The sequence below is a fragment of the Melitaea cinxia genome, chromosome 9 (genome assembly GCF_905220565.1).
Source record: "Melitaea cinxia chromosome 9, ilMelCinx1.1, whole genome shotgun sequence".
NCBI lineage: Eukaryota > Metazoa > Arthropoda > Insecta > Lepidoptera > Nymphalidae > Melitaea > Melitaea cinxia.
The window spans coordinates 14,490,977-14,635,155 of record NC_059402.1 but is presented as its reverse complement, the minus strand read 5'-3'; the positions used below and the strand labels follow the sequence as shown (position 1 = coordinate 14,635,155).

At 32.6% G+C, this 144,179-nt stretch overlaps 2 long non-coding RNA genes across 3 annotated transcripts; one reads left to right on the top strand and one right to left on the bottom strand.

The window, feature by feature from the left end:
- Nucleotides 1-88,010: 88,010 nt before the first annotated feature.
- LOC123656676 lies at nucleotides 88,011-114,465 on the bottom strand. Of its 2 annotated transcripts, XR_006743577.1 has the most exons (5): nucleotides 114,449-114,465; nucleotides 112,821-112,831; nucleotides 108,813-108,816; nucleotides 90,086-90,179; nucleotides 88,011-88,021 (listed from the first exon to the last, which is right to left on the bottom strand). It is a non-coding gene; the product is annotated as an uncharacterized LOC123656676 (long non-coding RNA). The 2 variants fall into 2 exon arrangements; XR_006743576.1 differs by lacking the exon at nucleotides 88,011-88,021 and having other exon boundaries at nucleotides 90,076-90,179.
- A 1,166-nt stretch (nucleotides 114,466-115,631) lies between these two features.
- Nucleotides 115,632-129,549, top strand: LOC123656675. Its single transcript, XR_006743575.1, has 4 exons — nucleotides 115,632-115,643; nucleotides 115,949-115,951; nucleotides 119,202-119,210; nucleotides 129,361-129,549. It is a non-coding gene; the product is annotated as an uncharacterized LOC123656675 (long non-coding RNA).
- Nucleotides 129,550-144,179: the final 14,630 nt, after the last annotated feature.

Below are 144,179 nucleotides of genomic sequence, written 5' to 3'. Positions count from 1 at the left end.
CTATCATTATCTGGTGTTGCTGGCGTCCATAGGTTTTCGTAACTGCTTATCATTTGGTGGGGCATATATTTGCCAACCTAATCGTATAATGATTGAATATTAAAACTTTGTTAATAAACCAACTTATGATTTATAATATTATAGGACCTGGGTGACCGAGCTTAGCTCGGTATTTTTAGTAAATCGTGTTTTTTGAAAATCATATTTAAATACGAATTACATATTGATAAAATATGAATAATATATTTCGATTTTATTTTTTTAGAAAAAAAAAAGAAAAAAAAACGATAATCGATCTGGAAACTTGAGGGTTCGAACCATGATCTTTTCGACCGAGCGCAATCGGCCGATTTCCCCTGAGCTACTACAACTTTATTGACAGATGCGAAATTTACCTTCTTATTCTAACGATATTGTAGCCATTTTTTCATTGCCTAAAAACAGGGATAAAACGATATTTTCTAAAAATGAATCCTACCTAGATTTATTTATCTCCCCCGAAATTCCCTGCATACTAAATTTCATGAAAATCGTTGGAGCCGTTTCCGAGATTCAGATTATATAGATATATATATACAAGAATTGCTCGTTTAATAGTATAAAGATAAAGATATGTCGCCGCGGACACTAATCGGACTTCAATATTACAAGCTTTGATTGAAATAATAAAATTATGTTCGTAACTTATTAGGTTAAGATTAAATGTTTAATATTTGTAATTAATGAACGAAATATTAGTGAATTGATTATCTGTTTTGTAACTTCTTGAAGTAAATACCTGTTTAGTTACTATTTTTTTTAATGTAATACTTTTGCTGTTTAAATTGCTGAACGATTAACGATGAAATATTATTGTTATTTTAGAAGTCAGTTTAATACATTTGTACTTTGATTTATTCGTCTAATAATTTAATTTCATATTGTAACGATCCTAATCCTTCGACTAATAGGAACGCAGTATGACAATGTCTTCATGTAATGTATATTGGCGGGAAATCGAGTTGACGTAAGCGTGTTTGGATCGGTAAAGGAAGCAGATTCCCTTTGGTATTAGCTAGCGAAAGGTAGCCTTTGTTTAGTAGTGGAAATTCAGTCCATATTCTGCCTTATATCTTGAAAATTTGAAATAACTTGTGAAGCTCTTGTTAAAAGTTAAAAATTCATGGAATTACGTTTAATTTTCATACTAACACATTACTACATTTTTTTAAGTGAAGGTAGTTTAAAAATAAATGTATAAATCCACTGTTGAAATCTATTTTTGTAGTAAATTATAATTAAAATTGTGTTATAATTAAATCTTTATTCTTCATTTTGCCTTGGTTTTTAATTTCGAATGATTGATAGTGATAGCAAAACCGTAGAACTAGCTGTGGTCAACGGTTCAGCCGTTTTTAAAAATGTTAATGTCCGCGTGGAATTTAACAAAATAATTATTGCTCATTACGTAGAGTTATAAAAAAGTAAAATAAAAGTAGCCTAAGAGACTTATTACATCAGCTATCTGCATTGAAAGTCCCGTCAAAATCGGTCCAGCCGTTTCAGAAATTAGCCGGAACAAACGGATAGACGGACAGACAGACAAAAGTTGTAAGAAATGTTATTTTGGTATATGTACCGTGTATAAAGTATATATATCCATATGCATTTAGTAAAAAGCGGTTATTTTTATACTACAAACAGACACTCCAATTTTATTTATTTGTATAGATTATAAATTGTAGCAATCGGTGTATTCCATCTTAAAACCGAGGCAGTGGGTTAGTGTGAAAGAACGCGACTCACTACGTGCAAGAAACTTAGTCGTGAATGATATAAATTGCGAAAAATAAAACATTTCATCAAGTCTGCTTTTCTTGCTCGAAACATATTTATGTTAAAGCTGTTTTATTAAGTGCCAGTACAGTTACAAGTTATAAAATCTTAAAAAAATAGTTTTTTTTCGTAATTTGTATATAATAAATGAAAGTAATGATCTTGTACATCACGATTTAGCTTGTTACATGCAGCCTGCTGGGCATAGGCTCCTCTCCATGTAGGAGAAGAATCAGAGCTTAATCCACCACGCTGTTTCACTGCGGTTTGGCGTATATATTTCCTACTATGAGAAAGTTGTTATCGGGTGTCTTTGATAACAACCTGGACCGACTGCTTAACGTGCTCTCCGAGACACTGTGAAGACACCCACAAGGACAGACACTTAGACCGTAAGACGTTATTAAAAAGACCATTTATTTGCCTAGCAAATGGTTTTATGTCATCTCAAATTGGTGTGAAAATCACAATTACAAGTATTAAAAAAATTCAACTTCATAAAAGTTTGTGTGTGATAAATGAAAAGAAAATTTAATTTTAAATCTTGAATTTCGCCCAAGAAATGACGAGTTTCATTAACGAAATCTTTCTTCGCAGTTAAATTGTTAATGGCAGCAGCTAAGTCATTATGAGAATAAAGACTTTTGAACTAATGAGATATATGAAATTTTATATTGCTCTAGTTTTTAGTTTTGTATTCGAACAAAAATAAATGACAAAAAAAATGTAAAGCTCACTTTTAAGATCTATTCTGATTCTAAAATATAATTCAGAAGCTATTTATAATAATAATAATAAACGCCACATTCAGCGGCCCCAAACTAGGATATACCCCTTTCTCCGGGGTCTAGAAACATAATACACAAACGTCCAGACCACGACAAACATTTTTATGACCAATACAAATGTATTATCATGAGCGGGGACCGAGCTGGCATGCACCAGCTCAACAGCGATAAGTCAGTGCTGTGACCGTTGTGCTATCGCTACACTTCAGGTCCACTTTGACATTATAGACATAGCTATTTCTGAACTATTTCAGCATCTACATTGTCACAAGAATAGAGTAAGCAGGTGGAGTAAATGAAAAATTAATCTGAAACGAGTACCATAACAAGAAACGGAGAAACAACTTTTAATTATTATAGGAAGCAAAAAATCCCCTTCCCCCTTTCCCTTTAATCCCCTTTTTACAAATCTATATAGAATTTGAAAACAATTTTTTCAAAATTGGGCAATATTTACATTTCACAACTTACAACTGAAATATTTACAGATAATGCTGGCGACATTTTCCCGTTAAATCGCTATGCAAACTATGTCGATTTTCCAGGCAAAAATTAAAACCAGTTCTCTTGTCACCAGTGGAGACACTAAGACGTGGGGTTATATCTTTTAATTTTTTATAGCACTACAACTCCATTCCACTTTAATATTTAATTTATACCTTAAAAAGTGGTAGAGCATACACTTAAAATCAAACATCAAATATATATCATATTATAATACTTTTATGAGAAACTCATAACTCTACTAGTTACGACCTGATTATAACAAGAATACCAATAAATGCATATGACATGTCTTTAAGTTACAATACAAGCTTAGGTAAACCTAAAATCCTGACAACTGAAAGTACTAAATTCCTGACATTTTCTATCTTTCTTATAACTTGATATCTCCATCAAAGCAACAAAAAGAGTCAATTAAATCAATATTATCTTAAAATGTATTTTTAACCTTCGTATACTCGAACGGAAATGCTTTAAACATATACTCACGTACGATGACTCAGACCAAGATTTCATCTCGTCTATGTTATTATAATATAATAAGCTGTGTGGCTACGGCAGTAACGAATATAGCCACCCCCTCTCTTCCCGTGGGTGTCGTAAGAGGCGATTAAGGGATAAAACAGTTCCACTACCACCTTATAACATAAAAAGCCGACCGGTAGCGAGATAACCATCCAACTGCTGGCTTTGAAATACACAGGCCGAAGACGGGCAGCAGCGTCTTCGGTGCGACAAAGACAACCCTCAAAAGTGTACTATAACTAAAAGCGGATTACGATCAGCTTTTTAAAATTTGAATAGAACAATTGGTAACAATGTTAATTTCCAGCTTATGAAACCATAGAAGAACCCTTTTAGCGTTTGTCTAGTTTTGTACTTACAAGTACAAAATTGGATAAATTGAGATTTAATATGATAAAATACAATATAATATTTAAAAAAAAATATCTACGCTTCAGCCTTTTTTTGGGTCGCAATAGGTTGAAATTATGAAGTTATTTTAATATTTTACTTTTTAAATAGTATTGTTATTTATTTGAAAGAACAGAAAAGTACTCGTACTATAATAACAAAAATAAACTTTTCCTTGTTTTAACTAAAAAATAATTCTGAAGTTTAATTGACTGAAAAGTAATAAAAAAATATAAAAATGAATGTTAATTGAGTATATTTATATTTTTGTAGCAATCTGAAAATACCACTCGAAACAAAAATATTTTTTGCATTTCATGAAGTTGTATCTTTTTTTTTACGTACAGAAAGCGTGATAGTTTTGGTTTATCAAGTTCGCACTAACTTTGACTAGCTCGTTGGCGCACTTTGTAGTGGCCCTGCTTTCTACTTCGCGGATTGCGGGTTCGATTCCCGCCTGAGTCTGGGTGTAATATTTGTATTTATATATGTATGTAATATTTCTTCGTGTATTCATTAAAAAAAATGGTTATATCAGCCGGCTGTTACCTATAACACAAGCATTAAGTTGCTTACTATAGAAACAGACGACCGTGTGTGAATGTTATAAAAAATAATAATAATAAAAAATATTCTAACAGTCTTTGTCTTGGTGTTCTGGGCAAACTTGAACCGAGCGCCCGTTTTTAGACGAAGCTAGATACAATTATATGAAAGCATCTTCAGAAACTTCCTGCGGCTTATTTTTATATTGTCGTTATTTAGATTGTACATAATATTATGTATATTTAACTCTGAAATCTATGACACTGTAAAAAATTACTATAGGCCACCGATTAGTTCCTCTAGTGCAGTTATAGGTTCGCGCATTTTGTCTTCCGTGTTACTTTTTTTTTAAATAAAAACTTTAAATATATGTTGAGAAAATCCCAAAATTGTTTGTGAGATTTTATGATAATTCATCAATTGTATTTCTTCTATTAAGATTTTGGTTTGAATTTAGAGTTAAGGCAATTTAGTATTAAGAAAATCATAGTTTAAAGTTAGGTATTTTGGTTCAAAAATGAACTGAATAGGAATAAGTATATTTTGTTGTTGATAGTATTGCACCCGTGCGAAGCCCGGGCGCACCCAAGGATAGTGTAGCTTCCCAACAATGAAAGAATTTTTCAAATGAGTTCAGTGACTTCGGAGCATATTCAGTGCAAACAAACAAAAAATCAAATCTTTCCTCTTTATAAGATTAGTGTAGAAGAATAATAAATAATTTTGATGATTCTTGTTTTAATCGAAAGCGGCTCTTGTAGGCCCATTTAAATATTATCGAGATATAATAAGTTATTCTTGAATAATATTTGATTACGCGTATTTATGTAACGTCGCAACGCCATCTATCCGAATTAAGTAAAACTACTTCAGTGAATATCGATCAAAGGACGTTATGTGGCCGCATCTACTACAACGTAGTGAGCTATATTAGCTAGGGTAGCAGTTTATTCTTTATAAATAATTTTGATGATTCTTATTTTAATCGAAAGCGAATACTTGTCTTGTGGTCCCATTTAAATTTTATCGAGATCTGATGACTACATTTTAAGTAATTTTAGATAGCGCGTATTTACTTGACTATTTTTTCGTCTACTTACGTTGTATTACTTGTCGATGTAATTGAATTCAGTTTATTTTCGTTTGCAAGCAAACACAGTTATTATTAACTGATAACTGTTACTTTCCTCGCTAGAGTGCGCGATTGAAACGCGTGCGATCGCTGATGTACTTCGCACAAAAAAGTTCAAATCATCAAGGGCTAGAGGCCGAAGTGCGGCCTTCGACGCGATATTTTAGGCACGTGCCGCCGGCCACCCCGACCGGCACTGCTGCAACCGCTTTGTCCCTGCATTTTAAATCTGTGATATCTTCGAAAAAAATCATTTAAATTTCATGCTGCAAAGAACCATATTCATCGCTTACGAATACGCATACGAATCGCTTCGTAAAAAGCTATTATTTCTTCGTTTCTCGTGAGGTATACAGAGTTGACAACTTGATAACGAATAACTACTTGGTTTAACTACATGGTTACCAAAATTTTTGAAGTCCGTGTCCTTACTGATGCGTGCCTTATGTATTATGATGAGGGTGTTTTCTTAATTCAATAGTCAATAATCAGTGTAACATAACACTAATATTGACGTTATTATAATGAAAAATTCAAAAGTCGGGAAGATGGCAGGAAGGGCATGTCCTAAAAAAACGGCCAAGTGCGAGTCGGACACACGCACCGGGGGTTCCGTTCAAAAAATATTAAAAATTATTATATTATATGATGTTACTAAAATTTTATGCTTTTCGCAATTTTACCTTTATCTGTGCTATAGGGCGTAGCTTCAAAACAAATTTCAAGATTCTGAGTTCACGGAAAGTACCCTGTAGGTATTGATTCCCTTGCGAATGTCGAAAATTTGCAGCATAGACGGCTGTATCGTCTGATTGCGTTAGTTTAGAAGTTTGATTTTTTCACAGCTCCAAGGGACAGTAAACTTGAGTATTTTGTATGAAATTGAAAAGACGATTGTGAACGAAGTCGTGAATCCAGCTAGTGAACATTAAAATTACATTAAAAATTCCTTTATTATTCTGTCCCTTTAATACAAACATAATATTAATAATTTCAGAACCATTCCGCGCACCTGTGCCTTATATTGAAACGTGCATTGGAAAACATTTGCATACAAATTTCAGAAGTTTCCTCTTGTATTTTAACGCATGTAATAACTTTTTCAACTTTGTATTTATCTGAAGTTTATAAAAACAAAAAAAAATATAGTATAAAATAATGTTTCCTATATATGTTAATACAAAATATTAACTGTAATTCATAATTAATTTGTTGATCATGTCAATGATACTGAGTAACAAGAACATCTGCCTTTTTAGAAACATTTTTTTTTGTTTATTTATTACCGTATTACACAGACATGATAAAACACATTTACATTATAAAAAGAAAGATAAGATATAAAAAGTAAGACATTTTTAAATAAAAAGTAAAAAGATGCACTGACAGCATGCCATGGTGGTATCATTGCTTTAAGCAATCTCTTACAAACAACACTAGATGAAAGGAGATTATTAATAACAAAGTGTTTTTAATTTATTTGTGGCTGTCGTGGTTTTGACATTCTTGCTGTTTACATTTCCAGATTACAGACTTGGTCATGCCTGTACCAGTACATAGGTTAATTGATCACTATATAGTATAACTAGCTGACCCCGCAAACATTTTTTTGCCATAGATGTTGGCCGATTCTGAGAACTATCCGATATGCATACAAAATTTCAAAAAAATCGGTCCAACCGTTTCCGAGGAGTTTCTAACTAACATTGTGACACGAGAATTTTATATATAATTTCAACTCATGTTGTTATTTCTACTTTTTTCAAATATTTTAATGTATTATTTATTCATTGAATTTTTATATCATCTTAAAATATGATTAAAATATTATGTCATTTAGAACAAGTACTCTATTTTCAATAAATACGTATACATCTTGTATATACTCAGTTAATAAAAGCAGAGCATAATACATGACAAGCAATGAAACATCGTAGTACGCATTACCTTTCTTACCTAGTCCTTTCTTTATTTAAGTCTAGACCTTACCTTATTATTCTTGCGACGGTTATGAAGAAACAAGTTGTTTGTTTAATGTTTGATATGAAATGATATACGAAGCTTATGAGTATATTCATTAAGTTATTCTTAATTTCTATTTTATTCTTTTGATATAACTTAGAACCGTGTATAAGTAGTACAGTTTGAAAAATTTGGGTAAAAAACTTCTGTATTAACAAATAAATAACTATTCCTGTGTTGGGGTCTGGAAACACACGCAATACACAAGTAATAATTGTGTTTGCTCGCAAACGAAAAAAAAACCGACTTCAATTACATCGAAGAGTAATACAACGTAGATCGACGAAAAAATAGTAATACTTTGTTCGTATTCCATATAACGCGACATTATAAAATTGTAGAATTATATAATGTTCTACTGTTATTTCTAACATTTTGTTAGCGATTGTAGGCAGAAATTTCATAAAAGGCCCGTCGTCGATTCGCGCGAAGCGCTGACATCGCTTATTACGGCGGGTTTTTTAGTTGAAGCGGATTTATATTGAATTACGGTTTATGTCTTTTTTATTAAAAATATGTAATGTTCATGTTTTCACACAGCTCCGATGCACGACTGGAGTTTACCCCTTCAGATCAACTGTCTAAATAGGCACAAAAAGGCTTACTAGTCTAAGAAATATATTATTACTATATCAAATTGTAAATAAATTAATGCAATAACGCCATCTATCGGAACCTAATTGCGTTATTAGAAAACGTCTGAACGCCATCTCTAACAAGGTCATTCGTTCAGTAGATTTTACTGTTCAATTTTTTCATTCCGGGGCCTTAAATGAAAATCGATTCTTAAGGAGAAATCTCCAAAAACAGTCAAGTAAATACGCCATATCAGATATAGCTCAAAAAGTTCGAGTCAAATCTCAATTATATTTAAATGGGACCACATGACAAGCACCACCTATCGATTAAAAAAAGAATCATCGATATCGGTCCACCCAGTAAAATAGTAATGAGGTTAATATAACGTTGGTCGACGTAAAATAGCCAAGTAAATACCCAGTATTAGCGATAACTCAAAAATTAAAAGCTCAAATATATTTATAACGAATAAACTGCTACTCTCTACTCTAGTGGAATATTGTAATTTGATCGATAGTGAACGAAGTAATTTCATAACATTTTGATAGATGGCGTTGTGGCAAAGTATTGAACATGACCACAGTCGTCTTAACATCGTCATGTAAATACGTGTCATCAAAGATTACTCAAAAATTGCTCATTATATCTCAATCATATTTAAAACGGACGACATGACAAGTATTAGCTTTTGATTTATACAAAAAAGATCAAAATCAGTGCACCCAGTAAAAAGATATAACGTATAATACAACGTAGGGTGACGAAAAAACCGTCAAGTAAATACGCAATATTAGATATAACTCACAAATTACGAATCAAATCTCAATTAAATTTGAATGGGACCACGTGACGAATAGTAGCTTTTGATTTATATAAGAAACGTCAAAATCGGTGCACCCAGTAAAAAGTTATGAGGTATAATACAACGTAAGGTGACGAAAATAATGTCAAGTAAATACGCGTTATCAAAGATTAATCAAAAAGTAGTTATCAGATCTCGATAAAATTTATATGTGACCACATGATAAACATCAGCTTTCGATTAAAGTAAAAATTATCAAAATCGATACACCCAGTAAAAAGTTATTGCGGATTTTCAAGAGTTTCCCTCGATTTCTCTGGGATCCCATCATCAGATCCTGGTTTCCTTATCATGGTACCAAACTAGGGATATCCCCTTTCCAACAAAAAAAGAATTATCAAAATCGGTACACCCAGTAGAAAGTTATGTGGTATAATACAACGTAGGTCGACGAAAAAAGCGTCAAGTAAAAACGCATTATTAGATATAATTCGAAAAGTAGTTGTTAGATCTCAAATAAATTTAAATGGGACCAATCGGCACACACCACCTTTCGATTAAAACAAAATTTGTCGAAATCGGTCTACCTGGTCAAAAGTTCTGATGTAACATACATAAAAAAAAAAAAAAAAAAAAAATACAGTCGAATTGAGAACCTCCTCCTTTTTTGGAAGTCGGTTAAAAATGCCCAGACTACGACAATATCTATATATCCAATACAAATGTTTGTAGTGAGCGGGGATTGAATCCGCGACCGATAGCGCAACATTCAGTGCTGTGACCGCTGCGCTGACGCGTCGTTACTAAATAAAAATGATTCCAAAGTGCCCGCTCTTTAAGCTAAACCAAACTTGTATAAACTATAACCAACTTCGAATGAAGATTCTGCGAAACAAAAGCGAAAACTAAGTAAAAGTAAGTAAGGAAAAGTCATAAATATTTGAAATATATATTTAACATATATTCTTTGAAGTTTAATATACAATAAATGAAGAAATACACTCTCTTCTCGATACAAAACGAGATCATGTAATTGAAAAAAAGTTTTGTGTAGTAGATTAGATATATTATTATTTGGGACCATAAAAAAATTACACTGTAAAACTAGAATCTTTACCCCAAAGATGTTACGCCCGGATGCTTTGCCAAATACTGTATCTGTCAAAATAGTTGCAGTAAAGACTCTTGGTCTTGTTACGATATAACGTCGGTTCGAATACAAATAATTTTTGGTGATATGTGTTATTCATTATTTCATCATTACAGCCTATACAGTCCACTGCTGGAATAGGCCTCCACAAGTTTACGCCAAAAATAACGTGAACTCATGTGTTTTGCCCATAGTCACCACGCTGGGCAGGCGGATTGGTGACCGCAGTACTGGCTTTGTCGCACCGTAGACGCTGCTGCCCGTCTTCGGCCTGTGTATTTTAAAGCCAGCAGTTGGATGGTTTTCCCGCCATCGGTTGGCTTCTTAAGTTCCAAGGTGGTTGTGGAACTTTGTTATCCCTTAGTCGCCTCTTACGACACCCACAGGAAGAGAGGGGGTGGCTAAATTCTTTAGTGCCGTAGCCACACAGCACAGTGCCGTAGCCACACAGCATTATTAATTATTTTGTTATTTATTCTTTCGTGTTATATAAATGACTGAGGTAGAAGCACAGCAGGAAATATCCTTCACAAAATCTGATATAGCCCGAATAGAGAAGTACCTCGATCTTACAGGCATTACAGTATTGAGTTCCTCTAGTAAGTTGACCAGAGCTCCTGAGGGATAAGTGGTAGAGTTAGAAACGTGCCTACGATGCTTCTGGTGTTTCAATTGTCTATAAGCTGCGTTAATCGCTTACCATCGTATGAGCCGTATGTTTGTTTGCCGGCCTTTTTTTGGTATCGCAGGGGAACCCATTTACGGGTGATATCTAGGACGCCCGAACCAAACCCCTGCGGGGAGCTTGCAGCCGCTTTAATTGGGGGGTCCCGGATCTGCAAGCAACAGGATCCTTCCAGTGACAAGCTGGCTTCGGCGAAAAGGCTAGGCTTTTCTTCCATGGGGACACCGGCTTGCCGACCTAGTTGTGTTTAAAAAAATACACTCGGACTCGAAATCACAATCTATAACAAAAATTGGAACTACTAAATATATATGTGTGTATAATGTTGACGAAATGGAAGATGTGAGCTCAATAAAAGTGAACTTACAGGAAGAATTAAAAATAGTGTAAAATAAAGTTGTTCTTAAAAAATTAGACTTTTCCTTGCTTAGAATTTGTGTATTATCACAATCTTGTATGCCATTTACAAGTTTCATTTCTATTTTATTTATACCACTAATGGCAACCATGTGGACTGAGCTACGAGAACTGATATAAAATAGTGCTGTAGCCTCCTCCCCGAACTTTTATTGTCCAAAAAAAAAAAAGTCATTCGGACATATTGCCTGAAGATAAGCGGCTACCGTGACCTAGGAGACCCGACCTGGGTTAAAGTACTTTCCCAGTCGGGCTGCTCCTAATTTGAATATATACATATTTCATTATATGCCCAAACAATAACCCTGTTTGTTACCTATTCGATTAAGAAACAAAAATATCTAAAACAAGAGAAGATCTCAACGGTGTTATTAAATCAATTTGTCAAATGTCAGTTTTATTTTATCAAATGAAAGAGCTTGGAAAATTTAATCAACTCCAATAAAGCTGAATACAATACCCTCATAAATATTTATAATAGCTATAAAGATATCTGTATAGGTAACAGGAGCAATATTTCCATTCCGAAGGATCAGCTGCCATTACATTTATTACTAACACCTGATAATAATAGCTACGTACGGACAGACTATTATCTAAACAGGCATTTATATTAGAGTGAGTTATATGTTTTAAATTAAAAAATTAAAAAATGTATTTTTTATTTAATTTATTTCTTTCAATCAGAGTGAGTTAATTTTGAGTCAGTGATCAAGCTTGAGTTTTGTAACACCATAGAGTTTCAATATTTACTGGCACAGTTTTTGAAAGGTCTCCACTACTACTACACACTAGTTCGCGTGCTACTTTTTAACCGACTTCAAAAATAAGAGGAGGTTTCTCAATTCGACCGTAAACTATTTTTAAAGCTTCGCAGATAGCTTCGCCGTTTATGAATCGATTTAGATGATTTTTTTTTTTGTAAATGGTGGTACCGTGACAAGGAAAGCAGAACCTGATTATGGGATCCCAGAAAAATCGAGAGAAACCTTCGAAAATCGTAGTGGCGACTAGTGCGCTTGCTAATTTTTTTTTTCGTCTATTTACGTTGTATTCGTATATTGTCGATGTAATTGAAGTTAGTTTTTTTCGTTCGCTAGAAAACACAATTATTTATATAGTATTTTAAATCACGATTGATGATTCAGCCCGTGACATCCCACTTACGGCTTAGGCCTCTTTCTCCATGTAGGAGAAGGAACAACCGCTCTGGTGTAGTGGTGCATATACCATGTGAGCCGTTACGCTTGTTTGCCGACCTGGTGATATTAAAAAAAAAGAAAATTAAAAGCAATATTATTTAAATACTAATTATTGGTTTGCAAACAAAAAGTATTCCAAATGACACTGAAATAACTTCATTTTAACCTGCGATAAAGTCCTCCTCTGAACCAATCAATGTGTTAAGCAATATTAGTACAATTTTTAGTAACACCGATGTTCTGAACAAGCACGTACGTTAAGGTCCTAAATATATCGAAAATAAAATGGATATCGTTGGAGTGTGATTACATTTCACCCAAGAATATCCTAATGGATCTAAATGGATAGGCTCATATAAAATTAAAGGAATATTAGAACGTACACTTGATGTATACTTATTGGTATATTATTATATATATTAATACACTAAGGTGAGATGTAGAGAGTGTAAGATGTTTGCCTACCTTTTTAGAAAAAAACTCACAATACATAACCCCACATAAGGTATATAATATTTTATAGATAATTGCTTGTTCTACCGGCACCTAAACTAAAAATATTATTGTTATTGTCTTTGTAAATTAATTAATTATTACAATGATAAATATGGCGGATTTAATTTTGAAACAGCGTGAACATGATTGACAATTACTATACTTATTTAGTGCAAATTATTCGCACGGGTATTGCTAGTTATACATATATACTTCGAATTATTTTCTACTAGAGAGAATTTCTGAATAATAACATTAATGTGTTATTTGCCAACGCAACTTTTGAGATTAATCAAGTACATAGCTATGTGGTTTTCTTATTGCAATGAATTCCGTGGCTTGAAAATATAGTCATAATAATAAACGCCTAACTCAACGGCCTCCACTAGGATTTACTTTTATGTCGGGAGTCCAGAAACACACACAACACAAAAGCAAAAACACCCAGACCACGGTAAACATCTGTATGGCCAGTACAAATATATGCCGTGTGCGAATATCGAACCCGCTGCTACCCGCTGCGCTAACGCGTTCGTCTTTAACTATATGGTTGTACGTTTCAAAGAGAACTAAATATTAGAAGTTATCAACTGACTGTCTTACTAATATAATAATTTTGTTGGAAAAAAATGTACATAACATTTATACGTATATAAATGAATCATCGTACTCAGGGCTGGATTCTAGCTAACAAATCTGGAATATAAAAATGAAGCACTTTACCTATTATGTATTGTTTTTTCATTAGGCGATATAAAAAACATTTATCTTATACGTTTGATGTGTTACAAAAGAAACTATGATCCATTTGGAGACGGAAGTCTAAAAAAGGCAGCCATCCTGCCTATTCTCGACAATGGGGACTTCCTCACGTCATTGTTGTCCACGCGGTCGTCCTGACCCATTTACGTCTTATCTTTTCGAGACTGTTTATTTGGACCTAATGTTTATTTTTGTCATAGATTTTCTAATGACTTAGACAGACTTGTACTTGTTATATTATATTTTTCAGCAAATAAATGAAAATAAACGAAAAAAAATGTTTTCCGTCTGACCTTCTTTCCTTCTTTTTCTTTCTTACATGCTATATTCGAACCTCTGACGCTCAAAGAATTTTTCTCCATAGCATTTTTCTCAATAAGATACCTAACCTACCTAACCTAATTCCACCTCATTGTTCTTGTACTGATTTACAATTTTTTTACGTAGAGTCATGAAGTGGATTTTAAAGATAGCACATGAAATAATCAACAGTAACTTTTTTTTAATAGTCTGATTTGTTAGTTATCAGTAGTGCTTAGTAAATATATCAAAATACAAACAAAACGCTGTATAATATTAGATCGGGGAAAAAGTTTCTTCGTATTTTTCCCCGACCTAATGATAGAACGGTTTTACATAATTTCCTGACTGAAAACGCTTAAACTAATTTCGTGCTACTCCTACTGACACTGTATTAGGTCCATAAACGTCACAATTTTTTTCGCGGCTTGAGTCACATTTTTTCTTTTTTAAAATAAAACTTTAAAATATACCGAATTTCTTCGTTAGATTCGTGCATTTTGGCGGACAGAAAAACAAATGAAAAGTGGCGACGAAAATGTTTTCTTATTTATTTCTTTCATTTTTAAAACTTTTTCATGGTATCGAAAGCAGCCAGTTACAAAATACTACCGAAAAGATTTTATTGCAACTTTTTACTAGAAAATACGAAAAAACTTTTTCCCCGATCTACTATATAACGAAATAAATATCTATCGTCCTTTTGTGAAAGTTCTTTAAAAAGATTCATGGGCATAGGCCTCTTTCCCCATGTAGGAGAAGGATCAGAGATTAATCCACCATCCATCCACCGCTCCAATGTAAGTTGGTAGAGAGTTCTTTAAAGTAAATTAAAATAAAACAAAAAACAAAAGTCTGTGCAATGTGAATCTTAGTTTTAGACATTCGTCTTGCACAAAATTATTTACGTAGATATTTAAGCATGGACCCGGCGTAATATCCGGACTGGACGATGAAATGGAAAAGAATTGAGCAAAACCCAACTAATTTCCGTTCCAGTTCCGTAGCATGGCTTTTTACACAAGAGACATTGACGTTTAATTTTGTAAAATATAATTTAGATCTGGGCTAATCTCATAATTCTGTCAAGTTAGTTAACAGTAGGTGATTATTGGTATTCTAATGAGAACATGAAAATTTTATTATGCGAACCTGTGATTATGACAGTTTGACACGAGCTTTGGTTCATTTTTATACTATCTATTTAATTTATACCAGTTTTAGCGGAAATAACAGAAGATACAGGAGAGTTAAAGTGCAGTCACCCAAAAGCAAAGCCGATGTTCGTTGTTGACATGAGTCCTTCCTGATGGAGTAAATCCTTCTTTGCAGTGGGATATTTACAGGCTGTTTCTTAAAATCTTTAAATTCTTGATGCTAATACTGTACAGGCCATCACACAAAAATGCATGGCTTATTGAAGTTGGAAAAATTAGAATATTTTGCGACAGCAATACAGTTAATACTGATTTTCTTATAAAGAACAAAAATTGGTTAAATTTCATCAATCGGCCGGCATTATTCAGTTTTAAAAATAATTTGCTTGTTATTTTGACCAAATAATCTGTAACTTTTTTGAACTCGCTATTCTGATATTATGACGTCATTTGCTTTGACATCGATGACTCGATGCTCTATACTTGAACCTCTCTGCTTCTAACGAGCAAATACGTTTACTAAAATTTTGGAGTTTAAATAAATTTTATAAAAGCAAGGTAAATTAAGATTTTCATTAAAATATCCTGAATAATGTGACTTTGATTATAATTAATATAATTTTAATTATAAATTCAAATTTGTTTGTCTAAATATTAATTAATTTGTCCCAGTAAAATCTTCTTTTTTAAATAGATTTTGTAGATGTCAATTTATTAAATAAAAAATAGTCAATTAAATTAACCTACAATCTGGATTCCGGATTAATATTCTGTTGGACTATGAACATAAAAAAAAATCTTAAATCGTCAAATTTCCGTTTCGTCTTAATCAAACTTACATCGTTTCAAGAAACTTTGAAACTTCGAAAAGAAAATTGTTGGAATGAATTTTCGTCAGTCTCAATAATCACCGAATTTTAAACATCCTGAAATAAGTCTTTCACTGTTGGATAAAGGTTTTTTAGCGTTTCACAATCAAGAAAACGTATATCTTTAGAACGAAAGAGAGATACCGATCGGTATCTTTCTGTCTGTCTGTCACAGACGCTATTTTTCTTAGGAGTCGTTTCAAGTGCTCCAAGATTGAAATTCAGTAGACTATGGGGGAAATTATTGAATTTATGATTTAAGATTCTTATTGTAGGCCTAGCTGTGCCCGCGACTTTGTCGCGGTCGTCCTCGTGGAATTTAACGAAAATGTAATTGTTCAGGTCGCAGAGTTATATATAAGTAAATTTCTAAAATAAAAGCCTAAGCCACTCCTTACTATAGCAGCTACCTGCCAGTGAAATTCCCGTCAAAATCAGTCCAACCACTTCAGAGATTAGCCGGAATAAGCAGACAGACAGATAGACAAAAATTGTGAAAAATGTTATTTTGTTGTATGTACCGTGTATACATCCATATTATGCATGTAGTAAAAAGCGGATATTTTAACATTACAAACAGACACTCTAATTTTATTTATTTGTATAGATAAATTTTACAAAAAAAAATATATTATGACTGCTGACTATAAGTTGACTATTATCAAAAAATTTGTATTTATTTCATTTTTTTGTCTGTATGTAAGGATTGATAATTTTTTTTTCGTACTAATTTTTATCTTCATAAAGTATTTACGGCTGAGCTAAAATAATTTCAAAGAAAACTCTCTAGAAAAAGTTAATACAATGCTATAGTATACTAAAGAGAATTCCTGTTTACCCACTTTCTCATACCATCTTATTTCCATAAAGATTGCTGGAATTATCGTAAAAAAATTGCTTCAAATTTTGAATAAAGCTGTGGTTTCACTGATTTTATAGTATAATCTGACGCAATATAGATATAAAAGAACTCAGAGATGTCCGCTATTTTCCTAGACTCTCGTTTACCCGTCTGGGTATTCGATAAAGGCGACATGAGCCTCGGGTAATGTATGTAAACGCTGTGTATTTTGTTGTGTTTTTCTCTAAAATTAACTTTTAGAAATCTTGCTTGAGAGTAAAAATTGAAAGACTAGTCTAGTGTGTGTTTTATTGATATAAATATAATGTGTTCTTTTTGAGGACATATAATATTAATTCGTACGATTTATGTGTTACCCACACATTAGAAACATCGTTCCATAGCTTAATTGGCTAAAGCACCGACACGGTAAGTCGGATATGCAGGTTCGATCCCCGCTGGAACGGTCGATTTTTGATATGATATTAAAAAATTGTTAACATATAACATTTTTCCTCCGCTGAAAAAAGATGCAGTTATAACTCGTATAGAGTACAATAGTTATAAAAGTTGAATATATTAAGTAGTCAATAACATAATTTATGACATAAAAATAGCTATAGCAAAGCTGTCAAAGACAGTAACCAACCTAAGTCTTAGGTACTAACTTTAGTCTGATTTTAGGCTAATTAATTGAAAAAAAGTAATGTACCAAAAATCTGCAAGAAGATTTATGTTACAAATTTAACAGAAAAAAAATCAATATCCTACTTCAGATAGCGAATTGAAAAAGTAAACTTTCCTGTTGCTTCAAGTAATGTAAAATTAAGAAGTTGGATGTTAGCTATTATGATAATAAGGATAATGTCGAGAGAGAACAAAACGTTCACTTTCAAAAAGGTCTTGAAAAGCTGAAGACTTACAATAAGATCTGACTTTGGTGAATTTTTCTTATTATAATTTTGCACTAATGCAGTAATAATTTAAACAAGTAGGGAACGCCCATAAGCACATACAGAAGAAATTATCAAAGTAGATTCAGCTATTCACTGTGTCATTAGCGACATACATACCTGTGGAAAATTATATCTAAAAATGGCAATAATACATATAGTATACAAAATGGGAAGTCTACTTTTTTGTTTTGGTCATGATCATTGGTATGCTCGTGACCGAGGCACTTACTGTAGTACCTAAATATAGGAAAATTAAAATTTACGAAAATCTACGATTTAACAGAATACTAAATACATACACACGAAATAACAAGAATCTTAAATTCAAATGATAGACACTGTTCTCTAGCAGAGTATGCCTAAATTAAAATAGGCTAGCTGCTTTAGACCACCTGTGATTAGTTTTTAATAGAATATAAACTTTAAATTGGTACACCCAGTAACAATTATGAGATGACACATTGAAGAGATATAACACTCATTGATATTGACATGAAAAAAGGTTCCATTTCGGTTAAAAAGAAGTGTTCAAAAGAATAGCGCTCATTTGTAAATATGTATATTATGTCACTCAACCAGTTTCAATATTCTATTTTGACGTTAACTCTATACAAATTTGTGAAAAATCTATCACTAGTAGACAAAACCACAGATAGATAATTAAAAACCGTAATGACCACAGTAAAAGTTGTGTCATCAATCCAATTTCAGTTTCAATTTTACACCTTATTATTCAGATTAATAATTTGTGATGAAGATCAAAAAGAAAAATTGTACTTTCCCTTTTACTGAGACTTAAGATATCCTGTTATAGAACACCACGAAAAAAATAAACTGAGATAAAATATATCAACCAGCAATAATTTCTCGTTTTCATCCTTAATACATTTTCGCGTAAAATTTTTTATTTACAATAAAGAGAAACAAATGTGTTTTTTTTTTTACAAATGTGAATTACGATTCATGAATAATAAAAATGTATTCTTAAAAAAAATGCGAAATGTGACGAACATATTAAGTGTTTTGTTACGGACAGATGGTTATTACCATAAATGTCAACCATCGCCTAAAGAGCCTACCATTATTCTGCGTCGTGTGATATGACATAAGAACACACGCGATCATGTTATTAGCGTCGCTTTACATTGGGTCGAGTACACGCGCAAGTTGAGTTTGAATAAATAAATAAAAATAATTTATTTTAGATTAAACATCCATAGTGTATTGATGTGTTAGTAACAATATTAACTTTTAAGTATGTCATTTATTGTTAGTTGGATTATAAAAAATATTGAAGTGAAACTTCTTAAGGATTTTCGTGATTTAATAAAGAAAGAAAGGAACAAATAAGGGTGTGGGAGAAAATGAGGCAGAATACATTACTGCTCAAAACTCGTAAGCGACGCATTTTGTATAGCGCTTGCGACCTATTTCACGAGTCCGTGATTATCGTCAAAAGAACAAATTGCAACGCCTTCCTACAAGTTTACAGAAGTTTAACTTCTGGCTTGTGTGTGTACTTTTTATTTTATTTTTATTAGTTTTTACAATCAAATTTCTTTGATTCTCGTTCTGAAGTAAGATTTGTTAGATTTGTTTACATATTTTTTTTTATTTATATATGAATAATATGTGGATTATTAACTTAAGATTTTACATAATATATACTAAAAGCTAAAATAAATTACAATACGAGGGCAGGTTCTGATAAAAAAAAAACATAACTACGTACGACAAATATTATATTCTAGATGCGGAATTTGCAATTTACCTGTACCTAACCTACCTGTACCTGTAGGAGCGTTTCGTGTGGTCACTTAGTGAGTTGTAACTTCAAACTCCCTTCATACCTTCCAGTTAGTACTTTGACAGCGCAATTTAATTATATCAATATTACTTCAAGGAACGAGAAAATTCAAATAAAGAGAAAAATCAAAGATCACGGTTACGTTTCAGAAGTGCTCAACAAAAAAGGTATAAAAGCGTGATATGGAAATTCGGTTATTTCGAAATTCAGAAAAAGTAGTAATATTAGATAAATACGGATTCGCTGTGTTGTGTATTATAAACTCTTCTTGTAATTATATGAAATACTTATTTACAATATACCAAATAAATAGTCTACGTAAAGATAATAAGTTCATAAAAAAGGTTTTAAATTACATTACTAGCTGGCTCGGCAAACGTTGTCTTGCCGCTAAACGCTATTTAAAAATAGAGGTTGGTGGTAGAAGGGTGAAAATTTAGGGTTGTATGTATTTTTCAACGCCAAATTATATTAAAATAAATAATTTATCACAATCACATCAAATAATTATGCACACAAAATTTCATGAGAATCGGTCAAGCCGTTTCGGAGGAGTTTAACTACAAACAGCGCGACAAGAGAATTTTATATATTAGATTTAAATAAAACAATAAAAAAACTATTTCATGACACTTTAATAAAAAGACGTATAAACGCAACACGATATGACATTATGTAATTCGGTGCGCCATAGAAAATAAGATCAAAATAATAGATCGCTCTTATCTCTATCTGTATAAAGATCGTTTTCGCTTGAAGTCATATAATACGGATTCACGATATAATTAAAAGCGTTCTTTAAGATTATCGTTTATTTCTTTTATATATGTGTCAGAGGCCAATACAATAAGGGTTGTTATAATAAATGTTGTCCGTAATCTGCTGATATCTTTATCAATAGATGTGATTTTAATTTGATTTCTTCTTATATGTTAGACTAAAAATGAAGTCGGTTTTGGCAGACTGGTTTTAGTAGATTAAAAATGAAGTCGGTTTTGGCACAATAATTAATTATTTTTACGTGTATCTATGTCTCCAATCCCAATTTAAGACTGAACACAAGTAAGCAACTTAATTACATGTGTTGTTATATGATATAAATAATGACATATGGTAACAACCGACAAACGCAGCTAGATATTTTTTTGGAGTTTCTTGGAGTTTATTTTTGTTTGCTCCTTAAGAAAATATTTTCATATAAGGTCCCCGTTATGAAAAAAATATGAGGAGTAAAATCTACTGAACGAATGACCTCGTTACGTTTCTCGTAACGCCATCTATCGGAACCCACCAGGGCTATGTCGTTATTTGATTCGTTTATTTACCATTTGATATGGTATTCATATTTTTCTTAGACTAGTAAGCCTATTTTGTGTCTATTTAGAGAGTCGATCTGAAGAAGTAAACTCCAGTCGTAAGACGTAGCTGACACACAAACTTTTTTTGTAAATATGCATAGAAATGACACATGTATAAATATGAAGATATGATACATAGAATGTTCCCCTTCAAAGCAGAAAGCAGGAATTATAGTAATAATGATTGATTTTTCCTATTTGCATTTATTTGGAGTTGGTAAAGCGGCGCAAAACGTTTTGTCATTTCAATACCAACAGCTTTGCGACATGATACCTATGTAGGACAAAATACTAATCTCTATATATATACGTGAAACAAAAACTTTGTACCCCTTTTTACGATAATTGCGCGGATGTGAGAGTATGAAATTTCGCACACTTATAGTTTATATAGAGAATTAATTATTTTAAAAGAGCGCAGAATGCTAATATTTTTTTTAATTATGCATAAAAAATCATTAAATTAATAAAAAAAGTGTGATGACACAGACTACAGTGTATTTGACACATACACGTATATACTTTTCTTTAATGTTCAAACTTATAATTCAAATTAATTATGGTCGAATTTCGCCTATAGGGCGACCACTAGTTTTATAATTGTGTATTGCTTTACATTTTAGTATGTAGGTAAACGTTGGGCTGGTAAAGATGATTCGAACATTTATATTGAGATATTCAAACCCAAAGTTTATGAAGATGCTAATAAAAATTTATGAATTTCAAGAATGAAAATAAATTATTCATTCGATTTCATTACAACTGTGATATACATATATAGTTTTTACAACAGTTCAATCAAGAAATCGACTTTATTGCTATGTTATCAAATGCCATATTACTTTGAAGTTATTATTTAGGGGTTATTTTAGAGATAAAGTGGTCGTGAACAAACAATTGTTTTATTGAATCAAATTGCGATGTTTATATGATATATCGTTTAATGAAATCTTTCTAGGAATCCTCTTATTACTTTTGGTATCATTGTCAAATTGTAATATTACTTTTATGAGATGCGGAATTGTTCGAGCTTTGTCGTTTATTATTCTTTGAAGAGTTGTGTAAAGAAAAGTTAAAGTTTATATTAAAAATTTCTTGAAAAATCGCGTCAGCTGTTGCTATCAAATTTTATTACAGACTAGAGATCCCTCACAGTTTCAACCATCGCGCCTTGATATTACTTTCAAAATGGTGATTAACACTAAACATAAATAGCTTCGCTTCAGCCTATAATATCTCACTGCTGGGCATAGACCTCTTTCCCCAAGTAGGAGAAGGATCAGAGCTTAATCCACCACGATCCTTATATCATCATCGTCGTCATCATTTCAGCCTATTGCAGTCCACTGCTGGACATAGGCCTCCGCAAGTTTGCGTTAAAAATGCGTGAACTCATGTGTGTTGCCCATAGTCATCACGCTGGGCAGGCGGATTAGTGACCGCAGGGCTGGCTTTGTCGCACCTAAGACGCTGCTGTCCGTCTTCGGCCTGTGTACTTCAAAGCCAGCGGTTAGATGGTTATCCCGCCATCGGTCGGCTTCTTAAGTTCCAAGGTGGTAGTGAACCTTGTCATCCCTTAGTCGCCTCTTACGACACCCACGGGAAGAGAGGGGGTGGCTATATTCTTTGGTGCCCTGATTATTAATCAATTACAGTTCGTATTGAATTTTACATCTGATTGAAACGTTTTTCAAACCTACACAGCTGTCCAGCAACCATATACATTAACATCTGCGCACTAAAGCTTTATCTCGTAAAAGCTTCTTACCATTCGATGGCGAGTTCATTGATGACGTCATATCCGTTGCACCCGTTGTTTCCAAACAATGACGACGTTGTCTCATACACTATCACTAATGTTGGTTTCTATTCAAAAGATATACTACAGTTATTTTCCTTTTAAGTACAATTTGAAACATTACACACTATCTTTTTACCAATACGTCGATATCGGTGCAACTTTGCTAATGAAATCGGTATAGAGCTCAACAGATACTATTTTTGTAGTGGAAACAGCTTTATAAGTATACCATTTTCTTCCTATAAAGCAAAAAATTATATTTATATTTTCAATTGAATAAATCTTAATTAATGTTTTATACATTTATCTTATAATTAGATTTAAATTTTTAAATTGAAAATATAACCGATTTAAAAAAGGAAGAGGTTCTCAATTTAAATGTACTTTTTTTAATGTTTGTTACCTCAAACTTTTGACTGGGTTGAACGAATTTGATATTTTTTTTTTATCTAAAGATGGTGCGTGTCATATGATTCCTTTAAAATTTAATTGAGATTTAAAAATCACTTTTCAAGTTATATCTAATAATGCATCTTTACATATTGCGTGTTAGTTTTATATTCTTATTATATATATTCTTGTAATATATTATTTAAACTTGTGTTTGTTATCTTCAGCTTTTATTCAATAAATTGAAAAAAAATGTATATTTATTTTATAATTAGATTAAAATTAAATGTAACAGTAACTTACACTAGATGCCAGTGACTATAACATAAATAAAATATTTCATGATTCAAACGAAAAGTTCATTCATGGTTCATGCATGGATAGTAAATGTACTCTCTGACAATAATCACATTCGACTCCAGATATATTCGAATGCTCTTTGTTTTTCACGTTTGTTTTCCGATCTTAATTTACAAATGGTCGAAGGAGAAAATATTTCCGAAGTATTATACCTACCGATGGGAAAACCGCCATCTGCGATACATTTATTAATCACGAACGAAATTTGAAACAAATGCGGGTTTCATGTTGCATTTATTAAATTATAAAGAACTATTCTAAGAAAATTTTCAAGTGAAAATACGTTTTCATATTTAAAGATACTTCTTCTTCTTCTTTAGGGATAATGGCCTTCAATAGTGCCAAATGAGCACAGATGCCAATTTCACGTAGGAATCAAAGATACTATATACAATGGCATAAGCAGAGTAGACATACAAAAAATCGTGAGGTTATGATTTGACATATAAAGGTCTACAATAAATTCTATAAACTTAAATGTCTAATTTAGTTAAGGTTGAGATTACAGAGCTTAAAACAGAAAATTTACATGTACCAATAGTTCGTTCACTATACTCGTAGACAAATAAGCGCCAAATTTTTCAAACTGTCAAGAGTCCTGATTCGTTAGATTACAGTCAATCTGTCAGAAACAAAATCAACGTATATAAAAAATGAACAGAGCATTTTCTTTCCCTATCATAGCTATTATTATGTATATATTATGTATTTATATCTCACTATTATGGTACGATATACTTATTATTTATATAGTATGTAGTGTTTATAATACATCAGATGAATTTCATTGTACGTCTACCACCTTAAATTTTTGTCCCGTAAAAGGAACAGTCCTTTTCGAGTATGCTGAAAGAATTCTTATCATCATATCATATTCTTCTAAGGATTATCTCACCCTTTAAACGTTAGTTTCAAATGATGAATATTTGTCTACAATTATGTATGTATAATAAATTGATAAATTAATAAATAATAATTTAGTTAAATAGTTATGAAATAAAAGCCGTATTACATGCACATTTAAAATAAATATCCAATTATCACACTACAGTTTCAGATTTACAATCGTTGTTTGTAAGTAGTCGAGTTAATTACAATGTATTTGATACCGAATTTTATGTTTTATTCAACTATAATCGGGAAGGCAATTAAAATTTTTTTTATTATTAAACATTTACATTATTTTTTTTTATTATTACACCCGTTGGCTAGAGCGCCGACACGGTCAGTCGGAGACGCAGGTTCGAACCCCGCTGGAGCGGTCAATTTTTGATATGATATTCAAAAATGTTTAGAATTCCTAATGTGTGGGTAACACAAAAATAAAATCGTACATATTTTTATTATTATTTTTTAATGTAAGTGTAATTTACTTTCCGTTTCTGTTTCAAAATAAATAAATAAATAAATTTGATATCACAAATCCATAAATTTTTTCATCAACGACATCTGACATACGTATTCAGCGAAAGCCTATACATATAAATATATAAATGTATATTTGTGATGCATATATGAATATACTTTATCTTTTTATATATTTTATATAATCATATTTATTTATAATGTTTTTAATATCATATCAAAAATCGACCGTTCCAGCGGGGATCGATCCCGCAACTCCGACTGACCGTATCGGTGCTCCAGCAACATTTCATTCTTTTTATATTTAATCCACTGATAATAATGTACTTTTATTGACATTTTCAGTTATTGTATTTTAATAAGATTGTTTATTTTTTATTTTCCTGATTTAAATTCGTATCGAAGTCGATCACTTTAACGAGAACGCCTCAAACAGATTAGCAGCTAGATTTATATGCATAGTTTGACAGATGAATAAACAGACGGACAGCAATTGTAATATTTCTATTGTTAATCTGATTTATTGGAAATTGCTTTGTGATTGAAAGATTGAAACGTAGTATTTGTTTTGAAATTTATGTATACAAGTTGTATTTATTTTCGGATTCGTTCGATTTATCAATCACTCAAAACGATATATCGTACCGACGACACTCAGAAGCTTTTAGATTTTGTTTTTCATCAAATGTATATTTGGATCATACGTTGATGTTCTATTTATAACATTGATCTTAATGTTACTAAGCGTTAGCCAAACATCACCAGCGATAGAACTAGGCCATATTACATATTAACCACGCGTGGTGTCCTAGTACTCATACTCATACATACTCGGTACGGTATCATACTGTGGTTTGGTAACAAATATTGTATCATAATATCTTTACTTACTTACGTTCGGATTGTTTTTTTTTTTTTTGGATAGCCCATATACCAAGGTAGGCTATAAGCACAAAAATCCAGCACTAAAAGAAATTTAAAAATCTAAGCAATAGTTTATGAGATTAGCGCGTTCAAACAAACAAAGAAAATCTGTAGCCCTATGATATTAGTATAACAATTAATGTTTATACTTTATAGCTATATAGTATACTTATAAGAGTATACTTATTACAGGATGCAAATGCTGCGCTACTGGTTATTTTACATTAGATATCAAACATTTATATCCTCAACCTGTTTTACTAGTATCTTCCAAAATATACAACTTTCGTTTCGATGCTTACAAAGTGCAGCTCCATTTTTATACGATTAGCGTAGAAAACAAGCGTAAGGTCCACCTGATGGTAAGCGGTAACCATAGACTATAAACGCCTGCAACACCAGAAGCATCGCTAACACACTCACCAGGAACTCTTACCATAGAAACATTACATTACTTGATAGGCAGTATTATTTATTTTATTTAGCTGTTATCATATTAATTTATACACAAATAAAAAAAAAACTAATCAGAGCTAATTTGAATTTTAAGTAACGCTTCCTAAAGCGGTATAGATTTACGTGTTCTATTTATGACAAGCATTCTTTTGAAGGGTAAAACATTGCGGCGCAGTTCTACGTGACATGATGCCGTGTCACGGAACGGTGACACGCGATAGTGATGTACTCGAGACCTTGCGCTTTTGACCGCTTTATCCGCTGATACAAGACGTAATTTCATTATTTATAACATTCAATCCTCTTCATGTAGTAGGTTATATTTATTATAATGGAAAAAACAAATTAGTGTAGATCAAAACCATACTAGTATTGGTGAGTTTTAATAAACCTATAAGCAACTTTATTATGATAGCACAGCAGGATGATAAAAATATTGATTTTATTACATTTAGAAAGTATTTAAAGAAAAAAAAAACAAGCATTGTGAAATCGGTCCAAAAATTATGTGCTCTTTTTAATGCATAAAAGCTATATAATGTGACTTGGTCAAACTGTTACGATCGTTTGTTTTGTTTGTTTATCTTGTAAGTAAAAAATAATTGTGTTTGCTTGCAAACGAAAAAAAACCGACTTCAATTACATCGAAGAGTAATACAACGTAGATCGACGAAAAAATAGTCAAGTAACTACGCGTTATCAAAGATCACTCAAAAAGTAGTTATCAGATTTCGATAAAATTTATATATAACCAGACAATAAACATCAACTTTCGATTAAATTAAAAATTATCAAAATCGGTACACCCAGTAAAAAGTTATTGCGGATTTTCGAGAGTTTCCCTCGATTTCTCTGGGATTCCATCATTAGATCCTGGTTTCCTTATCATAGTACCAAACTAGGAATATCTCCTTTCCAACAAAAAAAGAATTATCAAAATCGGTACATCCAGTAGAAAGTTATGCGGTATAATACAACGTAGGTCGACAAAAAAAGCGTCAAGTAAAAACGCATTATTAGATATAACTCAAAAAGTAGTTGTTAGATCTCAAATAAATTTAAATGGGACCAATTGACACACACCACCTTTCGATTAAAAAAAAATTGTCGAAATCGGTCCACGCGGTCAAAAGTTCTAATGTAACATACATAAAAAAAAAAAAAAATACAGTCGAATTGAGAACCTCCTCCTTTTTTGGAAGTCAATTAAAAAATATTGACATTTACAATGTTATAATAAAACAACTTTTTCGGATTTTATCGCGGTTCATTACATCTTTTAGATGCCCAACGTTCGGATACTTTACAGCAACCCATTACAAGAGGACCATCAGTCTTAAAATCCGTAGAAGTTGTTTCGTTATAATGAGTGAAATTCGGGTGAACATTAGAAAGCAATATGTGAACCAGTACGGATTAGTTTACTTTTTTTTTTTTTTTTATAAACAGTAAGTATGTACGTCAAGAGTATATCAAGCCATTTCGACTCAAAAATTTGGAACAGTCTGTCTTCAGTCATTTATATTGTCAAGCAAATGTCAACGTTCATTGAATGTTTTCTTTTATGACAGAAAAATAACTCAAATAATATTCTTGTCAGTTGAACAGACATTTAAAATATTTCCCAACTAGATTTTTAAAAAATATTCACTTTTGTCTTTGTAGTTTTTTGAGATAAGTGAGACTCAAGACAAAGAGATGTCATAAGTTTGAATACAAAGAAACCTACATTTTATTATAGTAGACCATGAATTGGTTCAGTATTGTAGTTCGAGAGTAGAATGGTATGCGACTAGGGTTCGATTTTCATTCATCACAAAAATTTCTATAACGATTTATTAGATGATGTCATGAGTAATTGTCGTGGTCTGGATGTTTGAGTTAATATCGTGTCTGTATTTGGTTCCCTTTTTGAATACATTCAGCCTGTGATACGCTACGCTTCAGCCTGTAATATCCCAGTACTGGGCATAGGCCTCTTTGCCCATGTAGGAGAAGGATCAGAGCTTAATCCACCACGCTAGTCCTCTGCAAGTTTGCGAATATATTCTCTATTATGACTAACGATCGCTATCAGTTGTGTATGATAGCATTCAGGACCAACCGCTTAACGTCCTCTGCGAAGCACGGTGGGAAGACCTCCAAAAACAGACATCCAAACCGAAAATAAATATTTGCATTTATTTAGTTGGGCAATTTTAGACCCTTATTGAATGTATGATGTTATTTATTTGTGAAAAACGGGAGAAAACAGTAAATTAGAAAAAAAATGCGACTAAAATAATGTGACCGTAGTTGTTTAGAATAAAATTAAAAAGTGTATTCAACTCTTAACAGACAATTACCACTCCTAGCTTTCGTGTTTTGTAACAATAGAAATGAGTACGACAAAATTCTCGTATACACGTGATATTTAAATTTGAAGTTATATGTTTGTCTGTTACTAGACAATTACAATTAAACTTTCTCATTAGCTAACTTTAAAGACAATTTTGATATTTTAGTTATATATATATATATATATATATATATATATATATATATATATATTTGTAGAAGTTTAGTTTATTATGTTGATCATAAATAAAATGAATTTACGGTTTTCGTCAGGGGCGGTCTACTGGAGATCTTCTGGTGTATGTCACACACTGCTGGGGCGAAGCCATAGAGAAACATGGTGAGGCGCTCGCTGTATCACTAGATATCTCGAAGGCCTTCGACAGGGTTTGGCACGCAAGTCTCCTTAGCAAACTTCCTGCTTACGGCATCCCTGTTGACTTTTGTAGCTGGATTTCAGACTTTTTGAGTGAACGGTCGATCAGAGTGGTCGTGGACGGCTGCTCCTCTGACCTGATGGATATAAACGCCGGCGTCCCTCAAGGTTCTGTTCTCTCTGCAACTCTTTTCCTGCTCCATATTAACGACATGCTACGACCAGGCATTGTTGGATACGCAGATGACAGTACGATTGTTGAGAGATATTTGTCCAGCGCAAAAGACAGCAGGGACGTAATACGTTCTCAGAGAGAGGCCATGGTGGAACGAACAAATTCAATACTGGAGCAAGTATCCCAATGGGGTGATTGCAACCTGGTCACGTTCAACGCCGCCAAAACGCAGGCCTGTTTATTCTCCACCAAACGGAGTCCTTTCAACTTGACTCCTACTTTCCGTGGTACACCTGTCCCTGTGTCCGATACCCTCGACCTCCTTGGCATAGAGTTGAATTCTAACCTCAACTTTGGCAATTACATTGAGTCCAAAGCGCAAACTGCGGCCAGAAAGCTTGGCATCTTAAATAAGGTTAAGCGATATTTCACGCCTAAACAGCTTCTTACGCTATACAAAGCTCAAATCCGATCGTGCATGGAATATTGTAGTCACTTGTGGGATGGCTCAGCTAAATATCAACTCGCCACACTGGACTCAGTGGAACGCAGAGCCAAGCGGCTTATCGGTAATGCCAGTTTGGTGAAATCTCTTCACACTCTGGCTCACCGAAGAAAGGTTGCCAGTCTAACGGTCTTTTACAGGTTGTACTTTGGAGAGTGTGCCCTGGAGCTGCACGAGCTCATACCCCCATCTCCTTTCTTCCATCGGTCTTTCAGACGTACCGCAGGCTTTCATTCCTACCTGATTGATATACCTTTCATACGTACAAAGCGCTTCGAATCATCTTTTTTAATGCGCACAGCCAAGGAATGGAATTCCCTGCCGGCGTCTGTATTTCCGAGCTCATATAACCCGAACATATTTAAAGCGCGAGTGAACAGGCTTCTTCTGGGCGAACTCGCTCCATCTTCGACCTCGTCTGTGCTCTAGGGCTAGACTGAGGTCAAGAGTAAGCCCATATCGTAATAAAAAAAAAAAAAAAAAAAAGAATATTTGCCCAACAATTTTTTGATGTGTAAAATCTACAGGCAAGGGTAAACCTGATAGTTCGCATGGCGATACAGGCTATCGCGACGCACCTCACGCTATATGATGGAATATATGTACTTATACTATATAATAATTGAGTTGTCACAATTTTAAAGACGTTTACAAAGAAAATAAATTTTTAATATGTAAACTGTCATCATTGCTGTAGAAAATTCCTACTATTGTATTTTTTCATCATGCCATATTTAGTTTCTGTACTTTTGTGCCTTTTGCCGACAAAATAATTTCGATGTTTCACATCTGCCAGCCGTCATGTGACACCTCACATTTTTTATTATTGTCTTCATAGTATTCAAATAATGTTATAAATTTATATTTTTAGATAATACAAATAATAATAATTGTGTTTGCTCGCAAACGAAAAAAAAACCGACTTCAATTACATAATACAACGTAGATCGACGAAAAAATAGTCAAGTAACTGCGCGTTATCAAAGATTACTCAAAAAGTAATTATCAGATTTCAATAAAATTATATGTGACCACATGACAAACATCAGCTTTCGATTAAATTAAAAATTATTAAAATCGGTACACCCAGTAAAAAGTTATTGCGGATTTTCAAGAAGTTCCCTCGATTTCTCTGGGATCCCATCATCAGATCCTAGTTTCCTTATCATGGTACCAAACTAGGGATATCTATCACCTTTCCAACAAAAAAAGAATTATCAAAATCGGTACACCAAGTAAAAAGTTATTGTGGATTTTCAAGAATTTCCATCAATTTCTCTGAGATCCTATCATCAGATCCTGGTTTCCTTATCATGGTACTAAACTTGGGATATCTCCTTTCCAACAAAAAAAGAATTATCAAAATCGGTTCATCCAGTAGAAAGTTATGCGGTATAATACAACATAGGTCGAAGAAAAAAGCGTCAAGTAAAAACGCATTATTACATATAACTCGAAAAGTACTTGTTAGATCTCAAATAAATTTAAATGGGACCAATTGACACACACCACCTTTCGATTAAAAAAAAATTGTCGAAATCGGTCCACCCCGTAAAAAGTTATTGCGGATTTTCGAAAGTTTCCCTCGATTTCTCTGGGATCCCATCATCAGATCCTGGTTTCCTTATCATGGTACCAAACTAAGGATATCTCCTTTCCAACAAAAAAAGAATTGTCAAAATCGGTACATCCAGTAGAAAGTTATGCGGTATAATACAACGTAGGTCGACGAAAAAAGCGTCAAGTAAAAACGCATTATTAGATATAACTCGAAAAGTAGTTGTTAGATCTCAAATAAATTTAAATAGGACCAATTGACACACACCACATTTCGATTAAAAAAAATTGTCGAAATCGGTCCACCCCGTCAAGAATTCTGAGGTAACATACAAAAAAAAAAAATACAGTCGAATTGAGAACCTCCTCCTTTTTTAAGTAAAAACGCATTATTAGATATAGCTCGAAAAGTAGTTGTTAGATCTCAAATAAATTTAAATGGGACCAATTGGCACACACCACCTTTCGATTAAAAGAAAATTTGTCGAAATCGCACCACCCAGTCAAAATTTCAGATGTAACATACATTAAAAAAAATACAGACGAATTGAGAATCTCCTCCTTTTTTGGAAGTCGGTTAAAAATGTGTGTACATAGACGTAGTAATATGAAGTTTAATTAAACATAGACTGACTGAAAGACATTCGATTAATTACATGGGGTGAAAGAACTGGAATCCACTGTCATGCGGGCTTTGATGTGAATTACTAATTAGGGTCAAATTCTTATCATTATAATAATTTTACTTACAATATTTAGCTATAAAAATGAAAATATTTTTATCTTTTAATAATTAATATTTGCGGTCACTAACCCAGCGTGGTGACTATGGGCAAAACACATGAGTTCACGCCATTTTTGGCGTGAACTTGTGGAGGCCTGTGTCCAGTAGTGGACTGCGAAAAGCTGCCGTGATGATGATTTGATGAATTAATATTTTACTACACTTTTATTGTGATTTTCTACTACCTTTATTTTTAAAAAAGAAATTTGACGGTTTTTCGTTAAGTTTTGCCTAGGATTGATTTTATAGTCATTAATTTGTACTTATTTCTTGTTATAATAACTTTGATTAAATTACAATAACTGTCTACAAAATACATTTGACCTTGAAGTGTGAACAAATGGAATGCATAAGAAGAACGAAATTATATGAAAATTAATAAAAATATAGAATCGGCAAAAAAGGGCCTTTGCTCAGCTACGGGAATCTAAGAAAAATTTTCAGCTCAGTTCATTTGAGTTCAAACGAAATCAGATGTAGTAATAGCTGGCTAGTTGAAAACGAATACCTCAGAAAAGGCATACCCAATATACATATTTGTCAGACTTACATATTTCGCTTTCAACCCTTTCTAAAATATTTTACAAAGAATGTATGCAGTGCTAGAAAAGGTTAACTTTAATCGTAACACGTTTACATTTATGAAAATCCCTTTCAACCCTTATATGTCAGGTAAAAGGGTGAAATTGTATGATAATGTTAGACCAGTGTCGGATCTACTGTTTAATGTGTAACCCGCACACGCTTTATACGGGTAGCTTTAGTTTTTTTTTATTACTTTTTGTTACAGTAAATAAAAACGCTTTAAGAGTAATTCATGCGTGACAGACTGTTTGTTTGTTTGACAATAATAATCCTAGGATTTGCATTTAAGCTATGTTGTGGTATGCTACACAAGGTATCAAAGAATAACTACATATGTTAATATGTACGATTTTATTTTTGTGTTACCCACACATTAGGAATTCTAAACATTTTTAAATATCATATCAAAAATTGACCGTTCCATATTCCAATTTTATATAAAATCGTACATATTGTCATAGCATGGTGTCGTCTCCTGTCAAAGATTTTCATTGTAATATGAAACTTTGAATAGTTACGGGTTTCTGTAAAGAACTCACTATAGACAGCGCCACGGTTCGCTTAAACCGAAAATAAAATCATCATATCAAAAATTTCGATCTAGCGGGTACATCGTTCAGCTTAATTGGCTAGAGCGCCGACACGGTCAGTTCGAGACGCGGGTTCGAACCCCGCTGGGGCCCAATTTTCGATATGATATTCAAAAATGTTTACATATGTTAAATTTTGAAAGCCCGTTTCACAGCGCCGTTGGAGCTACTATGATGTACCACAACATTTAATGGAACAGTTTATGATATCTACTTATATCCAAAGTAGTAGTTAATCAGTTGAGGCAAAACAAACTCTAACACACTACTTTACATTCTGCTGATAAAAGTTATCATCATTATAATTATAATTTTATGTGCAAGATAATTAGCGCGCTGAACGGGAGCGTGTTAAGTCACGAAGATCGTATATCAAAATAACATTCTTATTACATTAATATTTAAAAAAGGTACTTAAATCATCTCGTTATCGTAATAGACGTCGCTCCCACAAAAACCGATTAGATAAAATCTAATAAAAGAGGCAGTTGCATAAAAATATTATCACACAATCATTCATTGAATTCCTCGAAACCTCGTAAAAATCTTTGTCCTGTCCGCGATTCATTCGATTTATTAACTATTCGAGTCCCTCGAGGTAATAAATTTACCGATATAAAGAATCGACCTGAAATCTTTATATACCAAAGGTGAACTCCAAATTTAATTTCGACGATGCGATTCACAAAATCTTAAAAAAGGTTTGTAAAAAAGACTAGTATTAAAGATTTTTCTAGGATAAGCATAAACTATTTAGTTATGTTGTTCGATATTTTGAATAAGTTAAGATTTTTACGTGTAATGTTTTACATAATGATAAAGGTAGGGATGTTCTTAAAAATATTTAATTCTTATTTAAATACTCTAGTTGACTCGGCAAACGTTGTTTTGCCGCTAAACGTTATTTAAAAATAGGGGTTGGTGGTAGAAGGGTGAAAATTTAGGGTTGTATGTATTTTTCAACGCCAAATCATAATAAAATAAAGAATAAATAATTTATTTAAAAATTAAAAAATAGATTTAGGGGTGAATTACCTTTAATATTTAGGGGGATGAAAAATAGATGTTGTTCGATTCTCACACCTACCCGATATGCACACAAAATTTCATGAGAATCGGTCAAGCCGTTTCGGAGGAGTTTAACTACAAACACCGCGACACGATAATTTTATATATTAGAAGATAAGAAATGAAAAATGTGTATATAATTCATGTATTTAAATAGCCTATGCACATATTGACGTTGTAATACCTATATAAGTGTAAGAGAATATGCCAGATATTAAAGAAAAATGAATTATAGTTATTGCGAAAGCTATATTTTGTCTGTCTGTATATTCCTAAATCGAAATCAACTATCCAAAGATGAAATTTTAATAGTAGTATTTCTGGTAGTTTGTGAAAAAAATTGGTTTGACTTTCATCTTGATTTACCATCTAGAAGTGAAGCTATAACTCTATACAGAATCATAGAGAAATTGTAACGAAATCGCATTTACATACATAAAATACGCAATAGTGTTTTCCACACTTTTTCTCCACTCGCTCCTTTCAAGCCATAGATTATAAATACAGTATACTGTGTCTTTTATATTTGATTTTTTCGAGACAGTTTTATGAACCGGTAGTTTTTACGACTTCGCATTGCAACTAGCTGCATAAATCCAAATCCCTTGAGAATATGCAATCTTCCATTCTTTTAGTATATAGTCCAACAGAAGGTTCCGAAGTAGTTACATAATAAATTCGTCCTGTTGACACAGTTAGTAGTAACCTTGCTTTCTTTTTCACGCTACGTTTGATTTCCACACCAAATCTTAACATAATATACGTAATTAACATCATTAAATCCAATATCAATTTGTAAATAAGTCAAATGTTACTTAAAACACACACAATAATTTGCCTACCTTAGGAATTGTCGACCGCGCGTGTGTAACATATTACACTTACGCTTTAGCCTGTAATATCCCCCTGCTGGGCATAGCCCATTTTCCCCATGTAGTAGAAGGATCAGAGCTCAATCCACCACGCTGCTCCGATGCGGGTTGGTGGATATATTCCCTACTATGAGTAACGATCGCCATCAGGTGTACATAATAACAACCGGTTCCGGTGGCTTAACGTGCTCTCCGAGCCACGGTGGGGAGACCTACAAGGACTGCACAAACACCCAGACCACAGTAAACATCTGTATGGCCAATACAAATATAACAGATATAACATATTATATTGTATGAAATAATCATCACCTTGACTTTTAAATCCTGGCTGTTATATACTATCAGTATAATTACGAGTATGTGCTAAGCCTCCAACCATACCAAACAATTTAGGCTTAAAATATGTTGACCGAAATATTATTTTGTTCTCTACTAAAACACTTCATCTTGGCGCGAATATGTTTACCGTTTTATTCTTGAGTAAATTTGTTTTTCCGAAAATCGAGTTTGTCCACTTTATTTATATTTATATTGTAAGCGGCATTTTCAATGTTTCGAGCTTAACGAAAAATTTCGCAAGAATAGGATAATGTAGATTTTAGAAAATGTGTTTCCTGTTGTGCCCTGTTTTATAATTATAAAATATATTCATAAGCATTAAAGTAACATCCTTTACATTAATAAATAACAATAGTGATGATTGTTCTCCCGAGGGTAACAAGAGGTTTCAATTATAACTTACAATCGTGGGTATCGATTTTTACTTAGGGTTCAAATTTTACATTTATACAAAGTTTTTTGTCCAGTCTGAGATTCAGTATTACTATAATATTCCATTAATCTGTCAAGTTTAATATTGTCTTATCCAATTCTTTTCGTAAGTATCTGCCAACTCATAGTGTAATAGAGTAGGAAATCAGGCTTAAATCTTGTCCTATTACAAAAGCTAACTAAAGTTTGTTTAATTTATTTATAACAATTGCGTAAGTAATAACTTTCAAATGTATGTAAATATGAGTACAAGATTATCAAATTATATACAGAGGATTATCAAAGGTAAGACCACGAGCTTCGACCAGCCCGTTGGCGCAGTTTGTAGTGACCCTGCTTTCTGCTCCGGGGGTTGTGATTCGGTTTCGATTCCCACCGCGAGTCTGGATGTAATATATATACTTACTCATATATTTTTTATTTATATGTATCTTTATCGAAAAAAATAGCTATACCAGTCCGCTGTTACCTATAACACAAGCATTAAGTTGCTTACTTTAGGAACAGATGACCGTGTGTGTATGTTATAAATATTAATTTATTTATCATTTAGAGGTAAACATTGAAGAATATTATAAAAATGTAAACACAAGTAGAGGATAACTCCCTTCATAAAGCGTAAAATTTATAATGACAAAATAATAACTATACCACTAATTTCGACATTATAGACGTGAGCCTTGACCTGAGTCGCTGTACTTTATTAATGATTTATATCTATACTCCTTAATGTCGTCTTAAACAATATAAATTCGAAATCATGTTTTATTTACTTGTACTATTCACAAGCTTCAGAGGATTTATGAATTTTGCATTTCGATAAGTATAGTAAACTTCTGGAAAATAAAAAACTATCCTTACATGCTTCGGCAATTATTAGATACTGCGCAGAATATTTAGTTAGAAATTCTTTAGTAGTTTAGGAACAGAATCGAAACAGATCGATATATGGACATATTGAATATGTTTCGTTTTGAAGTGAAACTTCTTTAGTATCGTAGTAATCGTTGAAAATTGAAGAAACGAAAATGCGTCACAATAAACAAACAAATAAATCTATAGGACAGAGTGAGATGGAATATATTATTGGTCAAAACGCGTAAGCGACACGTTTTGCATGCCGCTTACGAAATTGTTCACGAGATCGTGATCATCATCGATAATCGCAATGGCCTACATTCCTACGATTCCTACGACATTTCAGAAGTGTCACTTCTACCCTGTATGAATTGCACACACACACTTTTTTAATATGTGAAACAATTAGCCAAGAAGGTGTAAAAGTTATCATAATAATCATAAGCTAACGTTAATTTTAACACCGAAGGAATTATTTAAGCAGTGATCTTCTTCAAGTTGAAACAATTTTAATGTTGAAACATCTTCAAGTTGGAAAAAGTCTTTTCGTATATTCTAGTGAAAAATTACAGTAAAATCTTTTCTGTTATATTCTTCGTAACCTGTGGCTGGTTTTGATACCATGAAAAGATGTCATTTTAAAAATGAAATAATAAGTAAAAAAACAGTTTCCTGCCACTTTTTCTGTCTGCCGGAATGGGCGAATCCAACGAAGAATTTCGGTACGTTTTAAATTTTTACTTTAAAAAGGTAAAGATGCGACTTAAGCCGTGACTTTTATGGATGTAATGCACTGTCAGTAAGAGTAGCGCAAAATTAGTTTATGCGTTTTCAGTCAGCAAATAATCATGTCAAAGATGCTCTTGACGCCTAGTTACAGATAAACTTGAGGACATTTTTGAAAAAGTGAAGCTATTTTATACACAGTAAATTGAAAAAAATATATAGCCTTTAGCTTCTTTGGTAAATTGATTATTCAACACAAAGATATAATTTCGATTTGAACCAGTAGTTCCAGAGATTAGCAGGTTTAACAAACAAACAAACAAATCTTTATTATATTAATATACTCGTAGTAATAAAACGCACGCAGTAATTTAAAATAACATTTATTTCTAAAGTATCAATATTCGAGTTTTCTTTTCAAAAGATCAGACTTTATTCTTTGATTTCGCCTAATTAATTATTTGACTTCAAGTATAGTGAATGATTAACTTCGAACATAGAAAGTTTGAGGTCGACCTAATTTACCCTGGTCGAATAATAAACACAGAGGCTGCGTTAAATTCAAAACAAGCGTATTTGAATTTCAAATACGATCCATCTCAAAAAAATTATTCGGAGTTCAAGAAGCTTCGAACAATTAAATACATCTTACGGAATGAGAGGATAAAATATCTTGGATTTCTCATTCCTGTTTGTTTAATCTTGCCACACCTATATCTGTCAGTTTAAAATATTTTGATAGTCTTATTCACGTAACATCTTTCGGTTGGACATAAATAAACCCCTTACTCCGTGTAAGAAAGTCATCTTTGTGTAAGGCTTGGAATGCAATCCACTACTCCACTGTACAACGATATGATGATATATTAGATAGGGGAAAAAGTTTCTTCGTAATTTGTAGAGAAATTTAAGTTAATATTTCACAAAATTGATTTACATTGATTATAATATATTTGTCCCATTTCATTCATCGTCTGCCTAAGATGTTAGTCCAAAAGTTTAATTGTAGCGCTGATATAATTATTTTTAGTCGACTTTATTCATAATAAAATAAAAATGAATGTTGAAAACGAATTTTAAAAATGAATTCGGCTAATTTATTTTTTTGTCGGTTTCTTAAGGCCAACGGAAGGTTTTAATACTAAAAAAACTCTGTCAGGGCAACTAGTGTATTCAATAAATACGAAAAAGGCCTACCATATATAGGATTTTTTTTTCAAGCGGCAATTTCGTAATTTTTTGTTGAATATCACAGTATTCTTTTAAGCTCTTTTAAACTTTAATTTTAATATAAAGCTTAAATGATTAAAAACTATCAAGGTTGACCGCTAACAGTTAATTTCTTTTGTTTCATCAAACATTAATAACTATAGCTACCTTATTTTCAAAAATGAACATGCACAAGTGAATATTTACAAATTTTATAACGCTTTAGACGATACTAGCTGTTACTCGCGGCTTCGCTCGCTTTGATATTTTTAAATTTTTATTTATAATTCTATGCTACTTCTTATATCTCCAGGAATATGTGTACAAGGTTTTATAATGATCAATTAAGTAGTGTTTGAGTGAAAGCGTAACTAACTTACATTCACATTTATAATATTATTAGGGATTGGGGATGATTTGTTTTAGAATATTGACGTTTACATATTTTGGAATACAAACTACTTTGTTAACTATCTTTTATCTCTAGTAGTTCAGATTATCTCTCGAGAATAGTCTCACTTCTAATCCCGTCTTTGAGAGACCCCAAGTATAGCCCGTTGCATTGCAAGCTGAGCGACTTTAATCTTGTTAACAAGTCCATCGTCAGTGTCCCCGTCTCGGCTCCGTATGTTAACACAAGCAGGACTCCTTGCTCGAAGACTTTTGTCGAAGATTGTTGTTTGAAGACGTTTATGAACGCAATTTGTTGACAACAGGCACATATTAGTTTGCGTTCATATTGCAACTTGTAATTCAGCTAACAACCGCAGAGTATTTGGTAAACGTTTCAGCAGTCTGAAAGCTAAAAATACGACGAGTATAACAACTGGAGTGGTTTCTTGAATATCAAAATATATTCACGTCTCGTGGGCGTACCTTCACGTACAAGCTATTTATCACGGTCAATACATTTTGTTCTAAAAAGAATGGTTTTAAGAATGATATATTATTATCAAAGATTTTAATACCTACTTAATCTTACCATTCATTTTTTTTACTGGTATAAAATTCAATAAATTTCTCATTTTTTGTTTAATATTAGAGAATTTTTAGTATAATCCTGGTTTGACGTATGAATTTTATTAATTTTTTCCAAAGAAATTACATTTCACCACTTTTTTTACTATTGTTTACTTTATATGGTAATGAATATTACTTATTTTTAATAATGCATTTTTAAGTAAATATTAGAAATGGATAACAAAAAATATATATCGACTTTATTTACTACATTAAATTAATATTAAGGTAAACCTCAAGAGACGTCTTATGAGTATTTTTAACCGACTTCAATTGTTGAACATATACGAGCGGAAATAAAGTCGAAAAAGATAGTTCTTCTAATCTCGCTTGATATAGAGGGCGCGTTCGACAACGCATGGTGGCCAGCCCTTAAGAAACGGATGATAGAAAAACAATGCCCCAGAAACTTATATGCCCTAGTAGTGTCCTACTTAACGGACAGGAAGATCAGAATCAACTATGCGAGAGCGACAAGTGAAAAGGGTACATCGAAAGGCTGCGTCCAAGGATCAGTTGGTGGACCAACCTTCTGGAACCTAATCCTGGACCCGCTACTCCAAAAAATGGCAATGTCAGGAATTTATTGTCAAGCATTTGCAGATGACGTGGTCCTTGTGTTCTCTCACCACCAGACTAGCGTATTGCAATCCCAAGCTGATACGATCCTTGCTGCCGTTCATGATTGGGGCACCCTTAATAAGTTGAGCTTCGCACCGCACAAGACCAAAGCGATGCTACTTACAAGAAAGCTCAAATATGACCTCCCCACAATTCATATGGCCGGCACTCGGCTGGGCTTTGTAAACGAAATCAAATTGCTGGGCTTGGTCATAGACTCTAAATTGACCTTTAACGCGCATGTGTCTGCTATATGTAAAAAAGCCGCAGATATATATAAACAACTAGCACGCGCGGTGAGGGTTACGTGGGGTCTGAATGGTGAGATAGTGAGGACCATATATGTGGCGGTAATAGAGCCTATAGTTCTCTATGCAGCAAGCGCATGGTCTCCGGCAGCCGAAAAACTGATGACTATAAGACAGTTGGGCTCGCTTCAGAGAGGTTTCGCTATAAAGTTATGCAAAGCGTACAGAACTGTATCTCTGGCATCGGCCTTGGTCCTCTCGGGTCTATTACCCCTTGATCTTCGAGTCCAGGAGGCTGCTACCCTATTTAAAGTCAAAAAAGGGCACTGCGTGGACTTCGTTCCACCAGGAAAAGAAATGGAGCGCAGGGTGGGATATTTACAAAATCCCCACCCATCTCTACTCATAACAACCGAGTATGAGTGCTTGGAGAGCCTGGATCACCAAACTCTTAAAGATCACCGAATAATCGGTCCCCTTATATTCACAGACGGCAGCAAGATAGAGGGAAGAGTCGGAGCTGCCCTAACATGGTGGGAGGGGGATAGGGAGTCCGGGTATTCTACGTTTCAACTTGAGCCCCACAATACTGTTTTTCAGTCAGAAATGTATGCACTCTACAGAGCGGTAATTATGGCAAAGCGGTCAAATTGGACCTCGATCAACATCCTAAGCGACTCAAGATCCTCGCTCGACTTATTAAGAAGCCCATCAGTGACCCACCACCTCGCTCTCGATATGAAAAAGTGCATACGTGATATGCAAGAGGACGGCAGAATTGTGAGGTTTTTCTGGCTCAGAGCCCACGCAGGAACGCCGGGCAATGAGCGAGCGGACGAACTAGCTAAGAAGGCAGCACTAATGAATAAGTTGACTCCCGACTACGATCAAGTCCCAATATCGTACGTTAGGAGGCGTATACGTGAGAAGACGGTGAGGAGATGGCAGCGGCGCTATGAGTCGTCTGTGGCTGGTTCGGTCACGAAGGTGTTTTTACCGTGCGTAAAAACCGCCAGGACTATAATCAAGAATATGACACTAACACCAGTCGATGTCCAAATTCTAACCGGTCACGGGGGCTTCTCGGCGTACCTGCATCGCTTCGGCCTTGAAAGTAGTCCCTCATGTGTGTGCGACTCGGAGTGCGAGGAAACGGTGATCCATATTCTTTTAGAATGTTCACGGTTTAGCCAAAGGAGACTGGAGTTGGAAACCCAGCTACAGATAAAACTAGACCAAATGTCTCTAAACACTATCTTGGAGAAAGAGACTACAAGATCGCCTTTTCTCAAATTCGCGAGAACGGTCGCTCGAATGGCTGCCAGGGCAAATGGTTCGGTCGCTGCACTGTCTGCCGTCCATACAACACAGCCCACATTACAGAATGCAGCAGTTGCACAATCTAGCATTCCAAAAAATCCAATTGCGAGGTCACTGCAAGCTGTCCCTAAACTGCTGCGGAGACTTCTTGGGAGGGCAAAAACACCGACAACGTCTCAACACACCACCCAGTACGCCACATTTGAAGAGCTAATTAGAGAAAGAGGAGAACGTGGCGACCCAAGTATAAGGACGCGGGGTGTAGCCCTTTTCATGAGTGACACCGCAGAAAAAATAGGTATCAGTTTCTGTCACTCGGAGAGTTCGGATCGAGTGACGGTGTCGCCGGGACTCGCCCTGCTCTTAAAAGGGAGTACCGCAAAAACGAGCATTAAGCGTGACAAGATTGATGCTCTGGACTTGCGGATGGTGAGTGGCTCGGACTATCGATGCGTACAGCTGCAAGAAAAGGTTATCGTACTGTTCGAATGGGGCGAGGAGACCCCATTCGCGCGGGCATGCACAATACTCTCAAAACTCTGCGGAGAAGGTCAAGACAGTGGCCCGCGAAAAATTAGTGTGGATGCCATGAGGACCGGCTTCTTTAAAGGGGACATAACAAATTACTATGGATGCCTAATAGCATCAGAAAGGCACGAGATCATAGTATATGAAGACAGGGGGGAAGATCTGAGTTTCTTGAAAGCAGAAATTAAGCCATCGTCCCCAGTTGAGGAGCCGGTTCTCAGTGAGCCACCACTGAGTGAATCCGAACGCCTACAACTGAAAATAGCAGCACAGAGATCACACACCACTTCCATGACCAATAACAGTGAGCGGACTTTCGATACCCGCTTGGTGGCACTGCAGAATTCCATCCACAGATTGGTCTCTCCAATAAGGACGACGTTTAATTCGTCTCGCCGCGCGCCTCGACCTTCAACATCGACGGACCGACAGGCTATGGCTCTAAGGGAGTTTCTGAGGGTTGACCATCTAGGAAAACCGGTTAAGCCGAAAACTCACCGAACTAGGGCCGATAAGGGACAAGTAACCCCGCCCAGGCTAAGACCGGCATCGAACCCGCTAGATCATGCTGTTAACGCAATGGTTGAATTCCTAGCCATAGTAAAAGTCAATCGAGAAGTCAACTTGGCCACATGCAAAAAGATCTTGGAGGCCCATCAGCGAGGCAGCGAAGGTCTGCTAATGGTGCTGCTCGATGAGGCAGAGGCAGCCATATATAATAACGACACGTCCCAGGTTATCAAAGGACACATGTCAGGAAAATATATGGCAGCCTATAGCGGCACGGGTGGTTTTGTGGGCACGGCCGAGGCTGCGGGGCGGGAAAACACGTCACCAAAATTTTTAACACCTGCGAGGGACCCGGTTTTGGTGGTTGCCAAGTGCACGAGAGTAATGCTGGATGACAGGATGCTTGAGATGGCAAAATCCATTTCAGTTGATCTTGACGTCGACGCGGGCCTCGTGGGCTGGCAATTGCCGAAGCTGGAGTGGATAAACGGGGTACCTGGGTGCGGAAAAACGACACACATAGTTAGGAACTTCGATGAGAATGTAGAAATAGTAGTTACCACGACGGTCGAAGCTGCCAAAGATCTTAAAGAGAAACTAGCCCGCCGCTTTGGCGACAAAATCAGGTCTAGGGTACGTACTATGGCCTCCATTTTAACAAATGGATTCAAAAAGGGCACGAAATGTAACCGTTTAACGGTGGACGAAGCCCTTATGAACCATTTTGGAGCTATAGTAATGGCGGCTCGGCTTTCGGGGGCAAACGAAGTTGTTCTCATCGGAGATGTCAACCAGTTGCCTTATATAGACAGAGAAAATCTATTCGAAATAAGGTACTGTAGACCTTACCTGACAATCAACATCTCACGTGAGTTGTCCTGCACATACCGGAGTCCCATGGACGTTGTATATGCCATCTGCGAGGTATATATAAACATGTACTCGTCAAGTCCCACCATCCACTCCCTCAGAATGAATGGATACACTGGCGCGCCAATACCAAAACTTCAAAAGGACACCCTATACTTGGTCTATACGCAGGAGGAGAAAAAATTCCTGATGGACCAGGGATACGGTGCTGGAGAGGGATCGCGCGTCATGACCATTCATGAAGCACAAGGGCAAACCTACAGCGAGGTCATCATCGTCCAGACAAAGACCGAGAGGCTACAAATCCACGATAGTGTGCCTCATGCGGTAGTAGCGTTAACAAGACACACTAACACCTGTGTCTACTACACTGACGACGGTGATGACGCAATCGGCAGGTTCGTTAGCCGAGCGCTGGGTGCCTCGACAAAAAACAATCTTGGAGCACAACCTTAAAAGAACCATCCACAAGCGTGATATGTCGTTGGCAAGGGCTCTGCTCAAGATGCTGGGATCAGGCGTGGCTCATGATACAGAAATAAGAAAGTAGATATATAGATATATAAATACTATATCCTTTTGGTTTATCAAATAGTTACAAATAGCAGTTATTTTGCATGTTGATATATTTATTTAAATTTTAGTTAAGCTAAGTTTGATTATTAATATTATCTCAACTTTACAATTTATATAAATTTGATTGATGACCTTTTTAAATGAATTTTATTATTAACAGGTAGTATCTTTACTTTTAATTTTTTATGCGAAGTAATTTTAATTATACTTGCTACACGGCATTAATATATTGTGGAATGTTGTGTACCCCGTGATGGGATACATATTAGATAATAATGTAATAGTGAATTATATATAATGTTCCATATGTATTTTGTGGATGTACCTATAAAATAAAATAAATAAATAGATAAATAAATAATTATGTAGCGAAATTTAAGTAAATAATAGAAATAGATAACTTATACATAGATAAACAAATAATAACTATATAAAAAATAATATATATAAATATATATAAGAAAAAAAAAAAAAAACTTACTAACAGTAACATAGGTTAAGTGTAAATTGTAAGTAGAACATAAGTGTACATATATGGTAACTAGGAAATTAGTGTACATATACGATAACTAGGCAAATAAGTGTAAATATATAGACATAGATAAGAAAAATAATAATGTTAGAAATTAGAAAGCAATTATGTGTATACTTCTGCATAAACAGTATTTAGTAAGGACTAAAAAAAAAAAAAAAACCGTCACCGTCGGACCACGTCCTAGTTTTACTAGGCAGTCACAGGACTATCGATCTGTAGTATAATAAGTAGAAAAATCGCCTGTAGTATTATAATGCATGCATGATAAACAAAGGCACGGGCATTTTGAGCCCGTGGATCAAAATTTATAAAAAAAAAAAAAAAAAAAAACCGACTACAATAAAGGATTTTTTTTGTCTACCACGTTATATAACTTACTATATACTATATATATTACTGGTTCACGTAATTGAAGTCGGTTTTTTGTTTCATTTGCAAGCAAACACAATTATTGACTATAGTTTCAGCTATTCCTGCTTCAAAATCCTGTACAAAAATAATATAAATTCCTTATAGTCTAACATCCTTAATTTTCAAAAACTATACTATATAATGAAAAATTTTTTTCGGATTTTATTTCGATTTATTTAGTTTAGACTCCTGTGACCGTGGTTGCTGTAAAGTATCCAAAAAGTCGGACATCTAAAAAACTTAATGAACCGCGATAAAATCCAAAAAAGTTGTTTCATTATAATGAGTGAAATTTGCGTAATAATAATATAATTTTAATATTATATTATATTAAATAACAATAATATTATAATCATTGAACAAATTTTAATTATATAACCCTACCAAACAAGGCGCCTATTATCAGACTAAAACAATGATACCTATCAAAACTTCTAAAAATTATGTCTAATAAGATTATAAACATTATTAAACACTACATCTTAGATTAAATTAATTACAATTTATAAAACATGTAATAGTAATTTATATCATCATTATCATTATCATCATTACAGCCTATACAGTCCACTGCTGGACATAGGCCTCCACAAGTTTACGCCAAAAATAACGTGAACTCATGTGTTTTGCCCATAGTCACCACGCGGGGCAGGCGGATTGGTGACCGCAGTACTGGCCTTGTCGCACCGAAGACGCTGCTGCCCGTCTTCGGCCTGTGTATTTCAAAGCCAGCAGTTGGATGGTTATCCCGCCATCGGTCGGCTTCTTAAGTTCCATGGTGGTTGTGGAATCTTGTTATCCCTTAGTCGCCTCTTACGACACCCACGGGAAGAGAGGGGGCGGCTAAATTCTTTAGTGCCGTAGCCACACAGCACAGTAATTTATATTATTATTTAAAATTATAGAAATAAAAATAATACACGTATAAAGATAAAATAAAAATGGAGTTTCAAATATCGTATCACTCAACTATTTTATTGAAACGAAACTCTCTGTGGATAAAATTAAATAATTTAAAACACCTGTAAATTTCAGCGGGAAATGCACATGGCGATGTTTTTCGTTTCACTCATCTGCGTGATAATTATTTAACGACATGTTAATGGCTGAGCACTTAGAATATGATATCAAATAGAAATGGTATATCAAAAATGCTCGAAATTGAGTCGACTTACTCAAAATGAGAGTGAATGAATTAAGTTTTGTCCACTCCAAACGCATATTTAGGATTGTGATTGGATGTCATAAAGTCACGTCAACACTTTATTAGGCTTTTTATTGTATTTGCGCATTACCAATGAAACGCACTACTATGTACGTAATCAACGATCGACGTTATGTTGCACACAATATAATAATAATACTTAAGCTGATTCAGGTTTTATTTAAGCTCCGGGGTGAGGTGGCGAATGGTAGCGCGACCCCATCTCGCCCCACCCAGGCGGACGACTGCTCAGACCTGGTGGTTTTTTAGTCAGTAGGAGTCTGACATAACTCTTTGGCGCCCCCGCGCTGGAGGGTATCCATGATGGATTTTTCCCACGTTAAAAAAAGTTTTTATTTAAGCTATAAAACTTTACGCCTCAATATAAAGAAATAATACAAACTATAAACGACATATAAGGAAATTTCTTAGAAATTATTGCAGATTATTTGACAGAATTTCATTCATATTAGACTCACGAGATAATTACGGACGCTTTCAACTATAATTTTTATATAGTGTAAGCACTTTTTCTGCGATTTTAAAATGATAATGTGATTTTAAAATAAATGGTGTTTTACCTCTTTTTATTTCAATATATTCTTGCCATATCTTTAATACTTACGTTCTGTGGCAGTCTTCATCAATAAACGAATTTGCGCATTGAGGTAATAAAATATCAAATACTTTACCGTGTACATTTAACTGATAATTGAATGTGCACTGGTGGATTCGGTTGTTTCTGTTTAACAAAACTTTCTATTCACGAATAAGTGAATCTTTCTTGCCTATTACGAACTTTTAAATAGACAAATTTTTTATCCATCTATTTCTTGAACATTATATTTTTTTTCTTTTTTAAGTCGGTATTTTTTGTTTTAATTTTTTATTAAGACAAACTGACAGTCACATTTGTTAATACAAATAACATTACCAGTGAATAATCTGATATCATTTACGTAATACAAGCATAAAATACCGGGGCAGTAGTTCCGAAAAGAAGATAAATCCAGCAACTCGATACACTCGCCTAAGCGCTAAACCTTTTTACATCTGAAACGGGGATAAGTTGAGATTTCCACCTAATTCTTTCGAAGCCGAATTGAAAAAGAGAAATTCGTTCCTAAGCTCAATACGCTTTTAGGTTTCAAATTGATTCGAATCCACTATTTAGGAAGCTCGGTCTGTTTCAACATTTCTATTACCTATGGAACGGTTTTTTTATTTTTCATTTTGCTGTTGAGGGAAGAGTTTAATTTCGATTTTATTGCTAAATTTTATAAACGGAATCTTCGAATTTATTGGGTATCTTTAACATAAATTAATTACTAATCTAGTTTTTACCGTCTGCATATCTGGAAGTAAGTTAATTTTCTATAACCTGTAATACTGGTTGAATAAAAAACCCTATTTCTGCCCAGAAAGATTAGTGCAGATAATTTTACAGAACTTTTTGTACGAGAAATACAAAACTCTTCACAAGGTTTATTTTAAAGCTGAGTATAAAACAAAAATGTTTAAATAGCATTATTTTCTAAATATTTTACAAACCTGACTTGTCATGTACTTAAATACAAGCTAGCACTGATAAATTTTTAGTCAAGGTCCAAAAATATTTATACATTTGATGGAATTATCCATACTTCCTACTTTAGTTCAAAGCATTAACAATTATTACCAAAAAAAAAAATTAACAATAAACAAAAACAATATAAAATTAAAAATGTATCGCCAAGCAACCTACAAACTAAACATAACAATTTTTATAAGAATATCAGTAAAATTCTTACGAGCTAGCTAAAGCACATATCGGTCCGCCAATTCGACAATCCACTATTGTTCACAACTCAGTAATGGCTGGTCATAACCAGTTATAATCACTGCGGAATGGAAGGGTCTTTAATGGTGGGATTTGCTCGGGTTTTTGTTGGGAGTTTGTTTAGGTTGAATTGAAGGCACTTTATACATTCATTTCGCTCGTTGTGATATGCAGCTGTACTTACTAGATATGACTAGCATTTTTTCTGCGTTTTATTTTTAAAATTATATATAACTAGGTTGACAAACAAGCGTACAGCTCATATTATGGTAAGCAATTAGCGTATCTTATAGACGTCTTCAACACAAGAAGCATCGCAAGTGCGTTGCCGACCCTATCCCTAATTCCGCCCAGAAGCTCTGGTCACGTTACTCACCAACATGAACACATTTTTTAAACATCATCTAGAAATAAAATTGAACGTGTCTATTTTGCCATTAATTAGCTTAAAGCGAGTAATTTCTTTATTATAAAACTGGCCGTTAATGCATAGCAATAGACAATACCTTCCCCAATTCTTGACACGGGCTTCTACATAAAGAAAAATAAAGAAACCTGCAATTAATTTCTCATAATTCACCTTTTATCAATAAGAATACCTGTATTAATCATATCAAACATTGACGCTAAATGCTATATAAATCTACCTGTAATCATCCTACTGTCACTGCTAAAAAAGACATCTTTCCCAATATATGGGATTCGAGCTTTATCACAACGCTTCAGTTACTGTGACTAGTAATATATATACTCGTAATAGGGGATTTACGTGCACTTTACGGCACGGAGAGGCACGGAAAGTATACCTTCCACCAGACCTGAGATAAATTTAAAAAAAATTATAATGAGGAAATATTTGTTTGTTTGTTTGTTTGCATTTAATAGTCTCCGAAACTACTCACCCGATTTAAAAATAATTTCGCTGTTGGGAAGCTATACTATTCGCGGGTGACATAGGTTATATTATATTTTCAAAAAAATAAGGGGGATAATAAAGATTGTTTTGAATTTTTTTGTTAAATACCTGTGTGAAGCCGAGGCGGGATGCTAGTATTATTATAAATATAAATAATAAATAACTGCCCCAAGGGAAGTCGATCCCGTGACCGACAACGTTAGGGCCACTCACACCGCTATCGATTTACATTATTATAAATAAAAAACACGTGAATTTCGTCAAATTGCTACCGCTACTTCGCAGGATATATGAGTTTTCAAAGAAAAAAAAGTTACTAAATACGTAAAAACTAGACCTAATTTGAAGAATGGTTTGTCAATAATACGTAATTCTTAATGGTTCCTTGGCTTAACGAAATATTAATTTTAATAAAAATTTAATCCAGATAAAGCATAAAATAACATAAACGAGGGATTTTCGCAGGGGTTTAAGGCCCTCTAGGGCTTAAGGCGCTCGGCCAATTGTGTCTAAGTACCAATCTTTATTATGATATTATCCTTCTACACGGTCTTATTTTCATTCCTTTATTATACCGCGTTATATAATCAAACAAGTCGCCATACTCGGTTTCACTCACATTGATGTGTACCGTTAGTACTATAATAATAATAATAGTAAATAAATCTAATATATAAAATTTTCGTGTCGCGGTGTTTGTAATTAAACTCCTCCGAAACGTCTTGACCGATTCTCATGAAACTTTGTGTGCATATTAGGTAGGTCTAAGAATCGAACAACATCTATTTTTCATCCCCCTAAATGTTAAGAGTAGTCCACCCCTAATTTTTTTTAATTTTTAAATAATCTTTTTTTTTAATGATACAACATAAAAAATACATACAACCCTAAATTTTCAACCCTCTACGATCAGCCCCCATTTTTAAATAGCGTTTAGCAGCAAGACAACGTTTGCCGAGTCAGCTAATGTCTTATAATAATCAAACAATCAGACCCCGGATTTGTCAATTTTAATAATAATAAGAAAATCAAAATTAAAAATAACCCTTTTAGCACTTTCGAATCGTCATTTTGCAAATTAAAATTTTAAAGTGATTATTATTTTTAAAAGTAAAGCTACCATCAATTCGGAATGTAGACTGCAGATAAGAATCGGCAAGAAACTCCGCAATTACTCTTTTGAAAATAATATATAAACTGTGTTTTAGTACAAAATTAGCAATATCTTGCATGAAATATAGAAAGTAAACACTACTGGCTTTTAACATGAGTATGGAATACCATAGTGGCGTAGTAGATATAGTTTGGATTGAATTCTAGATGTAAGTAAGTATGTTTTGTAGAAACCAATTCAATCAATCGAAAAAAAAAAAAAAAAACAATATTAAATGAAGAAAAGAGTTAGGGTAAATAATCTTTTACTTTAGACTTTTAATTTTATTTTGATTTGAAATAACACAATAAAAGTGATATTTACATTTGATGTTTACATAATCTATACAAATAAATAAAATAATAAAAATGGTTAGTCCGCTTGCAATATTAAAATAACCACTTATTACTAAATACATATGGATGTATAAACGGTACATATATAATTTTGTCAGTCTATCTATCTTCCTGTTTGTTCCGGCTAATCTCTGCAACAACTGGATCGATTATGACAAGACTTTCACTAACAGATAGCTGATATAATAAGGAGTATCTTAGGCTACTCTTATTTTAGAAATTTATTTATTTTATAACTGCGAACTGATCAATAAATCTTTTGTTAATTTCCACACGGACGAAGTCGCGGGCACAGCTTGTTGTTTACAAATGTATTATTATTTTTTCTTTTCTGCTAAGTTTGACTCTGGGAGACAATAAGTAAGAAAACGTTTAAACATATAAATATTTTTAATTAGATATTAAGTGATAATTCACATCAAATCGAAAATTTATTGCATTAAAAGCTCCTTTTATTGGTTTTAGCGGCCAAATATCTCTATCAAAAGTCATTTTAATAACTATAGATATCAACCTAAACAAGGGCAGTTTAATAAAAAGTCGACAGTGTCGGTATTAAGAGTCTCTATAGCTCACTTGCTTAAAAATGTCTGCTCGAAATGTGATCGCTGATATCTGAGAATTGTGGTATAGAAAACTTATCAACAGTCTTATCAATAAAATTTCTTGTAGACTTCACGATACCACCTACCTATCTTAAGCCTATATTGGGTAGTAACTTACACTTCTCTAATTTATCAAGAGATATATAACAATCTATTGGATGTGCCAAGCATTTTTTTTTAAATAAAATATTGACCTAAAAAGTTTCAAAACTGAGAAGTTTAACGGAAATGAAATATGGTTTCTGAGCAAGAAATTAAATTAATTAATACAACGTGAGGATACAGAAAAAGGTATGTTAGCGTTATATACACAAGTATATTATATACTTTACGCCTTCAGAAACAGAATTAATGTTGTAAATAATAGTTGTTTGAATATTTATACTTGCGACACAAAAGATCAGATTAACAATATCTTTATATATATATATACGTATGCTGTGTGACTTAAAATAATGTCCAAGCAATTACGAGTAATATCAGAAAATTACGTCCCCTATTGAACTACTCAGCTTGTAGAAAAACTAGACAATATTTTTTTTTTTTTTTTTTATGACAAATAGGCAGGCATTTGACCACAATCTCACCTGATGTTAAGTGACGATGCGGTCGAAGGTATGCGGTCGAAGGCATGCCTGCCTAATAACAGCCTATTCACTCTGGCCTTGAAGGCACCCAGATTGTATCGTTCGGGAAACACAGACGCGGGCAACGAGTTCCATTCCTTAGCTGTGCGCATCAAGAAAGTAGAGCCAAAGCGTTTTGTGCGCGTAGGTGGCATATCGATGACATAAGGATGGAACGATCGACCGCGCCTAGTGTCTCGGTGGCGGAAGGTTGTTGGGGGAATTAGATCGTGTAATTTCTTCGCACACTCACCGAAATATATTTTGTAGAACACCGACAGACGAGCTACCCTACGCCGATGATTGAGACTCTGCAACTTGGTGTCTGTATAATATAAGTTTATTGTTCGTGATATTTTGTAATACGGTACAGACATCTGTAAATTATCGTAAATTATTGTTAAAAGCCATGAATAAATAAATAAATGAATAAATGAATCACCGGAGACATTGTGGAGAGGAGAGGAGTGATGTCATACGTTCACAAAAATACCATACACGTTAAGACAATTCTTGTATTGTTTCTTCAATTTTAAGCTTTATGTTACTGTAATAAAAATCGTTGTAGTACTTTTTTTTATTTTCTATTTATTAGGAAACAAATACCTTACGTATAGTTACTTCAGAAAATAATAGCGTCACACTAGCCAAAAGAATTGCCACTTACAATAAATTAAAACATGGATTTATTAAAATTAAACAAATCTCACAACACAGACAAGACAAATAAACAAGACACTCGAAATTTAAATACTGAGTAATATATTAAAAAACATAAATTTGAACGACGAAAACAGGCAAATAAAATAAATAAAAAGAAATAGTAATATCAAAATTACACTCATTACCATTATCTCATATTTAAGCATTACCTCAAATTTTGGTTACTTTTTGATTTAATAAGTAAACGAATTTATTGAAGTAACTGCCGAACAAGTCAACGTCATGACAATATAATTCGGAATGCTAACTGGCAGATAATTATCATTCTCTTTGCATATTTATCGCAGACATTCAATCATTAATGATCACGTAGTCGTGAAAATTATCTTGTTATTGTCATCTTCATTACCTTTTTCCGTTTATTCATCTCGACTTCGACTGAATAATGGATACCGATTACAATTTTATGACTATTCATGTTTACTGATTTTGATAAAAAGACCGACAATGAAGATGAATTATATAAAAATAATCTATCAACGAATATAGCTAATTCTGGTAACAACAACGCAATGGCGAAATCCTTGATCGTACAGATGATGTGCGTAATTGTCGTAGTGTAAATGCCTCAATTGTTATACAAATGTTTATCCTTAACAGTGGCGGACTAAGCCCGTCAGAGGCCCGGGGCGGCAAAGCTGAATGAGGCCCCCCATGAGCTTTAAAAAAGTGTAGTTTTTATGTTTATTTCGTTCAAATCTGACAAGTGTTCAACAAATTCAACGTATTCGAGGCGTCGGCGCAGTGGTCACAGCACTGACTGTTGCGCTAGCGGTCACAGGGTCGATCCCAGCACATGACAAAAATTTGTATTGGCCATACAGATGTTTGTCGTGGTCTGAGCGTTTGCGCTTGTGTATTGTGTGTGTTTCCGGACCCCCGACACAGGAGAAAATCCTACTGGGGGCCGTTGAGTGTGATACGTATATTTATTTATTTATTTATTTATTATTCAAGATAAATTCTGTAAGCTAATCAAACATAAGTTTAAGATATCTCCACCTGGTACATTAATAACCCTTGAAACTCGACGTGAACACCGTGATATCATTTTTCTGTATAAGATTTTTAACCATACTAATTCGCCATATTTGTTAAATGAAATATCCATCAATTGTCCTAAATATAATCCGCCATCAAACCGAACTTACACAACATTTGCAATTCCATTCTGCAGAACCAACTACTCGTATGCTTTGAATCGTTTTTTCGTTAGGGCCCGTGGACTGTATACTAATAATTATAATATGGTAGACATTTTTTTTCTGTTTAAAACTTAATAAATTTAAAACTGTCATCAAGCAATTAAAATAAACTGTATTTTTTATTTCGTATACAATGTTGTGTTAAAAAATTAAAAACTAATATTTGTTACAAGTAATTAGTGAAAACTTAATTGGCTTATGTATTTTCTCGTTTGTAAGATCCATATGTATAATTACAAGCTGTATGTTTTCTTTATAAAAAAAAAAAAAAAACAATTTTTTAAATCGACAAGTGACAGTTTAAATTCCAATTAAATTATTTAGGCTAAATAAACATACTAAAATTAGATAAAATAAATCAAGGGTAGTTTTCTTTAAATTTTTTGTATCGTTTTATATGTATTTTCATGCCTTCAATTTACTGAACTCCTCAATAATTTCCGTAAAATCAATTTCTTTTGAAACTTTTCTTTCTATTGAAAGCACGGCTAGATCATCGAGTCGCTCTTGACCCATTGTAGACCGAAAATAATTTTTAATTAGTTTAAGTTTCGAAAAACTCCTCTCGCATTATGCAACCGCGACGCAAATGGTTAAGAAGTATTGAAGTATAAGCGATATAGAGGGTAGCGATTCACCAAAGTCCCATTTTATTATAAATTAAAGGATTTCTTGGGCTCTCCATTTCGTATCGGTGGCTTTTACATGTCTGCGGTACCTTTTTACTTCTTGGGAAACTTGCTTCTTGTCAAATTCATCATAAATTTCTATCAGATTACCAAATGCGACAGCTAGAGCGTCACTGAAGCTTCTAGCAAAAAGTTTGTTTCAATAATTTGGAAAATATTGTTGATTTGTTTCATGGTCTCGTATCGTATCGACAATTCTTGTATGAATCGGGCTATGCATTCATACATTGACCGACGTATTTCTTCTTGAAGTGATAATCTAGCATCATGAGCTGATTCACCCGGCATCGTTCTTTTTACCTTCGTTCTTCCTCGTTTCTCGATGTTGATGTCCATGTCATTGCATTTTTTTATGCCAAAAGTTACAGCATTGTCTACAATAGTTGTTCGTTCGGTCACTAAATACTCATTCAAGGCCTTTAGTTTGGTAATTCCTGTATCCAGAGTCATTTTGAGAAGATCGCGTTTATAACTTCAAAATTAAAAAAAAAGACATGTAATGAATGTGAAAGCGAATAAGGGTGAATTTTTTGCACTTCATTCGCTAATTATCCGCTACAAAGACGGGAACTCCCCCAGCGTATTGGACGCGTTCAGCAACGTTAAAAGAATATTAGTACCGCGTATGAAGTCTAGATGTTTTGATCTTGATGAAATTATGTAGCACATTTTTAAAGTCTTGTTTAGGATTTGATCAAGGGAATGCGGAGGCATTTGGGGACCCCCAGGACCGGAGGCCCGGGGCGACCCGCGCCCCTGCCCCCCTCCCTTAGTCCGCCACTGATCCTTAATAGAATAATGATTAATATTATTTAAATTGATTTCTACGATCATACATGATCATACACTTTTGATGCTATCCCAGAAAGCCAGAATGGCTGTGACAATTAAAGTAAAAATTTAATATATGCGATAAAATTATATTTTAAAAATCATGATACAAATTCTCACAAACATTTATTAGTACATGGTTGTTTATACTAATATACTAAGTATTCCCATTATCACTTTCTATCTTCCATTCTTTTCATTTATTCCATCGTTTAATTTTTCAAACGTTTCTTATTTTCATTAAAAGGGATTAAACGCTCCCGGGATCGTCTCGTTTGTTTTGGACCCTAGAAAATCCTTTAGACAGTACATTTTTCGTTTGGGAATTGGGATTTCGATACAAGATTTTCCAATGTAAATAAATAATAAATAAACACTTTGAATTAAATATTATTAATTTATATTTTTATTTATTCATTTAAGACAGAAATATTTTTTGCTTCTGAGAACAAAATAGAGTTCATTTTATAACAGTCAGTGAGTTCCGCCTATCGCAGTCCACTGTCGGACATAGGCCTCCCTAAGTTCACGCCAGACATCCTGGTTTTCTGCAATCCTCATCCAGCCTCCACCGGTAATCTTATGTAGATCGGCAGTCCAGCGGACTGGATGGCATCTCACACTCTCTGACAACATGTGGTTTTCACGCCAGAACACATCTGCTCCAGAGGCCATCGGCCATTCTGAACCACAGGTAACCAGCCCACTGATACTTCAACTTCTTAATTCTGTGGGATATGTCGGTTACTTTCGTTTTGTCACGGATAGTCTCATTTCTAATTCTATCTTTAAGAGAGACCCCGAGCATAGCCTATTCCATTGCATATTTAGCGACTTTAAGCTTGGGGACTAGTCCCTTCGTCAGCGTTGACGTTTTGGCACTGTATGCCAAAAAAGCCTCGACGCATCGCTTGAAGTCTTTTGTCTTTAAACATTTTATAACAGTAAAGACCTAATAATCTAAAAAATATTATAATATTATATTATATTTAATAAAAAGTATTATAAATTTGACTCTTTTTTTAATATAAAGACTAGCGCTTGACTGCGACCTCACCAGATGGTAAATGAAGATGCAGCCTAAGATGATACGCGCTTGCCTAGAAGATGCCTATTCACTCTTGATTAGAAGATACCTAAGCTATAATTAGTAGTTGAACTGTTTACGGTATTTACCTCTAGTCCTTTAATTAAAGCTATATTCGCATTTTATTTATTTCCCGGTCCGACGCAAAGCTACCCTAAAGATCTTGTGAAAATTTAAGTTCGAAAGTAATTAAATTATTTTATAAAAAAGATAAGTTTAAAAGATTATCAGAAGTCTGTTTCTATAAAAATTAAACTACTTCAAATAGGGGTCTATTTTCAATACTATTCAAATAGCCACCTCGACTACTGTAGACTAATGAGAATAAGTCAGTTTTCAATCCATTTCATAATAATTGCGTTTGCTCGCAAACGAAAAAAACCAAGTAATACAACGTAGATCGACGAAAAAAATTAACAAACGCACTAGTCATCACTACGATTTTCGAGGGTTTCCCTCTATTTCTTTGGGATCCCATCATCAGATCCTGGTTTTCTTATTACTACCCTTGGGATTATCTCCTTTTCAATAAAAAATAATTATCAAAATCGGTTCATAAACTATGATATTATCCCCGAACATAAATAAAAAATATATATACTGTCGAATCGAGTAACCTCGTCCTTTTTTTTGAAGTGGGTTAAAAAGAAATGAAGAATAAGGAAAATACCTACTGTAATATCGTATCTCCAAAGCTTGAGCTATAGTAACAATTTTATGTTTAAAAGATTATTAAGAATGTTGGGTTGTTTGCGATGGTATTATCATCAATTTCTTTTATAAAACTTATCAAATTATATATTATGTATAATTTTTCTGTACATTATTTTTAGTGCAATAAAGTTTATAATAATAAATATGACATAATATATTATATAGCAATGGAGAGTAAAATTGCTCACTACTATATTTCAATTAATTGCAATAAAATAATTTCTTGGTCAAATGTTCGTTTTTTTTTTAAAGTTTGTTTAATAATAACTAGTACCTGGGTGAACGAGCTTAGCTCGGTAATTTTAGTAAATTGTGTTTTTTGGAAATTATATTTAAATATGAATTAGATATTTATAAAATATGGATACTAATTTTTTTACCAACAGTGATAAAAAATATAAAAAGTCAAAAATAAAAAAATAATTAAAAAAATTAATAATGATAAAATACGAATATTTTTCGATTTTACATACATTATTAAATAAAAAATAACGAGTGCAATTAGAAAAAACAAGAAAATCAATAATCGATCGAGGATTTGAACCGTGGTCTTTTCGGACGATCGCGACCGGCCGATTTCCCACCTGAGCTATTACAACTTTACTGACAGGTGCGAAATTTACCTTCGTATTCTAACGATATTTTTTCATTGTCTAAAAACTGGGATAAAACGACATTTTCTAAAAATGAATCCTAGCTAGATTTATTTATCTCCCCCGAAATCCCCTGTATACTAAATTCTATGAAAATCGTTAGAGCCGTTTCCGTATATATATAATAAGATTATATTTAACCTAGAAAAAATTGATGGATTATACAGTTTAATGACACGAATATGAGATCAGTTAGCACATACTAAGGGTGTATGATTTATGATGTTTACTAAATCAAAATAACAAACCGATTTACTAAGTTTTTAACATAAAATACTTTAGTTCTAAATATCAGATCCAAAACAAAATCACAATAATAAAAATTACAAAATATAGACGAAATGTTATAATCAGAAGAACATAGATTCAATTTTTCATAGTAATAAACAAAAGATTCCGCCAACCCGCTTTGAATCAGCGTGGTGGATTAAGCTCTGATCTTTCACGTACATGGGAAAAGAGGCCTATGCCCAGCAGTGGGATATTACAGGTTGAAGCGTAAACAAAAGATGTTAAAATATCGTTTGACCTCCAGGGCTCTCGCTCACCATACGGAACACATTACGTAGCTCATGTCGATTTTCATTAAAACTATATACCCGAAAGGACAACCTGACCTCTGGTTAGGATACAATTTTAGTTTTAAGTGTTGTTACAGGATAAATTAACTTTTGTTATTAACTAAAACGAGTTTCGCTGCCACTTTGATGTATGAAGTTAAATATATAACCGTCCAGGCAAGGTCATGATTGCTCATTAAATATTCCACGAAGATTAATTATGGAAGACGATGCTATTGTCAGAAAATGAAGATTTTAAAATATTAACAGATAGTCTTTTAGACGTAATTTGTTCGTTCAACTCAACGTCATTTTAACATTATACGCTAATAAATAATACTTAAACCCAATGATAGTCATCACAAATGATCTTCTATACCTCGATATGCTGGATAAGGTAACACAGGAAAACGTAGCGTTGATAGACCACACAGATTTTCAAACCATATGAGAAAAACGTGGGTTAATTTTTGAAATCTGAACAGATAGAATCTGATCTGATAGATCCGATTGTGGAAAACTGATCATGAGAAAATAAAATATGAATTTATAAACGTATCATTAACACAGTTGAATTCTGCAAGCAATTAACATCGCGTCTAGCCTTCACTGGTGGCATGAGAGTTGATGCCTTTTTTGTCCAGAAAATCGGTATTGTAATCCGAAATGCTTTCAGCATTCTTGGCCAAATTTTACGCAAACAGAATTTATACAATAATTATTATCTACAAATAATTGCCTTTTAAGTTTTGCTACCTAAATGTGTACAATATTGTGAGATACTTGAATGAACAATATGTATGAAATGCAAAAATAATTAAAACAATCATCGTAATGTTGTCAAATAAACAAACAAGCACGCTAAGTTTGTATTTTTTAAACTATTGTTTCTTAAAGGAATAATTAAACCAAATTTTTTATATTACGGTGATTAATTACAGAGATACTAACCATTAGGTTCTGGTGAAGGCTGTAATGATTCTGTATATAAATGAGACTAGTCACCCCTCGCTGTGTCTCCAATGTTGAGTTTTGAGTGATATCGATTACGTTGGTGTTTGTGGTCACTTTCCATTCCTATTTATTATAGCACAGTTCACACCACTTTGTTTCTTATTGTAGCAGTACCAAAGTATCCGACAAATATTGAAAGTTTCAAAATAATAATCGTGGTTCCGTAAGAGTTTAAGTGTTGATAGATTTGATAATTTTTTTATTTGACAAAACAAAATCATTTTAACTACTGGAAAACTTAGCACAGATAGTGTCATAAAAGCGACTATGACTTTGTACGAGTAGAAATAATTGAATACATCACGCCTAGTGTTGTCACTCCTCGACCGCGGTAATCGTTTTATTGTTGACGCAAACGGCTGTTTCATATGTCTGTTATTTCGCGCTCGCTAGCTTCTAGCTGTGAATAACAAAGGAGGATTTCAACATTATCAAACAAATTAAGTGTTTTGATGGATATATCTTATGTTCATTACGTAGAAGCAAAACTAGCGAAACTTAAACAGAACCAGATTGAAATGTCCTGTTGACTAGAAGTATTTCCAGAAAGAGTGATTCCCCGCAGTTTAACCATGACACTGCCCCATTGTGAATTTTCTTTTGTTTCTTCTATGAATAGAACTTTAAGGTTTCAAATGATGTTTTTATTCATTTATTATAGGACTCTGTGGAAATTTATATGCGAAACATTATGCTTCTGATTTAATATTCAGATTAGGATTCTGAATGATGATAGGATTCTTGTTACTTTACTTGTGGTAAACTGCCTGCCAACCCATCGAGAAGTAGCTTGGAGGGTTAAGTTTCGACCTTTCCACTGCATATGTGATGTTGCATTTGCCCAGCACAGAGACACAGGCTAGTTCAGGAGAGAATTTAAGTTGATTCAGTTCAATTATATAACCAGACGAATGAACCGTTAGTAAAATGGTTTTATCAGCGTTATTTAAACTTAGCTGAAAACTGTCAAATAGTTTTCAACACAGTAATTCATATTTTCATCAAAATCCTAACACATGATAATGTAAAATATGTAAACAATCTATCTATATATGTATGTATGTTTATTTATTGAGTTGTTTCACATTATTTTCTATAACATTTACAGTTAAGGTCCTCGCTGCGTTCCATTTACTTCTGATATACTTATAAGTTAAGCGTTTGAAATCTGAGCATATCTGACAAGATGTCCATTAAAGAAAACAATAGACAAAAATATGGAATCGTAATCAAATATTCCTTTATTACAAAGAAATCTTATCGAGCAGAAAGTACTTTGTAACTGAAAGGAAGTCCTTTTTCGTTTGCGAAGGTTTTACCATCGAAGCTTTTATTGTTTACTTTGAATACTTAAATGTTTGTCAGTGGAGTTTTAAAAATAAATAATCAATAATAATATAATTCTGTAGAATGTAGAAGTTTGTTAGAATTAATGTTTACATGTATTGATGAATAATATATTACTCCTTCAAGTAAAACAAGCAATAATCTATGATAATATATAGAATACTACTTAAATTCGTATATAATCTTCTACAGCTGTCGTAGTTTTTGTTGTGATATATATGTCAAAAAGTAATGACACGCGCCCTAACTTTCAAAATAGTACCCTATATCTACAAAATACAGGAACCAGGAGACTTTACCTTATCTTTTTCATAGGATTTTCTTGTGTCACAATTTTATAAATTACTAGCGGTACCCTGCGCGCGTTGCTACGCTTTTTTTGTCGTACTAACTCAGAAACCTTTGCGGGCTCATGCACAACACTTTGCTGAAGATCATGACATGATCATATGCATAGTTTACGATTCTATAAATGACACACAAACAACCATTAATTTATATATATAATGAATATTCATTGATTGAATGATTCAATGAATGATTCATTTATATATAATGAATATATATATAAATATATATATATATATATATATATATATATATATATAAAGATAGAAAAAAACAATAAATATAGAAAAATCCCAAACAGCTGAAACTGTAGTGAATTGGATTGGATATTGACGTGACCGTCGATAATATAGTGCAACGGTATTACAGTACTTAGGGTTGTAACTTCATTACTGGACTGATAGATGGCGTTGAAGTAGCTAGATTTTGAGATTTTTTAACAATCAATTTTTTTTTATTTTACGAAAAAAAAAAATTTCATAAAAAGTATGCTATGTTCTTCTAATACCTCCAAGAATATTTGTACAAAGTTTCATGCTGATCGGTTGAGTAGTTTTCGTGTGAAAGCGTAACAAACAAACTTACATTCACATTTATAATATTAGTAGAGATAAGTTCAAATCTATATAATTATAAAAATCTAATTCATAATTTACACATTATATTTTTTTTAATATGTAGTACGAATTGTATTCGTAGTGCAAAATGTAAAATTGCATCATAGATGAATTTATTATTAAGTTTAGTAATTAAGAATTTAATAATATAATAAACAAGAGCTATAAATTCTTCAACTTTTAACTAAATAAAATGTAATTTTACTACACTGCTCTGCGCTATTCCGGATTTAGTAATATGAGGCTGACTATGAAATTAGCAGTACAAGACTTTATTATTAAGATAACATGATGATGGTAATATTTTTTTATACTTTATACTTTTTAATTAATTTTAATAATAAACATAAAAACAAACCATAAAAACAAAAAAAATAACAATAATATTAATCGTAAAATTAAATTTCAGTCAAAATTAAAAAAAATTAAACAAATTAAATTGAAAAAAATAATTAAAAACAATAAAATGATAATTACATGTCAGTTCATAAAGACAGCAAAAAAACTCAGATACAAACTCACTCACTTGTGTTTTAAGACAGTGTATATAACATTAACTTCACATCACCTCAGTACCTACCTCAGGCTACCTTTTTTTTTTATATACAACTATGTCGGCAAACAAGCGTACGGCTCACCTGATGGTAAGAGATTACCGTAGCTTATAGACGCCTGCAACACCAGAAGTATCGCAAGCACGTTGCCGACCCAATCCCCAATCCCCTCCCCCCCGCCCCCAGGAGCTCTGGTCACCTTACTCACCAACAGGAACACAATACTGCTTGAAAACAGTATTATTTAGCTGTGATCTTCTGTAAGGTCGAGGTACTACCCCAGTCGGGCTGCTCCAGATTTTGAGCAGGAAATTCCTGCTGTGCCCTACCTTCAGTATGATGCATACAGATATTATGATGGAAACATTTGAAGGAGGTTTTTATAAATATCTACCTTAAACTTACTGAAACAGCCTATTTTAACCAGTAGAAACGTTCAGCAATGCGCTTGTGATATTTCTGGTGTTTTAGGCGTCAAGTCTTGCTCAGGTCTCTCAAGTCTCTCTCTCTAAACTAATAGTAATATCAAGTGGACCATATACTATTATATATTCTTAGGGAGCTATAAGCTAAGGTCATCGTTTAATATTAGGTGAGCCGTACGCTTGTTTGGCAACCTAGTTAAAAGTATTAAAATAATTCTATTTGCTTGCAAACGAAAAAAAAACCCGACTTCAATTACATCGACAAGTAATATACAAAGTAGGTAGACAAAAAATAGTCGAGTAAATACGCGTTATCAAAGATTACTGAATAAGTTGTAATCAGATCTCGATAAGATTCAAATGTGACCACATAATAAATATCAAAAAAATATATATAAATAATAATAATAATATAAATCATTCAATTTTTTATAAATATCAGCCTTCGATTAATTTCAAAATCATCAAAATCGATACACCCACTAAAAAATTATGCGGTATATTACATTTATAATACAACGTAAATCGACAAAAAAATAGTCACGTAAAAACGCATTATTAGATATATCTCGAAAAGTAGTTGTTAGATCTCAAATAAATTTAAAATGACAAATGGCCAAATGACACGCACCACCTTTCAAAAAAAATTTTTTTATCGACATCCACCCAGTCAAAAGTTCTGAAGTGTGTTTGTAAATTAAATAGCCAAGGCAATTATCACAATCTGTCTATATTTTTAAACAGCGTAACGTTGTTAACAACTCGAATAAATAATGAATGCTTAAAATGATTATCTACCCTTTTTATACAATTTTACTGATATGTCAAATCAAATTTAATTATTGATTAATTTATAATATTAAACGAATGTAATTATAAATTAGAATTTTAAATATTGATTTAAGAAATTATTACATGTAGTTACTAAGCTATATCATAACAATTAATATGAACTATATCATAACTGTTGGGCGACTATTGAATACTTGATAACATACATTCAAAAAAAATACAATCGAATTGAGAACCTGCTCTTTTTTTGGAATCGGTTAAAAAAGTTAGATAACAAACATGCAAACAGCTACTCCAAAACATATATACACATATACAAAAAAGAATAAATGTATAAACAAAGGCAAAATTCAACTAAATAAAAAATTAATACACTAAACAAATAAAAATCACCAAATCCTATAATTTAAGCCAATTTCCTATTCAAATACGCAAAAAAAAACACTGAACATAGTGTTTCGGGGCGGCGATAAGCCAATTTTCCGCAAGCTAAACCTTCCATTATAATGGGAAGGTATACGTACGTATATTTGGTCAAAAGAACAATGCACATAGACCGTACTAAATTTTTCTCAACTCAACTGAGTGTATAGGCGAAATCAACAGTTTTGCGCGCGCCTCGGCTTACCCCTCAGTGGCTCAGTCTAACCTTACACATCACGGTGAGCGCACGTTCCAATCTCTTAACCTGTTCGAAATTTGAAAAATATTTTAAACGCGAACTCTTTTAAGACTTTTTTTTTTTTTGTTGGTAATTCAAACTTTTTGGTTATTTTTTACTGTGACAAGTGTTGTGTTTTACTGAGCATATAATGTGCTACATTAAAGATATGGGGTAACTTTATTAAGTACGATGACATGATACGTATCGAAATGACAATATGATGACCAGAGATCTGAAACGGTACTGAAAGTGTAGCGGCCAGGTAATGTACTTTTTAAATATATATTTTTATAGCTTTTTTTCATTTTAAACTTTTGAGGGTAAATTAACTTTTTTTAAAAATACTGTATATGTAAAAATTAATGACTTTACATTCTTTAAATATTTTCACACGGAAATAATTAAATTCGCATAATTAAATTCACAGAAATAATAATAATCGCAAAGAAACTTTTGATGTTAATATTTTAGAAATTTTATGAGAATTTTTAACTTTGATCTTTAGTTGTTTTTTTTTTCAAATTAATTTAATCAGAAAAATAACTCATAAATTGTTTAAAATACTACATCAAAATCGCGAAAAATTGTATTAATTATTTACTGTAAGAATGATGTAATAAAATAATAATGTTGTTATTTTATAAACAAAATTATAAATGATTATATTCTTAGTAATATAATAATATATTATTGTCCTCTCAATATATATTAGACATAAAAACTGTTAATATTATTAATAAGAATAAGATGATTTATTAACTTATATAGGTACATATAGATGGATCATTTTCAAAAGCAAAATACAGACTGTATTTATAAAAATGGATTGACAGTAGACGGTTGTAGACTTAAAACTTTATTTTTTTTTAACTGGCAATATAAATATCCTGAGAAAACTGCTAAGGATTTTTTTATAGACTTGTTAGCTTACACTAACTCCTTACCTACGGGGAGTTATATATTTGAAGACAAACAAAATACAGTACAGTATAGTGATAAACGACATCGTGTATATTTTTATTATTATTAAAAACTAGGCGGATACAAAGCTGAATACAAATTGAATGTATACATATATGTACTTATATATTTATGTGTATATGATTTATAAATCTACAGTTTTTAAGTATAAAAAAGCAATTTTCAAAGAGGTGCTTTTTGAGGTAGCTACAGCAGTTATTTAGTATCACCTTACTATTTTTTTATACAACTAGCTCGGCAAACAAGCGTACGGTTCACCTGATGGTAAGCAATTACCGTAGCTTATAGACGCCTGCAACACCAGAAGCATCGCAAACGCGTTTCCGACCTTATCCCAAATCCCACCTAGGTGCTCTGGTCACCTTACTCACCATAGGACCAAGACCGCTTGAAAGCAGTATTATTTAACTGTGTCTGTATTATCTACCGAAAGGTCGAGGCCCTAGTCGGGCTGCTCCAGATTTTAACAGGATATATCGTGCTATGCCTTGCCTCAGTTTAATAAATAAATATAGACTCAAAATAATATTAAAATATAGTGTGAATCTGATATTTAAATCCTAAAATTGATCACGAATCAAACTTAGTCATATATTGTAGAACTTAGCCATATATAATTTTTTATTTAGAAGGAGAGATATTGTGAAAGTATTGAAAAATACAAAATAATTCAAAGATCGGTAAATACTATCGTCAATTTTCCACATCGACATTCATGTGAAAACCACTAGAAATCCACTTTTTCTCGATAACGAAACACTTCAATTTCTAAGCTTTCGAGGATTTCAGCTATAGCTTCTGAAAACCGGGGAAATCGGACCGTTAAATTGTAAAATCACACATAACCACACTAGATCACACTATCACAATACTCGGTTATTCGTATTCATATGTTTTAATAATTATGGTAAAATTTATATTATAAATAACCATACTAACTAATATAACTAATTTAGATACGAATTTATATCACCAATAACAAAATTTAGAACAAATTCAATTGACGTAACGTATTATGAAAAAAATTATATTTTCATGTCTCGTAGATGCGTTTGTCGCTCACCGAAAAAACTGTGTTGGCTTTGTTGTACTTTTGAAAAGAATGAACCCGAGTCTCGGTCTTAAAACATGACATGAATTTAAAATAAATTTTAACAAAGAATTTCCACGCTTTTCTTAGGTGGTATTTACTGGAAGGGTGTATGATTTGAGTTTTGACGTTGTATTAAATATTAGATCAGGAAAATATAAACTACATTTGTATCTAATTCAATATCAGCGTAAGCGAACAAATAATCATTTATTCGCTTACCTGTCAAAAAAGAAAAAGTTTGATCTAATTTTTTATAGATATGTTAAATTTCATTCAATCCTTTGTCCTTTTGTGCTTAGTTTAAAAAAAATTCTTCAGAGAAATGATTATTTCGTGATTCACAATTTAATTTTTCATTGTATTGTATTGTTGTGGGCTCGGTTTTCCGCATTTAGACTCACAAAAAATTTTCATTTAAAAAAAATAGCTATTTAGTTTTCTGAAAGATTTTTTAGCTCTTGACTGGTACCACCTTATCTTTTCAAGCAAAAAACTAAATGTTAATTTTAAATATTTTAAATTTATACATTGTAATTAAATATTATATTATTCTTATCTTATTCATTATTATTATTCTTATTAATATATATTAATCTTATCGCACACGACAAATTCGAAGTTATAATAGGTCTCTGTTTGACGTAATGAACTAACATGACGGACTAAATTTTGAATCCTTTATCCAAACAAGTATATGCTGGCCTCGGTCACCGTTCACATAAACGATATGAGCATGTACGTATAATACTAATTAAAAATCACTATTACGTTACGGTTACAGATAAAATCCTATATTATTTTCAAACGCTTTTGATTGTGCGAAACTTACCACAAATATTAATTCGAAAATCCCTAGGGAGTAGAATTAAAAGTGACAAACTTCTATAGAATAAAACCGTAAATACTTTCAATTTTTAGTTCTTTGTTTCAGAGTGGTCGTTCTGTTGTTTTTTTTTTTTCTTTTGTTTTTTTTTTAGGGAAGGATCAAAGCGAATCTCAAAGAACACGTTGTTACATCTGGTAGGTGGTATAAGATTAAAAATCTATCTGTGTAAGTAGTATGAGAATAAGCAAATTGGTAGCGGGGTTAAACAAAGAACTCACTGTGTGATAATACGATAAACGGCAAGAAAAGAAAAATCGATCATCTACTACGTAACAAATTAATTTCCATAAGCATGCTTAAATAAGTTCTTTTTATATCAGCGGGGGAAAATATAGGTCGGAGATTAGTCTTTTCGTATTTTAAAAGTTGCAATAAAATATTTTTGTTTGTATTGTTTGTAACTCTGGCTGGTCTTACCATAAAAAGGTGACATTTTAAAAATAAAATTAATTAATAAAAAACAGCTTCCCGCAACTTTTAATTTATTTTCTGTCCGCCAAAATGGATCAATCCAAGAAAGAAACTCCATACATTTTAAAGTCTTATTTTAATAATAATTGCGTTTGCTCGCAAACGAAAAAAAAAACCGACTTCAATTACATCGACGAGTAATACAACGTAGATCGACGAAAAAATAGTCAAGTAACTACGCGTTATCAAAGATTACTCAAAAAATAGTTATCAGATCTCAATAAAATTTATATGTGACCACATGACAAACATCAGCTTTCGATTAAATTAAAAATTAATTAAATCGGTACACCCAGTAAAAAGTTATTGCGGATTTTCAAGAGTTTCCCTCGATTTCTCTAGGATCCCATCATCAGAACCTGGTTTCCTTATCATGATACTAAACTAGGTATATCTTCTTTCCAACAAAAAAAGAATTATCAAAATCGGTACGCCCAGTAAAAAGTTATTGCGAATTTTCAAGAGTTTAACTCGATTTCTCTGGGATCCCATCATCAGATCCTAGTTTTCTTATCATGGAACTAAACTAGGGATATCTCCTTTCCAACAAAGAAAAGAATTATCAAAATCGGTACATCCGGTAGAAAGTTATGCGGTATAATACAACGTAGGTCGACGAAAAAAGCGTCAAGTAAAAACGCATTATTAGATATAACTCGAAAAGTAGTTGTTAGATCTCAAATAAATTTAAATGGAAGATGGAGAGTAGAAGATATATTCGTGTATAACTCTTTGAATTATCGAGAAATATTTAGTTCCAATGAGAATCGTGTGCAAAATGATTGATTTGATAATCCAATGGTTTATCAATAGCGTCCTAACAATTATTTTTAACAATGTAAGTTTATTCGGCATAAATGCACCATTTTAGATCACAATAATTTTTGAGGGCGTGCTAAAAAAACCGAAAATGTACAAAAAAAATATGGAACTATACTGCATAATGTGGTTTTTCTTCTTCAACTAACTGAAATTATTTTTCAACTCCATACATTAAATTGCAAATACACTTACAAACCTTTGGTCCACGAAATGAAAACGGCCCTGGAAAGAAATTTTTAATTTGACCCATGATAATGATTGAAGCATTAAGCAAAATTTTCTGGTTTATTACGAATGGCTAAGCCGCTTAAAATAGTTCAAGATCAAGGAGGGTCCTTAGTTATAGCCAGAAGTACTTGCTCGCCTATATTCAATAGTGAACGAACAAAAGACGAGTAAGGACAAGAGTCTTGATTTCTAACATTTCATAATCTTTTGTTGATTCTATTTCTCTAATTTATCGTGTTCTTGATTTAGTGATAGATATTTTATTTTTTTTATGCTTTATTTATAAAGCCATACATCTATATAAGGTTAAGTCGGCTAATTTAATTTTCTTCTTTTATTTTAAATTTATCACTTTTTTTTTATTACGGATTCTATTGTAAGAATGATATCTTTGTGGTGTCAAATATGCTATCTTTTCATTCCTGCTTAATTTTTTTCATATATTCATTGATATTAAACTAAGTCCTGTTACTATATATTTTCAAATTCAATTATATTATAAAATAGATGAACAATAAAATCGTCCTTGTCTTTATGATTCTAACAACTCGAGTTAAAAAGGTATTTCTAAGTTAATTTAGCTCTTAACGTCTTTAGCATCCTATTTTGTTAAGCTCAGCTTTATTCGATCTTGTAACACCTTTTTTTTTCAAAATTGAATCGTTTTTCTTCGATTACATTATTATTACTGTTTTTTTTATAAAAACGTAACTTAACTCGTAATCTTAATATAATATAGTAAAGGAAGTAATTCATATATTTATTTGTTTGTTTGTATTTTTTTTTGTGAAAGTTTCAGAGAAAAAATCGGCATAATGTAACAAATAGTATTTAAAACTTTTCGCTACTATTCACGACTACAAAAGATATTTTTAAATCATTAGATATTCGGTTATTTACCTTAACCCATAGATGCTTTGAAAATCAGGAGCATCAAAGACCTACACAAAGTAATTTACTTCTTTTGAGTGAAAAGTCGTAATACTAAATTAGTGAATATATTCACATTATATTACAAAATACAGTGAACCAGTTCATAGCGAATGGTTTCGTTCCTATTCTTTCATATCACACAGCACTATCATGAAATGCTCAGGTACAAGGCTTAAACATATTTTTGTTTCGACATTCAAAAAAAAAGGCAATAAAGATTTGGTTTCAATAGTTGACTCAAATAATAATAAATGTTTTTTTTTTTAATCCTCATTATATGGATCTATTTATCAATTACAATAGACTTCATCTCTCTCGAGACTGCGTATGAGTAATTTAATACTTGTCAGTTGGTTTCACACTAATTGTCATATGCCATGTCACAATTGTAACACATAAGTAATTGTATACAGAAACTTCAGGTATGTGTTAATTTTAATGAATACACATATACCTTACTGTGGAATATTATCTTAAATTGTTGTTCAGTAGATTTTGGGTATATCTACTGTAAAAGGTCAACAAACTCACGAGTGTTAGTAGTTTTTTTTCTTTTCAAAATATAGTCCTAAAAATAAGGCTATATCTTCATGTCTGAAATGATAAAATGGAAAAGTTTCACACGTAAAATACTTGTAAAAACTTATTTTCAGTTTTATATCATAGATGAACATCATATACGTCTCACTATAAAATGTTATCGGATGAAGTCGCTCTTGATGTGTCAGAAGATCGCGCTTGTGTTGCAGATTTTTGTATTATTTAATATCTTAATATTTTATGTAAATAGTTGCTTTCTTCTTATTTGTTTTCATTTTTTTATGATATACTCCAGCGTAGTAAAAATTTCGGCTTATCATGCCGATCAACAAAAAAGTTTGTTCTTAGAAGCAAAAAGGCGGAATATCTTGCAATACTTCTAATTAGAAGAAAAAACTTTGTCTTAAAAGTATGCAAATTACAGTATTTAATAGAAAAGAATATAGGTCGCAACAGTTAAGTTTGTTCAAGAATAATTCTCTCGATACCAATTATAAGAAACAATAAACAATCAAATTGCTCTACAAATTTATTGTTCGCTCAAATAGTTATTTATTTATAAAAGGGTAATTCAAAAGCTATCAAATTAAGCTAGCAATATAAAAAAAAATCGATAGTTGACTTGATTCAATTTATTCCTACAAACAGAATAATTCAAAGGGTCCAGAATCTTACACTAATGGAATAAAAGATGCCGGTAGAGTCCAATACTTACACTTGACTATCACTGTAATAAACTTCAGGGTATGTGTGTTACATACTTCGAGCAAGATGGCGCTGTGTCATCGCATTGGTTCTAGTCCCGCGCGTCTACTTCGTGTAATGGCTGCAAAACTATTAGTTCCCCCGCAAATATAATATGGCTCTATATTGAAATTTTACCACTGTATACTAATAAAACATTAAAACCACATCTTTCCACATTTAAGTCAATTTTTAGTTATTGATTCTTGGCTTGTGATTGTTAATTTTTTTTACATTACTAGTGTTTTACCTGACTTGCCGTAATTGTCATTTGCAAGTCCCGTTACTTTGTTGACGCTGCAGACGCATGGTCACGAGTTACATATATTTGTTATCATTATTTTTTTACATCATTATGAAGGACTACGAGTCAGTTATTTTAAGTGTAGATCCTCCTGTCAGACACTGAAATGAGAGTCCCAATATTTTTTATCTGACAAAAATAATTTAGTTTTTGCCAAATCAGAGCGACAATCTAGAAGTGCCTCACGTTTCATATTAATCAAATTGCTTGCGGTTGTGAATATATATGTATAAGAAGTTTCAAAACAATGGTAACTTAGTATAAAAATATCGATAGAATTCGAACAAAATCGTAACTGAATATTGCTTGAAATATTTTGAAAGGTTTGATCTTGATAGAGTTCAAATAACAGCAGAACAGAAAATACGGCTTATTTGATATATTACCGAAATTTTTTTTTTCGCTGTAACTACAGCATGAATTCGAGTATATTATTAGGTTCATATTTAGGTTTATAATTAGGTTCTCCCGAGCGTTAATCAAAATCCTAAAAGAAAAATCTAGATACTATAAAAAGCTTAAAACGTATGGTAATAGGTCTGACGAAGAATCTATTCGTATTCTACGTACTAGAGCCAAAATCTTGGAACAAGAATGTTGCAGCAACTTCATGCGATCTATTTAAAGTTCGATTACAGTAAATCCGAAATACTTTTGGTTGTATTATATTTTTTTTTTTATGTCACTAGGTCGGCAAACAAGCATACGGCTCACCTGATGGTAAGCGATTACCGCAGCTTATAGACGCCTGCAACACCAAAAGCATCGCAAGCGCGTTGCCGACCCAATCCCCAATCCCCCCCAGGAGCTCTGGTCACCTTACTTACCAACAGGAACACAATACTGCTTGAAAACAGTATTATTTAGCTGTGGTCTTCTGTAAGGTCGAGGTACTACCTACTAGAGCCAAACTACGTACTACGTACTACGTACTAGAGCCAAAATCTTGGAACAAGAATGTTGCAGCAACTTCATGCGATCTATTTAAAGTTCGATTACAGTAAATCCGAAATACTTTTGGTTGTATTATATTTTTTTTTTTATGTCACTAGGTCGGCAAACAAGCATACGGCTCACCTGATGGTAAGCGATTACCGCAGCTTATAGACGCCTGCAACACCAGAAGCATCGCAAGCGCGTTGCCGACCCAATCCCCAATCCCCCCCAGGAGCTCTGGTCACCTTACTTACCAACAGGAACACAATACTGCTTGAAAACAGTATTATTTAGCTGTGGTCTTCTGTAAGGTCGAGGTACTACCCCAGTCGGGCTGCTCCATATTTTTGAGCAGGAAATTCCTGCTGTGCCCTCCTACCTCAGTTATGTTATAAATCAAAAGTCGAAGTCTGCGACCATGCCAAGTGTTTTGGAATACAATAACGATTTGCTCAATACAGGTGAAGCTATTTGCAATGCCTTTTTCTCGCTTTTTCGCTCAACGTTCCTCGCTTCTAGTACTTTCTCTCCCGACTTAAGTGACGTCACGGCAGTAAATACTCCCAAGTGTCTCAGATATTTCAAGCATAACGGTGTGCCCGAAGATAGTTGAAAAGATGCTGCTTAAACTAGATGTTTTTAAATCGGATGAACCTGATAAAATACCTGCACGTTTAAAAAAAAATGTGCAGTATCGCTTGCATTCCCTGTTTATCTACTATTGAAACATTCCCTCAAAGATGGTGTTGTGCCAAATAATAAACTACAGGCCTATCTCAAAACTCTGTATTTTAGCGAAGTTATTTGAAAAAATTGTTTATGATCAGATTTATACAGCGCTTCAGGGGTCTTTTAGTCTCAATCAACACGGCTTCTTGAAGCGTCGGTCAATTGTTCCGAACTTAATTCTTTTTAATGATTTTTTATTGGCTGCTATGGGGGATGAAGCTCAGATAGATGTAATCTATAATGACTACAGTAAAGCATTCGATCGGATACACCACAGACTCCTACTAAACAAGTTAGATCAGGCCGGTATCAGAGGTGACCTGCATAGATGGTTCTCTTCGTATATAGATAATCGCTCTCAGGCGGTCATTGTCAACAATTATATATCTAGTTGGGTAACCATTCCAAGTGGAGCACCTCAAGGATCGTTGCTTGGTCCATTGTTGTTTGTAATTTTTTTGATGACGTTAACTCCTGCCTCCATTCGTCTCAACTGCTCTGTTTCGCTGGCGATATGAAGATATTTTCCCAAGTTGTAAGTGAGGATGATGCTAATCTACAAACTGATCTCCTGAGACTTGACAATTATTGTCGCAATAATCTCTTGGACTTAAATGCCTCCAAATGTAGTGTTATAACATATACCAGAAAGAGTAACATTTCTTTCTGCGATTACACTTTGGAAGGTCAAACACTTCAGAGAGTGACCTCTATTAAGGACCTTGGAGTAATGCTAGATTCGAAAGTTCTGTATGATACTCACAACAACAGTATCATAACTAAAGCATCTAAGACTTAAGAATTCGTGATGCGAACTTCTGTGGATTTCAAAGAAATCAAAACTAAATATATTATATTACTCACTAGTTCGAAGTCATTTGGAGTACGCCTCCGAGGTCTGGAAGCCCAAGTACGGTACATACATCACGCGTATTGAGAACATACAAAGAAAATTTATTCAATTCATTTGTTTCAAATCAAATCAACCATATAACTCGAAGAACTATCTGCAACTTTGCAAAAAATTTCATATTCTCCCCCTTGAACTAAGACGTGAACTTAGTGACTTAATCTATCTTTTAAAAATTACAAGTAACTTAATAGATTGCCCTGATCTTTTAGCCAAAGTATCCTTAGGAGTACCTACTAAACTTTTTTACAATAACCTGTTAGTACACACACGACTAGTTTCCACAAACTATATGCAAAACTCATTTGTCTGGCGGGTGGGAAGTAAATTTAATGCATATTCTAAAAAATTATTTATTGATAAAATAAAAAATTACTTAACACTAGCTGTGCGGCTGCAAGGAACCTAATCAGTAATTATTTATTTAATAAGTAATTGTATAGTTTTATAAATTTTTTTTTATATGTATAGTTTTATAAGTGTATCTAAAGTTTGACTGCACCTAACTCTGTTTACTTACATCATTTCACTAACCACATTTTGTAATATATACATGTTTTTGTTACTACGGCTTATATGTAGCGTAAGTTTTCTTTTTAATATTCTGTGACTACCAGTGGGGAACTATTGGTTGCTTTTTATTTCTATATAATTTTGCACATTATATTTCTCAGCTGTTGTGCCTCCCAAAATAAATAAATAAAATAAAATAAAATATTATATTGTAGAGGTGAATTAAAAAAGACGCTTTTGTTTATTGTGCGAAAAATTAATAAATCATGTATGTTAATGAAGGTGCTCTCAATCAACACCCGCTCTGGTGTGTTGGTGTGCTCCACTGTGTGTGTCTGTGCTTCGTGTGCAATATATGCGCCAAAAAACCGGTGGTTTGGAACTGTTTGGTCTTTTTATCATGCAAAGTTAATAACAATGGTAGCTTTGTCAAAAAAATTATCCACTTACCCCTAGTGGACCAGCTCAACGGATAGCTCTCATGTTCTCTCATACAAGAGAGGGAGCTTTTTCCCAACATCGGGAGGACTTAATAGATAAATAAATTAATACTATTTTTGTCTAAAACTAGACTAAGAGAGAAAATTAAAGCTGTTGACCTATTACTATGCAAAAGTTTGACTAGGCATAAAACCTAAAGGATTTTACGCATTATACACCTTTCAAACCCAAACTAATATATCGTAGCAGCATACCCTAACTTTTCTCCTTTCAGAATTATTCTGCAACATGTATAATGCTTAAAACTCCCTATTAAAAATTCAATTTTCACCACTCTTCAAAGCCTTACAAATATCAAGCCCATTATGTACTCCACTGAATTAATTTCAAGGGTCACTTTCATAATCAAACAACGCCTTAGTTACTTTTAACGGATTTATGTAAAAAAATGTATAAAATCCATTGTATAAATAACAGCCTGTCAGAATCACATTGGGGGTCCATTAATTAATGTAATTAAAGATCGGGGTACGATAGCCGTCGTAATTAAGGGGTCAAGCGGATTTTTTTAATGCGAAACAATTTTTAGGTGTCATGTAGAATTTTTAATCGGGACATCGGATGCCGGCTTAATTCCGAATTTTATTAGATCGTCGGACATTTTTATATACCTACTTGATATATCGAAGCAGTAACCGTTTAGGATTAAACGAATTTTTCGGAACATGCGCTATTTAATGTTCGAAAAGCGATCACAATTAAAAATTATTAGAATATTTTTAGAGTTTCGAAACAAAAAGGTGTAAAATGACTCTATCATTAAGACTTTATTGTCTGTGCATCTGCTTCAGAGCTTACTTTGTAATTCATTTATATAGTTATGGAGCTATGATGATATTGAATAAAAGAATCCTCAAACATAAATGATAAGACCATGATGAAACCTGCATACTTTTACACCCAAACTCTAGGTCGAGTTTGTTCGTTGATGACACCTACATACTTTTGCACACAAACTCAGGGTCGAATTCGTTCGTCGAGTCAGTTCGAACCCCGGTGCGGAAGTATTTGATATACATAAGCCCTATGTATTAAAATATATTATAAGTATCCTTCTCAAAAGACAGACATGTACGACAACCGTGTAAACAAATATTTGTTAAGATTATATTCAAGACATACACATCAAAAGATACTTGTATAAGATGTGCTGAAGCGTTAGTTTAAGGAGTAAATATTTAGTTTGCAACATTAATACGTTTTAATTAAGCACGGCGAACTATTTCACAAGCAAAGTTTATTACAAACTGTATCTACAAACTCATTAACCGTGATGTCTTTAAGCAAAATCTTCAAGCATCCTCAAAAGTACATATATTATCCTTCTTACCAATACTTCTATATTATATATAATGTAATGCATGATATCTTTGTAATTATATACAAAAATTATAGTTAAAAACTAAAAAACCTCGCTTTTATAGCTAATCGAACTAAAAAGTAGAAAATAATTTTTAATTACAAAGAGTTTATATTACAGTAGTAGAAGATCGAACAATGAATCATAATTAATTACTTCAAAATAAAATTATAATAAAATTTAAGTTATTAAGAGAATAATCCAATTCAGAGTAAAAAACATGGGGTTCATTTCATTATATTTTCATAACTTTTTACTATGTTTTTATAACTCGCACATAGATAGTTGCAAGTAGAATAATAGTTACATTTAATATATCAAGCACCCCACGCTTTTTACTCTGAATTGAATTATTCTCCTAATAACTTAAATGTCACTCTTGAATAGTATAGCTTTCTGTTAGTGAAATAATTTCAAAAATCGGATCAGTACTTGCGAAGATTACCCCCTACAAACAAACAAAGTTAGAAACTTTACCTCTTATTAATATTAGTATAGATTAATGCAATTTTATAAAAATACGGAGTGTTAAGAGTAAATGCTTTCCGCATTTTTTATTTTGTGAGAGTAAAGCATAATCTCCCTCGGAGGCGTGGCAAAATGCACTTGCCAACTCAAAATTATTTAATACAAATTTATCTTGAAAATTTTCAATTTTATAATTTTTACAATACACAAATCAAAGAACAATTAATTATTTACCAAGAGATAATTGCGGAACTAAATCATGTCCACGTCGAATGATGTCATGACTGCTGGCGACTCCCCGTTAAATCGCAGTACCGATTTTTCCGACAAAACCAGCCATCTATCCATCATCCATACGTAAATTCAGTTCTTTTGAACCCTGCTATTTCGTGGTCCAAGTGTTTCAACTGCAAACGGCAAAAGCATAATTTAGATTATGTGAAGAATATTTGTGCCTTTTTGTAATTTTCGCTTTCTACGCAGTAAGTCCAACTCTTAAAGCTTTCCCCTTTTCGTAGGATGGAACTTGTGTGTCATTCAACTCATGTTGCGTCTAATAAAAGTTCCAGACCTTTTTCCCAGAGAACCAACGCCTATTACCGTTTATTTCTATAATCTATACATAGATGTAGTAAAAAAAAGTAGATAATGCGCGGCCTTTGTTGTTACTGAAGCCACAAAACTCGGCTCCTTCAAGTAAACACACGCGCTCACGCACACATATGCATCAAACTACGCTCATTTTCGTTAGTATCTCACGGGGCCTCGTACAGTAAATTTGCCTATAAAATGCCGTTCTTATGTAATTAAATGGTGCAAAAACAATACCAAAGTGAATAAAAAGTCTGAAGAAATATCGTTTCACACGTAAGTACATACAAAACTTTATATTTTTTGTTATTCCAAAATAATATTGTGGTTATTCGGAACTTATAATTTCTATGCCCCGAAATGACGTACCGAATGAGTGTTACCTGTAATTCTTATTTCCATTAGCCCAAAATGCGGGTACGTAAATTGTAGGCAATCATAGAAAAATAATTAAGTAGAAAGTGGACATAATTATTGTTTTTTTTTTATCGTGTGATTTTATATTTTACCTAAATTGAAGTCAATATGAATTTTTAACTCGTTTGTGTCTGTTTAAATTTGTGAATTAACCACTCATATTTTACTACTAAATATCATGATTTTAGGTTTCCAACGAATATTTTAATAGGAGATAGATAGAATAGGTAGCTGCTGTGCGACTGAGCTGAAATGAACTACAACGACAGCCATCCTCATCTAGTGTGGTTTGTTCAAACCATTTTGATAAAGCTGACATGTACGGTACAAAACGTGGACTTCGCAGAGTACCATCACGTATATACTACTACTTACTACTAGGTATTTACTGTTGAATTTTTTGTTCTAGGACCTACCGGATGAGTCTAAAATTAGTCGTTAACCAAGATTCAATCTTTGATACACCTAGAAAACATAAACTAAGAGAAAAGTTAAAAAAACGGGAACTTTATTAAAAAAAATGTAAAAAAATTAAATCATTACAGCAAAAAGTTAGACGTCTTTAAAACAGGAACTTGCCCTTCAGAGGAATCATCAATTACTTAAAAACGCAATTTTCATTGACACAGATTTATATAATTCATTAAATGAAAACATGGCTGCAATAGATTTATTTAACAATTTGAAGAAAAAAAGGAGTAAATATATTTAAAACTATAAACAGATTTTTATTTTCGCATACCCATTTTATCTATATTAAATTAATTGTGTTTAATCCCATTTAATAAAAGTTTCAGGGACATTTTTTAAAAAGTGTCAACACCACTCACTCACACATATTTAAAAAAGTGGCTTCACTTTTTTGTTCTAAGTGCGTTATCTATTCTTTTTACTTGATCTATGAATCTATATAAATAAAAATGAATGTTGCTAAGCGCATAACTCGAGAATGACTCTACTAATTCGGCTAAATTATTTTTTTGTATGTTCCTTAAGGTCCATGGAAGGTTTTAATAGTAAAAAAAAATCACTATTAACTTTTGACGGCAGCTAGATATTATATAAATAAAAACAACATTATCTGAGGGTAGCAGCTAGTCACGCTACATTTTAGAGTTGTGGGATTGAGCTTAACTGAAATAATCTTAACAACACATCACCAAAAGGAGGCTCCTGTAAACTTTTATAAATTTACCATGACTTTTTATGGATGTATATCAAATCATAAGGAAAGAGTACACACAAATATTTGTTATATGTGGAACATATAAGGAGACAGAAAGTTAGTTTGATGAAAGTTTCATACTCATAAGGTACAAGGGATGTAGACACGAACGATATGAAATAATAATATTGACGAATTCCGTGACAATGGTTGCTGTAAAGTATCCGAAACTCCGGGCATGTAAAAAACCTAATAAGTCGCGATAAAATTCGAATTTTTTTTTTTTTTATTATAATGATATGAAACAACTTTCGATGTGATTTTTAAAATTGACAAACTCGAAGTCACATCTTTGTTATAGCTTTTGGCTATCAAATACAATAATAAAAAAACCTTTCAAAATCGCGCATTCAAATAAGTCATAATAATTCTGTCAGACATCCAATGTTTGACGAAATATAATTAATACTAAAGCTGAAACTGTTGTTTTTCATCGGTGTCGTGTGTCTATCTGTAAGTGTGTTAAGATGCAATAGACGTCAAAATACGAGTAAGCAGTTTTTTAGAATGTAATAACTTGTATAACTATCTGTTTCATTCATTTTCATATTTTTATTATAAGGGCATTGAATGAATGAATGAATGAATGAATACTCTTTATTTTATCTACACCACAAAGAAACAATAAAAGTAGATACATATAAAGAAAGATGTACAAAGGCGGTGTTATCTCTAAGAGCGATTTCTTCCAGACAACCTTTAGTGTGCAGTTTGGTTCAATTTGAAAGATAGATTATAGATAGATAATTGAGGCTATATTTTATTTTGATATATGTAATTATTACATTTAAGAAAAAGCATAAGGTGGTACGAAGTTCGCCAGGTCAGCTAGTAATTATTTATAAAAAAAGTAAATATACTACATATATACACTATACATATGTACATATACAACAAATACAATAATATAATATATACACTATATATGACAGTATATTTGTCATTTTGTGTGATTGTCTTATCTTTATATAAAGATCAGCAGTCTATAAGTTCAGAATATAATAATCGTCATAATCAAATATGTAAGCAAATATACAATACCAAGGAACTCGCGAGAACAGCTGTTTATTTATATTTTTACTAAAACAGTATATGAGCAAAAAATTTAAAAAATGCACTTAAAAAATAATTTATAGAAAAATGAAATTTGCAAGAATAGTTTAGAGGGTATGAAATTTGTTGAATTGAATGAACGGGAGTGCTTCATTCTTTGCAGAGGATTCAAGAAGTATACATTTGCAGTTACTGTTGATTAGTCATATAAAAGTACTAGAATCTTAATTATTTCTAAGTAATTCGAAACTTAAGAACTTTAATCAAAAATACTAAGTTTTAATTAAAATTTAACATCATTGTGTATAGTACGGCTGTGTGTTATTTTATACAAAGTTTTGTTATTTTATAGATAACCAAAAAGTCACTAAACTCAAAAAGATATAAGGTACATTATTTTCAAATGTGGTCTACTTTATTTACATGCAAAAATTGTTCTGTTTTCCTGATATCTTTCTTATTACGCTTCTGAAAGGCTATAATGCGCTTAATGATACACAAAAACGAAGATAGTGGGACTCCACTTCAACTTAGTCCAGTCCAGTGTCTAGTTCAGTGTCAGTTCTGCACAGGTCTCCAAATCGCGCCAAACAAGCTTCAAAATCATTGTAGGCAATGCCTATAGTTACCATGCTGGCAATCGGGTTGGTGGCCGCAGAGCTGGCTTTGGTGCACCTAGTCTTTGTATTTATAAACCAACCGGTAGATGGTTGTCCCATGATTCGTTGGCTTCAATATTTCCAAGGTGGAGTGGATCTTTGTTATCCCTTAGTCACCTCTTACGAAACCCAAGAGAAGAAAAGGGGTTATTCCTTTCTACCGCCTTAAGTGGCTACACTTATCATAGATTACTCTGTTACTAGTAGCTATTAAAAGAGCTAGAAAAGCAGCAAATATACGGAAAATAAATGAGACACCTACCAAAGTCATCCACGTACTACTTCAACTAAACCTAACTCTAACTAAAATAAATTATAAAGCGAAATATCCGGATATAATAGCACCCAAGCTTAATGAACTACCCTTAAAGTATAAGTTACACTATTTAAATATGCTCGGAACAGAAACAAGGTTAGGTAAATCATTAAACAAAACGAATAAAGGGTCGGAACTTTGTTTTACAAGTTATAAAAACTTTTATAATGAAATAAAACTTAATTATTTTTATTGTTGTAACGAAATTGTTTTCTTAGAAACAGTAAAACATGCGTTCATTAAGAGAGACGAAAGTGTGAAATATTTTAATTGAAAAATATTATTTTTTATTGTTTGTTTTTTTTGTGATGTTTTGATATTTATTTTATTGACATTTATGTTACAACATATATTCATCACTCCAGCCTGTCGCAGTCCACTGCTGGACATAAGTCCCCACAAGTTCGCGCCAAAAATGGCGTGAACTTGTGTGTGTTGCCCATAGTCACCACGCTGGGCAGGCGTATTAGTGACCGCAGGGCAGGCTTTGTCGCACCGAAGACGCTGCTGCCCGTCTTCGAACTGTTTTCAAAGCCAGCAACATGTAACATATATTGACATTTTCATATCATAGTTGCAGTTCTTATCTTAGTTATGGAAATCGATCCAAAAATATTTGAGCATGGTTGTTAAAACAAAAAAGGAAAGAAAATTTAATTTTATTAAAAGGCTAACTGGTTAACTATTAAACTAACTGAACCTACAAGTAAATGTTCCGTATCTGAATAAAGAAGACCTCGTCTCCTTTATAAAAAATCGTTTTCGCATTATTCTAACACGCTGAAGGTTGGTGGATAATATCCCTGCAAATAATAATTATATTAGCTGCTACGATTACTAACGATTTGGGTGAACCCCAAGTCATAATTGGGAGACTGGGAGGGCAAAACAAAAAAATATATACAGTTCAGACAGGAATATTTATATAAACACAAAATCCGTTCTGACCGTAGATTGAACTAGATACCATTGATGTTCATGAAACTTTATCACCACTACATCCAAACGTCTACTACGAGAAATTATTCAATCGTAAAGATAATTATTAAGACGGTAACTTTTATCATATCATGTCATAAAAATCTTTTACTAGTCAATTCAAATTAGAGTTAGTGAAAGCAATTTCAAGTGATATAAAAAATTTATCGTTGTCTTTCATGTATTGTGAACTAGAAAACCGACACGGCTTTAGATGGTTTTAAAATAATAATACATAAACTAGAGAACATATAATACTCTGTTTATTCATAGAAAGTGACGTTATTTTTATGCTTATGCAATGTATGGTATATATTAAAATTTCCGAAGAATTTTTTTCATATTTGTTTTATTGGTTTGTATCATTCTTAATTTTATCTTCTTACTTACTTCAATATCTTTGAGTTTTGACTTAAATTGTAATTTATTTCATAACGGAACCCACAATCACCTATTTGATTAAAAATTGCAATAACAATTATGTAAAATTTACTGAAAGTAATAAATCTATCCATAATCCATCTATCAGCCTTTAGAAGTCCACTGCTGGACGTAGGCCTCCCTTAATGTTAGCCACTCCGTCCGATTCTGCCGTCTGACTCCAACGGTTTCCCGCTGTCTTCTTTAGGTCATCAGTCCACCTGGATGGAGGGCGGCCTGTGCTCCTTTTGCCGAGACCTATAAAGGGTATTCACCGAAATGTATGTACTAGTTAGTATGCATTACAATTCAGAACGATTGAACTAAAGTGAATTCTATTTGACTTATTTCTTTAGAAATGATGTAATTCGTTCCCTAAAAGATCTCTTACGAAAAGAAGATAAATATACTTTTAAATATAATTGTAATCAATAACGCCCAACGTGCAATGGAACGGGTTATGCTCGGGGTTTCTCTCAAAGATAGGCTTAGAAATGAGACTATCCGCGAGAGAACGAAAGTAACCGATATAGCCCATAGAATTAGCAAGTTGAAGTGGCAGTGGGCGGTCATATGTGTCACAGGACCGATGGCCGTTGGAGCAGACAGATCCTGGAGTTGATACCGCGTCTTGACAAATGCAGTGTGGGACGTCCTCCGGTCCGTTGGACCGACGATCAACATAAGATTGCCGGTGTAGGCTGGATGAGGATTGCGGAAAATCAGGATGTCTGGCGCGAACTTGGGAAGGCCTATGTCCAACAGTGGACTGCAATAGGCTGAACTGACTGACTGACTGACTGTAATAGTTCTTGAGGATTAAACTGCAGTCGCATGTTAAAGCTGACACACATACATACAAACACACAGACACTTTGTTTCGCTATTAGGTATGTATAAAAGAAATTTTAAAAAATCGATAAATTCACGAAAAAAATGTAGGTAGTACGAAGTTGGCCGGGTCAGCGTGTTCACAATAAATTATAATGCAAACGGCGGTGGCTCAAAATTTATTCTGAATCGATAATTTAGTATTCGATATCAGGAAACATTTATTCACTTCAGGATTTTATGAGTTAGTTATAAATGAGGAATATTTGAATTAGTCTGCAGACGCCATTTTATCATCTTTTCTGATATTTTAATCAGTTTTACTTATATAAAAATGATTATTTTTCAGAACTTTAAATTTAGTTATTTTATTTTTAGATAAATAGGTTGACGAAATCATAAGATTTGGAGTCTTTATAAATAAGGCCTATGTTATTATATTGTTAATATTACCATTGATTTTATCAATTGTAATTTCAACAACAATTGATAAATACGTAGCAGTAACTAGACTTAGATTATTAAATATGTTCTCAACTTCCAGTGAGAATTCTATTATTCACGTTACTTATTTGTTTCATTCTGTATTTATAATAACTCTTTTTTTTAGATGAATGTCATAAATTCACGCCTTTTGAATTCTAAAATATCTTTCATAAACTTCTGCAAAGCCAAAATCTTTCGAGAGATTCGATTAATCAACGATTGAATTTATATTTATAACAGAAGCTGCATCAAATATTTCTCTAAATTCCATTCAGTAGCAATCCCGAGCCGTTCTTGCAATAATTTGTCTCTACATTTTAGCGAATTCCGTGCAATTAATCCTTTTCATCTATACCGTGTTTCACTTCAGGTTTCACGGTACAACGACTTAGGACTTTGTAACTAGTTGTTTCATTCAAACTAGTCACTCACTTCAACTTCATATGAAATAGTTATACCTATAACAACGGCAACTTTCTTCTTTAAGCTGTTTTAGATTTTAAACGTTTTATTTTATTCAATTTCAAGAATAATATGAATAATTTAATAATACACTACTTAGATTTTAACTAATTATTATAACATTTCTTATTTTAACGCTTTTACTTTTGTCTTAACAAAGTATCCCACTGCTTGGCATAGGCCTCTTTCCCCATGTAGAAGAAGGATCTGAGCTTGATCCACCACGTTGCTCCAGCAGGTTGGTGGATATATCCCCTACTATGAGTAACATGATCGCTATCATATGTACATGATAACAAACGGACCAACGGCTTCGCGTGCTCTCTAAGGCACTGTGGGGTTACTCATAAGGACTGCATAAACACCCAGACCACGGCAAACATCTGCGCCAACGCGCGTCGTCCATAATAAATAGTAATTGTCATTATTTTACAGGTTTTACTAAATATTTGATTATACCTACTCTGTATTTACAAGGTAAACAAAATTACTTGTATGACTTTATAATAAATACCGTATGTATTTTGTTTTCATCGGAATCTCAATTTGAACAAAATTACGTTGCAGAAAACGCTTGGATATCCCTTATAAAAGTTTATTAAGTATAAACACAAACAGGAAAACTTGCTTATTTGAAAACGATCTGTATCTGAACTGTTTCGTGAGGTCAAAACAAACAAAAGGACGAATATTGTCCTCAGCGCTGTTTATGTGACAATGAATGACATCATAATGTCTGAATAAAGGCTCTTTCAAGGAACAGATGTTACAAATAATAGAATAAATATAGACCTTTTATATATAAGGGTGAATAAATTTATCGTTATTCAAATTTTATTATCTAAATAAATCTTATCCGAAGGCTATTTATATACCAATTAAGTATTGTTATTATAAAAAAATATAAACGGCAAAGATTTGGATTCGATTTTTTAGGAATAATCGCTGTGGGTCAGATTAACTGACTGTTAAAATCGATCGCAGTTTAGCGAAATTTCATTGGAATGTGTTTAAAAAAAATTTGAACAGTCTTGTATGGCTGTAAGGTATATTTTATTTTACATCTTTAAGTTTCTCAAGTTTTTCTACAAGACGTAAAATAAAAACATATTTTAAGGCTTAAACGTAATTGAACCCGCAAATAGTTCACTAGCTCATTTCCATTAGCGAATAAAATCTAAAGAATGAATAAGAAATGTAAGACACGCAGTAAAATATTTTTAAAATATTCTTTAATACGCTGAACATTCTCTGGCGACGACGCGCCGCAAGCTTTACTGTCTAGGCCATTGTTTCGAATTTTATCTAAAACAATGTACGTATATTGGTGTGCGTTTTTACGTACAACAGATATCAACAGTGAGGGTAAAGCTTATAAAATTTTACAAATGGCGAAATAAGGTTTAAAAAAATAATTTTTGGTAGCACCTTTTTGTTACGATTTAGCGGCTAAAAGTTTAGTGCAATCAAGGGATACATACAGCGATCACAGTAAAATGCTGTGACACTAAATTTGATCGCAACTAACATATTTATTTTTTATATTGTATATGTTATATATTAGTGTATGATTAACAGATGTATCTCGTGATTTTTTTTTTGTTTTTATGTTGCGTGTATTTCCGAATATCTGCCAAATTATTGCAGCCTACTGGCAGACTTCGAGTGTGAAACGTTCATTTATTTACTTTAATAAAACTGATGTTTTTAATCAAAAATAATTACATAAGACAAAATATTATGTATAATCCAAATCAAAGTAGGTACTACAAATATTGGAATAATTCATTATCCAGATTATTATTTTTATATGATAAACGGAAGCAAAAACACGGTATATTAAAAAAAAACTAATAATTAGACACAATAAAAACTTATTTATAGAATATTTAAATATAATGTTAACAAGCAAGTCGGCGTTATCTGTAACAACAATGTGTTTGTAATTTCAGGATGTGTGAGTGCGTAATTAAATAGAACGTTGTACGTGTTTATTGCCGGCCTTATTACATGTATCGTGACGTACTTTAACACAATTTGACTTCAGGGTAAAGTGTGATGTAAGTTTGACAGCTACTGAACTACTGAAGGAATTATGACATGTGAACTGATGTTTATGTAGTATTAGATCTAAGAGAATAAATTGTAATAGTAAATACTTTATGGTAAATTAAGAAATTAAAATTAAGGTAAAATTAAGAATATTTTTACAAAAATAAAAATAATAATACATTTCATCAAACATAGTATGAAGTCGAATGTAAGCTCTATGAGTATACTCTTATTTGAAGGCCTAGTAAATCCTCTGCTGTATCGGGTGTCTATGGATTTTGCACTTACCACCAGGTGCTCAGACCAGTGACCACCAGGTGAGACAATTGTCGGTTTAACCGCTTTCTATATAAAAAAAACTGATATAGAAATACAATTTCCGGCACAAAATGCAGATATTTAATTGAATATAAACATTGCTGTAGCTTCCATGCGTCCGGTGCGAGCTTTATAACGTAGCCCTTCAAAATGTTCTAATCTTAGTTTCGTAATCTTAGTAATCGTCGTAATCTTAGTTTCATTCTAATCTTAGTTTCGGTGGTATTTCGAAACAAAATATCAAATATATATTAAACTAAACATTTTTAATTATTTAATTGCTAATAACATACTGTTGTTTTATAAACAGTTTTTTTTTTTAATAACACCTACTCTCTTTTAGTATACGTACCTCTATACAATTCCCTGCTCTCTACAGATCATTAATTTGTTACTTTTTGGGCGAGTCCTTTATTCCACTACCTTAGTATTTGAGAGTGCTTGTCCAGCGTTTCTAACATATTATCTATTATATTCTTTTTTTGTAGAAGAGAGAGTAACTAAGGTCGTTCGATGTGCTACTCAGAAAACTATTTGATCTACCTATGTAGACATTATAGTCTATGCTCATAAATTAAAAAGAAACTGTTACATACTTGTATTTGTCCTTAAGAGTTAATTAAATTACCGTGCATAAAACTTTATTATCTTTAAATGCTTAATTTTTATTTTTTATATTGGCGTACGCGTATATTAGCGTACAATATAGAATATTTGTATTTGAATGTTATTCCTCGATTATTTTACACTAATTATGTACAAATTTGTGAGATTTCACGTTTATTCATTTTAGTTAAAACGTAACGTCTAAATTTAGATAGAACGTTTCATCGCTAAAATAAATTCTATTAACCAATGTCCTATGTGACTTATTCATTTCAACCTGGTATTGGGTATCGATAGACGCCTTTTATCAATTCGGTGGTCTCGTCTTTGTTGAGTCAAGTGTATACATGAAAGTATTTATTGCATTATTTTAATGTTTTCATTTCTTGACATAAAGTATTTTTTTTGTTTGACTGAACATTAACTTATATTCCTTACTTTTTATTCTGAACTGAATCTAACAAGCTCAATGACTTATACTCTGTGAACTCCTTAAACAATTGTAAATATATTTTTTATTTTATTTTCTTAAATTTTTAAATAAAAATCATACCTTCTGTTGTGACCAAATACTAGTAATGTTGCATTTAATTCGAACCGTGTTTTTATTTCAACCTTATCTACCTTGAAGTTCTTGTATTTGTTTTCCTCTTTATTTTTGTTCCTTATTCGATTGCTTGCAGTTTTCACAGTACCAGTTTGTTTTTACTTTCTTTGAATTATTGTTTCTCGTATCCAGTGTAAATTTAACCAAACACGTACTTTTATTTATTTTACCTTTCTTGTATGGTTTTCTTCATTGATTTGTTTATTTCTTTTGTATTATTAACTAGCTATGCCCGCGACTTCGTCCGCGTGTAGTTTAACGAGAAAGTTATTGTTCAGTTCCCAGAGTTATAAAATAAATAAATTTCTGAAATAAAAATAGCCTAAGTTGCTCTTTACTGCATCAGCTATCTGCCAGTGAAAGTCCTGTCAAAATCGATTGAGCCGTTTCAGAGATTAGCCATAACAAACAGACAGACAGACAGACAAAAATTGCAAAAAAAATCATTTTGGTATATGTACCGTGTATATATATGCATTTAGTAAAAAATTGTTATTTAAATATTACAAACAGACACACAAATTTTATTTATTTGTATAGATGCCGTATAAGAGCGATTTTCTTTAAGTGTTTGTCCTCGTGATTAATGGGAGCCCAATGGGACTCCGAGAATAACTAAATCCGTTGATCTCGATTATCATTACAAACACCTGATAACGACCTGTACTATAGATAATTTATTCTCCAATCCTCAACTTAGCAGATTAAGCGTTAGCCCTCTTCCTATGAAAGAGATTTTTATCTTACCAGTAAGACATTTACAAAACGAATCAATTTTCTACCTACTATTCTAAGTCTATTGGACATACAAAAATATATAAGGGATACTAAAAATATAATATAAGGTCGTCAAATTAAATCTACATCGCCAGTTTTTATTACGCTAATTTGAAAACCCAATTAAACTAATCGACATTACACTACTAAATTATTAGCAGTGTATCAGAAACTTTCGCTGCACTTGTGCCTAGGGGCTGTACTGTTATCTAGTTATTCGCGTTACGAGTGTACTCGAACATTCGAGATAACTGAACCGGATATATGCGCCAATAACTGACTCGTGCGAGTTAAAACTGGAACGAAGGTAACATTGTATAGAAAGTGTATAATAATATCAGACCTTTAAATTTAATTTTGTTAGTTGAGTAATAAAATATAATGTTTCCTATGAATGTAGTTAGTTTAGTTTATATTACCTTGCGAAATTGTTTTCGCCCAAAAATAATACTAGAAAATTGTAAAAACTTAAATAACAAAAACAGAATTCAATTAGGATTACAAGTTAGAATTTCGAGAGAATATAGAATTTTAGAAATAAGATTTGTTGAAGTAACTGAAGGCTCATCTGCAACACTGTCTTCTTTGAGTACTGGTCACCACATTAAACCGTTCCTGCTAGTTTTGATTTTTCACTTCAGCCTAATACAGTCCACTGCTGGACATAGGCCTCCACAATTGAGTGCCAAAAATGGCGTGAACTCGTGTGTTTTGCCCATAGTCACCACGCTAGGCAGGCGGGTTGGTGACCGCAAGGCTGGCTTTGTCCCACCGAAGACGCTGCTGCTCGTCTTCAGCCTGTATATTTCAAAGCCAGCATTTAGGTGGTTATCCCGCCATCGATTTCTATAAAATATTTTTTTTAGTTGCACTAAAAACTTACAAACCATTTTTTTTTTGTTGTTGATCAGATTGGTTGTTTCATATTCTCGTACATAAATAGAGTGAAATGGTTTGGTTCTGATTTTAGAAGTTGTATCCAAACTAAGTGTATTGTACGTTGTTCACAAGGTTTCACTTGATGTGTCATTCATGAAGCAGCCGATTTGCTGCGAATACTTAAGTAGGTACGATTTGATGCAGTCGGTTGCGTGCTGGCACAACAGCGCTATTTGACTATGGGTTTTCAGCTAAAATTTATCTAGCTGAGAATCGAAAACCAACTACCCAATAATGTTATGAACTAACTAAAGACCTCTAAACCGTAAATGTTCATTTTACCCTTTAGTGTAGAATAATACGATGTTTTTTTTTTCTTTTATTTTGAAAATTGGTTTATAATAAATATTATATATTGAATGAAACTAGAAGACATAACACTTAACAGAAAATATAAGAAATTAATGATATAAACAAAATGTTCACACACATGAGTTGATGACACACATGAGTTATGGAGGCTTATGTCCAGCAGTGGACTTCAATAGGCTGAAATGATGAAACAAAATGACCAATTATATAAATTATACCTGTATTTTTTTCGTAACGATTGGCAAACAAGCGTACGGCTCACCTGATGGTAACCGGTTACCGTAACTTATAGACGTCTGCAACACCAGAAGCATCGCAAGCACCTTGCTGACCCCATCCCCAGTTTCCCCCAGGAGCTATTTAAAACTATGTTAGTAATGTTCAAGATACTAAAAATATATACGGTAGCTTAGCGACAACATTTTAAAGATTGAATCATTTTTAAGTAACTAACCTAAAAATCGTTAATTATTGTAGGCTGATAAATCGTATGCTACAGTTTTTAAGAAAAATGCGTTGTTAGACTTCAGAGCGTTTCAGTTAAAGGACAGCAGAATAGGTCCCAAATCAAGGAGACTTGACATAACTGATGAATTGATATAATAACATGAATGTTGGTAACTCGAGAATAGCTCGACCGATTCGGCTTATTTGTTTCTTTGTATGTTCCTTAAGGCCCAGGGAAGGTTTTAATATTTAAAAAAAAATTAAAAAAAAATGTTTACTATGAACTTTTGACAGAACGATGTCTGTCCGGGCAGCTAGTATGAAATAAAATAGTCCTCTATTTGCTCAAGATTGTAAAATAATTAAATTCTATACCTAAATGATTATATCAATCTATCTAGATTAAACTTGTCATCAATATTGTTTTTAAATATATATTCGATGTAATCAAACCCGAATAACTTAATCTATACAAATAAATAAAATTGGAGTATCTGTTTTTAATATTAAATTAACCGCTTTTTACTAAATGCACATGGATTTATACACGGTACATATACTAAAATATTTTTTTAATTTTTGTCCGTCTGTCTGTTTTTTTGTTCCGGATAATCTCTGAAATGGCTGGACCTATTTTGACGGAATTTCACTGGCAGATAGCTGGTGAAGTAAAAAGCTTAGGCTACTTTTTTTAGTAATTTATTTATTATATAACTCTGTGAACTGAACAATTACTTTTTTGTTAAATTAGGCGCGGACGAAGTCGCAGGCACAGCTAGATTAATATACGAAAGTCATTAATAATAAATGTCATTTGGTTGCCGTCTTTGACCTAAAACTGCTAATGACTTATCTGTTCCAGAAGACTAATCTGTAAGTCTAATTATCCCTAAAATAAACTTTACAATTATCGATAGCTGAGCTTTTGATAAACGGTAACTAGGGATATTATTTTATAGATATTATTTTAAAGATATATCTAACAATGATGATAATTTGAAATATAATAATCCCTAACCATTTATACTCGTTCTCGCAATTTTCGTACTTATGTTAAGATTCACAATTTTCGCCAAAGTATATTTTTAGATATATTTGTAATTCAGTCGATTGTGCATTAGCATGGCTCGTGAGGGAGAAATAAGGTGGGTTATTGCTCCATCCTTGAAATACATATTCCTTAGCTGCTATGAAAAAAAAATCGGGCACTGTATTTTACTGTGATATAATTCGATTTCTTTTCTTAATCTAGAAGAACTATTATCACATTTATTATCCATAAGTCGTACGCATACGCCGCGTTGGCGCAACGGTCACAGCACTGGTTTGTGGCTGTTGCGCTAATGATTGCGCGTTTGATCCCCGCACATAACAAATTTTTGTATTGCCCATACAGATGTTTGCCATGGTCTGGGTGTTTGTGCTGTCCTTGTGGGTGCACCACCGTGCCTCGGAGAGCACGTTAAGCCGTCGGTCCCAGTTGTTATCATGTGCACCTGATAGCGATCGTTACTCATAGTAAGGAATATATCCGTCAACCCGCATTGAAGCAGCGTGGTGAATTAAGCTCTGATCCTTATTCTACATGGGGAAAGAGGCCTATGCCCAGGAGTGGGATATTATAGGCTGAAGTCTATTACATATTTTTGTTTGTTGGAGATTAAAGTCATTTCAAAACTATTGACACAGTTTGGCTGTGATGGGTCAACCTAATCAAATCGCAGAAAAACCTTTCCCCGCAGTCACTCATAACTTCATTAATAAGTCTCTATCGGGGCTACAAAAATTAAAACTCGTCTCATTTTATATGAAACTATGCAACGATGTACTTGCTAGATCGAAATTATTGATATGATGATTTTATATTCGGTCTAAGCGACCGTGGCACCGTCTATAGCTTAATTGGCTAGAGCACCGACACGGTCAAAGCAGGTTCGATCCCCGCTGGAACGGTCGATTTTTGATATGATATTAAAAAATGTTTTAAAATATATTTTTAAAATTAAAGTTTTAAAACATCTTCAACGTTCTGAATTAGATCTGTTACATATTCGATTTTAGTACAGATAGACAATTTAATTCAGAAAAAGTAAAGTAAATAGAGCATATATTGATTTGACATTGGACAAGTATACATTCTTATAAATAAACATATAGACCCCGAGGTCACAATAGCAAATCACTCAACTGGACTGACTGGAATGACCTTAAGTAAACGTCCTTTATAACCTATTAATGGTTCTACCATTCGTGATCCATAAGGATTAAGATAAAATTTTACAAATAATCAATACATTAAACACTACAAAACATTTTTTCAATTTATAATATAAAAACATTGTTGAAAGACCATAACCTCGAAGAGACTTTAAGTTTAATATGATAGCTTTAATAGACATTTTTTTTTCTTACTTCAAAGTTAAAAGAATTTTTTTGAACAATAAAAGATATTATACATTAAAAATATATATATATATATATATTGGTATTTACTACAAATATATATTAGTGACATTGACTTTAGCCGGTCCTTCATCTCTTCTGTCGTATGTTTATTCGTATTTTTTATATTTTTTATATATTATGTTTATATATATTTGATATACGAGTATATATATATACTAGCTGTGCCCGCGGCTTCGCTCGCGTTGATATCAGTGAGTCACAAAGTTTTTTCAGCAAACTTCCAGTGAAACTCTCATCAAAATCGGCTTAGCCGATCCGTAAACCTTTCCCTTGAAGCCCTCCCTCCATTGATGAAACCGCATAAAAATCCATTCAGTAGATTTTGAGGGAATCGATCACATACACTTTTGGGGACTTGGTTTTATAATACACTAACTGTTGCCCGCGACTACGTCCGCTTGGTTATGAAGATATGCATTACTATTAAGATGTTTAACGCAAATTATTTTTTTATTTCAGTTACTTGAAATGCTTATCACAATGAGTAACTTTTTGAAAGGCACAATTTAGTATAATTTAACAGTTATTTTATAAAACCTCTCTATACACCCCATTTTTAGTTTTATTTTCAGGCTGCAGTATAAATAACCGATCAGGCGAACTTATAGCTGCTGTATATGTTTCATATAAACTATTAACCCCAATTAAACCCCCTTAGCTGTGGAATATCGCAAAACCCGTTCTTAGCGGACGTCTGCTAACTATAATCTATCTCCCTGCCAAATTTCATCTTTGTTCATCCTGGATGGATGGACCATCCAGCGGTTTTTGAATTCTCGTGATGAGTGAGTCAGTGACCTTTCTGTTTTATATATATAGATTACGATGCATTATTTGGACACCTCCTCAGCATCTATAGAGCATATATTTTAAAATTTCAAGTCTCTTACTTCAAAAACATAAGACTTTCATACAAACTTCCGAACCCCGTTTTATCCCCTTATGAGTTGATTTTCGTAAAATCAGTTCTTAGTGGATGTCTACGCCCTATAAGGAACCTACCTGCCGAACCTTAAGTTTGTAGTTGTTATAGTTCGGAGATTTCGTGATGAGTGAGTCAACCTACCATCCCCCGTTTTAACCCCAAAAGGGAGTCGATTTCTAAAGATATATTATTTGAACACCTCCTCACTATCTATAGAGCATAAATTTTAAATTTCAAGTCTCTTACTTCAAAAACATAGGACTTTCATACAAACTTCTAACCCCCGTTTTACCCCCTTAGGGGTCCAATTTCGTAAAATCCGTTCTTAGCGGATGCCTACGTCTTATAAGGAGCCTACCTGCCAAATTTCAAGTTTGTAGGTGTTATAGTTTCGGAGATTTCGTGATGAGTGACCTTTCGCTTTTATATATATTATAGATATATATATATATATATATATATATATATATATATATATATATATATATATATATATATACACCAGTATGTACACCTCCATGCCGTCTAATTTTTTTGTCATGTCCTTTTCATGCTAGAGGTTATCTGGAAGAGATCGCTCTTTTAGCGATAAGACCGCCTTTTGTACATGTCTATATTTTCTTTTTCGGTGTAAATTTTTTTCGCTGATAGTGTACAATAAAGAGTATTTGTATTGTATTGCATTGTATATTGGTCCAAATATATCCAGCACCAAGACTGCCTTTGTCTTCACAGTTGGTTTGTATTTAGATTCTGTCTTTGATCTATGAAAATGATTGTACATTGGAATACAAAGAACTACCTAAGCGAGTCGTGAATTAGGTCAGTTTTGTCTAGTTTAATTTATTTTGTAAAATAATTTCTTAGTAACGCTTCAGCCTGTAATATCTCACGGCATATGCCTCTTTCCCCGTGTAGGAGATCAGAGATCAGAGCTTAATCCACCACTCTCCTCCAATGCGGGTTGGCGGATATATTCCTTACTATGAGTAACGATCGCTATCAGGTGTACATGATAACAACCGGGACCGAAAAAATAATTAATTAATAAATATTTTCTTAATTTATAATTTCTGAAAAATAATTTCTTAGTATTAAGGACTATTAATGGCCTATCGAAATACGGTCTAAATTAATTATTTTATTTGACAAATTTAGGCTGAAAATTATTCACTGTTAAAGAAAAAAACTTTACAAAAAATGTCTACCAGAAAGTATATTATATATTTATATTATATTTTATACGCCTACGTCGCCAAACAAGTGTTCGGCCCTGATAGTAAGCGATTACCGTAGCCTTAAGACGCCTGCAACATCAGAAGCATCGCAAGCGCATTGTCGACGCCTTACACAACTACACACCACATGACCACCCACCCACAGGAACACACTATTTGAGAGCACCGTTATTTAGAGCTGTGATCTTCTGTAAGGTTAAGGTTCTCTCCTAGACGGGTTGCTTCAGATTTTGTGTAGGATATATCCGGCTATATCCTACCTCAATAAACGACTTCATATGTAATTCCACGTTTTGACTATCATCACCCCTGCCAAGGAAACGAAAACGACTTTCGGATAAATTTAATTTGATACATTTAGTAGTTTTACCATGATGTGCATTCAAGCTAAATACAAGTAGAGACAGAGAGTTGGATGCAAATAAAAAAAAGATACGGTTTGGACTTCTGTATTATTTAGTGTGAACTACCCTCCAAAAATATTTTCAGAATACCTTCAATTTAAATGATTTCTCCGTTTTAGTTTCATTATATAACGATAGATATTAATATACATTAAACATAAACAATAAGGTCTAAATAAATAAACATTTCAGTGGAATTAAATTTTACGTCATCGCTCGGATTTTGCGGTTTCTAACAATAATATTGAACAGATAGTAGGAGGAGAAATTTCTCGACCCGTGACCTATTTTACATAAATAAACAAAGTATCAAACGTATTCATTCATAAACAAGAGTTGTGATTGTTAAAAATTTTCGTATTTTATAGTTCGCTTGTAAAACATGTTGTTTTATAGCCTGAATTTTATAAATTAAAGAGGTTTTTGAAGTTAAACTTCTTTAAAATCGTTTTGATTTAAAACTCGATGAAATCAAAATGCATTACGATAAATAAAGATACACATAAATGTATTGGAGAGAGCAAGATGTAATACTTTAGTACTCAAAACGCGTAAGTAACGCGTTTTACATGGCGCTTACGACTTTTTCCACGTACAAAACGCAACGGCCTACCTTCGTACGACTTTTCTGAACTTTCACTTCTGCCGTGTATGAATGGTACACACAATAAGTACTTGTCAAATCTCAATTAAATTTTAAATGGTCCACTTGACACGCACTACCTTTCGATTTCAAAATCGATCCACCCAGTCAACAGTTCTGAGGTAACTAACATACAGAAAAAAAATACAATCGAATCGAGAACCTCCTCCTTTTTTGGAAGTTGGTTAAAAATAAAAATGTATAAATAAAGCTAGCCGTTATACACACATACTTTTTTTTTTAAATAATAGAGACATTTCAAAATCATCTGGTAATCCATAACTTTAACGAATGGAATTATTTTTACTTTTTTAATGTGTAGTATTTAATATAATGTATGAATAGACGTAAATAAAAAACGTTCAATATAATATTATTAATAACAAAAATTTCAAAACTAACTTTTCTTACCGATAAAGTTATCTTAATAACAGCCTTACCCAATGATAATTAATGATAAACCTTGATTTTTTTATTTACCATCAAATTACACTTTATCTGTCAAATATTTCAAATCGTAACTTGTGGATTAAAAATAGTATTAGCCATACAGATTTTTGCCATAGTCTGGGTGTTTGTGCAGTCCTTGTAGGTCTGCCCACCGTGCCTCGGAGAGCACGTTAAGCCGCCGATCCCGGTTATCACCATGTACATCTGATATTCATCTATACTCATAGTAGAGAATATATCCGCCATCTCGCAATATCGCACCTCCTACATGGGGAAAGAGGCTTATTGTCCGGCAGTGGGATATTACAGGCTGAAGCGAATTAAAAATAATATATTTTAAGTGGTATATTACAGTGCTTACTAATGAAAACTATTAAAAGATTAATGAAAACTAGCTTAAGTATAATTTAAATTTTATCAAAAAACGATGAAACAATCTCTACGAAAATATATTTTGGTAATAATATTTCAGGGTTTAAAGGCTCGCTTCAAACCTCTTTTATATAAAAGTACTAAATCTGAGAAAGTAAATCCTAATTCTATTGAAGTTTTTTCCTAACTCGAATTTCATAAGAATTATTCTGAGCGTGGTAAATATTGACTATCAATAACAAAGGATAATTCTAATATCGAATAAAGAATTTCGTCTTTGACTTTGTTACAAAGAGAGGCAAGGTCACGTGTTTTAAGGTACGGCCATATAATGTCGAGCGTAATCATGATTTAATATTAAATGTAGCATTAACAGCTTCACTGGGCAAATAAGGATACGAGAGTAACATGCGTTAAATGGAAGAAGAATGGCAACGGTGCATTTTTTGGAAATACACAAAAAGAAAAATATAATAATGTGTACAAACGACCACGTGCCACGCCTTAACATGGTTAAATAAACCTATAAATTTGTAAAAAATTCTCACAACAAACAAATAAAAAAATCGTTTGGTGTCATGGGACACCAGATAGGAACGAAGTTCCATATTAAAAATATTAATTTCAAGTTCTATTCAAGGTATAAAGAAAATAATTATTCGGGTATACATTTTAATTAGGATTTTTCATCGATAAAAATCAAAAAAAAAAATACTTAACAAAATTATTCCTTTATTTTATTTACAAGGATTTATAAAAATATATAATAATAATAATAACAGTCATCACGTAGATTGTACATTAGACACTGAATAGTTATCAAACATAGACTGTACACAAAAATCTTACGCTTTTTTTAACGTTACGGTCGTTTTTTGACAGCTAGGGTACTCCTCCGCCTCATAAGGAACTTCGTTCTAACAAGCCAATTCTACAGGGACTGTAAAACAGTATTTATAAAGATAATACATAAATGGTGAATAATAAAAGCGGCAACGCCGCGCTCTTAAAAAGGCAGACACACTTTAAATCGTCACGGATCATAATCCACTTCCGAGCCAGATTAAATAACTTTATCTATTTCACCCTAAAATTTAGCATTGAAAGATAGATAAAGAAAACTCTCTTCGAAATATAGTTTCTGAATTAAATTGCATTCATTAAGGTAAATGCTTTAAAATCCTATTCAAAACTTTGTTCAAGTCTCGTTAGAGATTCAGTCGGCTCCTTGAATCTAAAGGGCCTCTCTGATTTTTAATCTCTACTTACAAAAGGGCAGCTTTCCAGACATTTGATTCATAAATATAAATCTTTTAAGATTGACGTACGCATATTACACTTAATATAAATTTCTACATTATATTAAAGAGATACTCTATCATTGCCCCTTTTTAAAATACAATTTATCTAATATGATAGACTTACTACAAGACATTGTATTTCTATTTCACTACTCCAACTACAGCACAATGACTAAATAATAATGTATATGTGTCTTATATATTATATACTAAAATATTTACTTATTTGTATATAAGTTTTTTCTATTTATGTAAGTCTATCATATCGTAGTTTATATCTACGTACTAACGTTTTAGTATTAAATATGTAAACAATTTATTTAACGTTATTTATTATTGATTTTTCCTCCTTAATATGTGCACACTTCTAACCGCTGCTACTGTATCGTGTCCAGTACGCAAAGGTTATCTGAAAGAAATCGCTGTATAGCGATAAGATCACCTTTGTACAACTTGTATTGTATCTTTCTTTATATGTATTTGTATTTTGGTGTAAATTAAGAATAAATAAATAAATAAATATTTTATTCAGAAAATCGTAGATCTCAAATAGCTCTTTTCCGTTACGAATCGATCAAAAGCTATGTTGTTTCTTTTCAATGATTCCGATGTCTAACAAAAAATAATTATTATCAGTATAAATAAAATGAAACAACTACGCCTAATTGCATTTCAGTTCTGCTTTTTATCTTGCAGTCTAAAAAATTTTTTTTATAAAAAAAAAAAACGATATAATCAGATCAGATCAGAATCATAATTTCGCTGGGTCAGCTAGTGTGTTAAATATTGTTTCACACACAACATCTTTGAGTTAATTAAGATCATGTGTCATTGTCTTGGAACTAAAAAAATTAAAAAAAGATAAACAGGCATACAGACCTTACATATTCTATCTTTACTTTTTCGATAAATAAACATTTGTACATTATTAAGAACAGGTACGATTCCAAAGTTAGTTCATCAGCTAATTGTTACGGCCATTTACCCAACATTGCGCAAAATTTTAACATGGTGATATTAAATCTCTATGAACAAATGTTGATGAGATCTGTATGATAATAATTTATGAATATAAATTTTCTGCTATATACATTTAAATTTTATTTAAATTAGTGATTTTGGTAAAAGTTTTATAACTTGGCAATGTATATTTTAACTTCACAACCCCAACAATACATATATTTAGAGTTGACGCATGCTGAATAATGCTAACTATTTTAAAAGTTGGAATTGAATAAGTTTTAGCGTCTCTACAATTTCTCGTATTTTTTTTTTTTCGCACTATTTATCTTAGTACTTATTAAAACTTTATATACCTTGAAGAATTTTTCTTCGAATTCTACACGCAGGCTATCGAACTACAATAAAATATGTGTTAATACTTACCAACTTAACAACGCACTTCATTTCAGCCTACCACAGTCCACTGCTGGATATAGGCCTCCACAAGTTCACATCAAAAATGGCGTGAACTCATGTGTCGTGCCCATAGTCACCACGCTGGGCAGGCGGGTTGGTGACCGCAGGGCTGGCTTTGTCGCACCGAAGACGCTGCTGCCCGTATTTGGCCTGTGTATTTCAAAGCCGCAGTTGGATAGTTACCCCTTAGTCGCCTCTTACGACACCCACGGGAAGAGAGCACTTACAAACAACAACCTACAACAACGCACTTATTGAGATTTTTTAAGTTAATTTTAAAATGAGTGATTGAGTTTTTTATTTGTACTTGTATTTATGTTCTATGTTAGGTTTTAATGACATTTAAAATGTGTTTTTTGGTTAACAATAAATCATCATGGGATATCTCACCAGAACATAAATTCTGAATGTCGATCAAATTGCAAAACGGTTATCATCTATATCTACTTACCACCAATCGTAAAAACAGTCAAGCATCGTGAGATTCCCTAATAGTGAACTCGTTTATTATTATTATTATGTCAGAGAAAGGACAGTTACATCCTAAATGGAAGGCTTATACGAAGCGTATTATGACAAAAACGCCACGGTTTCGAATGAGAGCTGAAGCCGTACTAATTACAATTCGTTTACGCTATGAAACGTGCGCGGAAAGTTGAATGTTCTCCCCTCGCATAGTAATGTGAAATTATCGCTGAATCGTAAACGTGAACACGTATTAAATACTGGCTACACTAAAATTAATTACTACCTTTATTTATGAGATAGAACCATTTAGATAAATAGCCTAAATCGATACTAGAAGATAAATGAAGAAGAACTGACAATTTTATAGCCTATATCCAAATAACCTGAATAGACCTGTTAAAAAAATGCTGCCATTAAATTTCCAAGTGCTTGGTTCTATTTTTATCTTATGGGTCACGAAAATAAAACGGACAATGGTTACAACAATAATAACATAAACAGCGTGTGTCAGAAGAAATCTATACAAATAAATAAAATTAGAGTGTCTGTTTGTAATATTAAAATAACCGATTTTTACTAAATGCATATGGATGTATACACGGTACATATACCAAAATGACATTTTTAAAAAATTTCGTCTGTCTGTCTGTCTGTTTGTTCCGGCTAATCTCTAAAACGGCTGGACCGATTTTGACGGGACTTTCACTGGCAGATAGCTGATGTAGTAAGGAGTAACTAAGGCTACTTTTATTTTAGAAATTTATTTATTTTACAACTCTCATCATCATTACAGCCTATACAGTCCACTGCTGGACATAGGCCTCCACAAGTTTACGCCAAAAATAGCGTGAACTCATGTGTTTTGCCCATAGTCACCACGCTGGGCAGGCGGGTTGGTGACCGCAGTACTGGCTTTGTCGCACCGAAGACGCTGCTGCCCGTCTTCGGCCTGTGTATTTCAAAGCCAGCAGTTGGGTGGTTATCCCGCCACCGGTCGGCTTTTTAAGTTCCAAGGTGGTAGTGGAACTGTGTTATCCCTTAGTCGCCTCTTACGACACCCACGGGAAGAGAGGGGGTGGCTATATTCTTTGGTACCGTAGCCACACAGTACGTACGTACAGTAGTAGTATTTTACAACTCTGCGGAATAAAAAATATTTTTTTATTAAATTCCAAGCGGGAGAAGTCGCGGGCACAGCTAGTCCTAAATAAATTTACATCCAAGTCAAAAATTCATACAAACTGTGGTCAAAAATAATAAAATTGTTGTTTCAATGCCAAAATAATAAACAGTACAGACAACTATTTTAAAGGATGTCACCAAAATTTATCCGGTCGCCTGTCCGATTTATGAAATTTATTCATGCTGGCCTGAATTTAAGCTGAACCACTCGACTAGCTCGAGATTCATGTGTCTTCTGCAGTAACAGACTACCAAATGTAAAAGCTATAATTGTATTAGCTTTGTTAAGTAGTTGTAAGTCTAAAAAGTAGCCTATTAGAATAACAGACCCTCTCTTTATTTTTTTTTATTTTTTTTTATTCGAAAACCAACAGCGTTACAATTCGTATATATATGACATTTAACATAATAATAATAATAATAAGGCCAGTAATAGGTTTTCCTATCTATACATCTTAGTACTGTTACAAAAGGGCTGTATTAAGAGCCGATATTAAAATGACTTGAAAAACAAAACAAAATTAAGTTAATAGGATAGCCACATAATTGATAGTAACATAAAAGATACGAGACCCATCACACTAAGCATCACAGACTAACAACAAGACGTAGAATAAGTACAGTGAGTCCAAACGTATACAAATATCTTGATAAGCAAAATTTTAGTATGAACGTTTTTATTGTTGTACTAGCTGTGCCCGTGACTTCGCTCGCGTAGAATGTAACAAAAAAGTTATTGTTCAGTTCCCACAGCTATTTAAAAAAAAATCTAAAATAAAAGTAGCCTAAGTTACTCCTTACTACATCAGCTATCTGATCTGTATCTATCAAAACTTGTAAAAAATTTTATTTTGCAGTTTTGTTGCAGGCACCATGGCCACGGGTGGTGTATGTATGGTTATATATAGATGATATCCTAAACTATGTGGATTTTATTTATAACAAAAAGCCAAGAACCTACTTACTAAAATTTGATCATTTCATTTCAAGATTACTTTTCGTTGAGTTTGAGTTGTTCATTTTGAGTTTCGAATGACAAACACCGTTGTGAACAGTACTAAACAACGATTTTGAACTTGCTTAGCATAAATACTTAAAAATTGTATCTATATGTGAAATCGTGCAGAAAACGTTTGCTAAAATTGCATTTTGGCGAACAACTTAATGTTTATCTCAAACCATCCCTCTCGTCCCCTGTCCCGCGGATTTGAGATCATCATCCCGGAGACAAAGATAAATGGTTCAAAACGAAGTACATGCCACTAACAAATGGACATTCTGTAAAAACGTATTTATATATACTATTCAGAAGCCGATAACAGAGTGAGGATGTGGATGACAAAAAAATAAGTTACGTACATTGAATATTTTTTTGAAAGAATACTTGGAGTGTGATCTATAATCGATACCGAAGCCAAAAATATAGTTTTTACAATTTTTGTCGGTTTGTCTGTTTGTCTGTATGTATGTCCGGAATAAACTCAAAAAGTACTGCATGGATTTACTTCAAATTCGGCACGAATATTATTAAGAAGTCGGGTCAACATATAGGCTATAAATTATCACGCTATCACCTACGGGGAACGAGCAGTGAACCTTTATTTCTTCAACGCATTCTGTAACAACGTGTAATCTAACGACGCATATTTGAATGTTGTTATTATGTTAATAACCATGCTATAAGCTAGCTTCATACTATAACAACCACGCAATATAAGTAACTAAGCCGATAAACATAATTAAGTGAATATAAGTAGACAAGACAATTTTAAAGCAGCGCCATGTATGAGATTTTTCTGTGGATATGAAATGTAAAGAAGGAACAGGTAAATGAATGTTATTTTAAAAGGTATAATCGTAGGTATTTTTGGTGCCGTATAGCATTCACGCAGACGACGTCGCGGGCAGCAGCTAGTTATTAATGAAATTATTAATTATTTACGTACAACTATTGAAAATATTACAATTTTATTTGTTATTTTCAGATTTTTACTTCTGTTATCGCTTAGCGTGGATAGTATTTAAATAGCAAATGATATTGAGGCAAGCTCACAGTATCTACCAATTTGGTCTGAAAATGGCATGAGAAAAGAACAATGGCGAAAAAGTTGTTGATAGAATTCCTAAGCGTCTATAAATGTCTTAATGTCAAATGTAAATAAAATAATTTCTTACGTTTTTTCAATATATTTTTAAGATCTGTGTAAGTCTAGGAAAAATATCATTTTTAATGAAACGAACATTTGATTATTGTAAAAATGATTTGACATGTCATTGGAATATGAGGTACCTAGCGATAGTTCCGTTGAATGTTGCCACATGGTAATAAATCTTCTCTTAGTAACATAAATGAACTTTTTGCCTTTAAATAAATAATACACTTTACACGTATTATATTGCATCAAGTTACACGATTTATATTGTATAAACCCGAAACATTGTTTTATTACAAAGAATAACGCGTTATTTATTTATTTGCTAAGCCCAATTATTTCATAAATACAATAATAATTCGAGAATGGCAAAGGTAAAATAGTATGATAGCCATGACAACACTTGAAAATCATAACTGTCATAATTGAGCGAAGGACTAGAATCCAGCTTTTAATAAAATATATATAAAAATAATGTACCCGGTCGAGCAGGAATAGTAGAGTACTGTTGTAGTTGTTTAGTTGGAGGAAGGACTATTGGATGTTGCGCGCATACAATGACTTTGGTATGGTACCTTGGTTGGGCGAGACATCAACAAAATATCACAGCACCGGCAGGGTTTCTGGGTGAAATTGTTATTATGGACGATGTAGAATATACGTAATAAGAAAATAATGTTGTTTTATTTTATAAACAGGCCTTTCTTCTATTAGAAAAAATGAGCAGATACTCTGACTGACTGTAGAGGACCACTGTCTTTATGCCACGCATCTGTATATAAGTGGTTTCTAGAGTTTGATTTTTAACCTAGAGGCCGCACTTTCATTTTTTGCAGGGAATAACCATTTTGTGTGCCATTGTAAACTGTTTCTTATTTGGTTAAGACCTTGCAGGCTGCTCATCTGATTATCTGATAAAAAGATGATCCCATGCTGCAAAGGGCACGATAAGTGGATGGTCCTGGTAACTATCTATGTGATTATCATTAAAGAAAAATCTAATCAGAAGCGTGGTCTAGAAATTCTAAGAGCAGGGTTTATTAGATCTGTTGACATACAGCGCTCATGATTTAAGAAGATGAACATCTTTGTCGATCGTCGATTTTATATCACCTACAGCTAACGCTGATGTACCTATGTAGGAAATACCTAAGGACAGGTAACAAAGAAAATCCCCGAATATGAAATATTTTAGTCCTAAGGTTTAAAACAAGCGTCTAAGAAAAATATTTTTCTTTATTTTATTTTTATTTTATACTTTATTGTACACCACAAATATATTACAAACAAAGCATAAAGATTTACAGAGTTACAGACAGTGAAGTACAATGGGCGGACTTATGGCTAATTAGCCATTTATTATTTTGCTGTAAGTGCGTAGATAGTCTAAATATATCTACTACAAGGTTTTGTAATCAATCTATCTAGTTATTAAAAATGTAGTTTCGGACTATATTTAACATATATTTGACTAAGTTTTTGATCAGGTACCAACAAGTTGTTGACACATAACCTCTAAATGTTCAACCTGGAATATCTTCAATTCATTACTTCTTTCGGTGGTGCTTCTTTAAGCAAAAGTGATTAGGAATTTAAGTACTATTTTACTACATATTTTTCATTAGTAGACGCTAAAAAGAGTGTAGCAGTATAAGCACGGGTCAGATGCCCCTGGGGGAATTTATGTCAAAATTTTGATGACGAAATCACCGTGTTAAGAGAAACATTTCCCTAGGTTACCACACCTCTGAACGCGCTAGTTTTTCAAAAAAATTTTTTTTTCAAATTTTGAAAAAAAAATTTTTTTTCTCTTGCAATATAATATTTATTTGTAATTTTTCTACCAATCGCTAGATACACTAAAGAAGCATTAAATAAGGTACTTTTGAAGTCTTCGCAGCAATTGATATATCGGAATATCACAAATTCAAAATTTTAAAATTTTAAATCTCACGTATTTTAAGAGACACTATCACGAATTTTTTTTTATAAATAGCCCTTACTACGCTCTATAAAATATATTTTTTTCAAAATTTTCTCTAGGGTAGATCAGTGTTAAAAAAAATATTATTACTATCCTCATATGAATAATTGAGCATCTGAGTAATACTGCTTTTATTTTTTTTAATGTAATTTTAATAATAAGAACAATAATAATAACAATAATAATAATAATAATAATAATAATTAATCTTCGCCACTGTCTTCTTCAATCGTTACTGTGATATTGTCTTTTGAGAATAATCGACTGAGTGTAAAATATTTTTCACATCTTTCGCTGTAATTTTTGTGTCATAGGAATATATTTTAATTAACTGTAAATCGTCTTCATAAAACCGATTATTAATTATATGGGTTGAACAACAACGGTTCCCTGTAGGAATGAAAATAGACTTCTTTGAATAACAGTGTAAGCGTGCATTGTCAGGTACAGTAATTAAATCTCTAGTGCTTGAACAAATAAAACAATATCTATGTGTATATATAGTTCTTGGTATGAAGAGTTCTAAATAATGTTCTGAAAATTCGTTAGAATCACTCCGTACTTTATAAGTAACGGATGGGTCCGAATCTGGAATCGGCTCAATTTCTGTTTCATCGAAAGCTTCTGAAGCTTTGCGCTTATACATTTTTATACGACAGGCTCCACATACTGCACTATTTGGAAAAATAGTTTTTGGTTTTTCAAGCACACTTTGACATAATTTGATATCTTCCGGGGTTGTTAAAATTTTTTTTTGACCTTTCACTTTAAACACAGATCTATCACACACAACACATTTGAGATTCTTGTCACTCTGCATTTTTATCAACGAAGATAAATAGCTAAGATCACATGAAATGTTACTATTTAAATACAATGTCACTATGTTACATTACTGCGTTTTCGCCTTTAAATGTTAGTTTTAAATAATTTATTTAAAATTATTTTTATTCAAAATCACAGTATAAAAATATTAGAATCACTATATCAGAATCACTAATATTGAACTATATGGCAGTCAACTTCGTAATAAGATGATTTCGTATCAGCAGACAAAAGAAACATACGTTTAGACCGCGAATTCAAGAAAACAACAAAGTAAACAAACACGCATCAACTTGTCGCGTATTGGGAGCGACGACTAGATGCTCGCTCGAAACAAATGTAACAATAAACCGAGAACTAAAATAGTAACAATATACATATAAATTAACCTCATATAAAACATTCCCAAATAAAACACAAACTAAAAGAATTTCTTTAGACGTAGCTAAAATAATCTTTTAATTTTCATGCCTCTTGAGTAGAAATACAACTTAATGCATAAAACAAGTAAAAGTTCATCATTAAGAATTATAAAAAAATTTTAAACATAAAAAACAAAAATCGCACATCAATTTCTTACTGTTATAATTATTAATATCGTAAATATTAAAATTACATTTAAAAATTATAGCAGTATTACTTGCTCAGATGCTTAATTATTCATATGAGGATAGTAATAATATTTTTTTTAACACTGATCTACCCTAGAGAAAATTTTGAAAAAAATATATTTTATAGAGCGTAGTAAGGGCTATTTATAAAAAAAAATTCGTGATAGTGTCTCTTAAAATACGTGAGATTTAAAATTTTAAAATTTTGAATTTGTGATATTCCGATATATCAATTGCTGCGAAGACTTCAAAAGTACCTTATTTAATGCTTCTTTAGTGTATCTAGCGATTGGTAGAAAAATTACAAATAAATATTATATTGCAAGAGAAAAAAAAAATTTTTTTCAAAATTTGAAAAAAAATTTTTTTTGAAAAACTAGCGCTTTCAGAGGTGTGGTAACCTAGGGAAATGTTCCTCTTAACACGGTGATTTCGTCATCAAAATTTTGACATAAATTCCCCCAGGGGCATCTGACCCGTGCTTATACTGCTACACTCTTTATGCCAACAAAAATTTGTTAGGGGATCTGCCATTGTCCTTTTAGAAAATTCTACATATGTCTGTCAGTAATAACAAAAGTTTCAAATATGCCTTATTAGTTTTTATTTTACTGTAAAATTTGTTATAGACAGAGACAAAAAAAATCGGTATTTTAGATTTAAATAATCTATATAAATAAAAATGAATGTTGCTAAGCGTATAATTCGAGAATGGCTCGACCAATGTGGCTAATTTATTTTTTGTACGTTCCTTAAGGCTCACGGAAGGTTATAAAACTGACAAAAAATAAAAACATTATTTTTACTATTAACTTTTGACAGAACGGAATCTGTCCGGGCAGCTTGTGTATTATAAACATACACATGTCAAATTTATTTATTAAAATTACACATAATCCAGTTCGAATCTAACAGGTTTCCAGCTTATAACAAAGCATTTGTTATCTGCCTTACACAATCCTTGAGGACTAGCCGATAATATTTCAACCGAGAATAATTTAACTACCGACATCCCCGAATTTCACGGTAAAATCGACAACGTCAAATACCGATACCGATAAACAAATATTTGCCTCTGAACGAGATTAGAACAACCTTTGATGGTTAACATTCATTACGATCATGTCACAGTGGTCGTGAAAATTAAATGGGATCATCACTTTAGCCTAATATAGTCCACTGCTGGACATAGGCCTTCGCAAATTCGCGCCAAAAATGCAGTGAACTCATGTGTTTTGCTCATAGTCACCTAAATGGGATAGAAATCATAAAACTAAGTCTTTGTCCCTCCCCATAATTATCATTTATGTTATAATAACAGAAATTTAGTGGCATTTCATCCAAAAATTTTATATGAAAAATATATTTTGTTGACATTATAAATAACATTAATTATGATGCTTTCTCTAATGATAATTGACTTGGTATAATGGTGACAGTGGGTGGCTGGTGTACTAGTAAATGAATTTTTATCTTATTTATAACAATTATTTTTTCTGTAAGCTATTTATGTCTATTATGGTCTACATATTTTCGGATAGTATAAAACAAATTTAAATATTTATTAAATGTCTAGTAAATACAACAATAAATGCAAGAGTCTCATTTCTGAATATCATTGTATACAAATGACTTTTTCCAAAACATTTACTTAAAAAAACAATGCAAGAGACAAAATTTAAATTCGATCGTTTATTTTCCTGTTTGTGGCTATCATTTTCTGACATAGACAAACTACACGAGATGAACGAAACGCTTACAGCGGATATTCAAAGTTCGAAAGTGCAATTCATTGTTCATTGTCATTTAACATCTAGATAGATAAATTGCTTTTAAACTTGATTTTTTTACTTTTGAACTAAGAGACAAAATTATAGGCAGAGTAAAATAACGAGTATCTGACTAGGTTTTCATTTTTTTAATTGAATTTTTTTTTTTGTTACTTTTAGTAGGATTTTATTTCACAAAAGCGTAAAAAAGAAGGTGCTTTAGACCACACGACTGAAGTAAAACTTCTGTACAATAGGCCTGCACTGTGTCCTAGATATACGAAACGTAGCTAACTATAAGAGAAAGAGATAAAGAAAATATGTGCTCGTACCTCTCTCTTTTGCTCCGTTCGCCTTGCCCGATCACACTTTTCGTAACTCTTTCGTCACGCATTTACCAGCTTACTCGTCAATTCAAGCGCGAATAAAGAAGTTTAAATTCAAAAAAATAATGAAAACCATAATGTTGTCAGTCAAAATATAAAGATAGACCGTGACCAAAACAAGTTTTTTTATTACTAGAAAATGACCGGGTCATTTCCGGGTCGGTGAATTTCGTATCACCTCTGTATATTTGTGAAAAATGTGGACGAAAAACTTTCTGAACGTCTTTCTGAATATTTGACAACCAATTGACAAGTTTTTGACAAAAGATATCAAATGTTTCACAGCTAGGAACATTTTGTACTGGAAAATTAAATTGTCATTTTTATTATTTTCCGTGACTTGTTATTTATGTTTCTCACCGTTTGAACCCTGAAGTTCAGCAAATATTTCAAGATCAAAATATCGGTCCAGCCGCTCTCGATTTTTAGCGAGACAAACGAATAGCAATTGATTTATATATATTGTCTTTTGTACCTTCTCCTGTAATTAATTTAGTAGTTAATACATTTTATTTAAAATCATTTTTAACATTCCAAACAAGTTTGATTTGTCTAATCGGTATATATATCCCACCAAAAACATTTTCATGTAAAATGTTGCCAAGACGAGATCACATGGCTCGCACTGTCAAAAAGTTATCAGATCTCATGTAGAGCCAAGCTTCTAACTCTACACGCCCTAACTCTACAAGCCCTAACTTCACAAACTCTACACCTTAGTCAAAATATGTGGCTTGGCCGTTTCGCTACCGTCACGTGAAACCGTAAGGTGAAAAATTTATTCACTGTTATTATTCTTCTTTTTATTTTTTCTTTAATAGAACTATTGTATAACAGAAAAGTAATAAACAGTGAATAAATTTTTCACCTTAAGCCCACGTGACGGTAGCGAAACGGCCAAGCCACATATTTTGACTAAGGTGTAGAGTTTGTGAAGTTAGGGCTTGTAGAGTTAGGGCGTGTAGAGTTAGAAGCTTGGCTCTACATGAGATCTGATAACTTTTTGACAGTGCGAGCCATATGATCTCGTCTTGGCAACATTTTACATGAAAATGTTTTTGGTGGGATTTCACTTCTTTTTGTAAGTTGCTTATGACAATATTATAGTTGCATTTTACCTCCGACACATTTTATACCATAAATATCATCCAATCTTCACCATATTTGGTTTAAGCACGCTGTTTTTGATTTTATGTTGAACTAATATGCAAACGGTGACCTCCGCCAAAACTTAAATACCAAAATTACAAAATGTAAATTTTCGACATTGTACATTTTAAACTAATAACCGATTTTTTTAATGTATTTTTTTATTATTATTTATAACAAGCAGTAACAAGGAGTTTCTATATCAATTTTCAGACCTCTAGCATCAAAATTTGCGGAAGTCTCATACAAACTTCCACCCCCTTGTTTAAGGGGTTGAGGGGTAAAAGTTCCAAGTTTTATAATTTTTTTGTTGTTTGTGTACTAATACTAGCTTACATACCAAATTTCAGCTTTCTGGGACTTTAGGAAGTACTCTAAGAATTTTGATGATCATCAGTGAGTGACGAAATCGGGGTTTTTTAGACATCAATAAAATCTAAAGTATAAGAGCTATGCAATTGAAACTTTATACGTTTAATAAGTCTACTATCGACATCATATCCTGAGAATTTTGTTTATCTGGTGTAATCCAAACCCAAGTTATGATGGTTCAAAAAAACGACGAAGCACTTCGAGAAAAGATAGGTAGTGCTTTTCGTCTTTTTTTTTTTTTTTTTTGGCTCGTCTTGGCGGGGGCACTACCATGCCCCCAGATTGACAGTGCGAGCCATATGATCTCGTCTTGGCAACATTTTACATGAAAATGTTTTTGGTGGGATTTCACTTCTTTTTGTAAGTTGCTTATGACAATATTATAGTTGCATTTTACCTCCGACACATTTTATACCATAAATATCATCCAATCTTCACCATATTTGGTTTAAGCACGCTGTTTTTGATTTTATGTTGAACTAATATGCAAACGGTGACCTCCGCCAAAACTTAAATACCAAAATTACAAAATGTAAATTTTCGACATTGTACATTTTAAACTAATAACCGATTTTTTTAATGTATTTTTTTATTATTATTTATAACAAGCAGTAACAAGGAGTTTCTATATCAATTTTCAGACCTCTAGCATCAAAATTTGCGGAAGTCTCATACAAACTTCCACCCCCTTGTTTAAGGGGTTGAGGGGTAAAAGTTCCAAGTTTTATAATTTTTTTGTTGTTTGTGTACTAATACTAGCTTACATACCAAATTTCAGCTTTCTGGGACTTTAGGAAGTACTCTAAGAATTTTGATGATCATCAGTGAGTGACGAAATCGGGGTTTTTTAGACATCAATAAAATCTAAAGTATAAGAGCTATGCAATTGAAACTTTATACGTTTAATAAGTCTACTATCGACATCATATCCTGAGAATTTTGTTTATCTGGTGTAATCCAAACCCAAGTTATGATGGTTCAAAAAAACGACGAAGCACTTCGAGAAAAGATAGGTAGTGCTTTTCGTCTTTTTTTTTTTTTTTTTTTTTGGCTCGTCTTGGCGGGGGCACTACCATGCCCCCAGATTAAAAATAGCTCACGCGGGGACGTTCAAGGTCAAATCCTGTTCAAAGGAACAAATTAGCGTCACGATTTTGAGGTCGTGGAGGTTAAATCAGTCGTATGTTAATTCATAAAACATCTTTTGTACCTAGCAGTTTTATCAAAATAACGTTAAAAGATTTGACTATTGGTTTGTGTTGAACTAACGTCTCATGACATGTGATAATATAAGATTTAGCTTTGGGAATAGATGTTTACTATACAATTGTTACCCTACTACAATTGGTGATTGTAATTGTGTGGAACAAAACAATTTGGATGGGTTACAAATTTTGTATATTGTTCAACTTATTTTCCACAAGCACTTCGATCGTTACTTTTTTAAGTCCTATTATAATTCTTGTTCACAACTGTCAAGAAGAAAAATTAAATAAATAGGCTACTAATCATGATATTTTGTTTTTAGTGTTATGCTCAAGTCAGCTAATTCTTTTTTAATTGTAGTTTAATTTTTTTTTTATTCCTTTTGCTTTTTGTCTCGTTTACTATGTCTAATGAATTGGGTTATGCCTGTAATATTAGATGTAAGAAATAAAATAAAATAAATAAATAAATAAATTTTTCTTAACCCATTTTTTTTATAAAAACACTTTGGTTATGTCTTTTTAAAGATTTAGCAAACATTTATTTTGCTACGTTCGTATTATAAAATTACAAATTATATGCAAAGTAGGAACAGAGATATGCTACAGAGTTAGCAGTATCAATTTTAACTTTCTCTAAGTCTAGTCTTCGCTCCCTGGAGATTAATATATCCTCTATCTTTACATATATCTTTAAGAGAAAAGTTTTTGGTATTAAATTTTATGGTTTATAAAGTATATATGATAACAAAAGTTTATTGACCGAGTACTCTTTTAATATTTTCACCGCATACAGTCGTATAAATCACTCAAGCAAAGCGTTCCTATTTTTTACAACTACACATATACAAAATTTTCCAACCAAAACCTGTATATAAATTGAAGGTTTAAAGATAAGATTATGACAGCAAATGAAATTTAATTATATATTTTTTACAAACATTATAAGGTAATTTTTTATTTATATCAAACACGAAAATTGTACAAAGATTGTTTTAAAAAAGTAGTCCTATGAGAACTATTTAGAAGTAATATTAAAAGCTAATTAGTTACAGAAAAACTTTAATAAATTAACTATTTAATTGCTTTCGTTTAAAAAGTTTGAAAATTAATTTTGCTTTTGTTAGCCCGTTTACTAAATTTTCAAGTTAGGAATCGTCACTGTTAATTACAGGACTGGAGCCGACTTTACAATGGGTTGGCACAATGATCTTATCTACATGGTCACGGTTTTCATTCCTACTCATTATCAATAGTCATGTTTCTTATACATATATATTTGTTATGTTCGTTTTGATCGAGTAGACTATTTATGTGTGTGTGTGTGTGTGTGTATGCGAGCGTGCGTATATGTATCTTTAATTGTTTATCTGTGTGTATGTGTTTTTACTAGATTAAATCCTTTGTCTGTCGCTATGTTAATGTATTTTTTAAACTATCATATAATTGCTGAACATTTAGTAAATTAGTATAACTAGAACTCAAAAAATCCACAAAGTCAAAAAGTTTTAAATATCCAGATAAAAGCAATAAAAATTAATTAACTGAAATTACAATAAACATGCCTTTGTTAAAAAGTTACAAAATGGCTTCTAAAGTTTATTATATCTTTCGTTATTGGCAGTTTTAAATGTTTCGAAGGAAACGCGTTAAAGGTTGTGTTGGAATAAACGTAAGCTGTATATTTTCGTAAATTAGGCGACTCATTCGGCATCACTCAAGTTGCCTTTTAAAGTTGTAACTCAAATCTCCCAACTTGTACAGTATTAAAACTATACATCTATAAAAATAAAAATGAATGTTGCTAAGCGCATTACTTGAGAATGGCTCGACCGATTCGGCTAATTTATTTTTTTGTATGCTCTTTAAGGTCCACGGAAGGTTTTAATACGAAAAAAAATAAAAATAAAAATAATTAAAATTAAAAAAATTAATCAATTGAAAAATTATTTTTGAGTTGGGTAGTTCAATTCCTAAAAAAGTCTATAGCCTTTTTCAGATAGTACTCTGAAACCCCGAGGCTCAGCTAATGTATAATAAAAATAACCTTATAACCATCCTCGACATTATACTTAGTAATAGAAAATTCAAATTGAACCATTACCCTGAAATTAGTCGTACCATTATATGTTAAAAGTTAAGATTACATTTTTATTCAAGATGGTTAGAAATAACCATAATAAGGTATGAAAAAGTTTTTTCATCAGCTATATGACTTACTTTTTTTATCTCATTTTTATAACTTCAATAACTTAGCCCGATAACTCCATATGAAAATATAATGTTAACATATCTTGACCGCATTTAACATGAGAAAACTTTGCTATCCTTTTCAACGCTATGAATATGGATGAGAGATAAAAAAAATGTATCCTCTATCAAGACTTCATTATAAGTTCTTCTTTTAAAATTCTATTAAAGTAAACCTTTGAGGCCTTTTTTCGATTACTTTACAACATAATATTGGGTTATACCATATTACCTATATTGTGGAAAGAAATAGGCAAACATTTTTTTTTTTTCATTTTCCGTAGGCTCTTACACATTAATATGAAGTCGACCAAATAATAAAATGATAATTTTGCCATTCTAGGGTTTAGGCTGTACATTTTTTTTCATTTAAGTACTAATGTTAGGAACGAAATATAGGACAGTAAACATAAATTAAATATCTTAACATATTTAATATATATTTAAATATAACCCAGTTGAATAGTTGGTTAATTTTTTTTATACCACACAAGTCAACTGTGTTATACGACTAGGCAAACAAGCTTACGGCTTACCTGCAACACCTGACGCATTGTAAGCGTATTACTGACTCTGCTCCGATCCTCCCAAATCTGGCGACCTTACTCACCACAGGAACACAACACCGCTTGAGTCCATTGTTATTTGGCTGTGATCTTCTGTAAGGTACTTCCCAATACGTGCTGTTCTAGATTTTGAACAGGACTTATCAGTTGTGCTCTATCTTAATTGACAAATATTAATTTATTGCCAAAAGAGCACATATGATTCGCCCATGTTACATGGAATTTTGACTACACAGAGAAGATAGATCGGTGCGGTCGAAATTATAGTGTTCGTTAATTAAAAAAAATATATAACACGATACAGTTGTGATTAGACTTATAACAATTAATTTAGAACAATACAACCGATAATCGATGTTAGTATATTTTATACAACTAGGTTATGATAAATAAATCACAAATTTATATTCACAATAACATATGGAAAATTACTACCGCTGGTGTAATAGTGCGTGTGCCGTGTCTTTAGTGCCTAAAAACTGACATTCGCGGGTTCGATTCCCGATTGAAGTGCATATTTGTGTTTGTTCAAATATTTATTTCCGGTCTGATTGATAGTCTTTGTGGGTCTCCCCACCGTGCCTCGGAGAGCACATTAAGCTGTCGGTCCCGGTTGTTATCATGTATACCTGATAGCGATAGGTAATATATCCACCAATCCGCATTGGAGCAGCGTGGTAGATAAAGCTCTTGTCCTTCTTCAACATGGCGAAAGAGGCCTATGCTCAGCAGTGGTATATTACAGGCTGAAGCCTATGACATATAGAATAATATTAAAATTTATATACAAACAAAACAGCATATAACAGTTAATATCTGTTTTATGATGTATGTGATTAAAATGAAAAACTATACTGTATTTTGTAAGCGCTATCGATTAATCATCATCATCATTTCAGCCTCTCAGTCCACTGCTGGACATAGGCCTCAATAAGTTCGTGCCGAAAATGGCATGAACTCATATGTAATGGTAAGTATAGACAAAACACATGAGTTTACGCTATCGATTATTAATATGTAAATAAATAAAATGATATAAATAACTATAAAGACAAAGGTGAAAAAATATTATAAAAGAAATATTTTTTTAAAATGAATAGTAACAGTGTTAAGTTTAAGAAATCTAATTAAACAAAGTTTCAAGGCTCTAAGTCGAGTCTAAAAGTACTTCTTCGCGCTCATATCCGGCTCAGTTAGAAACTATTAAAACTATGGCAATTTGAGTTTTAAACTAAGTATGTTCTTTTCTTATGAGAATGATATATTTTCTAAAAATATTTCATTTCCCGAAGTTCTTAACTCTCATAAAACAATGACTTTTTCTTTTGAAAATATAAGTTCAAGGACTGTTATATAAGTCAACAACTTTCTGTTTTCCTATTTTCTTTATCCTATTCCATTCAATATTCTGGTGTTACAAATTCGTAAGTGATAGGTTTTTTTTTGTATGTCACTAGGACGGCAAACAAGTGTACGGCTCACCTGATGGTAAGAGATTACCGTAGTTTATAGACGCCTACAATACCAGAAGTATCGAAAGCGCGTTGCCGACCTAATCCCCAATCCCAGGAGCTCTGGTCACCTTACTCACCAACAGGAATACAATACTGCTTGAAAATAGTATTATTTAGCTGTGATCTTCTGTAAGGTCGAGGTACTACCCCAGCCGGGGCCATATTTCGAGCAGGAAATTCCTGCTGTGCCCTACCTCAGTTGCATATTCCGGTGCTACAAATTCGTAAGTGATAGTTATTGTCATAGAAATTAAAAAGAAATTTACTTTATGTACAGTGTCTGCCAAAGCCATTATGAGTTAAACTTCATATCTGGCCAGTGCTTTTTTTCTTTTTTTACCGTTTTTAGAATTATGCGCTGAGAAACATTCAGCTTTTATTAAATGACGAAGATCTGGCCCTCACAGCCTCTTGGGCTATAAGTTTCATCATTATTATAACTTTGATTCTATGATACAATCATCAGCATCATCATTTCGAACTTGGGGTGACCAATGTCCAGCAGTGGAATGCAATAGGCTGAACGGACTGACTATCTGACTGACTGACTGAATGCACATATTATTTAAATTACTATTAAATATTAAATTTAAGTTAACTGGAGCCATATAATTTGTTAAATTTGTGGCATAATACTTGCATGTCAAAGCGTAAAGCCATAACTCAGATAGGGAAATCCAAGATTTGAATATTATCAGGTCAATTATAGGATAATAGTCGATTTATTTGCTCTGCGTGGTTCGAATCGTAAATTAAAATTTTTATCTAGCTTGGATAAGTTTTCTTCTATTGGAAAAAAAAAATAGCAAACAGCCCTTAAAACCATTAAGTGAATCTGAAATTTTTATACATTTACCTACAAGAAAGTAAAAATTCCTTTTGCAAGGAGGCATACTATCTTTCTATTCTAAGAATATACATATTATTATATCATTTCTTTTATAACATATTTCTCGTTTTCCACAACATTGATAAAATAATTGACATCTCTAATTGTGGTCGTGGACATTTATCCGATATCATTTTTCATTTGTAATTGCCAACCCGTCCTATTTTTAATACAATAAAAAAAAATATCAGTATCATCTAAATTTTTCGTCTTTTTTTTTATTTACAAAACAAAATTCTTGTCGAAAAACCCTATATAATGTGAAAATAATAAAATTATAAAATGTTATAAAATATTCTCTCTATTAAAAAATACTTTTTAAAGAAGTTGGGGGGGGGGGCTGTTGCGACAAAATATAAATATATGTAAGTCCACATTTTTAAAGTTTTATAAAACCTTTTATTTATTTATCAAGATGCATGTAAGAGTATAAAATACAATTACTAATAATAAAATGCTACATAAACTAATTCGAGTTTTAACGGACTTTTTATAATATAGATATTATATAATATAGATATTTATAATATTATTATTAATTACATTATTTTTATAATAGATATTTTTACTAAAACCCGTGCTTAATTTTTATAAAATTCCGCCCCTAATATAGTAAATCTCGTGTTAGACTTGTTTTTTTTATAACTCAATTAAAGTAAAAATCACGAAATGTCGTTATTTAGGCTTAGTTTTTATTACAATCAGCTGCCACGCAAGCGATAACTAGTTTTTTGAAATAAATATTTTTATTAGGCCAATAAAATTATTGTAATAACATAATTTATATGTTATTAAATTGTAGTAGCTGGTAAATGCTGCTTATCACGATCTGATACACTAATCAGACTGTCGTATAAATCAAAATTGAAATTCTAAATTTATTTTTTTAAAGTAGACCTTACATAGATAAGAATAAATCATAAATTTAAAGCTAGCTCTTCACTCTCGTCGAGGTTAGGCGAGGGAACGCGAGCACGAGAATGTAGTCGGAGCCCTCGCGTCACATCGCCGCGCCTCGCCTCGCCTCGTCTGGTCTCCGTCTGAAGTCGGTTTTTTGGGCGCGAGTCAAAGGACGCGAGGTCCGGCGGTAGACGAGGCAAAGCGCGGCGTCCACATTCTCGCGTTCATTCCGTCAGTATGTTACGGTGTATAGATGTTATCCACCATCGCCTTCTTCTCCAACGCTTTTTAACTTTATAAGTGTGATATACGTTAACAAAATTCATATACGCAAAGACGCATAAAGTCGCGGCACTTGCCAGTTCGAGCACGTGCATTATGCACGCGACACAGAGAGAAGTGAACAAAGGCGAGAGTGAAGATGGATACAACCTCGTGTTGTCTCGCCTCGCTTAACTTCGTCAAACCTCGCCTCGCCTGACTTCGATGAGAGTGAAGAGCTAGCATAACAACCCATCCATTTGTCTCACTTATAAAGGCCTACATTACATGTAAAGTGTATCTGTGTATCAATATAGATATTTGTTAGTCACTTATATGTGTTATAAGAAATATGTACGCTAAGTCTATTTTTATATATTAATATTAATATAATGAGTGCTGTGTGGCTACGGCACCAAAGAATATAGCCACCCCCTCTCTTCCCGTGGGTGTCGTAAGAGGCGACTAAGGGATAACAAGGTTCCACTACCACCTTGGAACTTAAGAAGCCAACCGATAGCGGGATAACCATCTAACCGCTGACTTTGAAACACACAGGCCAAAGACGGGACAGCGTCTTAGGTGCGACAAAGCCAGCCCCGCGGTCACCAACCCCTGCCCAGCGTAGTGACTAAGGGCAACACACATGAGTTCACGCATTTTTGACGCGAACTTGTGGAGGTCTATGTCCAGCAGTGGACTGTATAGGCTGTAATAATAATATAGATATTTGTCGTGTTCTGGGTGTTTGTGCTTGTGTATTGTGTGTAATCTCACCTTTAGAAGTAAGCAATGTTTTATCGTAATCAAGATGAAAGAAGTAGAAACCGCCAGTTGGATTTTTTTAAATATTATTTTAGCTTTAATAGCATCATAACCTTGACGAAGCGTTGGCGCAGCGGTCACAGTAGTGACTCTTGCGTTGGCGGTCGCGGGTTCGATCCCCGCTCACGACAGACATTTGAATTGGCCATACAGGTGTTTGCCCATGGTCTGGGTATTTGTGCAGTCTGTGTAGGTCTCCCCACCGTGCCACGGAGAGCACGTTATTAAGCCGTCGATCCCGGTTGTTATCATGCACACCTGATAACGATCGTTACTCATAGTAATATATCTGCCATCCCGCATTGTAGCAGCATGGTGGATTAAGCTCTGATCCTTCTCCTGCATGGGGAAAGAGGCCTAGTGGGATATTACAGGCTGAAGCGATATATATATGTATGTTTGAGGATAACTTTGTCGTTTATGAACCGATTTTGATAATTCTTTTTTGTTGAAAAGGAGATATCCCAAGAATGGTACTATGATAAGAAAACCATGATCTTATGATGGGATCCCAGAGAAATCGAGAGAAATTCTTGAAAATCCGCACAAGTTTTTTACTGGGTGATGGCTGGATAAGCTGCGTGATATCAATGGTTTTTAATTTAATCGAAAGTTGAAAAGAATGTTTATCATGTGGTCACATTATTTACTTGAATATTTTTTTGTCTATCTACGTATTACTTGTCGCTGTAATTGAAGTCGGTTTTTGTTCGTTTGCCAGCAAACACAATTAATATGTGGTATTTTGTTTCTTAAAGATACGAGTCTAGTCGTCTTAAGTACAGATGAACGTAAGGGAAAACACATTTATTTATATTTGTTTTATTTGTATCTTATTAAATATCAGTACAATTTAAATATCTTACTCAATTGACAGCTCAGCAATCTACTGACTAGTATGAAACAATTTAATATTCAAGTTGAACGTGGGAAAGTATTCCATGAATTTTCTTGATGCAGCCGGTGTGAATAGACTCAGCGAAATGAAGCTATATTTAACGTTATTAAAAAAATCTGGTCGGAGAAAAACTTTATAACACTTGATATTAGTTTAACTTAGTTTTATAAATACACTAGCTCTTTTGACAAACAGTTTTAATTTTTTTTTTTTTTTTTTTTATGTCACTAGGTCGGCAAACAAGCGTACGGCTCACCTGATGGTAAGCGATCACCGTAGCTTATAGACGCCTGCAGCACCAGAAGCATCGCAAGCGCGTTACCGACCCAATCCCCAATCCCCCCAGGAGCTCTGGTCACCTTACTCACCAACAGGAACACAATACTGCTTGAAAACAGTATTATTTTGCTGTGATCTTCTGTAAGGTCGAGGTACTACCCCATAATATATACAATCATATAGGAAATCAATCATACAAAACTTAAAAAAAAAAGATATATTTAAGCGGCGAAGTTCTTCTCAAGTGTTCGATCAAAAAACTATTAGAATGATCTGCGTGACTTAATCATCCAACTTGTGATCCCAACACAAGAAAAATGTACAAATTATTTCGCCAATATTACTTAGGTTGGAGAATACAAGAAGGAAATTTATGTGTTTGGTTGAGATTGTAACTTTTGTTAAATTTTGAAGACAGACGAGAAAGTAGACATTTAGTTAATGGATTTTAAATTAAATATATTAACATATAGGGATATGCCACTTGTAAAATTTAAAACCGATAATGTTTTTTTATAAAGTTAACACCTTCTTTTTAAAATCGTCTAAACTTCGTATATAATATTTATGAGTACCTCATAATGGGTAAAATCTATCTATCTAAATCTATCTATCTAAATCTAAATATGTCTGTATATCTAAATATATCTATCTAAATAAGAATAAAATGAATGTTGACTTAAATTAAATAAATTCGCTTAAGTTTTCGACCCCGACTGAATCTTTTGTAAAAGTCGATCTGTTTCAGACATTTTTACAATTGATAAGACGATTAATTAGCTGTAAGATTAAAGCCGTACTCACTTTTCACAAAATTAAAACTTTTAACAAATAATATGGCTATTATGAATAAAGAATACGAGCAATTAATTATGTACTTAATTTTTATACTCAGTTGTTACTCGTATTTTCAATATTATTTTGAGTTTCAAAGTGTTAAAGATTTTTGTTGAAGTACAGTCCTAACAATATTATCATTAAGATTTTTTTATCTTTTATTTCTTAATTATTTTTTTTTTTCGAAAATAACTGTTTATCTTCCATGCTGATAATGTAATTTACTAGTATTTTTTTTTACTTTTATTTCTTTTTTTTTCGTAACTAACCGTTTATCTTCCATGCTAATATAATTTACAAGTAACTAAAATTTAACAACAAACCATAGATCTAAATTCATTCCTACCTAGAATTGTAATTAGAAAAATAATTTCGTAATCTAATGGTACCTAAAGCAGTCATTTATTTTATTTCCGTAGCGGGACGTCTGTGTAAATGACCTTTATTTTTTCATCAACTGGCATGTTACGATAATAAAGTCATGCAACGTAATTAATTAAGTGATTTACTTTCCTCGTATTTGGTTTTTATAAGTTGACATTTTTTTGTTTCGTATGGTCGGTTTCATAACTTCAGCAACATATGGCCAGAAGAATTTTTAATATTGAAGTTAGCTCCGATCCGTCTTACATATGGAAAAAGAAGCCTATGTCCAGCATTGGGATGTTAGGCTGAAATGTGGTCAAAAAGAAACTCGCATACGTATTCGCATTCGAATTCCATCTTATCCTAATCAAGTTTTATATTTCCAACTATGGATAGACAAGCATCTAAAAATGTTTTCAACGAATTGCACAACCGGTACACAACCTTATTAGATGAATGATTTGAACCGAGTTTATCCACCAAATGGAATAGAAGTAATACCAGGTGTGCTTAAAATCCGAGCTGAGCATCATCGATTTTTTTATATCTAATAAGGTTGTCTCAAGCTGCGCGTTGATGAAAAAAATTGTGCCTGATTGAGAAAATTCGTAAAAACGTATGACAACCAACACGCTACGCTAAGTATTTGGCTGGAAATGGGGTTTGGGGTTGTGAGGAACATGGTGTGATCACGTCGGGGTCACCAATTTGGAAGCGCGAGGAAAAGGGAGGCTCCTGCGACCAGACGGTTGTTGTGTCTGGCGGGCTACTGGCCCACCGGTTGTTGTCGAGATCTTGTATATATACTCAATCACTATGATAACTTTGATAGCGCGATGTAGGATACGTCAGTTTTTCTCTAATTACGTAGTTTGTAGTCGTTCGTATTTCGCGCGATAGATGTCGCCACAGGGGTATTAACATGTTATTAAAATACATGACAAGGCATGACGATTAAAAGTCAAATGACTTTTAATCGTATTAACGTTTAGATGCTCCGCTCCAACAAGACGTAACATTTAAATGCAATTGGAACGAGTTTGAAAACAGAACAAACTAGAAAATTCTGAGATTAAAGTATTTAACATAAAAATAAAAACACACACTCGTCAGCAGTAATATTACGATAGACCGATAGACCAATTTCAACATATTACAAACCTCATGACCGGCGGAAATGGGCGAGTTCATTTTATGTTCCACTAACACGAAACAAAGGTATTTGTGCAATTATTATTTCGCCCTATAATTTATGCAGCCATAAATGTAATTTACATTCTCAGATATGTATATTACACTCATATGTATATTAATATGTGTATATAGTAATTTATATTACAAAACCGCTGAAATCATTTGTACGATTTTATAGGAAAGACAAAATAAATTACCAATTGCCATTTTAAAAGAATTTAAAAATCTAATTTTGTAGCAATGCCGTGATTAATAGCATTTCTTGAAACTGACGAGCCCAACTAGAGAGTAGTTGAACCATCTATACAATGAAATTAAGGTATATGTAACTATTAAATTGCATATGTGTTTGATAGATATTTTTTGAAAATTTAAATTGTATACCATTTAATATTCAATATCTACAAGATACCAGGAATAACAAGGGATTCTATTTATTTATTTTTTTGAAAACTAATTGACAAGGGATTTCCTAAGTTTTCCAGAGTAATTGGAAAAACACGATAGCACTAACAAAATACAATATTAAAATAAGAATTTGCATAAACTGCTGGTTAAATTTTGGTGGCCCGGAGCTTTACGATTCGTTGGCCACAAGGCAGCATACCCCCGAAACCTTTTGACAATTTAACCTTACTAATCCGTGATTAACAATCAGATCAATTTAGAAAACTCTGCTGAAGTAAAATCACACACTTATTAATAATATATTCTTATATATATATATATTAAAAAAAAAAACAATGTAAAACTATTTTAAAAAGGCTTAAAGGCTTCCTTCACTATGCAGAAGAAGGCTTAATCCGCTGTGCTACTCCCCTGCGAGTTTGTTAATAATATTAAGGGGTTAATAATATTATACGTAACTGCTTGCTTTGCAGATGAAACCCCGACGAGTCGACCGTATTTATAATAATAATCGAAGGAGACCCTCAAAAGCAAACATTTAGATCATAAATAAATATTTGTCCCAAGAAAAATAACAGAAAACGGATTTTTTTTAAGTATTCGTAAAGTCTACTACGATAAAAAGAATTCACAATTGTTTAATATCGTGTTTTTAGATCTCAAGTAAATGAAACATTAAGGTTCATGGGGGCAAAACATTAAAATTCTCGTGTCATTAGTGACGTCGCTGAATGTATAATAACGTCGAGGGAGATGGAACATAATTAGCTTTTGCAATTTAAATGTCGTAACTAAATAACTGTGTTCGGATCATTCTTACCTAAGCTAGTGAAACCAACGCGACTTCTTTCTTTATTTATTTTAAAAATCTTTATTTCGGAACTAGACCATATAGTGTTAGTAACAATGTTGCTTATAATCTAATGTTAGTACTTCACTTCACTTCAGCCTATCGCAGTCCACTGCTGGACATAGGCCTCCCCAAGTTCGCGCCACACATTCCGGTCTTCCGCAATCCTCATCCAGCCTACACCGGCAATCTTACGTAGATCGTCGGTCCAACGGGCCGGAGGACGTCCCACACTGCGTTTGCCAAGACGCGGTCTCCACTCTAGGACCCGTCTACTCCAACGGCCATCGGTCCTGCGACACAGATGACCAGCCCACTGCCACTTCAACTTGCTAATTCTGAGGGCTATGTCGGTTACCTTCGTTCTCTCGCGGATAGTCTCATTTCTAATCCTGTCTTTGAGAGAGACCCCAAGCATAGCCCGTTCCATCGACGTTGAGCGACTTTAAACTTGTGGACCAGTCCCTTGGTCAGTGTCCACGTCTCGGCTCCGTATGTTAACACAGGCAGGACGCATTGCTCGAAAACTTTTGTCTTCAAGCATTGCGGAATCTTCGAAGTGAAGACTCGACGGAATGTTAGTACAATTACATTTAAATAATTTAATGATGACATTTTAACAAATTGCAGATAACGATAACTCTAATAATATTTATAAATAATAATAATAATTTTAAAACAACTAAAATGTACATTTTTTTTTTAATATTATTATATTAATGTGAATTATAATTTAATTATTGATTTATTTTATTAAATTTAATTTCTTTTATTATATTAATAAATTTAATTTATTTATTTTTATTTCTGTCGTTTTGAGTACTTTTATTATATTCGATCGAATTGCATACTGTATAATATGATACCCGTAGACGTAATACCATTATTTCTGTGAAATTTTGTAATGAACAAAACCATACTCTTTAATGGACTTGTTTTTCCTATGTACAGCACAAAACATGTAAAAATATATACATGTCTTGCAAATGGCTTATACCTGTGACTGTGTTACCTAACCTTAAGTTTTCTATGTTATTACGTTTATAAAAACTACAAGTAATGAAATAGGAAAGGCGCAGCGCTCCGAGTGTAATCTTCTCCAGCCTCGCCGAAAGACATTTTTAAATAGAAAAATAATGTTAAAACTATAATTGACATTTCTCAGTTATTTCTCGTTATTTTATTTCAAAAAAAAAAAAAAAAAACTTACAAATAAACTTTATAATAACATTGAAATAAAAAATAATTATACCAGATGTCTCAACGTTGTTTTATTGTACATTAAAATATTATTATTAAAATCAAATTCAGTTTATTGAAACAGTCAACGTAAAGTAAAATATTTATGTTAAGCTAGAGAAGAAGTTGAATAAAAGAAATATAATATGAATAATAAATACGAATATATAAATACGATAAGACGTGATTTTTAACCTGCTTATATAGCTTGATATAACCTTCAACTTGGATTGAATAGTACTTTAACAAGTTCGTTTCATGAAGCGATCGCCTTGAAACAATATTTAAGCGACTCACACACGCACGCCGATGCTTCCGTAATATAATAATATTCTTAATAGAACTTTTTTTTGCTAAAAATTACTAAAATCATTTGCCTTTCTAGTATGAATTTAACTGAACCTATGTCAGTTAAACGGCATAGAAATATACAACTTTTAAACAAAGTCAGGGGATTTTACTACTATATCAATGTCGTTTTACGATCACAGTAATACTTATTATATATTAATTTCAAGTTTTTAATTTTTGAAAGATATAGACAGAAGAAAGGGTATATAAATATATTTGATTCTAATGACGGTCTGTGAAGCTATGTACATCTATAAGTATACCAAGATCAATATATAAGAAACACTTGATCAAGTAATAATTTTTATATTGTGAGAAACACGCTGATTGCTAAAACAATAAAGTCACATTAGACACGTTCTGATCGCACTTCATTGCCAAAGTCATAATGTCGCATTATTTTAACCGACTTCAAAAAAGTAGGAGGTTACTCAATTCGACCGTATCGGGGGTATTCGGGGATAACTTCGTCGTTTACGAACCGATTTTGATAATTCTTTTATTTGGAAAGGAGATATCCCAAGGGTTATACATGATAAGAAAACCAGAATCTGATGATGGAATCCCAGAGAAATCGAGCGGAACCCTCGAAAATCGTATTGACGACTAGTGCGTTTGTTAATGTTTTTCGTCTACTTACGTTGTATTACTTATCGATGTAATTGAAGTCGGATTGTTTTTCGTTTGCGAGCAAACACAATTACACTCCTTCTAGTGCTAATATTTGCTTGATGGCATTATATTTTATAATAAGATACTAAGCGATATTTTAGCGCAGCATCAGTGTGTGCAACTGTGCAACCCTAGTATGTATTAAGTACGTTATGTTTGACCAAAGTATTAATGAGTAATTGATCGCATTGATTACTTAACTTAGATACCTGCTGAGCTTCAGAAACAGGGTATTAGTTTTACACCCCTCAACTCCCACTGGGATAATCATGGTATTATAACATACATTCTCTATTAATGTTACTATCCAACGCATTAACGATATGTAATACTTAATTACTAATTCTAATATCAGATTTTATTGACGACGATTATATGACGACGCGTTGGCGTAGCGGCCACTGCACTGGCTGTTGCGCTGGCAGTCGCGGATGCGATCCCTGCTCACGACAGACATTTGTATTGGCCATATAGATGTTTGTCGTGGTCTGAGCGTTTCTGATTGTGTATTGTGTGTGTTTCTGGACCCCTGACATAGAAGAAAACTAGGGGCCGTTGAGTGTGAAAAATTTATTTATTTATTATTCAAACATACCAAACGTTCGAATAATGTGGTTTGATTTTATATGTTTTTTTTTTCAGAAGTTTTGTATCATTATAATAGTTATGTTAGTCTTACTTACGAATACATTTAATGCTAGAATTTTCTTCGAAAAGTCTTTCGCACCTAGTTCGCTTACTGTAACATAAAAATAAAGTCTCAAGTATGAGAAATGTTCGTCGATTTTCATTGAAAACACAGTTCCAAGCGGGTCTACCGCAAACAATAAAAATGAAAAAAGCTTTGAGTTTAATTGCCATGTAGCTCCTTACAGTTTATCCTGAAATAAGCTTTCTCGTTATCGATGTTCTCTATCCACTAAATTCAAAGTGAATTTAAAAAAAGGCGCTTAAAATTTACCAAAGTGTTATATTAGTCGTGATAGCTTAATATCAATTTTAATTATCTAATCATTAAACTATCTTTACTCATATTATATTATTAAGAAATAGACATATTATGTGATAAGTCACTAAGTCAACAATGGGAGTGGATAGAGAAACAATATAGATTGGTATTTGACTGATAAGACGCTCAACGTTCTAGGGACAGTTATATCTTTTCACATAGTTATACTCTTTTTTTAGGTTACATGTTTACTGTGCACAATAGTATACCAAATAACTAGGTTCTTTACTGTTAAATACAGTAGTTCTCAAAGAACTACTAGTATTTTATATATACTTGGAGATTGTATGATAATAAATCGCTCGATATATCGCTTTGTGTTATGTCGATTAAAATGATAATTAATATATCATTGTTTTATTATAATAATTGTGTTTGCAGGCAAACGAAAAAAAACCGACTTCTACTATATCGACAAGTAATACATACAACGTAGGTAGACGAATAATTGTATTTGCTCGCAAACGAAAAAAACCGACTTCAATTACATCGACAAGTAATACAAACGTAGGGAAACGAAAATATAGTGAAGTAAATATGCGTTATCACAGATTACGTAAAAAGTTGTTATCATATCTTGATGAAATTTAAATATGACCATACGATAATTATCAGCTTTCGATTAAATTAAAAATCATCAAAATCGGTACACCCAGTAAAAAGTTGTGCGGTATAATACAACGTAGGTCGACGAAAAAATAGTCAAGTAAAAACGCATTATTAGATATAACTCGAAAAGTTGTTGTTAGATCTCAAATAAATTTAAGGGGGACCAAATGACACACACCAACTTTCGATTTAAAAAAATTATCGAAATCGGTCCACCCAGTCAAAAGTTCTGAAGTAACATACTTAAAAAAAATACAGTCGAATTGAGAACCTCCTCCTTTTTTGGGTCGGTTAAAAAATAGTCAAATAAATACGCATCATCAAAGATTACTCCAAAAGCTGTAATCAGATCTCGATGAAATTTAAATGTGGCCACATGATAAACATCAGCTTTCAATTAACTTAAAAATCATCAAAATCGATATACCCAGTAAAAAGTTATGCGGGTTTTCGCGAGTTTCCCACGATTTCTCTGGGATCCCATCATCAGATCCTGGTTTCCTTATTATGGAACCACACCATGGATATCCCCTTTCCAACGAAAAAGAATAATTATCAAAATCGATTCATAAACGACGAAGTTATCCCCGAACAAACATAAATTTATATATAAATACGGTCGAATAGAGTAACCTCCTCCTTTTTTGAAGTCGGTTAAAAAAATAGGAGAAATTTCTGCGTTACGCTGCACGTACTTTTTTTTCAATTTCACCAACATCTTTATCAATTATTTATTGCTTAAAAGAGTTTCCTTCAGAATTTGAATTCATTTTTGGATATTTACAAATCCACAACACGGTAATTTTTTATGTAATGGCAGGATCCACCGATGTTAAATGCCTTTCTGACATATAAAAACAGTATTTATAACCAATCCTTATGACACTGATAATAACAACAGCAATTATTAAGGACTTATATTATGAATATGTAAATTTTACGTGTACCATATAATAAATATGATTTCAACATTAATATTGCGCTGGATTTAATTAATACAAGCGACGGCAAAATGAACAACGATCTCTTATTACACTACGCCACTCCACTGTTCGTGCACATAAAATCGACACCAACAATTTATACTAAGCTAATTCATAAAAGTGAACTTTACCAGAAGCTTATAAAAGGTAAAAACGTGATACCGTTTATATTAATTATGAAACTTATTTAAAATTTTGTATGTTTAGTAGTTAATTTATTCATTACAATTTAACAATTTTTTTAGTAGTTATAAAAACACATTTTATCAAGTTCCCATTAAAAAAACCAACTTATCGAAAATTCGAGTTGACGTAGTCTAAATTGTTGGTATCGAAATAATAGTACATATAAGTTCTACTAGAATATGTACGTCCTAAGGTTGACTGGTAGAGAATGCTTTTAGCATTAAGCCCGCCTTTTGTAAAGTTCTTTAATGTCTTGGCTAATCCCCGTCAAGTACATTGGTATTTTTAATATATACTTGTTTCGCCACGAGAACTACTAAACCGTGAGTTTTACCGTTCATAATATTGCCAAATCCAACTACTTCAGTTTCTAATGTAACGAAAAAACCCGACGGCTTTTCGAGCTCTGCGAAACACTTTGGGAGGATTATTAACACCCAATCCAGAAATAAATATTTGCACTAATACGAATATCCGCTCCGAGAGGGGATCGAACTCGAAAACGTCTATGTATTATTGCATTTTGCTTCGTAAAGTTTTATTTTGTATGTTGGTATATAAGTATGTGTATTTATATCGAGGTAGGGAATAGCAGGATATATCATGGTCAAAATTTGGAGTAATCCGAATGGGAAAGTAACTCAACCTTACAGAAGATCACAACAAAATAATACTTTATTAGTACTGTTTCTTTATTTAGTAAGAACCACCACCAGAATAACATGTTTAGAAAAATTACTTGAGTTATATGCCAAGGTATTAAATATACGTACAATTCCTCTTAAAGGTAATTTACAGTATGCGCTTTAGATAATTAAATCGTCTGCCTATTCAAAAAATTTTGGACATTCAGGATTTAAATAAAAAAATACATACAAAATAAAGAACTACTATTATAAATTTATATAAGTGCTGCATAGCTTTTGCTGTTATGTTCCTGTGGTAAGGAACCCATAAGACTTGGAGAATGCTTCAATACTCCTGATATTGCTATTATCAATTTGCTACAAAAATTGTAAGACGTATCAATTGTTTTATTTTTGTGTTATCTATGTAAGCATCCAATCGTATCGTCATTAATCGTATCGCAAATAATTCTTTCTACTATGGGTAACAGTTCTTGTGGGTCTCCCCATCGTGCCTCGGAGAACACGTTAAGCTGTCAGATTCAGTTGCTACTATAAGCACCTGATGTGGAGCAGTATTGTGAGTTAAGCTTCGATCATAATAGATTAATTAACCTATTTGTCTTCACAGCCGTAAATTAAAAGTCAAACTCTGTATCTTACTTACTCAATCCAATCTCGACAGAAACATAGACGGCACGCCTTAACCGTCTGTAATTGAATCGCTTGATTGAGCCCCTCGAGAGGCGGAATCAATTTGAAACTGAACATTTAGATCTAACGCACACTATCAAACTATTTTTATGAGACTTCAGCTACACGTTTGCACAATTGTTAGCAGCTATTTTTAAATATAAGAATTTTTAAATTTCTTTTATAATTATTGTATTTATTAGTTTAACTTATTGTGTAATCTGATACAACAATTTATGACTTAAACTAAGTATTGGTGCATATTATTACGAAATGCTAAAAAAATAAAACATTAAATTTTAATGGTCATATTGTATATAGCCCAATAGATTTTATTGTATTACTAAAAATTTTAACGGTTAGCACTAATCATTTTTATAAAAATTTCAAGTCATATTAAAATTCAAATATAAAGTGCATATTTAAATTCAAAGTTGCAATCAATTTCAATTACCGCGATTACAAATACGATTGAAATATATACCATAAAAATAATAAAAAATGCGCTCATTATTCTTCGTTTTACCAACATTTCCTTTCTTGCATCTATCTAAACTTATAATTCTGACAGTTTCCAAAAGAGTAACCGTTGAGTTGTCGATTCTTCCCGAGAGAATCTACATTCTGAATTGACGTGGAAAGTTGTCCTAAGCAATAAAATATTATCGCAGAATGACGGTGTAAAACTTATTAGAAATCCAACGTGAATAGATGATAATTTGATTTTCCCGTAGAATTATCATTCTGATTCATTGAGATAATGCTGCTTTGAAAGTATCTAATAGAACTATAGATTTATAAAATTTTATCAAAATAATTAACCAATTTTGACATACACACACACACACACACACACGCACAAACGCACACACACACGCACGCACGCACGCACGCACACACACGCACGCGCGCGCGCGCGCGCACGCACACACTGTTTTTTGCTTGCGTCTTTGTGTATGTAATATGTAAGCGAGTCTACTACTGTATTTTTACACAAGTAAACGCAGTTACAAAGTCTTACAAGCGTAAATACACGTAATATGTCGTTCAAAACAAATATGAAGAATAAATAAGTTACTGTCGCAAGTTTGTGCATACCTTTAGACATAGTTGGCACCATTTAAACCCACTAAGCATAGTCAAGTATCTGGCGCTGATTTTGAATAGTTACACTTTTGTTTTCGAAATTTAAAAAAATTATATTGATTTCTTAAATAAACCCAATAACATAAACTCCAGATTATTGAGGTATTTCATATACACACATAGGTGTGAATAAATCGATTCTAGAAACTTAATCGATAGTGGAGTGCTATCTGCAAAAAATAATATTGTAATTTTTATTTAAGAAATTACTTATTTATAGTTACTAAATAAGATAATTTCTTTGGAAACTCTTTGAAGTTTAACCTTTAAACATTCTACTAAACTTAATCAACAACCGCTTTGGTGTAGTGGTACGTGGACCATGTACGCGTATAACAACCGGCGATTTGCAGGTTTGATTCCAGCTCAGGATAGATATTTGTATTTGTACAAATATTTTTGTCCAGTTTGGGTGTCTGTTCTTGTGGGTCTGACAAATCTACTAATCAGTTTACAATGAATAAACCATTGAAAAAACAAGTTCTAACAAAGTTATTAAGAGTCTGCTATTATAGGATAATTGGGTTTTACAAAATGTTACAAATAATTGAGATGCGTAAATTAAAGTTCCAGTCTAATTACCCATCAATTTAACTAAGGAATGATATTTGGCATAAATCAGCATCGCATGAATTGCTTTTACAGCGACAATATGATCATATGTGAGTTGTGTATTGATATAAAGTTAGTAAAATGTTTTGTAAGAAACAGCTTAAAAATATTTTGTTTTAGATTTGGAGCAACCCTACTGGGGAAAATAATCAAAGTCAAGTAATGTTGCGTTTCCATGACTACTTAGATTTCCAGATCCAAGTTGGCAAAGGCGTTTGTTATGTTTCTGGAATTACTACGGTAAACACCTACCGTAAAACGGCCACGCGCTAATTTGACACAATAGTATCTATACAAACGTCCCTCGCGGTAAGGGGTCATCCATTAATCACGTAATTTGTTTTAGCAGCTTTTTAACCCCCACCTTTTCTTGTGATATTTCATGAAGTTTTATCGAACCCCTTTAAAGCCCTACGTGATTAATTGATGACCCCTTATAACTTCTTACGTAATTCATCACCCTACGTCAGCGACACACACTGCAAAAACATGGAGTTAAATTAAATATTAATTACACCTACATACTCTTCTATATTATTGCGTGAATTAGTGTAAAGAATGAAATAGAAGAAGGATCACCTAACCCTCAATCATAGCACGAACTCACAAGAAACAAGAATAATTTGTATGACGTACAAAACACTTCTCTTAAGCGATGCTTGAACCCCCGATTGCTAATAAAATAATCTAAATAAAAACTACTCCAAGCTCTCATTTATAAGATAATACCATGGTAACTAATAAAAATGTATTAAAAATGTATTAAATCTCCATTCGCTTATCCCATATTAATAGACACGTGCAGTTATTCATCAAATTGATTACTGAAATGGCTAATTAGAACGATTTTGTACTGACATGTTGTATCCTGACTGTCGTTGGAGTAGACGGGTCCTAGAGTGAAGACCGCGTCTTGGCAAACGCACTGTGGGACGTCCTCCGGCCCGTTGGACCGACGATCTACGTAAGATTGCCAGTGTAAGCTGGATGAGGATTGCGGAAGACCGGGATGTGTGGCGCGAACTTGGGGAGGCCTATGTCCAGCAGTGGACTGCGATAGGCTGAAGTGTGTTTACTGACATGTTAATACATGATTTTGTTTTATTTGAAGTTAAAAAATTTATTGCACTGCCCAAAAATATTTTTGGCTTTTTATCTAGTCTCGTATGAATAAAAAATTATATGACTAATTTTTGTTACTTTTGGGATAGTATACATCTTTATTTATATTAATGTAGTTGTTTTGATTATTCCATTATATTTCAGTATTTTTTCAATATTCAATAATAATACTAGCTCTCTTGCTAGTTCTCGCTAAATACTTATCAATAGAAGAAGAATCTTAGTAAATGAGGAGTTTAAGATCTTTTTATTTCAACGTCTACCATGGCTACATGTACAAAGAACCAAGCAAGGCAACGCGGGAGTCTGAACACAATTTAATTTACATGCGAGGAGAGATAGATAGAAGATGCAGGGGAATGTGAAATTCTAAATTTTTTTAAACCATTTCATGAATATTTGCGTTGATTTATTTCTGTGAGTGCTATTTACGATTAAAAAAAAACTTTCTCATCAGCATTGCCTTTATAACTGCTGATCTTCTGCGCGATATATTATTTTTTTTTTCTTTAGTCTTTATTGTACACTAAAATATGCAAATAAAAAATAATAATAATACAGACAACTTAAGAATGTGTAGTTTCCCATTGCAGGGTACAAGCAACTTTGATGAAAGAGAAGGATTGGCAAATAAAAATATTACAGAATTTCTTCAAAAACATTCCCATTCTCGTACGATGTTAACATTTACGTAAACAAAAATGTTATATTACTTTTTGTGAATATCATTTAAAACACAACTCTTGTAATGAATAAAATTACAATATTCTGGAAGAATTTAATTTATACGTTCATGCATGCTCAAACAATGATAATAAAAATGTACACAAGTTAAGGTCTCGCTACGAAATACGTCTCCAGGCAGAATACAAACACAATTCGCATTGTTCGTAAATTCAAATTAAGAAGTTGAAACAATAAAAATTAACTATATTTTTTTATTTATATTTTATTTTCAGCCTTGTTTATTTATACAAGACAAGACGACTTTCAAGGTCGAGCTATGGTCCACTCTTATAGGAGGACAAATGTAAATATACTGCCCGATCCGAGCATATTATATTTTGAAAATAATAGTAATTATTTTTATGGTTATATGAATTGCAAGATTCATCTTGCTTAACTAAGTTCAGCATAAGATCAGCTTGTAAGACTAAGTCTGTCGAATCTTCAAAATATTAGCTTCCTGAACTGACAGTATTAGCCTCGGATAATTCATTTTTCTAAGCTTACAAAATCACTTTAAGTGTATTTCTATATAAGTATGATAACAAATTATTAGCTTTGTAGTTTTATGTTTGTGTAATACACACATAGGTATCACACGCTGTAAGCTATCTAAATAAAGTAACATAAGTGTGAGAGCGAGTACAAATATTCATGCTTGAAACCTCCAAAAAAACCGGGTGGTAAATAGATACCATAACCCATGGACGCCTACAATACTAGGAGTATTTATTAGCTCCAACTCTTCCCAGGAGCTCTGGCTACCGTACTTACCACATGAACACAAAACTAATTGAAATTAGTATTATTTAGCTGCAATTTTCTGTAAGTTACGTACCTAGTGGGGCTGCTGTAAAATTTGAGTGAGATATTGTCTGCTTTACTACCTTGATAATTAGTATAAACAGGTTAAATGAAACACTGTTACTAAATTCGTCGTGATTGATCTCAAATCACCAACAATTTACGCTCAGCGTTTAACGCGATGCAATCAAGTGGCAAACATGAACGATCGCGTGTTCGTCATTAATTTCATTACTTCCTATGCAACACCTCGGTAGCCTGTTTATAAGTCCCAAACATATTAAACAGGCACGGAATAAAAAGTGTTTTGGAAAAAAGTTAATAAGCTTCCGAGAACACAGAAAAAATGATAAACAGATACCTATCAAACAATAAAAGCTGAGTATACCTATCAAACAATAAATCGTTCCACACACACACATAGCTGCACACACACATGCACACGCACACAATCACACACAACATACGCTCACACACACGCGCGCGCACGCACGCACTCCGTCTCACACACACTCACGCGTGCAAGTTTGTCTGTGTGTATGCGTGTGTGAGTATGTTGTGTGTATTTGTGTTGTGTGTGTGTGTGTGTGTGTGTATGTTTGTGACACATGCATACACATACACACGCGCACTTACCTTTACACATTCTGTCCTTGCCACCTAAGTAACGGGCTTTCCTAGTTTAGATGCCAAAATTTCAATGTAATAATGTTGAACAAATTTTTATAAATAAAGATTTCTTATTTTTTATAGTTACACATTGATTACACTAATAACAAGCAGTGGAACCTTAAGTTAATACTTATGTGGGGCGGAAACAACACCCGTTTAGAAAGTAACGAACTGGTCTTTGGCGACACGACAAGCTTATTCATTATAAATTAGTTATTTGCTAACATGTCACAACTACATACAAAATATGACTATAAAGAATTCAAATAAACTTTACAGTTTTACTGTTAAATAATAATATTAAAAATATATTAATAATATAAATCGAAATATAGGGAACAACTTTTTTCGGATTTTATCGCGGTTTATTATTATCTTTTGATTCCCGACGTTTCGGATACTTTACAGCAACCATGGTCACGGGGGGCGATAAAATCCGACAAAAGTTGTTTCATTAAATGAGTAAAATTCGCGTAAACATTAGAAAACAATATGTGAACCAGTACGGACTGGAAATCGCAAATAAAATTCGCCGCCTGGAAGATCTTATGATGCCACCCGACACATTGACGGAAAAAGTTGCCCGGCTATTTCGGAATACAATGTGCCGTTGACAAAAAAATAGTGATATAACTTTAGGGCTAGGACCAAATACAAATTTTAAGCAGGTAGGAAAAAAAAAGATTTAAATAATAAACCAACTAGATATTCAACATTAAGGTAGTTTAATTTCCATTTTTTACACTTACCCTCATGTAACAAAATATAATAAATAAGCCTACCTAGCTAACCCCAAAACCATCACTTCAGAAATTACAATTTAAACAAATACTAAGGTTGCTCAGTCGTAGAGAGAAGGTTCTTAATATATTTACTACATTAAAAAAAAATACGTGATGAGTATAATTGCTTAACGAGTATAATGAGCTTAACGAGTATAATGAGCTTAACGAGTATAATGAGCTTAACGAGTATACCACCAGAAATCAAATAACCTTGTAAATAAGCATATATCAACTAAATAATGAGAAAGTCTGTACCTCTTCTGCTTTAATTCATACCAATTACTTGAATTGTCAATTTGCTCTGGACATCCACCGGGTGTTAAGGTTTCAACAGGAAGTTTCGATGAGCAGGATCTCCAGCCCAAAGGTTCTACTTTTAGTGTTTTATTTAAATTCCAAATTCAAATATCCAGGCCTCGATGATTGAAGTTTAACGAAAATGACAGAATGAAATCGAAATATAATTTTAAGTTTGAGTTCTGTTTGTAACTCATTTAAGTTCCATCTTAATTTCAAATTATAAATTTTTCATATTTAAATTTTTCCTACATCATGGTAACGCAAGTGTATTTTCTTCTAAAGTCATATTTCTATTAATTAGTTACGTAATATAATAAAATAAAACAATAAAATACTAAGGAAATATAAAAATGAAAGAATCAAAAAAAAAAAAAAAAAACCCTTTAATCTGGCAGTGTTGCCACTCAAAATTAAAAATTTATCCAATACAGCAAACCGAAATAAATCTATATATTTTTATTTTTTTTTTTTAATATTATTTATAAAAACAATTTAGACAAAAATCCTAAGCAATTAAATAAATATTTAAATATGAAACAATGTAAAAACAAAACCGTGCAAATACATAGCAACTCTCCAAGCACGCCATCTAGTGAGCCCGCAAGCTTCGCTAGACAAACCTCAATACCAGGATCAATAGTAATACCGCGGCTATAACTAGATGTCGCTATGCACCACAATTTTACTACGTTACAATGACAAAGCAAGTCCCCCCGTGACCATGGTTGCTGTAAAGTATCCGAAACGTCGGGAATCAAAAGATAATAATAAACCGCGATAAAATCCGAAAAAAGTTGTTTCATTAAATGAGTAAAATTCGCGTAAACATTAGAAAACAATACGAAATATAGGGACTTTCACTGATTGATTGATTTAGACTGAAATATCCTACAACTGGTCATTTTCTGGGTAAGAGCAATTTAACCGCGGTAGGGCACAGCAGGAAATTTCCTGCTTAAAATATGGAGCAGTTCTACTTGGGTAGTAACCTCGACCTTGCTGAAGATCACAGCTAAATAATACTCCTTTCAAGCAGTGTTTTATTCCTGTTGGTGATTAAGGTGTCCAGAGCTCCTGGGGGGAATTGGGGATAGGGTCGGCAATGCGCTTACGATGCTTCTAGTGTTGCTACGGTAATCGCTTAAAAACCATTTCTACAAACATAAATATCCACAACGAGTGAGAATTCAACCCGCAACCGTCAATTCTACAACAAAGCGATATATATGGTTCGAAAAACTTATAATAATACCAGTATCTAAACGCTATATCATAACTTTCGTTTCAAAGTTGTGTCCTAAATCAAAAGACGTATTTACATATAAATATAATGAATATCATATGACATACACACAAGGTCGTCTGTTCCTACAGTAAGCAACTTAATGCTTGTGTAATAACAGACGACTAGCTAAGCTATAATATAGCACAATTTTAATAAATATACATAGCAATAATACACATATAGATAAATAAATACAAATACTACATCCAGACTCAGTCGGGAATCCAACCGGGCATCGGGGGCAACCCGGGCAGCAGAAACCAGGGTCACTAAAAACTGCGCCAACTGGCTAGTGAAACACTAATGGAAAATTGTAATGTACGACAGAATAAACAGTCAAAGCATCTTCTGTATACTAATTTCGATTTAATATGCAATTATTATTTGTTCTTGTTTATTGATGTCTTTTTCTCTTCTCGTGAATCATAAAATAGCGTTATTATTAAAGTTTGTTTTACGACTTTTTTATTACTTACCGCTCATCACGAGAAAATAAATGGCCGAAAATTTCAGTCATAATCGAGATAAAAGTATCAGATTTAGGTCAATATGGAAACAAAAAAATTATTTATTATGGGAACTAACATCAGATGTAGTACAGATTTACAAAAAAAAAAATAAGAAATCGAACGGAAATAGGACATCTTTCGACATGTTCATATTTATATATTATTACTAGCTGACGCTTGCGGGGCAAACGTTGTTTAGCTATATATGTTATTAACCCACTTAATTACCACCCCCTCCCTCCGCCCTATAACATTATATAGGGGTATGAAAAATAGATATTAGACGATTCTCAGACCTACCCGATATACTCACAAAATTTCATAAAAATCAGTCCAGCCGTTTCGGAGGAGTATTGTAACTAACATTGTGACACGAGAATTTTATATATAAGATGTATTATGTACTAAGTATTTATAATAAAATATACATACAATTATATACATATACCAGTAGGCTGTTACCTTTAACACAGAAAAGGTTTCTTAAACCGTGTACTCGTATGATAACCATATTTATTTACAGTTAACTGGAAATCGAGATTTTCCCTTCTTTTTGCAACGTTTTTTAGGAACCCTTATAGGATCACTTTGTTGTCTGTCTGTCTGTCAAGACCATTTTTCATAGGAACGCGTGGATATATCAAGCCGAAATTCACATCAAATACTCAGGTTTATCGTTTCTTGGAGCTGTGAAAAAATCAAACTTCTAAGCCAACACAATTAAAAGTTATAGCCGCTTATGCTGCAAATGTTCGACACTCGCAAAGGAATCAAAAGCTACAGGTTACTTCCCGTGAACTCAAAATCTTAAAACGTCCAAACCAACCAAACGTCCAACCAAAACCAAACGTCCAAAACGTCCGTACCAAAGTACGAGGCAATATCTTATCCTCTCGGGACCCTCGGTGAGCGAGTTCGATTCGCACTTAGCCGTGTTTTTTTTCACTCTTAACGTAGAGAGGAATCCTTCCGTTCTAGTAGACACTAGCATATTTACGGCTTGGATTAGCTCTTACCAACTCTGTAAACTGTGAACACATATTGATTATAATCTAAAAACTTGTACTATTAATATACTACAATATTATATTTATAGAATTTAAGTTGTTAATTATTAAGATCAAATAACAAATCTCTAAAATCAAAGATCGTTAACGAGCTATTTATAAAACGATCGATTATTAATTAATTTAGTATTAAATTTTCGTATCTTCGAAAACAAATTCAACATCGCCACAAACTTGGCTCTTTCTGTTAAATTAACTCAATTATTTCGACGTCAGCGCTCAACTAATCACTAATTGGAGCGAAAGATATCGAAGCGAGAGAACGGTTAAGGGATCTCAGATTAAATATTATAAATTTCATAGAATTTATTTATAAAACAAAACGTCCTTTAATTTATTTAATTATTACTAGAAGGATATTAAATATTAATAACTATGTTATTGTATTAAACATTATTATTTAATTGTAACATTATTATTTTGTTGTGTTGATGTACTCATCACTAGGTACGGTTAAAAGAATTTAATAATAATTAAGCTGTGGTAGTACCGCTGCTTAATGGATTAAGTTTCAATGGTTGTTCTATATGGGACAAGAGGGATCGCTAGCAGTAAGATATTTACATATTGTTTCTGACAGTTCAGAGTAGTTACTTTATAGACTATATTAGCTGACATACATATCTTCCAATTTCGATATAAGTTACGGGCATTCTTAAACACAAGATCACTAACTAGATTTTTTTATTTGTAAATCTATACTAATATTATAAAGCCGAAGAGTTTGTTCGTTTATTTGTTTATTTGTTTGTTTGAACGCGTTAATCTCAGCAACTTTTAGTCCAATTTGAAAAATTCTCTCAGGGTTAGATAGACCATTTATCGGGAAAGGCTATAGGCTATATATAGGGTTTTTTAATTAACGCGTATGTAACCGCGGGACATAGCTAGTTAACGAATAAAAATAAAGAAACAATGCTAATAAAATAAAAACATTTTTGTCTACTTCAAACAAAAAAAAATACTGGCAGTATTATTATATACTATAAATTAAAAATGTACAAAATATAAGATAAAACAATATATGTGCAAAATAAAATTGGAATCTTCGTTTACTTTTTTTTTTGTTTTTAAATTGAAAATTGTTTTCTTGCAATTTGATGCCAGATCGAAAGTTCAAATTACCTACCAGACAGATGTTGATCAAACAAACGTTGGGCTTATTTTCAGACAACAATGACTACGCTTAAATTTTCAGTAAGCGTATTTGTAAATAAATATTTATTATAATTTTTTAATCTGTTTGATACAAGTTATTATAATACATGGTAATACACAACAATGAATTAATTTTATAGGTTATTAGTGATTTTCAAGACTAGTGACAGCAATAATTGTGCCACTGTTGCTATAATAATGTCAAAATGCAATTAAAAAGCAATAGATAAAATCCGGTATCAATTAGTTAAGGTGACAAAACTTTGTTCAGTGAAAATACGTGACAAAAGTTACGAGTAAAATGAATAGTAATGCAAAATACTCGTAGATAAAAATTTATTTAGAAATCGGTAAATGCGCTAAAACAATTTAATTATTATTTAACTGGTTGGGTCACGCTGTTTCACCCGCGTTAATTTGAGAAAAAATTTGCTTGAAATTGAACAAAAAATTTACCGACCGGCAATTATGTTGACGTTGTTTCAAAATTATAGCCGTCATATATATAATTTTAATAATTAATTGATTTTCAAAAACAAAAAAAGAATAAATTGTTTAGTTGTGGAGCAAGCAATTAAAAATAAAATTATACAGAATTTGTGTGAAGTAATTGTGAGGTTTTTTCTCAAAAAGGAGGCAAACATCTAAACCTTAGCGTATTAATATATATGATGATAAAAGAACAGATTCATACTGACAAAATTTCCACTAGAGTTCGATGAAATAGAATTTATATAACCTTAATGAAACATACCACATTAGGTGTATCGACCAATCTACGGTTATATAGAGATGATGATTGAATATTCTTGCTTTAGACGATACTAATGATCATGGATGATGAGTAACGGGATCGAATATGTTATTTTTGATAATTGTATTTGCTAGCAAACGAAAAATAAAAACCGACTTAAATTATATCGACAAGTAATAACGTAGGTAGACGAAAATATAGTCAAGTAAATACGCGTTATCAAAGATTACTCAAAAAGTAGTTATCAGATCTCAATGAAATTTAAATGTGACTACAAGATAAATATCAGCTTTCGATTAAATTAAAAATCATTAAAATCGGTACACCAAGTAAAAAGTTATACGGTATAATACAACGTAGGTCGACGAAAAAATAGTCAAGTAAAGTGTTAGATCTCAAATAAATTTAAGTAGGACCAAATGACACACACTACCTTGAGATTAAAAAAAAAAATTGTCGAAATCGGTCCAACCAGTCAAAAGTCCTTAACTAAAATACATTAAAAAAATTAAAACGTCAAATAAACTTGACATAGTCTAGACTTATAGTTTAGTAAAAATCTTTTTGTTTAAACAGCATACTAACTGGGAAACTTTGTACAAGAGCCAAAAATCAATCAGATAAGAACCGACAAATACTGAATAACATAGAAAAGCCAATTAAGATTCAACAAAAGACAATTTAAGATTTAAAAACATACGTTTGATTTTCCCATTATTTTTTTATTACCGACGCTTTAAAACTAGGCACGTTTCTAATTATGCGCAAAACAAGGCATTAAAGAGAATAATAAACCTTTTAACGAGTGCAATAAATGGCAAAACGGTGGCACGGAATGCAAAAATGCATTTATAAAGTTTCTAGGTCGCTATCCAGACAGTTGAAGAGAGTGCTTTTGTCTTACCTTCAAACGGGCGTCTATTTGATTATGATCGTGTTATTAATGTATTATAAATCAAAAATTATTTAAATAAATTCTGAAGGATCTTATGAAATCAATGAAAATCACAATTTTTGTTTTTTTAATTTGGAAATCATTTTTATTGCGAATTTTTCAAAATATAATTTTAACATCATCCCAATTTGAGAATATTAAATAGTTTAATTCTAGAATATTAAATATAATTATGAAAGACTCAACTACGCAGTGTTCAAGTGCTGTGTTTATAAGTACTGCTTACAATTAGAAAAAAATAACGAGAAACGACTCGCGATATCGATATAGATAGATAGCGATATAAAGATTAATAAGCTATTGCATAGCTTCTATCGCGGGCCTTGAGCGCGGGGACCGAATCCAGAAATTCCGTAACGAAAAAAACCTCACGCTCCCCACTCCGACGGGCACGGAGGTGTGGCTTGAAGGCCGTGCATCGTCTAACGTCGTTTCAGTTCGGCAGTCTTCGATTCCGTGATTCGTCTTCCAAATGTCTCAAAATTTCTTCTGAAACACACATATTTTATGTTATATATGAGCATTATTTTATACGTACTTATTCACCAAATATGCTTCAGAACACAAAATAAAACTCATTACACCTTGGTTTAGAAACTGAAATCGATTAAATTCAATATAGCCTAGGCCTAAATGTTATACTGCTTTCAATAGGGCAAACTGGATCACTTTAAAGATTATGAATCCCTAACATCAGTGACAAACATGTCAAAGAAATACTTTTTATTTTGTTTTCAGAATAATTATCAAATGGCTATAATTTACGCGGTCTTTTTTTTTTGAAAGTCAGTGTGAATTTAGGGCAAATGGTCCACGATAAATCAAGTTAGTGACCTAACTTTTAATGTATTCCCTGAAATGGAATTTAATTTTGCTTCGAATTATACACACAATTTATCCTTATTGTTTATTTGAGTTTTTTAAATGATTTGTTGAAATGGATTTAGCTAAATCGTATTCAATGCATTTGATATGGATTTATTATACAATTTTGCTGTATGTATTTTCTGTAATTGAAACGGTAATAGTAATTAAGTCTTGTGTTTTAATTTCAGCAATTTATATTCCAATTAATTAAGTTATATCTCATTTGGTCAAATTACATACAAATATATGGTAGGTATTGGTATAGTTATATAACTAGCACTACTCCATTGTAAACAAACAACGTCATTTCTAAGCTTGATAAAAATATTATTACTTATTTCGATTTACTTAATCATTATGTTAAAGTGCATTGTCGTAGGTACTTGATAATGATTGTTATTCTTCTAATATATAAAATTCTCGTGTCGCGGTGTTTGTAGTTAAACTCCTCCGAAATGGCTTGACCGATTCTCATTAAATTTTGTGTGCATATTGGGTAGGTCTGAGAATCGAACAACATCTATTTTTCATCCCCCTAAATATTAAGGGTAGTCCAACCCAATTTGTTTTTTTAATTTTTAGATAAAAATATTTATTTTTTATTTTATTATGATTTGGCGTTGAAAAATACATACAAACCTAAACTTTTACACTTATACCACCAACCCCTATTTTTAAATAGCGTTAAGCGGCAAGACAACGTTTGCCGAGTCAGCTAGTATTATTATATTAATCTAATAGTACGGTGTGGAATAGCCTGGACATGCTTATAATAGAATAGGTTCTTAGCCAGTAGCGGCAACTACTGAGTTTGCTATCCTATTATCATCAGACTAGTTCAGTTTCTCTAATAAACAGGCTATGTAAAGCGTAGGCTCTTTAAAAGACAAACCCACCGTTTTGTTATCTTATTATGAACTTTTACCTACACTCATTCTGATATCAACAATAATTTCAATTTTAAATATTTTACGAAGACAACGCAATACGAAAGTACAATTAAAACCAAAAACAAACACCAATTACTCAATTACATATACGAAATTCTCACAAAACTCCAGGGACCTTTTCTATTTTTGTTGATTTCCTTAACTTATAGATATATCGTGAGTTTTTTTGTATATTTTGATTACTTTTACGTAACGTAGCGTTTAAATGAATAATCTCGTATCTTAGTTTCTTGGGCTCATACCTAAAATCTTTTATGCTGGGACAATTACATCGACTCCTGACTTACGTATTCGTCGTAATGTCACATTTTCAAGTTCGCGATTTTAGTTTTTTTTTTTTTTTGAAATGCTATTAATTTTTTAATTTTTTTACGGTTTGTTATTTCGAAGGTGACAGAGAAACAATATTTGACAAGTAAATTAAATAAAATAAATAAAACTTACGAAGGCTTAAATACTATATTAATATT